The sequence below is a fragment of the Sesamum indicum genome, linkage group LG3 (assembly GCF_026168435.1).
Source record: "Sesamum indicum cultivar Baizhima isolate 11 linkage group LG3, ASM2616843v1, whole genome shotgun sequence".
Taxonomy (NCBI): domain Eukaryota; kingdom Viridiplantae; phylum Streptophyta; class Magnoliopsida; order Lamiales; family Pedaliaceae; genus Sesamum; species Sesamum indicum.
The window spans coordinates 3,134,367-3,271,818 of NC_142659.1; the positions used below are offsets into that span (position 1 = coordinate 3,134,367).

At 34.7% G+C, this 137,452-nt stretch overlaps 11 protein-coding genes across 18 annotated transcripts; 6 read left to right on the forward strand and 5 right to left on the reverse strand.

Moving 5' to 3' along the window:
• Positions 1–1,132: 1,132 nt before the first annotated feature.
• On the reverse strand, positions 1,133–6,834 carry LOC105157120 (calcium-dependent protein kinase 10). The gene is made up of 7 exons (XM_011073420.3): positions 6,019–6,834; positions 5,321–5,464; positions 5,088–5,240; positions 3,371–3,486; positions 2,901–3,068; positions 2,462–2,692; positions 1,133–1,696 (listed from the first exon to the last, which is right to left on the reverse strand). The coding sequence occupies exons 1-7, from the start codon at positions 6,650–6,652 to the stop codon at positions 1,523–1,525; spliced, it is 1,620 nt and encodes a 539-aa protein (XP_011071722.1). The 5' UTR covers positions 6,653–6,834; the 3' UTR covers positions 1,133–1,522.
• Positions 6,835–17,962: 11,128 nt separating this feature from the next.
• Positions 17,963–25,316, reverse strand: LOC105157121 (scramblase-like protein). 4 transcript variants are annotated; one of them, XM_088879085.1, is made up of 13 exons: positions 25,190–25,316; positions 24,864–25,079; positions 23,239–23,780; positions 22,026–22,112; positions 21,443–21,484; positions 21,279–21,323; positions 20,600–20,665; positions 20,436–20,492; positions 20,246–20,307; positions 19,667–19,787; positions 19,238–19,309; positions 19,052–19,158; positions 17,963–18,595 (listed from the first exon to the last, which is right to left on the reverse strand). In XM_088879085.1, the coding sequence occupies exons 3-13, from the start codon at positions 23,764–23,766 to the stop codon at positions 18,565–18,567; spliced, it is 1,218 nt and encodes a 405-aa protein (XP_088735211.1). In that variant the 5' UTR covers positions 23,767–23,780; positions 24,864–25,079; positions 25,190–25,316; the 3' UTR covers positions 17,963–18,564. The 4 variants fall into 4 exon arrangements, with proteins under 4 accessions (XP_088735211.1, XP_011071724.1, XP_011071723.1 ...); XM_011073422.3 differs by having other exon boundaries at positions 23,239–23,766; positions 24,864–25,314; XM_011073421.3 differs by having other exon boundaries at positions 24,864–25,314.
• A 9,261-nt stretch (positions 25,317–34,577) lies between these two features.
• On the forward strand, positions 34,578–48,357 carry DCL1 (dicer-like 1). Of its 2 annotated transcripts, none has more exons than XM_011073427.3 (20): positions 34,578–36,316; positions 36,402–36,515; positions 37,903–38,113; positions 38,353–38,747; positions 39,109–39,343; positions 41,331–41,503; positions 41,589–41,711; positions 41,793–41,953; positions 42,047–42,280; positions 42,364–42,514; positions 42,599–42,781; positions 43,827–43,985; positions 44,059–44,154; positions 44,252–44,880; positions 45,602–45,702; positions 45,789–45,988; positions 46,067–46,987; positions 47,068–47,232; positions 47,351–47,724; positions 47,807–48,357. In XM_011073427.3, the coding sequence occupies exons 1-20, from the start codon at positions 35,315–35,317 to the stop codon at positions 47,982–47,984; spliced, it is 5,805 nt and encodes a 1,934-aa protein (XP_011071729.1). In that variant the 5' UTR covers positions 34,578–35,314; the 3' UTR covers positions 47,985–48,357. The 2 variants fall into 2 exon arrangements, with proteins under 2 accessions (XP_011071729.1, XP_088734679.1); XM_088878553.1 differs by having other exon boundaries at positions 36,175–36,316; positions 36,402–36,507.
• Positions 48,358–53,909: 5,552 nt separating this feature from the next.
• LOC105157123 (pentatricopeptide repeat-containing protein At1g74750-like) lies at positions 53,910–58,821 on the forward strand. Its single transcript, XM_020692584.2, has 2 exons — positions 53,910–54,100; positions 56,011–58,821. Exon 2 carries the CDS (start codon positions 56,014–56,016, stop codon positions 58,594–58,596), a length of 2,583 nt encoding a protein of 860 aa, XP_020548243.2. The 5' UTR covers positions 53,910–54,100; positions 56,011–56,013; the 3' UTR covers positions 58,597–58,821.
• A 1,727-nt stretch (positions 58,822–60,548) lies between these two features.
• On the forward strand, positions 60,549–70,661 carry LOC105157124 (uncharacterized). 2 transcript variants are annotated; one of them, XM_011073431.3, is made up of 15 exons: positions 60,549–63,530; positions 63,617–63,745; positions 63,843–64,034; positions 64,127–64,170; positions 65,108–65,393; positions 65,570–65,651; positions 65,756–65,941; positions 66,815–66,907; positions 67,454–67,539; positions 67,660–67,875; positions 68,008–68,283; positions 68,416–68,563; positions 68,683–68,816; positions 69,808–69,894; positions 69,973–70,661. In XM_011073431.3, exons 1-15 carry the CDS (start codon positions 60,816–60,818, stop codon positions 70,057–70,059), a joined length of 4,761 nt encoding a protein of 1,586 aa, XP_011071733.1. In that variant the 5' UTR covers positions 60,549–60,815; the 3' UTR covers positions 70,060–70,661. The 2 variants fall into 2 exon arrangements, with proteins under 2 accessions (XP_011071733.1, XP_011071732.1); XM_011073430.3 differs by having other exon boundaries at positions 60,550–63,530; positions 65,084–65,393.
• A 14,141-nt stretch (positions 70,662–84,802) lies between these two features.
• LOC148788589 (uncharacterized) lies at positions 84,803–85,330 on the reverse strand. Its single transcript, XM_088879029.1, has one exon. The coding sequence runs from the start codon at positions 85,328–85,330 to the stop codon at positions 84,803–84,805; it is 528 nt and encodes a 175-aa protein (XP_088735155.1).
• Positions 85,331–90,401: 5,071 nt separating this feature from the next.
• LOC105157127 (LOB domain-containing protein 27) lies at positions 90,402–93,652 on the forward strand. The gene is made up of 3 exons (XM_011073433.3): positions 90,402–91,391; positions 91,550–91,668; positions 93,327–93,652. Exons 1-2 carry the CDS (start codon positions 90,613–90,615, stop codon positions 91,650–91,652), a joined length of 882 nt encoding a protein of 293 aa, XP_011071735.1. The 5' UTR covers positions 90,402–90,612; the 3' UTR covers positions 91,653–91,668; positions 93,327–93,652.
• On the reverse strand, positions 92,480–103,711 carry LOC105157125 (zinc finger protein BRUTUS-like At1g18910). Of its 3 annotated transcripts, none has more exons than XM_011073432.3 (12): positions 103,110–103,710; positions 102,073–102,291; positions 100,282–100,476; positions 99,888–100,213; positions 99,471–99,702; positions 97,112–98,739; positions 96,609–96,827; positions 96,386–96,523; positions 95,811–96,045; positions 95,659–95,718; positions 92,921–92,992; positions 92,480–92,818 (listed from the first exon to the last, which is right to left on the reverse strand). In XM_011073432.3, exons 1-12 carry the CDS (start codon positions 103,362–103,364, stop codon positions 92,717–92,719), a joined length of 3,681 nt encoding a protein of 1,226 aa, XP_011071734.1. In that variant the 5' UTR covers positions 103,365–103,710; the 3' UTR covers positions 92,480–92,716. The 3 variants fall into 3 exon arrangements, with proteins under 3 accessions (XP_011071734.1, XP_088734520.1, XP_020548458.1); XM_088878394.1 differs by having other exon boundaries at positions 102,073–102,272; positions 103,110–103,247; XM_020692799.2 differs by lacking the exon at positions 96,386–96,523 and having other exon boundaries at positions 103,110–103,711.
• A 5,051-nt stretch (positions 103,712–108,762) lies between these two features.
• On the forward strand, positions 108,763–114,303 carry ELF5 (proline-rich family protein). Its single transcript, XM_011073434.3, has 9 exons — positions 108,763–109,040; positions 109,489–109,582; positions 109,948–110,033; positions 111,259–111,308; positions 111,423–111,492; positions 111,579–111,660; positions 111,810–112,225; positions 112,398–112,925; positions 113,776–114,303. The coding sequence occupies exons 1-9, from the start codon at positions 108,957–108,959 to the stop codon at positions 113,992–113,994; spliced, it is 1,629 nt and encodes a 542-aa protein (XP_011071736.1). The 5' UTR covers positions 108,763–108,956; the 3' UTR covers positions 113,995–114,303.
• Positions 114,304–114,821: 518 nt separating this feature from the next.
• On the reverse strand, positions 114,822–115,307 carry LOC148788590 (putative E3 ubiquitin-protein ligase HIP1). Its single transcript, XM_088879032.1, has one exon. The coding sequence runs from the start codon at positions 115,305–115,307 to the stop codon at positions 114,822–114,824; it is 486 nt and encodes a 161-aa protein (XP_088735158.1).
• A 4,789-nt stretch (positions 115,308–120,096) lies between these two features.
• Positions 120,097–124,521, forward strand: LOC105157147 (HIPL1 protein). The gene is made up of 7 exons (XM_011073457.3): positions 120,097–120,803; positions 120,925–121,082; positions 121,614–122,411; positions 122,492–122,708; positions 123,191–123,369; positions 123,463–123,704; positions 123,992–124,521. Exons 1-7 carry the CDS (start codon positions 120,713–120,715, stop codon positions 124,398–124,400), a joined length of 2,094 nt encoding a protein of 697 aa, XP_011071759.2. The 5' UTR covers positions 120,097–120,712; the 3' UTR covers positions 124,401–124,521.
• The last annotated feature ends 12,931 nt before the right edge of the window (positions 124,522–137,452 follow it).

Consider the following 137,452-nt stretch of genomic DNA (forward strand, 5'->3'; position numbering starts at 1 on the left):
GGGAGAATACGTTTTTGGTGTCTTTTTATTTTTGATATACTATTTTTCTGTCCACTCCAAATATTCTTTTTTATATTATTATTTTTCTACAATAAAAAAACTAATAAATAATTTTTAATTATTTTAATTTTTTTATGCACATGCATTGAATTAGCCACATACCGCTAGTCATAAATGATCGGTCTTTCGTTGTTGTTCTTAACACAACATGAAAGACTAGAAAACAAAAAAATCTCTTCTGGTTTTTAGTTTTTTTTTTTTTTAACTTACAACGATGAATTATTATTAAATAAAATAAGTTGACTATAATTACAATAATCATATACTGAGTAATAATATCAGATAAATGAGATTTAAACAATACTTACTGTTACAATGGACAACACAGTGAAATAACATCACACACATATAGTGAAGTTCGAATCCATTGAAAATGACACTTTGGGACCTCTCTGCTCTTTGCCGACGAATTTTCTTATTGGAAAATTATAGCAGCCTGAATATGAATATGTCCTCGTCAATTTAATAATTTATACCAACCTCTGGTCTTTAATTTCTTTATCACCTTTCCTCTATTAATTTCTTTTTATTTTCAGTTATTTATTTACCAAATGGCCCTAATTAGCAAAAATATTAAATAAAAAATGAAAAACAACGACGAAAGCGAAAAATAAAATCTTTATTAGGTCATAGTGGATTTGGAGAAAATTTTGTTTAAAACGATAGAAAAGTTCTTTTGTTAATATCGATAATTTCAATTAATTCTAATTCACAGATGGACTTATTTATTATACGAAAGCGAACTTCATAAGTGCTAAATGACTTTTCAACCCATAAGAGATCTACGCGTAATTTACACCAAATCTTAAGAAAAGAAAGTGTAATTATCCCAAGAATCAAGTCATTGTCGGGTTTGCAGAAAAATTTGTTAGAAACGATAAATTTTTCGGGCACAAAATTCGCGGAGAAGACGCAAATGGTGCAAATTAGTATTTTTACAATTTAAGATTGCATTGTGCAAAAACGCTATATAATTCGAGACTGCAAAATGTCATCAAATAGAATTATTCACATAGTGGTCAGAACTGGTCCGGGTAAGAATTTTCTGTAACGCAATCTTTGAACAAATAAATTGTTGCAGAGATGGAACACGATTTCAATTATGGTGTCTGTGCTGCGGTTAAGAAGGCACATATACAGAAACAGGAAATGGAAGAGAGGAGTTGCAAAAATATACAAGCCACACAAACCATGAAACACCACCTATACCTATTGCATATGCCTGCACATCCTATGAACAAAAAATCCTTCATAAAACTGTAATCTGGAATCCCGTTCCTCGTCGGTCCAAGGCCGGTAACTCGACTGTTAAACCAAGAATGTTGCATAACCCGATGATCTTTGTCGAAGCTCCTTCACTTCAGAAGCTTCACATTTCAAGAAAATTAATACCAGGTTTTGTGTGTCCAGAAAGGGACGAAAAAAAGGCGGTGATATAGATAGAATTGTAGTAACGAAGACGTTAGACGATCACAGTCTGACCAGTGAAGCCATCCTGGAGCTGCAGAGAGCCGTCTTTCATTAGATTAAGGCTCAAGCTCTTGAACCTCTCTCTTGAGTACTGTCGGGATGCCTTTCTCCAGTCGGTTCCCGTTTTCATCATTGCAACAAACTCGTCGTAGCTAATTTGACCATCCTGGATGAAGGCAGTTTCAGTGATAAGTGACCGAGAAGAGCTGACTATGAGAAGAGATTTGTGAGGTTCACCAAAACAAAATTTTCCTCCAACAGTAATTTCTGCTTTCTCCCATTTCAGAACTAGACATGTCATAATAAAACTTGAACAACACTCTATTATCTTTAACCAAACAAAATATTGCACATCGCATCAGTTGTAATTATTATACTTTTATCTCTCGTGTAATCACATTCTCGAAAATTATTCTCATTTAAGGCTTTTGTGTTCTGGATTAATGGAATTTCAGAGAACTTCATCCATTGAACTGTATTTAGATAAAGTCATTACAATGGAGTTCAAATACTTGAACTTCTATTTTGAGTTATTTTTAGCTGTGACGGCCTGAATCTAGTTTAATATGGAATCATCTGAAATTATTCCCTATGTCCAAATCCTTACACCCAAATATAGCCTAAAACTACATTATCTCGCATTTTTCTCAGAGTATATAATGATATAGCAAGCAATCACAGCCTACAAGATAACAATTTTTTTCTGAAAAATATGTAACAAGTTTTGTTTCCAAGAGTGTTATGCGGAAAACAAAACATGTTTGCTCACAGGAAAAGTCAATCATCAGCAAAAAACATCAATTTTTTATGCAATTATAATTCCGAGTATCCATTTATCCCAAAAAACCTGTTTAGAAACTCATCATTAAACAAGATCAGGTGAGTACAATGAAAAATGGAAAAGAAGAAAAGATGGGAATCTTGGTCATACCTTATCTGTATCAACCTCCCGCATTATGTCGTTAAGCACGTCAAGATCCGTTTCACCTGATTCATCGGCTAAAGCTTCTCGTAGTTCATCGAGTTCAATGTACCCACTTCCATCTTTGTCAAAGAACATAAATGCTCTGCGGAAATGCTCATCATTCTCCATCCTCTGTAAGTGGATTGTAACTGCAACAAACTCGCCATAGTCCAATACTCCATTTCCATCTACATCAGCCTATTAAATATTCTTCTATTATGACTTGCAAATAAATTCTAGGATTCATGGCTACATATGATCTCAAAATGTGCAAATGAGAGTCCCTGATTCTAAATGCTTTCACAAACAATAGTCGCATAAGAGATAACCGTGAATTATAAATATAGTGAGAGCATGTAGCAGAAATGTATGCTGAAGTTTTTGAGAATGGGGAACTTATATTTACCACATCCATCAGCAACTTTATCTCAGGCTCGGCAAGCTGGGAACCCACTTTTCGCAGACCAGCTTTTAGTTCCTCATATGTTACCTTCCCATCATTGTCGGTATCCATCAAGGCAAACATGTCTCTGATTACTTCTACTTCTTCAACAGATAAATGTTCCGCTATCACCTATTCAGTTTTTTGAGGAAAAATGAACATTATGATACAAAATAAAATCAGGACATGTTGAATATATTAACAGGGGGGCCTTCACAGTAATACACAGCAAAAATAGGCCCATCACCTCAAATATCAAGAATTATAAGATAGCACTCTTATGCATCTAAGCAAAGCTCCAATCCCAGTTAAACTTTTCTCTGAGCAACAGAAAACATTTCTGCCTTCACTTATATCAATTAGAGGAAAATTTGTGATCGCAACAATAAGCACAAAGTTATGGATACAGCTAGTTACTAACCCTAGATGCTTACCCGCAATGCTCTCTTCTTGAACCTATTCATGACAGAGAACTGCTTCAGTCTTGCCCTCACAATATCTCCCAGTGGAACATTTGGCGCCTTCTTTGCATTTTGTATCCACGGGTGGTCTAGAAGCAAGAAAGGAGAGAAACATGTTACAGATTGTTTGTGTAAACCAAGTGTTGCTTAAGGATCATGAACCAGGATTTTGAGCAAAAACCAAGTGTTGCTTAAGGATAAGGTCTCATCCCAATTCATGATAGGACAAAATGCTTTGCTCTGCCAATTGTTGCTTAAGGATCACGTCTCAACCCGGTTCGTGATAGAGCTTTACAAGGCAAAGTACAGAAGACTCACCGAAAAGAAAGCATTGTCCTGTAAACTGAACTGTATTACTCTGCTCCTCACATAAACAACTGTACATGAAATAGTTTTTCCCTAGATTATAATCAATCAGTAATTTCAGATCATCCATACACCTGATTGGCCAATTCTTTTAAGCTCCTATTATACAGTGTGAAAGAAATACATAAGACGGTAGGCAGTACAATTCTTATCTCCATCAGACAGCAGGCCAATTCGTTCACGTGTCTTGTTTTGACGTTTGAACAAAGGATGTTACGTAATTATGGGACAGAAGATTCGAATTCATGGCCTAAGGCTCGAGGAAGGCGTATGCTCTATGAGTATTGGTATTTATATTTTTTAAAAAAAAAGGTAATGAAAAAGAATTTAATAAATAAGTCCAACACTTAAACATACTAGGAAAAGATTGCGAAATAAAGATTGAGATTAAAAGCAATTACACATTAAGAACCATTTAAACTGGCTCTTGAGATAATACGGGAAAAAATGAAGGAATATTTCTTGATATATTAAAACCATGAGATAAATAAAATCAGTTTTTAGAAGGAAATGTAACAAAAGAAATTCGAGTTTTTTCTATTATTGTTTCAATAAAATTAAACTCTTACATACATCAGTAGAATAAAATAAAAAAAAAGTAATGGAAAAATAAATGTAGCACTATACAGTTATAAAATAAATAGGCTTGTTTCTCAACCCAAGAAAAAAATATTCAATAGGTTTAGTAAAGTGAGAATAAAATGATCATTTATTGAACACACTTTCCTTAATAATTTTCTTTAATTACTTTTTTTTCCTTGGTTTAGGAAAAAGAATATAAAATGGCTATTTTTACCAATCTAGGCAATTAAAATATATATATATATACATTTTATAATAGAAAACATATTTTTATTAAGTAAAAGACTTATATGCCTAACTGTTCTAGCATATGCCCCACAGAACAAACACCCACCTAAATCATCCTAAAGCACTTTTTTTAAGCCCCATCATGGGCTCCATAACATCATTTTCTACTCCTAGTAAACCAACATTGGATTCTCCAACAATTTCGTAGAAAATCAAACTACTCCAATCAACAAAACTGCCACACCTCACCCAGAAACCCAAAGATCAGCATACAGAATGAACATTGTGGTGAATTATAAATGATCACACAGACTTGAAACAACTTTTTCCATCTACTTTATTTCCAATTGAAAAAACAGGCGTCCTGGCCCAACAATGTTTGCTTTCTACATACTAAATCTTAAATGAGTCCACAACTTTACCATCGTTTCCTTTCTCAGCATGTTCCCATCATCATTTGTAATAAAAGTAGTCACATGCAGCATGGATGATACAGGCAATACCACCAACTTACCAAGAACTTGCTGGGCTGTCAATCGCTTTTTGGGATCTGGCTCCAACATCTGCCTAACAAGGCTTTTTGCACTTTCAGAAACTTGAGGCCATGGTTCCCTCTTAAAATCAATCACTCCTCTTAAAATTGCTAGTGCAACACCTTGCTCAGTTTCTGGAGCAGACAACGCAATGGAAATAAATCAAGTTGAAAAACGCAATCTGTATTGAGGTAAAAAGAGAAAGAACAGATACCAGCCCAGAAGGGAGGAACACCACACAACAAGATATAAAGAATCACCCCAGCACTCCAAATATCAACTTCAGGCCCATAATTTCTCTTCAGAACTTCTGGCGCCATGTAGTATGGACTTCCCACAATCTCAGAGAACCTTTCACCTGATTAAAAATGATTTCTTGATTATCAACTGACAGATCATACAAAGAAAAAAGGAAGAAGAACAAGAAAAACAGGTTTATACTAGGAAGAAATTTTCGTGGATACCCATTAAAAAATGAATTCATCTGAGACAACATTGCTATTTAACTATAAGCATGTGTTGAACATAAAACTTCCATTCCCAACCAGCAGGCTAAATTCGAGAAGAAGAAGAAGACTATGAAAAGCATCAACTTCAAGCTACAAGGACTGCAATCACTAACCCCAATCTAACAACTGAAGAGGGAACATACCCAACCACTTTCACAAAACTGTAATTTCAACAACCTTTTCATGGGAAAACAAAACAAGCAAGAAATCTAAAAATTAAGGAAAATGGAACTCAAAAAGAAGAAGAAGAAAAAAATTGCTTTGCGGACTTACCAAAAAAGCGGCCAAGATACAGAATACCAAACCTCCAACAAGGGAAAAAAGGAAGAAGAAGAAGAACGAAAGAGAGAACTTGAAGCCTAAAGGCTAAAACCCAATTCATAAAATCCCAACACGGACTTACCAGGCTTGAAAAATACTGACAATCCAAAATCAATAGCCTTGAGTGCGGAATTCTCCTTCTTATTCGCAAACAAGAAATTTTCGGGCTTCAAATCTCGATGCATAACCCCATGCTGATGACACATCCTAACCACTTCCGCAATCGTCTTCGCCACCCCAGCCGCCGCTCTCTCGCTGTAATGCCCACGCGCCACTATTCTGTCAAACAATTCCCCGCCCTCGCACAGCTCCATCACCAAATGGACCGCTTCGTTATCCTCATAGGTAGCCCGTAGCTTCACGATATTCGGATGCTCCGGCAGGCTCGACATAATCGCCACCTCACGGCGGACGTCCTCGATATCCACCGCCGTCCGGAGCTTCTTCTTCGAGATTGACTTGCACGCAAGAGCTTCACGCGTTTCCCGGTCGGTGCAGAGGTAGGTGACGCCAAACTCCCCACGGCCGAGCTCACGCCCGAGTATATACTTGTCCGAGATTCTGGTCCGCGGGAAGAAGTCTTTGAGAACCCGGATCGGTGCCGGGGACTGGGCATACGGGTTCTGGTAGCGTTCCCCGGGTTTCTTTCCGGGTTTCGGCTGGGGAGTTGGAGCCTCGCTTTCTGAAGGTCTTATACAAGCGTTGCAATTTCCCATGACTGATGGTTGGTGAGAGCGTTCTTAGGAGAAACGGGACAATGATGGGGTTGTGGCTGCGCCGCCGTCAGCAGCGGTGGTGGGTGGTGGAGGAAGAGAGCATGGTGAGGAGGAGGAGGAACAGGGAGCTGTGAGAACGCGGGGGGTCAAGCTCTCAAGTTGGAGGAAATTTTGGTATTTGAAAAAAAGTCGTAATTTTTAATGATTATTGTTTTATATTAAGCAATAATTAAATAATTATTTTTTTTTTTTACCATTTCTCAATTCTAATTGCTATCTTTTTTGGCTACCCCAACTATCATTATTCATTTTCATTCTAAATTTTATTTTTTTTTTATTTAATATATATCACGTATATAAAAATTAATTTATATATTTTATTTACAAAAATTACGTGCATTTAATAGGTATGCATTAAATAAAATAAACTAACAACGAATTTTTTTAAAATTTAACGTAATTATGAATATTTCATTATTGTTTGAAAAATCATAGATATTTTTTTTATATTTGATAAAATTATGTAATTTTTGAATTAAAAAAATAAGATTTATAAAAGAATCGGACAAGATAGATGAAAATTTTAAAAATTATAAAAAAAATATCCACTTATTCCATAAAATTTTTTAAAATTTCTTAATAATACGTAAAATTTTGCTTTACAGTCTACAAGGGGATTTTGATTAACTTGCAACAAAAAATTGATGAAAAACTAATAGAAAACTAACAAATTGGTTAATTGTTAGACGATTGCTAAAATTAAAAAATATTGGTAATTTTTTAAACAACAAAAGATATTTATAATTATGATAAAATATTTATAATTATACTCATCGTAATATATTTTCTGAAAAAAAAATTATGTTTAATGATTCCGTGGTGATTGAATTATTTTTGTTAAGATAATATTAATAATAATTTTAATTTATTGTATTTAATTTTTTAGAAAAGAACATAACTTAGTATATATATAAATATATATATATTTATTAATAGCACAAAATAGTAAATTAGTTTATACATAAGAATATTCGTCCAATAATTAAAATTAACATTTAATAGATTGAGTAGAAAGTGATATTTTTAAAAATAAAAGTTAAAGACATTTTAAATAAAAACTAAATTTTTGGATTTAATTTTTTAAAATATTATAATTTTAAGAAAATAAATATATTAAGACAAAAAATAATAATAATAAATAGTTTCACCAGTCTTTTCCTTAAGTTCTGATTTTTATAAATTAAATATAAAATTTCATCTCCTATATTTATTTTTTTTAGTAACTATCTACCTTATCAAGGTGACTTTATTTTTATTTATTGTTTTAGATTATGAACTTTTACACTTCTCAATCTAATTATTTATTATGTATTCTTTTTGTAATAATAAAATTATACTATTCTAATATTTTTCTTAAATAATAAAATTACATCAAATACAGTTATTATGCATATTTTTTATATGAAAATATCAAAATTTTAAGATTATTTGATATTATTTATAAGTTTTTGAAATCAAAATACATGATTTTATTTCTAAACTATTTTTACTTAATTTAATTTTGTGTTGGATATTTTTTGAAATTATATTATTATATAAATTACAATAATTATATTTTAATTTTTTAGTATAATATTTGACATAAAAAGTACATAATTGAATTAAGTTATTATATTAAAATTTATAAATAAATAAATTAAAAAAAAAAGAAGGATCTTCGTCTTTTCCATATCCGCAGCCACCCCCCACCTCCGCCTTCGCTCCTCCACCTCCCACAGTGTAATTGGGCAGCGGCAATGGGTGACAGGCGACGTCGCCCAGCCACCCACCAAATTTGGGGTGACGGTGAGGTCGGTCTGATCTAGGGACGACGAAGCGTGACCTCCATCGTTCATATATATACATACATATATATATATATTATTTAAATATTTGTATTATTATTATATATATAATTATGTGTATGTATATATGAATACAAAAACATATTTTGCAAATTACTTTAAACCTAAGTCATTCATTTTTAATTAAGAAAGATCAATGACTACTAAAACAAGTGCATAATGTGCAAATCACCACATAAACGGACGCCGTTAAAGAGAAATGACGGAGCATGTACACAATTTTAAAAAATATAGGGAGGTTTTTGCATATACTTTTAATAGGGGAAATTTTAGTCCAATTTCTAAAACACAAAGGGTTTTTATGCAATTATCCCAAATTATTACAACAATAATCTACCAACCATAAGATTAATTCCAAATTCAACAAAATGTGTGCCTAGAACAACGCATATTTTTAAAATAGAATAATATCTCATATGTTATGTTGATGGGATTCAAATCATATTTTTAAAATTATGAGGTCTCGACTTTGCTAATTGAGCTCGATCTCATCGTCAATCACATTTTTATTATTTTTCACAAAGTTATTGACCATCTTTCTTTTTTTTTTTTTTTTGGTTTATTTTAGCAATGCCATGCATCCTTACATTTAAATATTAATTGACAACAATTAATAATTAACAAATTGTAATATATCCTTCACTTCACATTTTTAATTCAACCGATGTATAAAAATCTTTCCTAAGACAAAATCTTGATATATATTAAATTATTATCATGGGAAAAAAAAACACATCATAATCATATAATTTTGATTATGAAAAGAAATAAATTCATAATTAGACAATACGCTGCATTTTTTACCCTTCTATATTTTTTAAAAACAGCTAAAACTTTCTTATATTTAAAAAATAAGCAAAAAAAACCCCGTGATTCCTAAAATCCTGCGCGGGAACCCCCCTTCCCGTTAGAAACTAATGGAAGGTGGGGTGCCCTCACGGGTGGTACGACTGGGCATGATTTTTTTACAAGTTTTGACCTTATTTTGCTGTTAATTAACAAAAATACTCTTATATTGTGTTTAAAGTTACCATGTCAAATGTACTTGTTTTAACCTTCTTTTTAATAATTTTTTTTGCATTTTCATCCGTCTAAAAAATAATAATTTTTTTCTTAAATATATTATTTAAATATCAAAACACAAAAAAGTATATGTATTTTATAAAATTATAATTTAAATTAAAAAATTCAATTAAAATCATAATACAAAAAATAATATACTAAGTTCATTTTTTAAAATTTAAATACTTATATAAATGTAAATATTAATGAACAATAACAATAATATTTTATTAACTAATCTAAATTAACATTTAATTTAAATATATTTTAATAAGTTATTTACTATAAATAATACTTATATTTAAGTTTACTAGTATATGCATTTACAATGAAAATTTTAATATTTTCTTTTATTATTTTTAAATGTTAAAAAATTAATTTTTCTCATCTTTTCAAAATTTATTTTTTCCTTAAAAAAATTTTAATTTATTAAAAACATAAACAAATATTGGGCGACAGTGACGTTGCTCCACGGGCGACCGCAGCGTTAAGATCTGCAAGCCGACAAGTGGCACAAGGGGGTTGGGTTGCGACAGGTGGAGGGGGAGGGGATGGGGTTAATTTATATTTTATATTTTCTAATTATAAATATAATATATATCAAAATTGATTAAATCTTGACCCTTAATAATTAAGAATCTAAAAGTTAAGATGGATTAATTAAAAATCCTACGACTATTATGTAATAAAAAAAATCCAGTGGTCATGAAAATAAGAAATAATATATAAGATTGGGGGTATAACGGTCTTTTGATAAAAAAAAAAAATTAACGCCATTAGCATTAATTGACGGTGAGGGATAAGTATGTTATATTTAAAAAAATATAAAAGGATTTCTTTGCCTATTTTTAAAATATCGGGAGATTTTTAGCTGAATTTAAAAAAAAATGGGGTTAATATGCAATTTGGGCTAGAAAATGATGATGAATTATTCTTGTGTTGGAAGATTAATAATGCGGTGAGAAGTCAACTAAGGAATAATCAAAGCAAATCAGAAAACACACACACACAACTATATATATATATATATATATATACACACTTTATTATAATATTTATTTGCACCAACGATGTCTTAGTTTAGTGGTTAATGTTGGAGTCTTACAAACAAGTTTGGAGTTATGAGTCCGAGGTTCATCAGATGTATGGATATTTATCCCACTTTAATTAGTTTATTGTAATTTTTTTTATAGTATATAGTTAGATTAATGAATTGATCGAATTGATGATGTCTTAGCCCAGTAGTTAATATTAAGGTCTTATGAACAAGTTTGAGATCATGGGTTTGAGTCGTGCTTGATATCTGTGTGTTTATCTTACTTTATATGAATTTATTGAAATATTGATATAATCATATAATATCAGTTTTTTTAAAAAGAAAATGATGTTTGTTTGCTTGGTGGAACTGATTACCAAAGTTTACTAAGTCATCTCAATTAATAATAATCACACCTACCAAAGACTACCATCATTGGTTCAAACACCATTATCATCACTTATTACTATTTTTTTATCATAAATATATATACAATCATTATTTTTTATTTTATATAATAAGAAAAAAATATATATATATATAGGTATATTTGATTTATTTTAATTTGGTGATTGAGTAAATACAACAGACAACTTCTGCTTTTAGACTGACGTTCAAATGAAGCATTTTAAGTGGTTAATTTTAAAATTTAATTATCAATGATGTTTTAGCTTATTAGTAAGTTCGAAGTTATGGGTTTGAATTTTATCTAATGTGTAGGTATTTATATCAGTTTTATGAGTTTATATTGTGATTTGTTTCATAGTTATGTTATATTAATGTAGGGTAAACTACATTTTGCCGTCCGAGTTATATTTTTTGACACTTTATCATCTAAATTTTTTTTTGTTAATTTACCATCTCAACTTTGCGAAATTTGCACTTTGCTATATATGACCATTTTTTTGTTGATTTTTTTGTTAGAAAAAAGGTTACATGTTGTTTATATGTGAAAAATTATTACGTTACATAATTTTTAAATATCATATGTGCACTGTATGTAATGTTTTTTCAACAAAAAATAACACAAAAGTAAAGTTTAAATGCCCAAATATAAAAACGATCATAATTCGAAAAACAAAATATAATTTACCCATTAATGTATTGCTTGGTTGATGTATGACTCAATTGTTCATACTATTAACATATTGGTATATTCATATAATTCTGCTTCTATAATTTTAAATAAATTTAGCCGAACACTTCCTACTTTTAAAAACCAAAATAAAAAAAGTGAAAAAGTTTCGTCTTCTACATTATTATTATCTTAAAAAAATAGTAGTTGTTGTTTATGAAGCCTAACTCAATTGACAACGTTGATGTTTCATGCATGATGTAGAGGTCATGGGTTCGAACCCCTCCAGATGCATAGGATGTTGTACGTCTACCGTAATAACAGGTGTTATTGATTTTAAAGTTCACGGGTTTGAACCCCTCCAGGTGCGTAGGATGTTGTGTGTCTACCGTAACAGTAGGTGTTGTTGAGTCGGATATGATTATTGTAATAGTCTTTATTAGATATTGATGTCGATATAAATGATTGTACTTGTTGTTGGAAATAAGCTTTAAAATTTTCTACATTGTCAAATTATTTCCAACACTTTATTTGATCTTAATATGCCAGTTTTATTTGAGGTTTATGGTCATATTATTATGATGATTTAATTGTGAATTTATAAGGTTTAATAAGTATTTGACCGTTATATTTTATATATTTATGTGACCTATTTATAATTGAATTTATTATAATATTATGAGTTTTAATTATGCCACTTAATATTTTATAACGGTCAAATTATTACAACTATTTAAAGGGTCATTAGCTTTTTTCATTTGGCACATTGAGAGAGATGTTTTGTATAGCTTATGAGTTGAAAAATGTTTTACTCCACAAGTATTTGTAGAGTTTTTACAACGTGACTGTGGACTTGTTCCTAGTCTCCTCGTAGTCATGCACATGAGATGAAACACTGCTTAGAGCTAATGGGATTTTATCCTGGAGTCATGGTCAACCGTTAAAACCTGCACGTAGGGAGGCAATCATGGCTTTAGGTCAGCATAAATGTCGTGACTCTCCATCGGTTTTAATTTCTAAATTTATTTAATTTATTTCCGTACTATATGTAATTTATTTCATTTATTCACTTGTAATCGATTTATTTTAATTAATAAAAAAATTCATCGCTCTTACCTAAAAAAAAATAGAAGTCGACAGTTACTGATTTTAATTAATTAACTTAAATGATATGATCCCTTTGGGTTTAAAACTTCTACTTTAGGCAACAAAATTCTATTTTGAGAATTCTTGGGAGAAAACATGAAAAATTCGGATCAAGAAATTATTATTATAACAAAATTAATAATTTGATTTGAATTGCACCACATGATTATTCGTTATACCTAATTAATTATCCGAATTACGAAAAATTCTTATCCAGATTATATTCAGTCGAATCATATCAACTAAATACGTGCAAGTATAATACGCTTGTCATGTGCTTGATTATTTTTTTTTTAAATTGTACATCAATCACATAACAAGTACATAACACTTATATTATATTTTTGGGATATTTAATCCGACTTAAATTTAATTATCAGAATCACGGAAATACTTATTCAGTTCAAACTCAGTCGGATCGAATCAATCATATAGCAAGTGTAGTACATTTATTATAGAATTGATTATTTTTATTGAATTATACATCAATCATATAATAAATATATTACACTTATCGTATAATTGATTTAAATTTGGCGAAAGCCAAGTTTGCAAGCATTACATGGTGATTAATGAATATGTTGATTCAAAGTAATAATAATAGTAGTTAGATCAAAAAAAGAAAAAAGAAATGATAGTGGTTGAGTGAGGTTGTTAACCAATTACACTTTTCCTGGTAATGGTTTGGTCTTTATGCACCTACCCTATGGAAAATTCATAGTGTGTTTTTCTTTCTTTCTTTTTTTGTTTTTTGTAATTATACGTTTCGTCTTGAAATTTGATATAATTATATATAAATTTATATAGTTTGAAAAATTATATCTAGTATAATAGAATTTTGTTTCCATCTGACAAATAGATCCCTAAATTAGTCAGAATTCACCGAATTTGCTGATATTATTAGAAGAAACTAAATAAAAATTTATATTTTACCCGATTGACTTATATTATTAACTTATTGCTGGTCAGATAAATTTTTACCTGACCAGACTATCTGACCTGCAATAAGGGTAGTTTGGTCAGCAAATTTTTCGATGAATTTTGACTAAAAGAGGGATTTATTTGTTAAACGAAAACAAACGTCAAGGGTACTACATATAATTTTTTAAACTATAAGGATCTACATGTAATTATAATAAATTTTTGGGAGGACGATGTAATTATTTATTTATTTTTCTTTTTTGGGTTAGGGGGTTTGAGATTGAAATCAACATAAATTTCCATGGAAAATGATTTTTAAAATATTTAATAAGTACAATGTCTTTTTTTAATTCTTTTTTAGGGATAATTATACTCAGTTTGGTGTGATTACACGTAAACTTTCTGTAGCTTAAAAAATTACATTTAGTATCTTTGAAATTTGCTTCCGTCTAATAAATGAGTTCTCCCGTTAGTCAATATTCACCGAATTTGCTGATATTGACAAAAAAAATTAGATAACAATTCATATTTACCCTCGATCGACTTATTACTGACATATTATAGGTCAAATAAATATTTTATTACCAAACTACTCTTATACATCTTCACAAGTTGATGCATGTAAGGAGGTATATCTTAACTATTATAAGAGTAGTTTAATAAAAAAAAAATTATTTCGCCTACAATTAAGCAATTTTTTTTTGTTAACACCAACAAAACGGAGGGATCAATTCGTTAGACGAAAGCAAACCTCAATAATATTAAATATAATCATCCGAACTAAAAATATACATATAATTACATCAATTCTAAGGAGACGAGAGCATACATACGCTTTCTTTTTACTAGTTTGGCTCGACGAATAATTAATTTACCACCACAAATTAATCACCTTCCAAATTCATAAATCATAAATTCAAAAATTGAATATGAAATAAATTTATTTGTGGTTTATGCAACAATTTATTTTATTTTATTTGTTTTATTTTTTTGTTAGTTGGGATTTAAAAAGGTAATAGTTATTTAATTAAGCAGGTAGGATATAAGTATATGTTGGGGGAGCAGTTTAACATCACAATAATGACTTCCAATTTATTAAGTTTTCACTAACTACAACTTTTATTTAATTTTAATAAATGTGTCACACATTATAAATAACGATAACATAAATGTAATATATATAGTTTTCGTTGTGATTATTTTTCCATAAAAATTATAAAATAATGATTTAAATATCATAATATAAACAAAAGCTCCAATTTCGTTCTTGGAACGTAAGAAAATGAATAAGATTAAATTTCTTCAAAATAAATATTTTATTTTTGAAAAAATATTTTTTTGTATAATGTATTGATTTGACGCCACTAACTTTCAATGACTATTCACATAGAAATGCCCATTTCCATAAATAACATTTAATAAAAATTGCTAAATAACATTTAATAAAGAATTACATTTACAAGATTTTACCATCACAAAAATTATATATTTTTGCAAATATATTAAATATAATAAACTTTAGTAATAAAATATTTAAATAGTATGTAACATGAATACTTCAAATTTTAAATATTTTTTTAAATATAATGTAAATATAGTTACATACATATATGTATTTTAATCATATTTACTATAAGTATAAAATATTATATTCAATTTATATAATATTATTGATATTTGTTCTTTTTTAATAAGTATGCTTTTTTTTTAAAATACTAAGTATTTATTGGTATTAGAAAATATTCATATATATATATATGTTGTAAATTTATATTTAATTTAAATATTTTAAAATAATATTTTTTATCTAACAAAATTTGTGTGTATTTTTTTTTCCTTCAAATTTTATTATTATCCACCAAACATATAAACAAGTGATTTGGAAACTTTGTATTCAATTCTTTTTCTTATTTCTTCATTATACCAAACATAGGAATATTATATTAAAACCATTCTATTCCTAAGTTCATTTCATTCCCACCCAAACCTGTTCGTGCGCACTAATCACGCCCTTAAGGTAAATTACAATGGATTCTCCTGAGATCTGCAATAATTTCAAATACTCTTTTATTATTTGAAAAATCACAAATACCTCACAGATTGATCGTTGTCTAGCAAATAACCCATCATCACAGCTCAGTGTAGGAGATATTTCATATTTGTTAGACGACGATTAATTATGAAGTACTTATAATTACGACGAATTTCAAAAGATTCTATTATAATTTACTCTTAACATTTAAAAGCAACTTCAATCATAGGAAACTTTATTTAATAGCTTTTTTAGTGAAAGCTACTTTCACATATTTTTACCCCCAAGGACTAATTTTCTAACTTGAATTACACCAAACTATCCAACATCTTACTTATAACATCACGAAAATATTCTCAATTTTCAATCCCTTTTCCCTTCTAATCCAATTATATATTATAGGATAATATCAACATTTTATTTTGAAATAATTACACTCTTCTTTCCTGAAAATTTAGTATAATTACACGTAAACTTCTTATGGTCTGAAAAGCTACATCTAGCATTCATGAGGTTTGCTTCCGTCTAACAAATAAGTTCATTAGTTAGTCAAAATTTACTGAATTTGTTGATATTAATAAAATAATAATAAAAAATCTATGTTTATTCTCGATTAATTTATTAATGACTTATTGCATGTCAAATAAATTTTTCTACAACCAAATTACTCTCGTATGTTTTCACGCGTTAATGCATGTGCGGAGGTATATCTTTACCGTTATAAGGATAATTTAGTTTAAAAAAAAATTGTTTAACTTGCAATAAGTCAATCGAGAGTAAATATCAATTTCTACTCGATTTTGTTTTTTTTTTTTTTTTTTGTTGTTAATATCAGCAAATTCAATTAATATTGACCAACAAAAGCAAACATAAGGAGTGCTAGATATAACTTTCCAAACTATAGAATACCTACGTATAATTATACCAAATTCTAAGAAAAAGAAGTGCAATTATCCCTTTTATTTTATGACTTGAGGAAGAGCATGAAATATCTTCATTAGGGACCTCATTCTGTCCCTCTCTTCCACAAATCCATGTTCAAAAAAAAAAAAGATAAGAGGAAAAGAAGGAAATGGGTAGTTTTAAATAAGGGGCAAAAGGAATAGGAAGGGGCAATTAATGATGATGGTTGAGAGAGATGTGGTGTCTGAGAGGACAAGAGCAATCATGTTTGCTTATGGAGTTTCTGTTCAAAACACCCATACATCTGTCACTTTTACACAACTGTTGGAATTTGTTTTTTTTTTTTTTTTCCAATTAAAGTAGAAAAAGAGGGGTGGCTTTACTACATCAAGATGTTGTGTTTCTGCATGAGAAACTGTGTTGGTTGGAAAAGGGCAGAGGGAGAAGAAGATCAGTGCATGGCAAGTTAATAATGACTGCTGGTAGTATGCATGAATCTATCTGTCAATTTCCTAATTGAAATCGAATTTGAAAGAATTTGAACCAATTATATAAAAGTTATGGTACACTTGTCGTGTAGTTGGTGTATAATTCGAACAAAGTATTTAATTACATGACAAGTGTATTACACTTATTTTATGAATAATTTGATTCAAACGAACCTGATTTGAGTAAAAATTTCCTATTGTTCTGCCTTTTCCACTTATTTTCTCTATTATATCAAACTCGAATTACTAATTCTCCATTTGAATGATAATAATTCAAATTTCTCTAAAATTCATCACTTTGTGTAAGTGTTATGAGTTGAGAGTTACCAACTTAAGATACTTGAAACGATGAAAATTAAATTGAATTCTTTATATGATAAAGGATATGTGGTGATCAAGTTGAGCAATATTTTTTCAAAGAAATATCTTAACAGGAAAAACGTTCGCAACAATTAATGCTTCACAATTAGACTAGCTACGACAGATTCAATTCAATTTAACTATTTATTTTTTTTATAAAAGAACTCAAATTTTACATATAAATTAAACAAAATTTAACATTTTGCTCCCTTTAAATTTCTAAAATTGTTATTCCATTAAACCAAGTTCTGATTCCATGCCTAATTAGGCAAACATTCAACTTCAATGAAGTTACTTAAGAATTTCCTAAGTGAAGAGACTTTGCAAACAATGACTTCTGAAAACTGTTTCCAACTTTGTCCTAAACTCTATCAACAATGCCATAAATAATAAATGCAACAATTTCATTGAAAAAACTGTGTATTTTTTAGCTGCTTCAGACCCAAGCTCAAAAGGATATTTTTTTAATTATCTTGAGCAAAAACAAAGGTCCAAATACTGAAAATTTTATTACAGATTCTAAAGGCAGGGCGGCTACTGCAATATAGAAGTATTAGTTATTTCCTAAAGCATGAACAACAGGGCTTGGCATCATATCATACTCCTGTAAACCCACGTTGCACCGTCCTCAGCTGGCTGCCAAACAGCAGCGGGATACAACATTTTTGCTGCTTCCAAGAGTAAAAGGAAAATAACAAAAGAAACGACTCAAAGTTCAACGATAACCAACTGTTTTAATCCGAAAATTCCAGAAAACTCAAGTTTTTCGCAATTAGTCTGGAATTCTCTTCAACAAAGTAATGAACATAACGGTAAGAATGAGGGGGGCCAGAGATACAACCAACCAGAGCAGTAGTAGTTAACTGGAATTTGACCGAATTTACCAGTTGTTCATGCAGGCACCAAAAGATCAAGATGGATAGGATTATGTTATGTTTGTTACACCGTACCATCTTTAGCAGTCAATAGTCTTGTTGGTCTAGTCTCAATCATCGACCACCATAAAGGGAAATCCCCTGGTAAGAACAAGTTATATTGTCCTACTAATCAGCATTTATCAATTGAATCGAGTACCAAGTGTAGTACAAGTAAGCTGAAATATGTAGAGCAAACAAGAGCTTTTGCTTAACCAATACGATTGGAAGGACATCCAAATACACAAATTAAACCTTTGAACACATGCAAAGATACACACACATATTATATCTATATGTATGTATGTACTTACATATGTACACACCACACACATTGCAAGCTTAAAACTACATATGCAATAATATTGGACGAACAATTGCAGATGATAAGATGGTGTGAGATGTACAACGGCCCACAAAATATAAAAACATGATTTGACTAACCTGATCATATCATAATTATTTTTGTTCAAATGAATCAAGCACGTAGTGGTTTAGACACAAAAGTCCATAATGCTTGACAGTTAATATACAGGGGCATATATGATAATATCTCACCAGCCTCCATGTCTGGAGAAGTAGTCATTATCAAGTGAAACAGCAAGTGCAACTGCAACTGCTCTCTCAGACAGAGTCAATGAACGACTTACATTTAACTCTTCAACCTACAAGAACGCGCGGAAGCATAATTCAGAAATTCACACAACTAAATAAAATGAGTAAGGACCTTAAGCAGTGAATTACCCCTGCAGCAGGCCCAATACCAGAATCGGCACTACCAAATCGAATCACATACTGACCAGCATCTGTGAAAATCTGCAACAGACAAATATAAACAGCTTAAAATCGTAAGCCAGCTTTTCTTATTGGAAAATAGAAACTATTCCCAGTTATAATTTGCAGTGGCATCAATTGCTAAACCCACTAAATCAGTCCATTACAGACAGTCAAAATAGATTCTATGACTTCTTAAATAAAATTGTTAATAAAGAACATTGAGTTTTCCACATGAGTAAGCTTCTCCAAGACAACATAAAGCACAATTCTTCCGGAGATGGAATACCCTTTTACAAGAAAGAAGCTTGTCATCTACTATTAGATAGCTCCAACATGAAACAGGACACCAATTCCATCGACTCAACTTAAACAAATTAATAACTCAAAACTAAGAACCTCAAATCCAAAACCCCTCCAGTTGCGATCTATTTCAGCCAACACATTTCCATCAGCGTCCTTCAAAGTGAATGTCCAATTCCAAAGGCCAGGGTTCTCAACGACTGCAAATTGCTTGTTCCTAAGACAAGAAAAATCACACATTATTTGAGGCCGAATATAAAATGTATATAGATATCCACAAAACATATGTATAATACAAAGTTGAGGTAGAAAGGTCTTGGAACATGAATTGAAGTCCAATAGGCTTGGAAACAAGAGTAACATACACTGTGTCCTAAATACAGTGTATAAGGTTATATTATCAACATATAGGTAGTAAAAGTCTGTATCGACATAAAATATCAGAAAATTAAATTCCCAACACTCCACACAAACAAGGTGATACTTTTTCTACCTCTAATAACATACACTGCATTCTAAAATCCCAAATAATAAAATCGCATTTTTACACCACAACACCATGATTTGAGCAATTCGAACAAGAATGTCAGTTCATTAGCATAAAATATGCTAATCACTCAACCAATGATGAAGTCATAAACATATTCTGTAGAATTGCTCCACAGAAAACATTACCCCAAGTATAGATCATAGATTCTCCTCCACAGATGCCATCTTCTGTGGACAACACCAATTTCCTAACAAATAAAATTAAATGAATAAATTAGTCATAGATCCCTGCTACTAATTCAAAATTTGCATAGTAGAGCATTAGAACTGAAACATTAGATGAATGGCAAAGCCAACAATTGCAGAATAACCGTACTTTTCCATTTATCTCTGCATAGATTGAGCTGGTGATCCACCAAAAGGGTCTGCGGATCTACTTGGAAAAAGTTATACAGAGGTAAACCAGCAGCAAAAACAGTATGCCCAAATGAAGCTTGCAATTGTTGGTAATAAAAATTCACAGAAAGCTAAAGTTCTTACCCTAAAAAGTTCGTTACCTAATCCATCAGTTATATATGCTACAAAAGGTCGTCTTAGTCGAAGAAACTGCAGAAAAGCATGAAGGCACCATCTTATTCACCAAACAAGAGTATGCTGGCAAATAAGGTAAAACAAAGCCAAGATAACCTAAAAATTACAAGCTATATGCCTCATTTATAAAGTAAAAACCACAGGAAAGGCAGAAAAGGAGCATAAGCTGAAGTCGGACTACATCCATCTTTGATAGCCAACAATCCTCCAATTACTTTTAAGGCCACTCAATATTTTCATTGCATTGTATGTCTCGTTCTTAACAAGAAAATCGACATTCTAATGAGTGATTCACTAGATGAATTTAGAGAGTAAATCCTTTATTCTCACCAGCTACAATCTTCACTATCACACAAACAAAATCTGAAGAAAGTCATGGAAATTGTATTGTGCATAAAAACTCTAGCCATAACCTAATTTTGGTTTTCTCTTTGCCAACCACAATACTCGCCACATCAAAAAAATTATTGGAGCAAGGGTGTAATGGAATATAGATGAAGAATGCTTATAATAGGCATGTGATAAGAAGCAAATACTGCACCAAGGTGAAAGACAAAAATGAAATGAGAAATATAATTAAATAAACAAAGAGCACAACAAAGTCCGGATTACAGAGTGTTATACATACCTGTCTTGCGATAAAATTACTCTGCTCACGAATGAAACCTACAGGCTAGAAAAACAAAACAGTAAATATTGTTACTCAGTGCAATATTGGTCATTTAATTTAAACAGCACCAAATAAATGGTAAAAAAGCAGAAGACTAAAACCAAGTAGAAATAGTCACATACTGCTTGTGGGTAGCAGACATCAACTATTGCATATCGATTTTCCTGCAAATTCAAGACAGAAGTTATCTCTCAACACAAAAAAGATGCATTAATCAATGAATTTGCAACATGAGCAAGTATAAATCAGAAAATTATCAAATAGCTGTTGACGGAGTTGAATGATCAGTAAGACACTTCATACAGTGGTTTTGCCCAATTTATCACAATAATGATCTTGTAAAAATGTGCATCTTCTAGCACAGACCTTTCCGATCTTTTGCAATTTTTTTGAGACAACTGTATTAGGCGCACCAACATGTATAAACTTGGCTATCAAAATTAAAAAAATGGAATGGGAAATGCTACTGAAATTAAAATCTTCCTCAGCCTAAGATATCATTTGTGCCAGCAGTGCTGAGGGAATATGCTCATGGACAAATCAATCAATTTAATCCACCAGTTCCCAAATATATTCAGCCTTAGGAGAAAAGTTGTGGGAGCATGCATATGCTTTAACCCTTGATAGTTGTTGGGTTTTAGGAAAAGAGAGAAGTCAAATGTACTTATACCTACATTGGCAGCAACTGGTTAATTTAAATCTTACCTGCTCAAAACCAAGAACCAAGTTGGCCCATTCTATATCCCTGGTTATCAGAAGGTTGGATCTTGCAAGAAGAGGTGCAACCTTGACCTGATATAAGTTTCAAGCAAGGTCAATTAACATAGAAAGCATCACGAAGTTCGAACTAACACTAACAAATAAACTCAATGCATGTATATCTTTCTTTTCCATTTTTTCTAGATTTAAAATCTTTCCTTTAGATTCAAGGTATACACCTTCAATTTTTGATAGCTTGTTTTGAAAATGTCAAAATGCTTAGCTGATATGTAACTACAATAGCATGAGTCAGACTACTCTATCATAGTTGAGTTGGTATATAATTGACTTAAGAATGGATTGGTTTACTAAAAAACAACTACAAACACATACATACAACCAATAAAACTTGTGTTAATTTGAACTAAGTTGTATTCAATAGAAGAAAAAGACTCGCAAGAGATGAAATAAACCCATAAATATAGATAGGCTAACAAATACATAAAGAGTGTGGACTGATCCTGAAACCCAGGTTATCATCTTCCTTTCCAGACAACAATATCACAAACAATCAAAGATGAATGAGATTAAAAGAGCAAAATACAACATGGAGAAACCTAGTTGTTATGAGGAGCACAATTTACTCTTCTCATTAATGACCAATAATATTTGATGGATTTTATTTAATCTTTTGAAATACAGAAAAGAGCAACAAAACTAAACAAGCAAAATTTACATGGTGGCCTATTCGTATCATTAACTTGCTGATTCTTGCTTGATGTCTCAAGAAAAAGCAAAAAAAGATTAAGTGCATTGATGATGTCAGTATAATTCACAAGCCAATATGAAGTTGACACCAGCCAAATAGTTCAAAATATCCTCAATTTCATGACTCAAAGTAATAGCTAACCAAAGTCGAACTCCCACTTAAATAAGTCAAATAATTCGACAGGATCTAGATAAGAGCCTTGTATCATTTCCAGGTATGTCATTATTACATATCTCAAATATATGTCCAGTTCTTGGCTTATGAACACGGGCAGCCAATGAAAACATAGAAAGGAACCATCCAGTATATATAGATAATCAACAGAAATCAAAGATGCAATGATGATTTTTAACCGGAACTAACATGAGAGCAGTACAAGCAAAATAGCAAACAGTTTTAATTTTTCAGTTGGAGAATTATTCTGCACCTACAGTAGACAGGCAACTTCACCTCTTCTGCAGATATTGGTTCCAATATACCAGTGACAGATTGACTGGGAGGTGGTTGCTTCAAGCCTGACCTCATCTTGTCATAAGCCTTTTCATTCAAAGTAGATGCACCTGAATACGATCTTTCAAGAAGTCCAAACAAAGATCGGCTATCAACAAATGTTTCACCATTACCACCAGATTTTAGAACTTTACGCCTTCCTTTCGCCAAAGGCTTTGGCTTCTTTCTATCAGCATTCCAGAGTCGTATGAAAAAATCTCTACTCAAGTCTGGATCATTTTGCATACTATGTGTATATCTCCTTGATGTACATTTAAACCCCAAGTCAGTTTCCATCAAGAAACATGGCAGCTTAGCCCTCCATGGCGTGTTTCTTTCTGAAGGGTGTCCTTCCGGTTGCTGCAAAGAAGTGGTCCTCTTTCCAAAACATAGGACCCCATTCTGATCCTTACCCATTATTGCATAATATTGACGTGTGCTGAATCTGAATTGCTTTGTAATGCAACCCCACCCTCTCATCCAATTCATCTAATCAAATTGCACTTATTCAAAACAAGGATAGATTTTAGAGTTACAGTAACTTCAACAAATACAATAGAAGTCATTTTCCATCACACATTTACACGTCATACACGGGTGTATGCATTTTTCAGATTCTCAATTTGTTAGGCAAATCACCCTCTTACAATCTCCGTATGATACAATAATTCATTCCATAAGTATTAAATTTGTTTTTCATGATATAGTACTAAACTATATAGTACTTCGACGTGTCCACTGTTCACACAGCAGCTCAATTGATTTATCTTCAAACTACTCAAATATACTCATGAAAACCTTTGCCTCGAATAAATCCTTGATTGAAACAAGAGTCTTTATAAGCACAAATTAATCATGACAAACAGCCTATGCAATCAAAAATTATTTCAGCCTGTTTACTAGGGGACGGAGAAAGAAAATCAAAAGCAATAACAAAAAGAAACCAAATCATCAAATGCCATATAAGGAGCATATGCAAATCCATCACAATTCACAATGTGAACTGTAAAACAGCCATATAACTTCAAGATAAAGCAGAAAGTGATGGAAGTGACAAGATTTGTTTTTTCATTAATGGATATGTGTACATAAGGCACACCAAGATGCTGTTGATGCCATCAGAAGAGGAAGTGACGATTGATATTGATTTATCTTTGAAGAAACCTCAGGGCAAAACAAAATGCAGTAGACTTATAAACTATTGTCAACAAACATCCATACTTAGTTCATGAAACGGCCAAGAACTTGTCTGGTGCTGCAAACAGAAGCTTTAACAGAATAGGGTCTCTCTCCTTTGCAATATATTGGCAAAGCAACTTAACTTGGCTAGTGGTTCCTGGTCATGACCTTTATAATTCAATTTTTCCTAACATACATATGTCTTTTTTCTTCTATTAACAGGCGTTTAGGTGACAAATGAATTAAGCATGACCAGTACGTCTTTCCTCCACAAGAAATTCTCTTCAAGCATCCATACACAGTTCAGAAACCTTGATCGCAAAGGCCCAATTTCAGAACTCCTCATCTAAGTAACTAAAAACCTGCCATATTCTCCAGATTAAAAAGGAACTTAGAGATCAACTCACATAATCGACGTAAAACCCAAACTTCCAGGCTGGAGAAAAGAGAAGCCCAGAGAGGGCAATGGAGGTAGTTCACGCTAGTGGCAACTACCCGCGGCAGAGCAGTGAAAACGCTAGCTCCACTCGTTTATCTTGACTAGACTAAGGAATTTGGGAACAGGAAATGGTTTCGCTTAGACGAGCCTTACGATTATACGGAGAAGCCCCGGAGGTGGTTATCTGCAGCAGCCAATGAGAGAGTAAATGGAAAACGTTGTTCTTTGCTTGACGGCGTAGAGAGAAGAAATAAGAGAAAACAAACGGATTGATGCAATCCGCTGAGCAGTTACGGCGGCGATCGGCGGTGGGGCACGCTAAAAGAGTGGACGGAAGGAGTGGCGTGAGGTAATTTGGGCTGTATTTTTCCACCACCTATTGTTGGGGTAATAATTTACCAGTAGTGAGCGGCATAGTCAGTAACTACATAGAACAAATTTCAAATTATATTTATATATATATTGTTACATAATTAATATTTTTAGACGTCGTATACTTTATAACATTTAGTTATTTGGATCATAATTAGTATTAGATTGATGAAAACAATAATTGGTATTAAATATAACAATTATTTTCTGGAGTTAAGGTTTAACATAATTATAAATATCTCACGTTATTTTTTTTTTTATAGGGTTGGTAGGGTTAAACTCAATCAAATATTTATTTCGTTTTATAATATATATATATATATATATAATAAGTAGCATTTCACTTTGATGATGCCCCTAAAATTATTGGGTCAAGTTTACAAACTAGGCATAGTAGCTCAACTCGCTAGGAGGACGGATAAGGGCCCACCAACAGGAAGGATGGAAAAACCCATCAGTCGGGAAGAAAAAACCCATAGGCTTACTTGCTACTTTACTGTACTTACTGATTCAAGAAACAAGCTCATTGCAGCTGGACACGTTATCATACAGGTGGGAGGACACGTCATGTAACTTGAGAACACATTTATACACATCACCCTAGAAGATCTAGAGGTGGTTCCACGTAAATCGGGATAAATGAACTGAAAAGTCCATGAGTAACTAATTCTTGGGAAAATAAGCAGGTTTGGCAGGATTTCGTCCAGCTCCCAGATCTCAACCAAAACTTATTCAAATCATCAACGATTTGTTGTGTATGATAGCCAACTCAAATAACTCTCCAATGGCCTATGGAATTCAGTATTTGACTCCGTATCCAACTATGTACAACTCTATAAATAGATATCTTGTGTAGATTTCTAGTAACACGAAACAACATCATTCTTAACACTCAAACTCTTAGTTTCTCTCATTATTCTCTCTCGGTTCTTAAGCTATATTTAGCTTATATTTTACACTCCTCACAAATATTTGTCACTCTTGATCATGTCTTACCATTATTCTCACTTTATTTCAAATTTTCCTTTTTATTTCTTCTTAAATTGTTACTTACTTAAGCATCGGAGTGCTAACATTTGTTTTGCAGGGCTAGTTCTATGATAATCTTAGAATTTTCGTAAAGATTCTTCGACCTTTATAGTGTGACCAAATTTCCGGTACGCATTATTTGCGTTGTCTGTGGGACACTTGAGCTTTGGCATGAGGAATGGCAAATTCAGATAATGGATCCTACAAGGGAATCTCTTCCCTCCCTGCTGTAGTTGGTCCTAATGTTCCACCTATAGGTACCACTACAAGAGCTGCTACTGCTCCTGCTCCTACTCCAGATCTAATCATAGGAGCCAACGCTCTAACCCCAGCTCCAGCTTTCAACTTAATAGTTGGACCTGTTACTATGAACCCGCTCTTCTATGAGTATCAGTTCATACTAGAGACGCATCAACTCGACCCTTTGCGGTTCTCAAGCTAGTGGTGGATGACCCTCTTCCCAGCTAGAAATAGGTGGAACACCAGAAAGCCAAAGCGTTGACAAGCAGAGTCCTACTGGGTTCCAGCAGGATCAATCCATTCCTGCTGACTTCGAGAGCAAGGAAGTAGGTTTCCCTACAGCTCTCTGAAATATGGCAATCATTGAGGAAAGAGGTGGTAGAGCTTCGCCAGCAAGTGACAAAGGAGAGCAGGTCTCTTGAACGTGGCATTCCCTTCAGCGAGCACATAATGGTGGTAGAACTCCTTACTCATTTCCGAGCACTTTCGCAGTTACCTGCTTACGATTGTACAACTGATCCAGCTAAAAGACATTGTAAGTTTGGAAACACAGGCTGCTACGCAGGTATACTAGGAGGCGTTATCGACCATGGAACGCTTATAACCTCAGGAAGTTTTATTCTTGAAATCCCTACTCTCTATTTATCGCTTGTTATCCTTATAATCAAGCATTATCTCAGATGCATAATGGCAATTCTTGCTCCTAATCTTGTGTTTCTTGCAGGCTCAATTTTCAGCTCATATATGACTCCAAATAAGCCACTGCCACCAACTAGCTCATATTTTTACAAAAGTCGTTCCTAGGTGACATACGTACTTATATAAGTTGCCACTAGCCGGCGTAGCTCCTAAATAAGTCGCCACCAGCTAGCGCACGCTTCTAATAAGCTGCTACTAGCTGGTGCACTCTTCCAATAAGTCGCTCCTAGCTAGTGCACGCACTTACTTAAGCTACCACTAGGTAGTGCATGCAGCAACATAATCCGCCACTAGTTGGTGCATGCAGCAACATAAGCCGCCACTAGTTGGCACACACATCTGACTCAACCATCACCAACTGGCACATAAGCTTTACAAATAACTCTCACTATAATGCTAATGAAACCTGTTTAGGTTAACTTACTACTTAAGTTTTATCCTTGCTCGTTTATTATGAGATATACTCTCTCCTACTAACGAAATCACATCTTCCTCGCTAATGATAGAGCAACTGGAATAAGTACGCTTACATCAGTTGAGCATAATAGAAACAACAAAGCATATCAGAAATGACTCTCTAGCTAGAACATCTCCAGGTGGTTCTAGGTAAATCAGGCATAAATGAGCTGGAAAGTCCATAAGTAACTAATTCCTTGGAAAATAGGCTGGTTTGGCAGGATTTCGTCCAGCTCTCATATCTCAACCAAAACTTATCTGAATCATCAATGGTTTGTTCCATGTGATAGCCAATTCAAATAATTCTCCAATGGTATACGAAACTTAGTATTTGACTCTGTACAAGCCTATAAATAGAGGTCTCATACTGATTTCTGGTAACATAAAACAACATATTTCTTAACACTCAAACTCTCATTTTCTCTCATTATTCTCTCTCGGTTCTTAAGCTATTTTAAGCTTATATTTTGCACTCCTCACAAATATTCGTCACTCTTGATTGTATTTTATCATTATTCTCACTTTATTTTAAGTTTTGCTTTTATTTCTTCTTAAACTGTTACCGACCTAAGCATCGGAGAGCTACCTCCATTTTGCAGGGCTAGTCCACTAATAATTTTAAGATTTTATCACATTTGTTAAAATTTACCGAATTTGTCAAAATAGATCCGTTCATTTGTCAAAATTCACTGCATTTATGGATATTAGCAAAAAAATTGAATAAAAATTTATATTGCTCACAGTTGACTTATTCGTAATTTATTGCAGATTAAACAAATCTTTTATGACCAAACTACTCTTATACCTCCTCGCATGCACTAGTATGTGAAATGTGTAAGGGTAGTTTGGTTAGAAAAACTATTTATTTTGCATGCAATAAGTTAGTAATAAATTAATCAGGGGAAAATATTGATTTTATTTTTATTTTTTTGCTAATATCAACATATTTTGTGAATTTTTTTTAAAGAATCGGTATGGCCTGAGAACGCGGCGGAAGCGTGAAATAAAAAATTATTTAAAATAAATCAAAGGGGTATTTTCTTTGAAATTCTCGGGCGTTCGGTATTTGTCAAAAGCATAATAATCAAAATATAAACATGCTAGACAAGTGGCTAGAGGATGAAACAAAGACATAGAAACAAAAATGAAACTTTACCTTTTATTTCTATAGTCGAACAACAATGTGCGTTGTTCCCTTTACATTATCCCGTTCACTTTAGGATCCAAATTAGAATCCTTCTAAATTGTCCACACCACACTAAGGAAGAGATATAATCTAATTAAATTAAGCCCAACCAAAGTCCATTGATAATAATTAATTAAATTAATTTTAGTCCAAGTAAGTCTAAAGATTTATTTAATTCAATTAAATAAATCTAGCCAAACTCTAATTAATTGATCCAATCAATTAATTAAGTTAAATCAAATAAATTAATCCAATTAATTTAAAGGTGTTAAGTTCAAAATTAATTAATCCAATTAATTAATTCTTGAGTCATCCATCAAATGGATTATTAAATAAATGATCAATCATTTATATATATTCTCCTTGAATTAATTTAATCCAATTAAATTAATTCGTTTCTTTTCGAATTGATTCCACCAATTCCATAGTGATTTGTGTGTGACACTTTAGGTTCACCCTCAGTAGACTTGGGCATTGTGTCCAACACAAATAATTAATTAATTACTTCCAATTAATCATTAATCAGAAATGCCTGTCACCATGGGTGGTCGTCTAGCAACGGTCCATGTCACTAGAGACTAGGTGAATGTTGTCGTGAATATTTAGGCTTTCGAGTTTCATACAAGTACGGTTCTTCCGTCGACCATCTCCTGGCCGTAGTCTAGGGCATGAAATTGGGCGTCGGTTCCCATCCTAGACTAGACAACTATGTTGAGTACTTGAGATGCGTTTACTCTATTGATCGACAAATGAAACCAATTTCTATTCGACCAATCACTATAGCCATAAACGTAGAGAGTCTAAATCATCTCAAAGCGTATAGAAGATATATTCATCATATATTGATAGGGGACGGATTCTATCTTGAAATCCACCGTCCTTAGTACATAATCCGACTACACTGGAAAAGACTTATAATGACCACATTGAAGATATAGTCATCCCTCGTCAGATACAAGATATAGCCATCATATGCATGCGACTATCATGATTCTTCAAGTTCAAGGACTAATCTTGTACTATCAGAGCCAGGAATTCAAGTCATACCGACCAAGCTTCCAAGGCTTCCATATGACGATTCCCTCGAGTCAGTTCAATCAGCTAACAACCTTGTCAACTAATCCACTAAAATTGCATAGACATCCCATGTCTGTCGCCGATGAAATATGACATCCATCCAATGAATGCAATACTTAGTGCAAGTCTCTATAGGACTCTCGATGCCCAATCTCGAGGTCCTCGACTTGGAACGTTTCAAACCAACCCTCAGAAATTGGTTTCATAGCTGTCATCCAATGCGCAGCCCAACTGCATGGATTATTCAATTAGTCTGTGGGCATTTGTTATGATGTTAAAACACCGTTCAACATAAATAATAAACACAACAAATACACAGTGCCACAAATGAATGTTTACTACATTCATAAAGATTGCTAAATGGTTCCAAAACTGCCAATCCAACTGGCTTTTTGGTCACCATTTCTAGCATTTTTCACTAACAGAAGAATGTTTATTTATTAGACGAAAACAAACGTCACGATACTAAATATAATTTTCCAAACTATAGGAGTTTATGTGTAATTACACCAAATTTTAGAGGGATGGCAACGTAATTATCCTAAAAACAATTGTTCTTGCTTGATGAATATTTATATTAATAATTTTTTAAATTTTATAGTAACTTAAAAATATTTTAGTATAACATTAACTTATTTATTTCTTTAGTAAAAAATGAAGATAAATGACTAATCAGTAAAATTTCAAAAATTAGACTTTTATTGTCAATCTTTTTTTTTCTCATACCAAATAAGTGAAAATATTTGAGAGTTACCTCTCTTTCAATCATATCAAACAACATAATATAAAATTATTCCAATCATATCAAACAACTTAATAAAAAACTATTACTCGTCCGACTCCCCCTCGCATTTTTACTTCGACTCCCCATTTTATTTTCCCTTACCTTTTATTGAACCAAATGAATCCTTAAGCAATACAATGTCTCCGTAACATAATTTAGATTTATTCTTATATCTAATAATGTCTTTATTTTTTAGTATCGTCATATTAAATTTTAAATTATTTATCAACTAGTTATTTTTATATTAACTAAATTTAAAATTTTTATCTTATTATACGCGTTCTCTCGTGCCTACGCAAAATCTCTAACTAGTTAATTAATAAAAATTAATCAAACAAAATTGAATTTTTCTATAATCAATTATTTAAAATCAGGCAAACTTAAATTAATTTTTCTAGTGATCATAATTGCACACAATCATACTAAGAAATATAAAATAAATATCTGACCCATAAATATTACTCTTTTATATATATTTAATTAAAGACACCAAAATTTACGATAATAAAATGCTCTAAAATGAATTATATAATAATCGGACTAAAAGCGAGATCTACTAAAATTTTAAATTAATGCAATATGAAGCTAATTAAGGTAGATAAGGTAAAATACTATTTTACCCTTCACATACCCTTTTTTGGGAATGTCTACCTTTTATTCATCGTATAAATACAGTAAGCAAATATTGAACAAAATTGGATTACGGGATAAATTTTATCGAAATCAGGTTTGATCAAACCTAATCAATTGTATAATAAGTATAATATACTTATAATGTGATTACTATACAATTTAAGAAGAATGACTCGTCACATGACAAATGCATCACAGTTGCAACATAATTCATTCAAATTTGACCATACACGATCTGGATTAGAATTTCATATATACAATAAAGGGTGAATTACAATGAACCCCTTGAGGTTTCGCATAACTACGAATATCCCCTCATTATTTGAAAAATTATCAATAGCCCCGTGATTTTAATGATTGTCTAACAATTGGTTCAATCCGTTAGGTTTTCATCCATCTTTTGTGATGAACTGACTAAAATGCCATTTGTGGATTAGAAATTAGAAATTTATTTTTTTTTTAAAGTTTTCTAATTTTTTCATGGACTAAGTGAATAATTTTTTTTATAATTTTTTTAAAAAAATTATCCACCCTATTTGATTTTTTATAAGTTTTTTTTACCGATCCGATAAGAATGAAATATCCTCATAACTCTCCATTGATACGACATGTTGTATTTTTTTCATTTATTCTCTTTTAGGATCAGTTGCGGTCTTCAAACTTTACCAATGGTATAAACGAATTCCTCACTTAATCTAAATGTGTAAAAGATTCTAGCCGCACTTAAAAGCCGAGTACTCTACCGTTGAGTTAGCAACCCGAAGAAAATATAGATTAAACAAAAAAAAATACCATAAGAGTAAATTTAACAATTTCATACCTCCATAAAAAAATTATGTATATTTCATCAAACATTAGGGGGTATCTGTAATTTTTTAAATAATAAGAGGGTATTCATAATTACGATAAATTTTAGAAGAGATCGTTGTAATTTATCCTATAATAAATTCCTTTAAGTCATTATTGTGTGAAAATTACTAAAAGATTTAGTCACCATAAAATTCAGAAAAATGGTACATAAGCTAAAAGCCTAAAACCCACTTAAACCCATAAGCCGGGTTGGGCCGTAGAGACCCGGTTTTAGACTGGGTGGGTGTGGTTGATGGGTTTGGATCATTTTTTGACCATTTGGCATATCCTTTTATATTTTAACAAAATTAATTCCTATATATACACTAAATAAAATAAATAATTGAATTAAGTGGTTTTTCCAATAAAATTATCTTCAAATCTTTGAACTTGTGACAATAAATATTTTATACACTAAAGTCTCAATTTGATTCATAATTTGAGGTATGCAATACAAATATTTAGGTATATTTGATCGTATTTTTGACTCGTTTTTGTCTTCCAACTCGTAAATATTTTTTTTCCTCAAAATTATCCAAATAAGTATTAACATAATAAAATCAAGTGCTTATTAAGTATTTAACATTTGGTATAAATTTCAGTAAAAGAATTTATCGAGCCTATCAATGAATCTGTTTCGTCGCAGATAAATTTAATTTATTATCGACAAGTTCGAACCAAAACCAGCCGAGTCAGACTTTGTATGTTATACTAATTTTGATGGCATCGGTACTTTTTATTTATTATAATAAGATTATGATAACTGCATAAATCATAAACAAATATATCGTTATAATCGAAGAAAATCTCGTTTAATTGTTTGAATATCAACTTAAAGATACGCAGTGTTTTTTATTAATATTTGAAAAATTTTCAGACAATATCGTAAAAGAAACTTCAAATATAAATTATAACGAAAAAATAATATTCTGTATATGTATATATATATATATACGATTTTAGACGCTGTAACTGAGAGGAATAAAATCTTTTTTTTTTTTTTTGCCTTTTTCCTTCCTTTTATTTTTGTTTGGACCAACAAGAATTAGAATTATTCCAATTGAAAAATACTAAAGTAGATGTTGATTGTTGGTAATAGACCAAAATGCCCACATATTGATTTTTTATTTATAATTATTAAAATAATTTATTCGAATAGTCGAGCTTTTAGCTTCGAACCCAAAAATAAAATTTGATCAAAAGCTCGAACTGATCTATGTGTATTATTTATTAAGTATCGGAGAGTTAGAGTTACAATATTGGTTGACAAAGCGTCTACGGACTAAAATACTATAAGACATATTTAATTTGAAACAAAATAGATATTTTTGTCAATGAAATTGTATATTCGTGTGCATTTTAAAATTAAGAGAATATGTTTACGAAAATATCACTTTGATTTATGTATTTTGATTTTTTTGACAAAATGAAATAAAAATAATAAAAAGGTTGAATACGCATACAACATCCAGTGTGTTTCGACAACCAGTACTATTAATAATGCACGAATACTTTAAAACCTAACTTTGACGCGTTTTCAAATAAAAAGACTAAATTACCCCTATTCGAAAAAGTAATTTAAAAGTTTTCTACTCTCTTGTTTTCTTTTTTAATCTTATTTTAGATTATTCTTGCATTTACTCATTATAAAAATAAATAAATGCACTGAGGTATTATAGAAAAAAATTAAGTATTTTTTTAATTTTTTAAGAAAGTAAACGCACACATCTGTATTAATATAAAAAAAAGGGCATTCCGCACTCACAAGAAGTGTTTAATGCACTACAATATTAATTTTTTAAAAAATATCATTTAACTGATACAACATATAACTTATTCAATTTTTTAAATTTGTATTAATTGATAAATTAATTTTTGTATTTTTAAATATAATATATTGATGATATATACTTATTCTAAAATATAAAAAATTATTTATTATATGTAAGCGGGCGTGAGTAGAGAGGTAGAAGAGTTCTAAAGTGCAACTCCATCGTAATGTTTGGTTTCAATTTTGCTTCATATTCGAGATGGGCCAAAACATGGATAATATTTATCTTGATTTGTTTTAGAAGTTTTGATGTTATTTTGAAACAGTGATTCATTTATTTTTTGTCAAAATAAGTCTATACTAATTATAGGCCTAAAAAAATTATATACATACTCATACATATATATAAATATATATAAAAAAGATATGATTTGACAATGAACACTAGTTTTTATCTTCTGCTAAACAACGTCAAATATACTATACTTATTATATATTATTTCAAAAAACAAATCCAAACATACATACTTATTTATCTTTATTTTCATCTCTATATCTACATAAAACATATCAAAACAAATTAAAAATAAAATAGAACATAGTGCATATTATCTTGCTGCTCCGGATACATACGGATAGGGGCGCCCCAATTGATTTTTAATCCGGGTCGGGTCGGGCGGGGGCGATGCTACAGGTTACAGCAGTCGAGTCTTTTCCGTGCCGGTTGCTAAGATAAGTCTGATTGCCGGAGGTGGCAGTCAAGGATTTTGGGGAAGTAAAGAAGAAATTAGGGATTTGAGTCTTGTATGGAAGAAGAGAAGAGAAGAGAGAGCAGAGTGGCGTAAGATAGACCGGTGGGGGGAGAATCTTCGAATCACCACAACTTGGTTTGGTTCTTGCTCCTTTTTCTCTTCGCGTGCTTCGTACGGTCTATTTAACGCTTATCTGCTTTCTCCCCTCTCTCTCTTGCTCGCTCTCTCTCTCTCTCTCTCTCTCTCTTTATTTCTCCTACCCCTGTTTCAGTTCTTGCAGGAGTTGTCTCTGTTTGGATTTCTAGTGTGTGAACTTATCTGGGCTTTGATCCTTTTTGCAGTAATTGTAGTCTAATTTGTTGTTGTACTGTTTATTATAGACTGGAAAATAGAAGGGTTGTTTATTCCTTTGTCTTTAGAAGTAAAGATTCAGTATTTGGGGTTATTTACAGTTTATTTGTTGCTTTACATATAGAGAATGGAAAGGAAATAAGAATAAACAAGTTGTACTATACTACTACTTTACTGGTTCTAGTTGTTTATTCAGTATATTAAAGCATTGTGTTGGCAAATGGATAAAGAGGAGGGTAGGGATTCAGTTAATTCTTGTACTCATGCTGCTGATGGCAGACCGTCATACTGGCTAGATGCCTGTGAGGACGTGTCATGCGATGATTATTTTGTTGACTTTGAACCTGCAACAATTACTTCAATTCCCGAACCGGAGTCACACTCTCATGGAGGCTGCCATGTCACTTGCTTTTTTGGTGGAGATGATCGGACTGTGGACAGCATAAAAAATGGCAACTCTGATTTGCCTACTCATACAATCACTAATCCGAGCAGGAATCCACTTCAAAATTCCTGCTCCTCTGTCCAGAAAGCCCTTGTGCAGGATCAACACTCAGTGTCTAGGCCTGCAATTGTTAATTGCAATGGCAAAAGGCCTTCTTTCTATAGTAATGGGTTCACGAATGAAGAAACCGACAATGGTAAAATGCACCATGAATTTTACGACTCTGATCAAAGACATGACAAAAAGATTCGTGGTAGGGATCCAAAGAAGGAGAGGAGAATTTGGGAAAGGGCTCCTGGAAGGAAGAGACAACGTGGTTGGGATGATCCAGAGACTGATGGGCAGGTCAGAGACAAACTGAGGAGAAGAGAACGCTATAGTACAGGTAGCTGGAAGGAGAGGGACTACAGAGAAGCCAGAGGTTACTGGGAGAGGGAGAAAGAAACAAATGAATTGGTTTTTCGTGTAGGTTCTTGGGAATCTTGTAGAAACAGAGATGAGAAGGTGAACAGTCAAAAAAGCAACAAATGTACTGGATCTTCAGAAGAGAAGAAAGATGAGCCAAAAGAGAAACTTCCTGAGGAGCAAGCTCGTCAGTACCAGTTGGATGTTCTTGAGCAAGCGAAGAAGAGAAACACAATTGCTTTTCTTGAAACAGGGGCCGGGAAAACACTGATTGCTGTCCTCCTTATGAAAAGTGTTAGCACTGAATTGCAAAAACAAAATAAGAAAATGCTTGCTGTCTTTTTGGTGCCTAAAGTTCCTCTTGTTTATCAGGTAGTATCTTATTGACCAGTGAAGATTCTCAACTCCTTCAATTTGTCAGCTTCTATCTGAATATCTCTATCACTCCAAAATGCAGCAAGCAGAAGTAATCCGTGAGCGAACAGGCTATCAAGTTGGCCATTACTGTGGTGAAATGGGTCAAGATTTTTGGGATGCGCGGAGGTGGCAACGTGAGTTTGAAAGTAAGCAGGTATTTTGGAACGTAACACCTATTACTACACTTAATTTGGAAAAGTTGTGAAATTGTTTATTTTAAGTCAATTCTATTTCTGTCCTAGAGATCTATCAATTTTCCGGGCAATGATAATGTTGTAAAATGAAGATATATGTTGAAATGTTCGTTTGTTTTCTGGGCATTGAGAATAACATTTCTCTCTTGTGTTCTGAAAGTTGTTGTCAATAAAATAAAAGATGAATGATAACACTTAGATTAGCTATTGAAGGGAAAAGTGTCATCTCTGTTTGGTCTTGGAGTTAAACTTATATTAACAATCTCAAGTCAAACACTAGATATTATTTTTGCTTTTCTAGGAGGTGAAATCACCTTGAGATGGTATTCAACACTGGAACGTCACAAATGGAGAAGTGAAGAATGATATTGAATGGCTAATGTAGACCTTACCTCAACCGGAGTTGGCTATGTTTGGTTGAGATGAGAAGTGAAGATATGAGAGGGAGTGAACTATAAGAGGATGTATAAGAAATATTCACTTATTTTGTTGGAGATAATGGTTTAGTGGAATTTTAACCAAAGCACAATCTGATATCCATCCATAGTTGACTGGTAAGGGCCCAAGAGATGTAAACACCCTCATTTTGTTTGTGTTTGCAGTAATTGTACATGAACCATTTTTGGTCAAAAAAGAAGGAGGTTGTTCAACAGAAAAAGTTAATTTCCTCTTCCCACCATTTCATAATACAAAACAATCAGAAATATCTGAATTGCGGCTCACAGCTTGAGGGAAAACTGACATACTTCATCTGTGTTATCTGATCATTCTCCTTCAGTCACCTTTTGCATTATTCGGCCAAACAAAACCTAAATGCTAAAGTCAAACAAGCAAAAAATGGCATTGACTTTCAGATAGCAACTCATTAGCATATTAAATTTGGAGAAACTAATTAATATGTGGTGTTTCTTTACGTGATATAAACATAGAGAATGTATGAAGTCTTTTAATTTATTGAAATTTTTTCATACAGTTGTAGCATGGTCCAATCACATATCTTATTTATTTATGAATTGGATGTGACAAGTTCATTTAGCGAGAAGACATCTTTCTAACACTCTAATGTTTGACATAAAACAAGTCTTATCATTAACGACCTGCTTATGTTCTTTCCAGTCCTAATAGCTGATTATTTTTGTGATATAATATTCCCATGGTGTTTGAGCTGCATTACATGCATTGTTAAAATGGGGAAGGTAGCGCTCTGGTATCGGGAAAAAAATGGTTATTGGCAAATTCAGGACTTCCAAAGTGACAGCATTTGAAGTTATTTGACCCAGCTACTTTAATTTACTATGGATACCCAGACATGTTTAACCTTCCCACTTATGCTGCTGCTTGACCCAGGTCTTAGTGATGACGGCTCAAATTCTTCTGAACATACTTAGACACAGTATAGTAAAAATGGAAGCAATCAATCTCCTTATTCTGGACGAGTGTCATCATGCTGTGAAGAAGCATCCTTATTCTTTAGTAATGTCTGAGTTCTATCACACCACGCCAAAGGAGAAGAGGCCATCAGTTTTTGGGATGACTGCATCTCCTGTGAACTTGAAGGGTATGTTTTTGATTTCTATCTCTACACTTAATTACCTTAGCTCCAACTGTGTCTGTCGCTAGATATGTGTTTCTCATGGGAAGCATCACATGTGTAAATGTTCACATACATATGCGATGATAAGTTATACTTGTTCTGCTTTTGATATTTCTCTAGCACTGTGTATTGTGTTACTCCTATCCTGAGTGGCCTTTGTTAACTTTTTCTTAAAGCCAAAAACTGTTTTATGTGTAATTCAGGTGTTTCTAGCCAAGTTGATTGCGCATTAAAGATTCGCAATCTGGAGAGTAAGCTAGATGCTGTAGTTTGTACTATAAAGGACCGTGCAGAGCTGGAGAAACATGTACCAATGCCTTCAGAAGTGGTGGTAGAGTATGACAAAGCTGCTAGTTTATGGTCCCTGCATGAGCAAATAAAACAGATGGAACAGATGGTTGAGGAGGCTGCTCGGTCGAGCTCCAGAAGAAGCAAGTGGCAATTTATGGGAGCCAGAGATGCTGGGGCTAAAGAAGAGCTACGCCAAGTTTATGGTGTGTCTGAGCGGACCGAAAGTGACGGAGCTGCTAATTTAATCCAAAAATTGAGGGCCATCAACTATGCTCTTGGTGAACTAGGACAGTGGTGTGCTTACAAGGTCAGGTGACATCTTCATTATAGGTTGCTATTTTGAATTCCTTTATCGTTAATACATGTTTACTATGGTATACATTCTGGATTAACATTCTGTTCCATCAGTTTCCAAGTTATCCTTTTGAATAAATCTGCTTTTACCCTTTGCTTTCTTTGCTGTCTCGTTTAAGTTGCAGCTAGTGATTTGTTCTATGGTTGGTGATTGTTATGGTTGGGATGGTTTGGCAGTGGAGTTGGAAGGGGGTTTAGCTTTTGTAGATTTCTGAAAGTATAGCTTAAGATTTTTAGTTCCAGATGATTGGAAATCTCTTGTGTTTAGTGAGGATTCTGCATTAATTGTATTCTTAATGCTGGTTTCTTTGCAGGTTGCACAAGCATTTCTAACTGCTTTGCAGAATGATGAAAGGGCAAACTATCAACTCGATGTCAAGTTCCAAGAATCATACCTACAGAAAGTTGTCTCTCTTTTGCAGTGTCATCTATCTGAAGGAGCCATTTTAGAGAGTAACATTGTAGGTACAGACACGGACAGCAGTGCTGCAGATGCAGAAGGGAATGGGTCTGATGAGCTAGAGGAGGGGGAACTTACTAACAGTCATGGTGAGTAGTTCTATCCTCATCATCATGCGAAATCCACTAGACATAAATGAATTTTAGCTCTCCAACTTTCAAAATTACACCTAGATCCACTAAGAGAAATGTTACATTACAACTGTACCTTGTTACGGTTTTGGGCTGAAAATGCTGAAGTCGCGTAAATTTTTTTGTGAACCTCCAATATATCCCTTGGTAATGTTTTAAAACTATAGGGGTGTAAATGTAATGTACATATAACTCAAAAAAAGTGTAAATGTAATAAAATCCTGTTCTCCAACCATTAGAGATGAAAAGGTCTTTTTTGGTGGTTTTTCTTTGTATCTTTTTATATGTATGGTGTTAGGGGACAACTATTCTTGCCTCTGTGATATAAAAAGGTCTTGCTCACATCCTACTTGTTTATGGTTGAGATATATAAAAGAGTAATGTCTGCCAAGCAATGTGTTAAAAAATCGATTTTGATGATCTCTAAAACGGCAACAAATCCAAAGGTTGCTTAGTATTGCCTTACAAGTTATTGAAAATAACCCTGATAATACTAATGATTTTCATGCTACGACAACTTGTAAGATTATTTTTAAAACGATATAATAAATATATTAATTATATTAGGAACTAACTCGTTGACTGCTTAAATTATTTTTTACATGAAAAGGCTATTTTCTTGTTATCTCATAAAGACACTTTTTCAAAATTATAAACATTGCATTTGCATTGATCATCATTTTCAAACATTAGTAAGAACATTACGAGCACCCTCTTAAAAGCAATAGAAATTTTAGAAAGACACCTCTTAGCATTACATAGATAAATCACATCATAATGAACTGAATCTGCTGTGACAAAACATACAGAATGATTATGTACACACTTGATAAACATGAACGTACTGAAAAAATAAAGCTCAGAAAATGTACATTCTGCCTAACTATCTTAAAAGTTCAGAATTCTCCAGAGCAAATCCTCCAAACAATGCCTGAGAACTTCGGGAAGAAACTACTTACAGAAGTATCTCTTAACTATATAAACATAAGAAATTCACCCCTCAAAGTGTAAATGTTACTTCCACATCTGGGAACAATGATAAATTAAATTATTTGAATTTTGAGTATTTTGTATTTTAAAATCAAGGGTAGTGAAATGCATAATTTCCATTTGAATGTACAACCAGAGCATTTTTTGAAGGAGTTTGGATGTAAGATCCAAAGTTTCAGGGGGTTGGAGTGTAATTTCACTATTCGAGAGGGGAGTAGTTGTAATAACCCTAGGACCCATTGATTGGTCCAGAGTTCAGTGAGAAAGCAGAATTTCTATTGAACTTCCGAGCTGGTTGATCTGTAAGTTTTGACTGTGTTCTTGACCAAGTGGAAGACCCTGGGTTGAATAATACTTGTGGCCTACATGGTTGTATTACGGCACGCCGGTAACCAGTTGTACGTAAATAAAATATCCTCACCAGTCACCAGGCTTATCATCCTTAATTTCTGTTACACACTTAATATTGATCAACTAGAGAGTAATCTTAATGAATCAATGAGAAGATTTAATGGGATGGGTAGATCTACTGTCGTATGAATCGTGCGTCAATTGTCACTGAATAAGATCTAGATCAAACGAATAACTCAGAGAGTTTCTTTATTTGTAAGAGAAGGATAATAATCCAAACAAAGATTTTACTGCTGCTTTACTATGAGTCTAATATCATTACACGGGAATACATTATGAATTCTAAAGCATATCCTTTTTACTTACCTCAAAATTTTGAGTGGTTGTTTGTTTTCAAGTTTTTATTCTTGTAAAAAAAGCACCTATTCCATTGAAGCTTGCACTTTTGCTTACCTTCTTTGAAGCTGAGATATTTTCACAAACACCGTAGACTTAGTTATTGGTAATTGATTCAATATCACATGTATGTTATCTATTGCTTGCCTCTCTCTCTCTCCTTGTATTATCATATGCTGTATAATGTGCTGGTATGCGTATTTGGCAGTTGTCTCTGGTGGAGAGCATGTTGATGTGATTATTGGAGCTGCTGTTGCTGATGGAAAAGTGACTCCTAAGGTGCAGTCACTGATCAAAATACTTCTGAAGTATCAGCACACAGAGGATTTTCGTGCAATAATCTTTGTTGAACGTGTTGTGGCTGCTTTGGTTCTTCCTAAGGTCAATTAACTACGACAAATAAACAGCACAGGTTTTGCTAGCTATTGCTTTCATTCAGCAATTAAGTTGTCTTATTTACATGCAGGTTTTCGCAGAGCTTCCATCTTTGAGTTTTGTGAAATCAGCAAGTTTAATTGGGCACAACAATAGTCAAGAAATGCGAACCAGCCAAATGCAAGATACAATTGCGCGATTCCGGGATGGTCGTGTATGTCAGACTATTGTGAGATTGCCTCATGTACGCTTAATTTATCTCATTAGCTTATTTGTTACTTAATCTGTTCTGCAGGTGACTGTTTTAGTTGCCACTAGTGTCGCTGAGGAGGGACTTGATATTCGACAATGTAATGTTGTCATTCGCTTTGATCTTGCCAAAACTGTATTGGCATACATCCAGTCTAGAGGTCGTGCCAGAAAGCCTGGATCAGATTACATCTTGATGGTTGAGAGGTAACTTTGGTGACACTTGTTTTAAATTTCTGCCAATTTACCTACGAAGAGACGGTTCAAATAGGTTACTTATTATTAATGGTTTGGTTGTAGAGGAAATTTGTCCCACACAGCTTTTCTAAGGAATGCTAGAAATAGTGAAGAGACTTTGCGGAAAGAAGCCATTGAGAGGACTGACATTAGTCATCTCAAGGACACCTGCGGTGTAAATTCTGGAGAGGCTATAGTTGGAACTGTGTACCAGGTGGAGTCTACTGGTGCTGTTGTGAGCTTAAATTCAGCTGTAGGACTCATCCACTTTTACTGCTCCCAGCTGCCCAGTGACAGGTGCTTTCTCTGTCTGATGCCACTTATCTTCATTTTCTCTTGTTTCTATTTCAATTTCGGTTCTTCACTTTTTATATATGCAGGTATTCAATTCTTCACCCGGAGTTTATCATGGAGCGTCATGAGAAGCCCGGAAGCCCTACAGAATATTCATGCAAGCTTCAACTTCCCTGTAATGCACCATTTGAAAAATTGGAGGGACCTCCATGCAGATCAATGCGCCTCGCACAGCAGGCATGCTTCGCGTCTCATGATGTTCATTATCTCTGTGTAAACTGTATGAGAAGCATTGATTTCACTAGATTATGTGATTTGCAGGCTGTTTGTTTGGCTGCTTGCAAGAAGCTTCACGAGATGGGAGCATTTACTGACATGCTATTGCCAGACAAGGGAATTGGGGAAGAAGCTGAGAAAGTTGAACAAAATGATGAAGGGGATCCTCTTCCTGGAACTGCTAGGCATAGAGAATTTTACCCTGAAGGTGTAGCTGACATTCTCCGGGTTAGTCCTCCATCTTTCCTTGTCTTAAGCGTAGCTGCTTTATGTAGAAAGAACTCGCACTTGATATGGCTTCAGGGTTTATAATGCATTTATTATCTATTAATGCAATTTATAAGTTCGCCATTTGGAAATGTTATTTTCCAATCATAATGAGATACATGTAACTTAAGCAGTTCCAAGGCGCATATGCACTATATATCATGTAAGAAGTTAGCATAAGAAAGTTATTGGAAGAAAGTAATCCTTAGTTCTAAAGAAGAGAGAACTAAAGCTCTTTATTTAGCAAAAGCATTTTTTCTTAGAATTGAAAACCTGAGCACCTCTCTCCTATAAGATCCAAAGAAATCATAATGGATCTGCCCTCCAAACTCGATCTTGACTTGTGCATTTGTATGTGAACTTGTATCGTATATAATTTGGATCACTGAGCTGATTTGATCTTGACTGTCTGTAGATATAAGATTCATATCTTAATATTAAGTGAATGACATAATCCAAGACTTAATAATCTCCATTTGGGCAAAAGATTGCCAAAAGTTTGATAGCAATTTAGTATTATTGGCCTAAAAAATGTTGAGATTAGCAGTACACTGATGACTGAGCAACCGAAATAAATATCTTAGATTAAAAAAGATAGTACATTTTTGTATGTGGACATTCTATATGGGTACTCTAGAAGTATATGCTAATTATTTTCTGAAGGTAGATAAAGATTTCCTGTACATGTGAACAGAATGTTCATGGAATATAATAATTTGTGGTGGGGTTCTCTTGTTGTAAGATCTGATCTTGGAGTCCTTTCTTGCAAGACTTACAATAAAAGATTACCTCTTAGAAGCAGGGATATGGTACTGCCCAGACAGAATAATAGCAGGAATAGTCTAAACCTTATCTTATTGGGTATAGAAACGGGAAGGCTTTCCTTAGTTTTGGTGCCATGTTCAAATATTTGATGTTATTGGCTGTTCATTTTTAGATTATGCGGTGATGTTTGGTGCACAACTGTTGGATCTTAGGACAACATGTCTAACCCTTTTATCTGCAGGGAGAATGGATATTGTCTGGGAAAGGCTGTGATGACTCCAAGTTGTTTCATCTTTACATGTACTCTATCAAATGTGAAAATGTTGGCTTCTCCAAAGATCCCCTCTTAACTCAAGTTTCAGAATTCGCAATATTATTCGGCAATGAACTGGATGCAGAGGTATGCTGTTTCCTTTATAAGCTTGGATTAAGTGCAAAGCGAGGTTCTTTATTTAATCCCCTGTTCTTAATAGGTGTTATCAATGTCGATGGATTTATTCATTGCTCGGTCTGTGATAACAAAGGCATCACTTGTCTTTAAAGGGCCCCTAGAAGTTAGAGAATCTCAGGTGCATTGATCTTTCATTGGTCATCTCAATTATTGTTTTCCTTCTTGACAATGGAGTGGGCGCTTGACAAAACTACTGATCTTTCTTCTATTTGCAGTTGGCATTGCTTAAGAGTTTTCATGTACGACTGATGAGCATTGTATTGGATGTGGACGTTGAGCCATCCAACACTCCTTGGGACACTGCAAAGGCATATTTATTTGTTCCTTTAGCTGGAGGTATATCTGCAGACCCAATGAATGATATAGACTGGGTTCTAGTTGAAAATGTTACGGAAACAGATGCATGGAGCAATCCCCTGCAGAGAGCTAGGCCAGATGTTTACCTTGGCACTAATGAACGGTCGCTAGGTGGAGACCGAAGAGAATATGGATTCGGAAAATTACGACATGGCATGGCCTTTGAACAGAAATCCCACCCTACTTATGGGATTAGAGGAGCTGTTGCCCAGTTTGATGTGGTAAAAGCATCTGGCTTAGCTCCTAAGCGAGATGCTGGCGAAGTGCCCTATCAAGTTGATATAACAAAAGGCAAACTGATGTTGGCTGATTCCTGTATTGAAGCAGAAAATCTGGTAGGAAGAATTATCACTGCAGCTCATTCTGGAAAGAGGTTCTATGTAGATTCTGTCCGCTTTGATATGACTGCAGAGAACTCATTCCCAAGAAAAGAAGGCTACCTTGGACCTCTGGAGTACAGTTCTTATGCTGATTATTATAAGCAAAAGTATGTTCTTTTCCTGCTCTAAACTTCCTTGAGTACATTCTTGTATCCATGTCCCCTTTCTCACCTCCTATGGATGTAAGTGCATGAATCCATCCTAAATTATGGTTCTCCTCTGGTGATAGCTTTCCGTCTGATGGCTGGGGGATAAAGAGGAGGGTTTGTTGTAAAAATCTTGAAAGAGAAGAAATCATTAGTGGTACTGTGCCAGTTGTAGTATTTGTATATCCTGTGAACTTGACTTGGGAAATCTGAACCAACAGAACTGAATTCTCTGCTAAACTTGGTATTACTTAATCAAATACCGAGATAATTTTCATATAAACTTTTGATATTTATTATTTAGCTTCTTATACTTTTACTTTTTAGTTGCACTCGGCTTTGAGTTTCCCCGAGTGTTGATTCACTTCTTTCAATTCCTGTCTTTCTGTCCTTCACATCATCATGAGTCCCTTCTGTGTTTTATGCTGTTCTTCTGCACCTTTGACTTGTTTGTTTGGTGCTGTTTTTGCTACTTCTTTGCTGTTATCTTGCTGTGTTTTTTCTTTTGTTTTCTTGCTTCTTCTCGGATTTTGGTGTGATGATGAATTCTTGATTTGCTCTTCCTCCTTTTCATAGGCATTATTATATCTGTATGTTTTAAGCAAGCTTCTGTCTGCACTTTCAACAAAGGTGCATTTGAATTATGCTGCTTTTTAACTATAACATACCAAATCAATTGTAGGTATGGGGTAGATTTGAGGTATAAACAGCAACCTCTAATAAGAGCCCGTGGTGTTTCATACTGCAAGAATCTTTTGTCTCCACGTTTTGAACATTCAGAAGGTATGGACTTTTGCAGTTGAATTGTTTCTCGGATCTTATTGGGCTGGGTATGATATCAAAATTAATTGTGAAAGCTCTTCTTGTAGGTCATGATGGTGAATCTGAAGAGATAAATGAAAAAATATATTATGTTTTTCTCCCTCCAGAACTCTGTTTTGTGCATCCACTTCCTGGATCACTAGTTAGGGGTGCACAGAGATTGCCGTCAATTATGAGGAGGGTCGAAAGCATGCTGCTTGCTGTACAGCTTAAGGATATCATTAGTTATCCAGTCCCTGCTTCAAAGGTGTTCTGAGATCCTACGGCGTGATCTTTTAGAGTTTCTTTTACATTATACCTGAGCTGTGAGCTTTATATTTTGCAGATCTTGGAAGCCTTAACTGCAGCGTCATGCCAGGAGACTTTCTGTTATGAAAGAGCAGAGCTCTTGGGAGATGCTTATCTGAAATGGGTTGTTAGTAGATTTCTATTTCTAAAATATCCTCAGAAACATGAAGGTCAGCTTACTAGGATGAGGCAACAAATGGTAAGCAACATTGTACTCTATCAGTATGCATTGAACAAGGGGCTTCAATCATACATCCAGGCAGATCGATTTGCTCCATCAAGGTGGGCTGCACCTGGGGTGCTTCCTGTCTTCGATGAAGACACCAAGGAAGAAGAATTGTCATTTTTTGATCAGGAAGTCGAGTATGATGAGGGTTTGAGAAGAAAGATCCATGATGATGAGGAATATGAAGAATATGAAATGGAAGATGGGGAACTTGAGAGCGACTCAAGTTCATACCGTGTGCTATCTGGCAAAACTCTTGCGGATGTTGTGGAAGCATTGATTGGTGTATATTATGTCGAAGGTGGAAAGAACGCTGCAAATCACCTTATGAAATGGATTGGAATTGAGATTGATTTTGACTTGAAAGAGATAAATTACTCAATTAAACCGAGTACTGTCCCAGACAATATCCTGAGAACTATTGATTTTGATGCATTAGAAGGTTCCTTGAATGTCAAGTTCACTGATAGGGGATTGTTGGTAGAAGCAATAACTCATGCATCACGTCCATCTTCTGGAGTGTCTTGTTATCAGCGGTTAGAATTTGTTGGTGATGCAGTGCTGGATCATCTCATCACACGGCATCTGTTTTTTACATACACTGATTTGCCTCCAGGGCGCCTGACCGACTTGCGAGCTGCTGCTGTGAATAATGAGAATTTTGCACGTGTAGCTGTTAAACATAACCTTCATTTACACCTCCGTCATGGATCAAGTGCACTTGAAAAACAGGTACCTGTCGTTTTTTTTGCTTTATTTGTCTATTGATTTGAGTTGTATGCCCATTACCTATAATCTTATTTCACTTCCAGATTCGAGATTTCGTGAAAGAGGTTCAGAATGAACTTTCAAAACCTGGGTTTAACTCTTTTGGTTTAGGGGATTGCAAAGCTCCGAAAGTTCTTGGAGATATAGTAGAATCAATTGCTGGGGCTATCTTCCTCGATAGTGGATGTAACACAGCAGCTGTATGGAAGGTTAGACTCTTTCAAGTGGCCAATCTCATTTACAATTTGTTCATGGTCGTTTTTCCTTATTCCTCTGTTGGGGGACAGATTGGAATGTGGGACTTGAAATTTCTTGAATTGTTTGTAGGTCTTTCAACCCTTGTTAAACCCAATGGTTACTCCAGAAACGCTGCCAATGCATCCCGTTCGAGAGTTACAAGAACGATGTCAGCAGCAAGCTGAAGGCCTCGAATACAAAGCTAGTCGAAATGGGAACTTGGCTACTGTGGAAGTATATGTTGATGGTGTGCAGGTTGGGGTTGCTCATAATCCCCAAAAGAAAATGGCTCAAAAGTTAGCTGCTCGAAATGCTCTCGTTGCTCTAAAAGAGAAGGAGAAGGCTGAAGCCAAAGTAAATGTGGACGACGATGGGAAAGAGAAGAAGAATGGGAGCCAAACTTTCACCAGACAAACCTTAAACGATATCTGCTTGCGCAGAAATTGGCCGATGCCCCTATACAAGTAAGCTGGATTGTCTCCCTTTGAGTTGTAGGTACATAATTGTCAATTCATGTGTTGTCTTGATCTAATGTTCTTCATTCAGGTGTGTGCATGAGGGCGGTCCTGCACATGCAAAAAGATTTACATTCGCCGTGCGTGTGAATACTTCTGATAGAGGATGGACGGACGAATGCATTGGCGAACCAATGCCCAGTGTGAAGAAAGCGAAAGATTCTGCTGCAGTTCTCCTCTTGGAACTTTTGAACAAATGGTATGCTTGACGGTTCTTCTAAAGAAGCTAATGCGTACAGGATATATCATCAACACATCTACTTGCAACGTTTGATTCTTCATAAGCCCCAACAAAACTATAGGAACTTGTAGTTATCATTTGTGAGGTAGTAGCTATTCATTCGAAATCTATGCCAATGTTGCTTATTTTTCCCTTTGATCATTAAAGATCGGCAAGGCTCCGTCTCCGGCTCGATGTGGATATGGTGAGGAAAGGAGGAAAAACCCATAAAAAAAGAAAAAGGAACAAAAAAAACGGCAGCATCATATTTTCTTCAGATTTTCTATTGTGTAGTGGAAACCAAGTAAATACTTGTTTAGTTATTATTATTCTTCACCAATTCAATTGGTGACAAAGCAAAACACATTTCCTTTCTGCTTTTCTGCTCTCTTTAATTGCCAGATCTCACAGTTAAGCACCATATACTTCCTCATGCTCAGAGATGAACTTGAAAACTTGATATTATTCTGCTTTATCCATTTTTGTATTTTGTGACTTTTTCCCTATAGATGGTTAAGACTATGAGGATCCCAACATTCGATTGAGGGGTGTAGCTCACATTTACACCAGACTTGGGAGAAATTAAAATAGAAAATAAGTCATAATTCTTGGATGGATATGGATTTTGTTGTTACTTTGGATTGAACTTCTATGGATAAATTGTTATGTTCTGTCGGCAGTGAGATTGTATGCTATGTTAGTTATGTTGGTGTTTTCAGACGCCATTCATCTATTAAGGAGAGGGGAAGACCTTTTAAACAGCTGGTTTTCGTTCTTGACTAAAAATATTTCTTAAATATGTATTTATGTTTGCTACAAGATAACACCATCTTCATTTTGTTCTTTTTATTTTTTTTCTCCTTATTATATAGAAATCAACAATTTTAAAATATATGTATTTAATCAACAACTATCATTATATTAGAAAGTGAATTACTATTAAAGTAAAATAATAACCCACACGTTGATGAAATTTGAGCTCATGAAATTACAATAATCGGGCCTTCAATTTTGCTAATTGAACTAGAGCGATAATACCACATTTTATGTTGTGAATACATTTTGGCTAGTCAAAAGTTTCACATTTTTACTTGAGTAAGCTGATAATTGTGCATAGATTTCTAAACAGGAAAATAGAATTTTGGGTAAATTATGGCTATCTTCCTCGAGATTTGGTATAACAAATACTTTTTATTTTTTGAGAACTTATAAACCGTCTTGATTTTTCATTTGAGGTTACATAATGTCCACCTCGTCGTCTTTGGGGTTACATAATTATTTTTCATTTGTGGAGGGGGAGAGGGGGGGAAGTTTTAAATTTTCAAATCATAAAGAGGTATTCATAATTACATTAAATTTTAGGGAATGTAATTGTAATTTAAAATTATTAAAACTTTATCTTTTTTCCATTATATATGTATCATATTATGCATAGTATAATAAGAATTTTAATAAGGGGGTGAATGGTAAAATATATAAAGGGTGAATTAGAGAAACTATCAATAATTGATAAATCATGTATATAATCAAACGGGTAATCAAGTCGCACTGGCCACATAGCGGCTGGCAAGTAGCAACGGGACATTGCTTGGGCTAGCAAGCGGTGGAGGGGCAATCATTTTATCAATGTATCTTAAAGAGCCACTCTTGCTTCGATTATGGTCTACTATATATGGAGCGAGAGATGTTAGGAGGTATACACTTGTTATGTGATTTGTAACTTTCTTAAATTGTATATTGCACGTGCCATATGATTGATTCAAATTTGATCGAATTAGGCTCATGCTATAATTTTTCTTGGTTCTGTTTCTTTCCAAGGAAGTAGGGACCTCCTGGAGAGGTTGCAGTGAAGTGTTGTATCTTTGTACTACTTTTTTTTTCCTAGAGAAAAGTGCAAGCATCCTTCTTGTGATATTGCAAACTTGCAAACTACCTTCTAAGGCGAAAAAACTAGTAGTTTACCTTCTCACATGAAGGTAAATTGCTTCATTTTAAAAAAATATAAAGAGATAAATTGATATTATTTTTTTATAAGATGATAATTTGCTCATTTAACAATATTACAGAAAGATAAATTACATTAAACTCTTTTTTCCAATGATGCAATTTATCCTCTCTTAAAAATATACAAAGTAGTAAACGCCAGATATGGATGTTGAAAACATATTTGATCCACCCAAGTATTTCACTGGATTATATTATTATAATTTATGGGGGGGAATATAATTTTGTAGTTCTTGAGGGATTGATTTGAAATTAACACATTTTTTGAAACTTGCTAGTTTTACTTTTAACGGAGAAGGGGAAATAGGCGTTTCTTGATGGTCAAGCAATTCACGCCGTCAAGACGCCTTTTTCTGCGCGGTCTATTCACGTCCACGATTCTTCGGAAATCACAAAATTATCCTCTACATTAGGGACTAAATTGCTGGTGTACGCCTGGGTTCTAAAGGCTTGTTTGGTACTGCGTCAAAATAAAAGTTAAAATTTGTACATGTTTAAAAAAAGGATGTAAAAGAAAAATACAAAATAATAAAGTATTATATTTTATAAAAAAAATATAGGAACAATAAAATAGCGGGACACGTGTTTATCAGTAGAAAATAATCTCTTCAATTATAACAGAGTATTGATAATTTGTTTTATTGGTCAATACTATTTTATAACGACCTGACGTATAATGACATATGCACCGGAAATAAAATAAAGATATACTTATGCAGATTAAATTTGAAATTCTATTCAACTTATTTCTCCCAGATATCTTGAAATAGTATAAATTATTGTTATTATTTGTTACACCCCCCGCAACTTTATACTTAATTACTATTAATTATCATACATTCCCTTATTAAAACCCCTTCTATAAGATAGTTTCAGTTTTTAATATAATATATAAACGTCTCATGAGATAATAGGTATACTCAAAAAGATAATACTTACTCTCCCCAAATGTCATCGTTTACAAAATCCCACAATAAATGACGCAACAACCAGTTGTACAAGATTTTAAATGCAAATCGGGTTAGAGACTGGCATATTTAATATTCTCATAACCAAAAGTCTTGTCTTTAGATGTCACGATTGATCCTCCTATTCACAAGAACGGCACGGTTCAAACTCCAATAATTAGTCAGTTTGATCTATCTCCTGAAAAGTACGTGGCAAGGCGTGAGCTGCCTACCCAATAAGTATAGCTAAGCAATCTGTATATACCTATATATATTACAAGTCAGACATAATACAATCATATCAACCACCTAATATTTGTCAAATAATACCTGTCGATATAAGAAATTACAAATGCTCATAATCACATAGCAGTTTTTGACAAAATAGTGACATTTTGGTTTATTTTCTTAAGGCCTGCTTAACCAAACTGAGTGAACCACTCAATGGCTTTACCGGCTATTATTCTCATCACAATCACAATGTTTCTTTTTCTTTTATTCGGTATCACACAGCATACAGCTCGTATGACACCCCATCAACACTGATACCACATAGTACACAACTCGTATGATATCCCCATCAATGTAACACAACACACAGCTCATGTGGTATGTCACATTATTTTCACTGATCAATGACAACACACAGCTCGTCATTAACTGTATCATCATAAGCCATTGGAGTATGCCCCCTCCCAGTTAGCTAAGCAATCTTTTATTCTAATTCACAATAACAATACAATTAACTTCATCGTTCAATTCTGTTTAATAATTATTTTCTCATCAATAACTTTTCTATTCGATTTCGTTCACCAATCAATTATACGCACACACTATCATTCTTCTTACGTCTGTACATTACAACCACTATAAACACATAATAACAATTTCACGGATATCAAGCTAACCCAATAAATAGTTCAGGATTAAATATATAAACAACCAATATACACTATCCACATATATAAAAATAAATCCAAGTTCATTATCATATACATAAGCAACCAATAACATCTTATTTTCTTCCCTTGATGGAAGCCAATAGTACAATCATAATCCTTCAACAGTTCTATCCATCTTATTTGTCTCAAATTCAATTTTTTCTATATTTCAAACTTTTATGGTCAGTGAAGATCTGAAATTTTTCTTCGTACAAATAATGTCTGCAGATTTTTAATGCATGCATAATCGCAGCCAACTCCAGATCATGTGTGGAATAATTTAACTCATGAGATCTCAGCTGGCGAGATACATAATGTTTGAGTTAAAATTCATCGAATTGTTGATATTAGTAAAAAAAAAAAAGATGAATAAAAATTCATATTTACCCCGTTTGACTTATTATTAACTTATTGCAAATCAACCAAATCCTTTATATATATATATATATATATATATATAACAAAACTACGCTTATAAGGATGAAAATATACATCATCATATGTATTAGCGTGTGGAAATTTATAAAGGTAGCTTAGTTCAAAAAGTATTTGTTTAACATGTAAAAAGTCAGTAATAAATTAATTGTAATATGAAAATTTTCAATTATTTTGGTAATATTATCAAATTCAGTTAATTTTGACCGACACAGAGATCTATTTATTAGACAAAAAAACAAACGTTAGGGTACTATATGTAATTTTTCAAACTATAGAGAGTTTATGTATAATTGTACCAAATATAAAAAAATGTCTTCGTAATTATCTAAAAAGAAAAAAGACTAATTATCAAGAAATTTGAAATAAATGTGAGTTTCCAAATATTATTTCAGAAATCATCCTTGTTATCAATGCCATGACATCTTCTAAATTGCATGAACCAACTTCTCTATGGAGAAATTGAGACATGATTTCAAAGTATGGGAAGGCAAATAATTGCCTCCCAATGAGTGACAAAGAAAACAATTATTAATTTGAAATAGGAAAAAGAAAACCCAAAATTAGTTTACAAATACAACTATTAAATTAAATAATATATGCTACTTAGGGACATAATTAAATTAATTGTGCCAAATTATACTTTAGAATAGTGGGTAGCATGAACAACTACCTCTACCTCTTATGCATTGGAGAGGCCAACAAGTGAGTATTTTTTATAGATTTGAGGTAATATATTTTCTTTTAAATTTGCAGATGATAATTGAAGGGGGCACTAGAAATATGTGAAGAACAAAATGACGTAATTGCCCTTCAACGAGTTGGACGTAATTATAAATTCTGGAGACGGATAAGTGGCCAAAATTGTAATTTTGCTATTATTACTATAATCGGACGACTTTATATGTACTCTCCTTATTGCTGATTCCAAATGTACGTTGTTTTAACTCAAACAATCTCTTTATCTTTTGAGTTTGTCAAACTTGGAATTGACTTTGATTGTCATTGAAAAATCTCTCAGTGCTCGACGATTCTTTTGAGAATTCGTAATTATAATTTGATATTCGTGCTATTTTGTAAAATTAAATTATTTAGTACATAAAAATGTGGAGAAAATTATTTGATTTGTGATTCAAATTGTTGAACACTAAACCATAATAATAAGTCAAGCAAAAGAAATTCTTGAATCTTAGTGCATGATGTATGAAAGGGTAAAATGGTCAACTAAGTTTCACAATCCCACAACAGGGTCAATACAGACGACCACAGACTGTAAAACCCTCTTAGACTCCGAAAGTCAAAATCCTAAAATTAGCACCCAAAAAGAAAAGAAAAAATCAAAAAGGGGAATTAAGACGGTGCTAGAACTCTCCGACTGTGACCAGCAAACCGTGAAGGACATCACGTGGCGCTGAAAAGAATCACAAAACTCATTTCCAACCGTGGAAAAATATCTGGCAAATGAACGAAATCTGACAAACAAACCTCAAAAATCATGCAAGAAAAGAAAATAAAAGAAAAATAAAATTGTAAAAGGACAAAGAAAGTAATAGAAAAGAAAAAAGAAAAAGGAAAAAGTTACAGTATTGGAGGCCCCCAACTTGCTTGGAAACTCTATAGGTCGACTCAGAAAAACCAAGAAAAACACTCAGCAGCCGCCCCCTTTAACCCTTCCTCTGTTTCACATTTCTTTTCTTTGTTTCTTTCCTTTTTCAAATTTTGATTCTTGGGAATGGTTGTTTGATTCTTCTGGGGTTCATCAAGAACACCATTTTTAGGTACTGTACTCATTCTTTGACTATGTTCTGCTTTTTCAGTTCTTGTACAATGTAAAAGTTTGTAACTTTTGGTTTATGGTAGCCGTTAATGGTGAGTTGCAGTGGGTGTGGAGTGTTGTTGACGGGTTCTTGTGATGTTTCTCTGATGAGGGTAGCTGTTGGTTTTTGCTGTTTTCTTTTCTTGGAAGATTAATTTTTGTAACCAGTTTTGCTTTCTTTGCTCGTGTGTTTGTTGTGGTGATTGCTAGTGAATGATTGTTTTCTTTAAGTTTTTCCTGGTTGTTTTAGTGTGTTTGGGATGTGGGTTGTTCTTAGTTTTGATTAGATTTGGTAAAGATTGTAACTTCGTTGATAAATGTTGCAATGTTATTGGGTTGGAGTGTATGCTGTGTGTAAGTAATGATTCTTTATCATTCTCTGCTTGCTGAAGAAAATCAGCTTTGAATTGGTCCCTTTTGAATGTGTTATGATTTTGAAGTGCCGAGTTTGGAAGTTTTTCCTTTTGCCTCTTCTGTTGTTATATCATGCCGTCGTGGGGTGCGGGGTGGGGGTGTTGGAGGTTAGGCTTGATTTCAATCAATTTAGTCCCAAGATAACTTTGGCATTTGGACGACTACTGCAAAATATGACTCGAATGTACTAGATAATGGTAATATGAGACGATATTAAGATCTGCTTTTATAAAAGTATCTTTACTGTTAAAGATAATGATTTTTCGATTGATCAGAGAAGCAAGTCGTGTATCATTTCTGTCTTCTCTGAGACATAAACGTGAGTCAATATTTTACAAGAAATCTAATCTACTTGGGAACTTTGCTGTACTATCCTTATCACTTCTGTTTTTGGTGGCAGTCAAACTGTATCTTTGAGAATGATCAACTGAAAAGACGAGATCTATGTCCCTTGTTGTGTGCGCAAGTCAATAATTATGACATGTAACTAGAAGTCTGTCCAAATTTTCATTCTTCAAGTTCTTTGAACATTTCATACTGCTGCTGCAGTGAAAGTGAAAGATCCCCTTAAACAACACAGCCATAAATTGTATTTGGATATATGGATCTTTCTTCATAGCAGTCTCCAGTAACTAGGTTTGCCTTTTCCTGACTTTCTTTCTTGCCAATAGTGCTTGATACAATGTATTCATATTAATTCATTTGAAATGGCGAAACCATTTACAGCATGTAAACAGCTGCTAACTTTTTGCTTCTCACACTTTTTCAACAAAGACAAACATGTATATACCTTGTGAAACACTAATTTTCTATCAAGATTCGTATTTACATAGGTTGTTACAAAATTATAAGCATACCTAGTTTTCACAAGTGATGGCATTTGTGAGGGCTTCAAATTTTTAGCTCATCCTTTTGCAGGTTCTATGTTTCTGAAGTTTCTGTTTCTTGTCTCATTGGCCTAGATATGCTAAGACGTTTTGGCTGTTATTTCAGACTGTATATCACTAGATAGATACTCTTATCATGTTTGCAGCAATTTATCAAATTTTTCCCAGATTATTCTTTTCTTCTTGTCCCTCCTTGTTTTGGTGGTTGATGCTCTAATTCGGTCACCTGAGGTGGGGGTCTTCTCTTCATATATAACTGATTTTCGCAAATTTTTTTCTTCCTTTAATATCCGCAGTGCCTTGGTACTTGGTAGGAATTTTATAGTTCTTTTTTTCCTGTTGATTATAATTAGATTTCATCTGTATTTGTTTCTTAGCAGGATAAATTGCTACTAGTTCTTATTTTTTATCATGTATATCCTGATATTTTAAATCTCCTTACCTGTTTGGACACCATCACCATTGTAGGATTTAGACTGCCTTTAGAACAATCATGTCTGTTTTGTTCTCGTAGTTTCTACATTAGCTGGAGTTGAGAATAATTGATCTTCTTCACCCACTGATTCTGCAGACCATGTTGCGAGCAAAGCATCTCGGCACTCTATCCCAGTCTGCCAGATCCTTTTTCCTTAGTGGATCCAGATGTAGTGCAGCAGATGGAAGTTCATGCACTTGCTCTGAAGATGAGACTTGTATTTCTAGAAGACCACTCAGAGCAAGTGTGCAAAACTTGCAAGCACCATCGTCTTTATTATCAAAAGCTTCAGTAGGAGTAGGTTCCCTGACTTTGGTTGACTCAGAAAAAGTGAATGCTAAGAAGCCTGAGAATAGCTCTCTCTCACAAGAAATAACTACATCCCGCTCACTGGACAGAGCCGTGTCTGTTAGTTATGCTGATGATTTTGATGCAAAGGATATTGTTCATTCATCACCTCCTATAGCGGATCAGTTTGTTAAGGCAGGTATGGCAGCAGTTGGTCTTCTATCCGACTTAGTAAACTATAGAATCCCAATGACAGATGGAAGTGCAATGGTGACCTCATTGCAGAACTCTATGGTTGATCCTACCAAGCCAATTTCTAATGTGAGATCTGCAAATATGAAAACCTCTAGAAAAGATAAAGTTTATGATAAACCATCTGCTGAACCAGTGTCGAGGTCGAGCAGTATGAGTATCTCTTATGGTGAAAAAGGTAGAGCTGATAAATCAGTTTCAGCTAAAGCGGTAGGAAATATGTCAAGTAATGTATCAGGAGATTTTGTAGAAAATCATGGAATCACATCAGAGTCTCGTGATAGGAAAAGGCCAGTTCCTCAAAGATCAAGAGCTTATTCAGAACACTTCATCCCAAACACACAACAGTCCAAAGGGAAGTTAAATGGTAACAAGTCGGCAGGTTTTACGAGGGATATAAGACATACGAAAGTAATTGCAGGAGGAGCTCCAGTAGCTAGGCAATTTTTAAGTTCTAGTCATGTTGAAAGCGTCTCTCGTATTTTGCATCAGTCCAAATGGAGCCCTGCTACAGAAGAGGCTCTTGGGAAGCTCAACTGCTTACTGGATGCCTTCCAAGCAAACCAAATTCTTAAGCAGCTTCAAGACTATACAGTGGCTCTTGGGTTCTTCTACTGGTTAAAGCGGCAACCAGGATTCAAGCACGATGGACACACATATACCACCATGGTTGGTATCCTTGGCCGGGCCAGGCAGTTTGGTGCCATCAACAAATTGCTTGATCAGATGGTCAATGATGGATGCCAGCCAAACATTGTTACCTATAATCGTCTGATACACAGTTATGGGAGAGCAAATTACTTGAATGAAGCTATTGGTGTTTTCAATCAGATGCAAAAGTTGGGCTGTGAACCAGATCGTGTGACTTACTGTACACTTATTGACATCCATGCAAAAGCTGGGTATCTTGACGTTGCCATCGATATGTACCAGAGGATGCAAGAAGCTGGGCTTTCACCCGATACATTCACTTACAGCGTTATCATTAACTGCCTGGGGAAAGCTGGCCACTTGGCTGCAGCCCACAAGCTGTTTTGTGAGATGGTTAATCAGGGCTGTAGGCCTAACCTTGTGACTTATAATATCATGATTGCATTACATGCAAAGGCTAGGAATTACCAGAGCTCGTTACAACTATATCGTGACATGCAGGGTGCTGGATTTGAGCCTGACAAAGTGACATATAGTATTGTTATGGAGGTTCTTGGCCACTGTGGCTATCTGGACGAAGCTGAGGCAGTTTTTACAGAGATGAAAAGAAAGAATTGGGTCCCTGATGAGCCCGTTTATGGTCTTCTTGTTGACCTGTGGGGAAAGGCCGGTAACGTAGAGAAGGCTTGGGAGTGGTATCAAGCCATGCTTAGTGCGGGTTTATGCCCAAATGTCCCAACTTGTAATTCACTGCTCAGTGCTTTCCTAAGGGTACACCGTCTCCGTGATGCATATCACTTGCTTCAGAGCATGCTCAGTTTGGGTCTGAGTCCATCTCTGCAGACCTACACCCTTCTTCTTAGTTGTTGTACAGAAGCCCAAACATCCTTCGACATGGCATTTTGTTGTGAGCTCATGACCATCACTGGCCACCCAGCCCACACATTCTTGCTCTCCATGCCAGCTCCAGGGCCCGACGGCCAGAACGTCCGCGATCACGTGAGCAACTTCCTGGACATGATGCATAGCGAAGATAGAGAAAGTAAACGAGGACTTGTGGATGCAGTAATTGATTTCTTTCACAAGACGGGGCTAAAGGAGGAAGCCGGATCTGTCTGGGAGGTGGCAGCACAGAAGAACGTCTATCCTGATGCAGTGAGGCAGAAAAGTTCGTGTTACTGGCTCATAAACCTTCATGTCATGTCAGATGGAACAGCCGTGACTGCACTATCAAGAACCCTTGCATGGTTTCGCCGAGAAATGCTCACCTCAGGGATCTGCCCCACCCGCATTGACATTGTAACTGGTTGGGGCAGAAGGAGCCGCGTCACAGGAACCTCTCTGGTGAGGCAGGCGGTTCAAGAATTGCTGAACATGTTCAGATTTCCATTCTTCACAGAAAACGGCAACTCTGGATGCTTCGTCGGGTGTGGAGAGCCACTCAGCCAATGGCTGCTCCAATCTTACGTTGAGCGGATGCACTTGCTCTAGTTTGTATGAAGGTTCTGTACTATGGCCAGTTTTGTCAACGGAGAGGAACGTCGATATCGTCGTTGCATTAGCATGTACTAAGCTTTATTATGTGTAGCTAAATTGAAAATTTCTTTTTTGCCCAATTTTACCTTAAATCATTTGGCAAGTATAGGGTGATATATTGTATTCTTGTTGTCCCTCTTGTGATTCTGTTGCAATATCATGTTTTTTGTTCTTTGCTTACCTCTCCTTTTCCTTTTAATGTTTGAATATCATTAGATTTCCTATGTGTATGTTGAAACACACAAACTGGTGCATATATCTATCTTTGTATACATATATATTGCAGCTAGTAAAATACACGCGCGTTGCTCGTAAAAAACGTATAAATAAATACTTTAACCAAATAAATAAATAAATATGTTCCTTATTATCTTAAATTTTTTTAAATTTTCAAATTGAAGGATTAATTAAATGAAAATATAGTGTACCAAATAATGCTACTTTTCATACTTATTAGGAGTAAATATAATTAATTGCATGTAGACTTTGCTAAAATCATGCATAACTTAATAAGTTTGATTCAATAAATGTTTGAAATATCAAATATGCAAACAAACAATTGAATAAAGTAATTAAATAAAAAATTGTGGAAACACAAAAAATAAAAGATAATTTCTTATATTGTCAATTTTTTGACGCTTTATTATATACCGAATACAATATTAAAAAAATTATATAATTATTAATTATTATGATTACCAATAACAATATTTTTTTTTGATATTTCTATTTTTAGAGCGATTTCACATATTTTAAACACATGTTGCTTATTTGTTTAAATTTATTTTATTTCTATTTTCGACGTATTAATTACCTAATTTGAACTCGAAATAGAAAACAGTCCGTATATATTTAATTTACTTTTTCCTAACATATCTTACGTTTGGTCCCATAATTCATCGAGTTACCACCCATAAATTCAAATGAATAAATTTGCTGTAGATTAAAAAAAATAGATATTTTAAATTTTTTTATACAATTAGAAGTTAAAAAATTAGTAAAATATTATATATGTAGGATTTTTTTTTCCAAAGTAAAACCCTACTAGAAATTTATTGGAGGAGGAGATAATCAGTTCAATGTGTACCAATTGAATTATTTTTCAAAACTTATGTACTAAATGTGAAAAAAATTCATATACCCAAATGAGTAAATAGTATTTTTGGTTCGTTTTTTTATTTTTTGTTTCATTGGTTACGCGATTACTATTTTTCGTCTTATAAATTTTAAAAATTAGCACTTTTGGTCCCATAACACTTTTTCATTAGATATTTTAATTGAAAATGACATGCTTAGCACGTGTGGTCTTATATTTTTTATCTTGTTAGTTATGGAATTCTCACTTTTTACTCTATAATTTTCAAAAATATTATTTTTGATCTCATACATGTACCGATTTTTCATTAGACATCTAATGAAAAACTGAAATGGGATAGAAAATATTATTTTTTAAAAGCTACGGAGTTTAAAATAAATATTTTATAATTAATGGTACTAAAAGAAAAAATTCATAAATTACGGGATGAAAAAGCAATGTGTTTGTTTTTGTTTTCAAGTTATCTTTGGGATAAGACAAAACATACCCAATGTTTGTCATTATTCAGAAACACCTTATTTAGGTATTTTTAACAGTTTTAGCATAAATACATACATATATATAAATATATATAAAAAAGATATAATTTGATAAAAAATAATAATTTTTGTATCCCAAAATACAACATTAGACATATAATACTTATTTTAAATTATTTTAAAAAATAAATCCAAACATACATATTATCTAAAACACAGTTATTATCAATATTTTTTTCTCACCCAAATGATTTTTAACTCATTTCTGAAACCCCACCGCTGACCCCCCACCCAACCCCACTCCACCCCACCTGGTTAGGTGTGTTCTTTCTCACACACCCACACCCAAATACACTATCATCTATGCATATATATATATATATCTGTATATATATATATGTATATAGATATATTTGTGTATAGTGCCCCACTTTGGATCGTTCTTGCCCAAGATTTCTGAGTAAGTCTCTCTGTATCTGTCTGTCTGCATTCATACACAATCAATAATCACGATACAGCTGAATATATGTATGTATAGATTCCATACGCATAAGTGTAGAATTTATGCATGCAATTAAGTAGATACCGGAAAATTTGATATGGGGCACAAGAAGCGAAACGTCGCTCCTCGCTCCAAACCCTCACAGCCGCCCTCGGCGGCGGCGGAGGCGGCGGATGGGACCTCCGCCACCGGTTCTGTAGTCGATGGTGGTCTTTCGAACCTCGACCATTCAGCCGACGCGGGTAGAAAAATACCTACAAAATCCGAGGCCACGGATTTGGAAAGCAATAGCAATGCAAACCCTTCTTCATCCTATGCTTCGATAAAGCTTGAGTGTGAGCGGGCCCTCACGGCTTTGCGCCGGGGGAACCACACCAAAGCCCTAAGGTTGATGAAGGATTTGTGCTCGAAACATGAGAATTCCCCACACTCTGCCTTGATTCACCGTGTTCAGGGGACTGTTTGTGTGAAGGTGGCTTCAATTATTGATGATTCGAATGCCAAACAACGGCATTTGAAAAATGCAATTGAGAGTGCAAAGAGGGCGGTGGTCTCGTCCCCTAGTTCTATTGAGTTTGCACATTTTTATGCAAATTTGTTGTATGAGGCTGCGACTGAGGGTAAGGAGTATGAGGAGGTGGTGCAAGAGTGTGAGAGGGCTTTGGCGATTGAAAACCCTGTGGACCCTGCCAAGGAGAGTTTGCAAGACGAGAACCAGCAGAAGATTTCTACTGCTGAGGCTCGAGTTGCCCATGTTCAAAGTGAGCTCCGATCATTGATTCAGAAGTCCAATATTGCATCTATCTCAACTTGGATGAAAAATCTGGGGAATGGGGAGGAGAAGTTTCGGTTGATTCCAATCAGGAGGGTTCCTGAAGATCCGATGGAGCTGAGGTTAGTTCAAGCAAAGAGGCCAAATGAGATAAAAAAGGTGGCAAAGACGCCCGAGGAGAGAAGGAAGGAAATTGAGGTGAGGGTGGCTGCAGCTCGTCTTTTGCAGCAGAAGTCTGAGTCACCTCATTTGAGAAATGATGTGGATAACAATAATAACAATAGCAAGGGGCTGGATTCCACTCCGGGTTCAGGCCACAGAACAGGTGAAAGAAGGAAAAGTGGGAACGTGAAGAAATCTGCGTCCTCAGATGAGAGAAGGGATTGGGTTCGATTGTATTGGAACTCGATGAGTTTGGATGGGAAGAAAGATTTGCTGAGAATTAATATTTCGGATCTAAGGGCACATTTTAGTTCATCAAAGGATGGGCTACTGAGTGAAGTGCTTAATGAAGCTTTATCTTTCGGAGAAGCTAATAAAGTATGGAGGTTTTGGATGTGCTGTCGCTGCAATGAGAAGTTTGTTGATGCTGGTTCATTCATGCAGCATGTCGTACAGGAGCATATGGGAAGTTTGTTGCCAAAAATGCAGTCTATTCTACCCCAAAATGTGGAGAATGAATGGGCTGAAATGCTTCTTAACTGCTCTTGGAAGCCATTAGAGTTAAATGCAACAATTAGGATGCTTGAGAAAAAGTCAAAATCTAACACACCTGACTTACTTGATGAATGCTCTCGACACAATGCAGAGGATTCCAAAGAATGCTTTGTTGACTCTTACTGCAATGAGTATGAGTGGGATTCATCACCTGGAAAGAAGAAATCTGGTGATAATAGCAATGGTACTGTGCAAGATAGCAGGGAGTTTGAAGACGTTGAGTGGATGGACTGTGATGGAGATCAAAGTAGTAAGGAAAGTCTAATTCATGAGAACTGGCCTTTGTCCGATGATCCCGAGCGTGTAAAGCTTCTGGAAAGAATCCATGCCATTTTTGAGGCACTTATTAAACACAAGTATTTGGCATCAAGTCATCTTAGCAAGGTTATACACTTTGCAGTGGAGGAGCTCCAGGGTGTAGCTTGTGGTTCTCAACTTAACTCAAAAATGGACCAAACTCCTTTGTGCATATGTTTTCTGGGTGCTTCGGAGCTTAAGAAGATCCTGAAATTTTTGCAGGAAATTTCTCAGTCTTGCGGACTAAATAGATATACCGATAAAAACAATGTAGGAGATGATTCTAACACTGGGATGCCGGTTGGTGACATTATGGAGAAGATAATCTTTAGCCAGGATGCTTCATTTTTGGTGCTTGATGAGCATTTTCTTCCCTGCAAGGTCCCTCGCTTATTATGTGATACTGCTTCTAGTGATGTTTCCAGTCCACCTATTTCATCCCATGTCAAATATGAGAATGGTGTTGTACTTGATTCAGATGCATTATTGTCCTGGATATTTACAGGAGCCTCAAGTGGTGAACATTTGACATCCTGGAAACGTGCGAGAGAGGAAAAAGCTCAGCAAGGTCTGGAAATTCTCCAGTTGCTTGAAAAGGAATCTTACCATCTGCAGGGCTTGTGTGAGAGAAAATGTGAGCATTTAAGTTATGAGGAGGCATTGCAGGCTGTGGAGGATCTGTGCTTGGAAGAGGGGAAGAAAAGAGAACATGCAGCGGATTTTGTTCGTCGAAGTTATGACTCAGTCCTTAAGAAAAGGCGGGAAGAACTCATTGAAAATGACAATGAACTTTCAATTATCAGTAATAGATTTGAATTAGATGCCATAACAAATGTTCTGAAAGATGCGGAGTCCCTAAACGTCAGCCAATTTGGCTTTGAGGAAACTTATAGTGGTGTTACGTCGGATTTCTGTGACCTGGAATCTGGTGAAGATGGTGATTGGAGAACAAAGGATTATCTGCATCAGGTGGACTCTTGCATAGAAGTTGCAATACAGAGGCAGAAAGAACAAGTTTCAATAGAGGTTTGGCACCTTACTTATGCGTTTTTATTTGTTTTTTCTATTGTGTGTTTGCTTTGCAGTTTTATGTCACATTTCTCAATGTCCAGATCAGCAAAATAGATGCAAGAATCATGCGAATAGTTGCAGGGATGCAGCAATTGGAAGTTAAGCTTGAGCCTGCATCTTCCCATGATTTCCGGTCAATTTTAATCCCTATAGTAAAATCATTTATGCGGGTCAGTATCCTGTGAAGCACCTTTCCCTGAAAAGCCTCTAAAATATTTTAGTGCTTTTGCAGATGATTAGAGGTTTGTTATTTCTACCGTTTTGCAGGCACGATTAGAGGATCTGGCAGAGAAAGATGCCACAGAAAAATCTGATGCTGCCAGGGAGGCATTTTTAGCTGAACTTGCTCTGGATTCAAAAAAGGGAGCTGGTGCAGGAGTTGAAGGTTCGAAACACATGCATGAGAGAACAAAAGAGAGGAAAAAGAGTAAGGAGAACCGGAAAAACAAGGATCCAAAGGTTTGAAACTTGTGCTGGGACTTGATAATGTTTATCCACCTTAAGATGCTTACTAATTCTAATTGTTTTCAATTTTGTCATTGCTTCTGCAGGCTACTAATAGTGATGAGTTGCAAGATCAGACAGCTGAAGAGATGTATGTATCACTTTCCCTGAGCATGTCCATTCACAGATCCACATATTTCATCCTAAACACTATGTGAAATTCATGCAGTGGTATGGGTAATGTTTATCTTGTCCATGAAGCCGCAATCTCATCCTTTATAGGTGCTCTTATCCTTGGAACTTTCATTCTTTACCAACCAAAATGATAGAGAAGCTAGTGACAGTGTAACAGCTAGCAATTCATCCTTGTTTTTCTGTAGATTATAGAATATGGACGGTTGATCTTTCTGAAAACTATACCTGTAATTCTTTCTTTCCATATAATGCTCTCTCCCTGTACCAGCGACCTTTTACTTTATAACATCCATTTGGAAAGCAAAGGTGCAATCCAAGATTAAGGCTTTCGTTTGGCCATAGATCATGAGAGTCTAAACAGCAATGATTTGTTACAAATGAACAGAGCTTATAAGGCACTCTGTATGTTGCATTTGTAAAATACAATATAATCATCTTCATCTTTTTGCCTTGTCCATTTGTGAGGGCAATTTGGATTGGGACAGAATTTTTGAGTTTCTGAAATATATGGTTGAGGATCCACTATCAATGAATGGAATCTCGATGTGGTTTGTAGGTTCTGAGAAAGCAAAGGAACTAAGATATTATGGAAATCAGTTGTTTTTGCTGTGAAGCGGTGTATTTGGGTTGAAAGGAAGACATGTACTTTAGGGACTATGATTCTAGTAATAGTTGCATTTGGCATAAAGTTATGCACCTTTCTCTTGTTGCCTCTCTTTAGTTGAAGGCGTTAGGTGTGTCAGGTGTTTACCTCAGGAAGTTTCAGAGAGATTATTCATGTGTTTTTGAGGACTTTTTGCCCTCTTCCTTGTAATCTGTATTCTTTTCTGATGAGATTTATTTTTAATATATAAGAACTCTTGTTTCAGATTACTTTCGAATGCTTATGACAGCCCAGTATCTGGAAGTGCTATTCCTGGGGCTGATGATGCCTTAAGACTACAGGAAGAGGAGTACAAACGCAGAATTGAGCTTGAAGCTGAAGAAAAAAAGCTTGAAGAAACTTTGGAATATCAAAGACGAATAGAAAATGAAGCAAAGCAGAAGCATCTGGCAGAGCAACATAAAAAGTTTCTGAAAACAACTACTGAGAAGGCAGAAATAGCTGCACTGCCTGATGCATATTTGAGTCAAAGCAATGATGACATGTGTGCCAATGAGCAATGGAAAAAGAGGAAGGTGAGATTGCCCGTGTTAAGGTTTTCCTTGTCTACAATCTCGTTTACGTTCAATTTTTTATAATTACAGGAAGAGAATGCCTCCTTTCCAGGTTTAAAGTTCCAAATTCTACTCCACTAAAAGAAGAGAAGATGATAATATCTATTTAATAGATTCATAACATGACTTCTCTATAGGAACCTTTGATGCATAAGGATGGATCTGCAAGCATTTTGGAAAATGTGCCAAAAACTGCAAATGGGGATGTGCTGAGAACTGGTAGCAATCTTCATTAGCACCACGGGAGACTGATTTCACCTTTTTATTTATGTAGTCTGAGCTGACTTAACTCTATGTGTGCCATCATATGCTCCTTTTTTCAGGCTTACCAAATGAAAGTATTGTGGAGGATGGTGGTTTATTTTCTGACCGACGCACGGGGAGGAGAAGCAGACGGCACAAGGGTCCAACCAAATTGGGTGATGGAAAGTATGCTCCACTGACTCCTGACAAGCAGGATAGTGATCCTGGTCAACCTAGATTTGGGCAAAATCCCCGTGGTGATGGAGGTATGTACTTTAGTGAAAATAGTGTGTTGGTAATTTGGATGCATCTTTGTTTCCTTGCCATGGAACCATTGACCACATTTTTGGGTTGAGGTGCTGCAATTTGATTCATCGGGCTTGTTTATTGGGATTATTTTCTTTCTGAAAGTGTCTAACATTTAAATGCTTCTAAAACTGGAAAAGTTGATCTCTAATGTTTGCGTTATAGAGGGCCTATGACTTGGAGAGCATATAGATAACATACACCTGTCTATTCACATGTTGTGGTGCCTTTTTATCCTTGTTAGTGGAAACATATACTTTAAATAAAAAGTCAATTGACAAATTTTTATATGAGAAAGAAATTGAGTATGGCAGTGCTGACAAAATTTGGATATGGTAAGATCGTCAATGTGTGTGAATTCTGTATTCCCTTTTTGTCCCCTCATGTAAAAACATCATGATGAAACTTCTTGATATTGAAAATGCTTTCTAGGGAAAACTACCTATCTGAACTTCTTGAAGTGGAAAAAACTGAATATCACAACTTTCCGATTTTCTCAATTATGGTCAAATTACTTTTTGAAGTTTGCATGCACTTCACCTCTCTTTTAGTATTGGCGGTATTATTGATACATAATGGGCAGTCATTTTGGAAATTCGTATTTGCTCACAATATGTAATAGGCACGCTGGTGCTCTGGTAGATTTTTCGGGAGATATCAGACTATTGTTTATTCTAGTCAATTATTTTAGACTCTATTAAAGCACATGTAGCTCTGTTGTTAGTGGCCAGTTTGTTACTAGTTTTTGCTGTGTTCAGTATCATGTTTCATTTTGACTAATGTTGTTACGCCATGAAGACGGTTGGTTCTTACAATGGTTGGAAATTTTGTAGAGAATGGAGCAAGAACGGGACAGCTTCAGGGAGAGGATGATGATGAAGAACGGTTTCAAGCTGACCTTAAGAAAGCCGTTCGACAAAGCCTTGGTATTGTCCTCTTTAACTTTTTCTGGTTTTCTTCTCATCTGTCATTCTGGCCCAAATTCATGCTCCTATGTCCTTTTCGGGTTACCACATGCAACATACTACTAAAATCTGTATTTGGAGCTGACTGGATGATATTGGCTTGGGCTGGGCTGGATACATAGACTAGTTAATAATTATAACTTTTCATTTTACTATATTAACTTTATGTTGTTTCTTTCATTCGTTAGCAGAAGATCTCTTTCAGTAGAGTCCCTAAGATTGAACCTGGAAGTTTCGGCAGAGTGGCCTAATCATTTTCTTTTTGTTTTTTGTCATTCTAACTCAAGATTTTCTATTCCAAAGATACCGAATTGTCCTCTTATTTCGGAGAAAATTAGATGGATGAAGATCCTCCATTTATTTCCTGTCTTACTCATATATGCCTGATATTTTGGTTAGACACATTTCTTTCACATCAGGGATTACCTTTAATATCTAATTCAGCATTGCTGTTGAAGGGGCTTTCAGAAAAAATGACCCGTGTTTCATGTGATGTATTCATGACAGATGGTGCTAATAAAATGGATGCATATGGAACAGGGCTAAGAAATGAAGTTGGAGAATATAATTGCTTTCTTAATGTCATAATACAGGTTGGTATTTAAAGCTTGCTGGTTATTGTTTTCATAAATTAGTTCACTTGCTCATCTGTTCTTAGTTGTCGAGGTGCTATCTTCCTTTGGCTGAGATATTTATTATTGCTTATCATTCAGTCCTTATGGCACTTAAGGCGGTTCCGAGATGAATTTTTGTGGAGGTCATCGTCTGAACATGTTCATGTTGGTGATCCTTGTGTTATATGTGCTTTATATGATATCTTCTTTGCTCTGAGCATGGCATCTAAGGATAACAGAAGAGAAGCTGTTGCCCCTACATCTTTGAGAGTTGCTCTAAGCAACTTGTATCCTGATAGTAATTTCTTCCAGGAGGTAACTGTCGCTAGTGCTACTATGGCTGTTTCTTTCTTTGTTGTTTTTGTCCAGGGTATATTTAAATATTTTCCTTGATGCCGCAATGAGGTAAGAAACACTTTTATATGACTAAATGTGGTGATTGTGCAGGGTCAGATGAATGATGCTTCTGAAGTGTTGGGGGTAATATTTAATTGTCTCCATCGATCATTCACTCCTGCATCAGTTACATCTGATACAGAATCTGTAGATAGCAGCTGCATGGGCTCCTGGGACTGCACCAATGGTTCTTGCATTGCACATTCAATTTTTGGAATGGACGTATTTGAGAGAATGAACTGTTATAACTGTGGCTTGGAGTCCAGATATCTGAAATACACATCTTTCTTTCATAATATCAATGCCAGTGCTCTCAGAACAATGAAGGCATGTCTTTTTAGATCGACGTATCTGTATTAATTCTTATATAGTGCAAGTAGTTGGTAAAATTGGACTTTTAGAAGAATCTATGTGTTTGACAAAATGGTTAATCCATGCAATGCGTTCATTGCAATTTAGGTTATGTATCCCGACAACTCCTTTGATGAGCTTTTGAACCTAGTTGAAATGAATCACCAGTTAGCTTGTGATCCAGAGAGTGGTGGCTGTGGGAAGCCTAACTATATCCACCATATTCTCTCCACTCCACCACATGTTTTCACGACAGGTGACTTCAATTCTTATTTTATTATTGCATTTTCCTTGATTTTCAAAATATTATCTTCTGATTGTGCTAAAAAATGGGCCTCTGTCTATAAATGCTAATACAGTTTCTCTGCTTTCTAGTCCTGGGATGGCAGAATACTTGTGAGAGAATTGAAGATATAACGGCAACATTAGCAGCTTTGTCTACTGAGATTGATGTCAGTGTCCTTTATCGTGGTCTCGATCCCCAAAATAGACATTGCTTGGTCTCAGTGGTATGCCTTGCTACTTATTCAATGTGAAACCAAAATTTCTGTATTGTTCATCTATTAACCTTGTGATGAAGTGGAGTAATCTAGTAAGATGCGTCTTGAGATCTTGCAAAATGCCCTTAAAATTCAATCTCGAGCAACCAGATGCTGAAAAATAAGAAAGATTTGAATTACTTTGTCTTATTGGCAACAAAAGGGTGGCACAGAAGGATGACTTATGGGAATTAAAACCTGATATATAATTTGTTATGTAGCTTGTTAGTTCGTTAATGTAATATATCCTGATTGTGAATAAAAACTTAATGCCTCTCAAATGTCAAGAATACTCCGCTACTTGGTGAATTGGTTGTCATGGTGCTTTGCACATTTCTTTTTCAGTTTGCCTTCTATTAAATGATGTTGAATATTGTACGATCTAATATAGAGCTAAGGCTTTTTTGGAAAGAAACGGTCAGCTATATTTAAAAAGAAATGGAATTTTTCGTCAATGGAAAACACTCGATTATGTTATTGTATGCTTTTCCCCCTCCAAGGCTTCACCTTTATTGTCTGGTTTTGTAGTCAACTATTGGGGAATGCTATCTTCTATAACTTACAACCACCTTCCCCCTGTCAGTTCTATTATGTTTCCTCTTCTGTGGTCTTTTGTTACCATTTACTTGATATCATGGAAGGGTGATATTGTTAGTCTAGCCCTCTGAGTACATTCTGATCTTATTTTAGACCAAAGATTGTCCTACGTAACCCAAGTCATTTTTTGGAGCCAGCCTCCAGGAATCATTGTCTTTGAAACTTTCAAGAAGTAGATAGTGATCTTCCTACACATTTGGTGTGTGCATATAATCATCACTTGTATTATTCCATTGATGCAAATGTATCATTTTCTATGGTCTGACACAAATAGAGATATTAAAAAAGTATTATCTGTGCGTCTTTTAGGGAGCATACAGTTGACACCTATTCTTTTCCAAATTTTTTAACCTGTCACTGTTAGGTTTGCTATTATGGGCAGCACTATCACTGTTTCGCCTACAGTCGTGATCATGAGCAGTGGATCATGTATGATGACAAAACTGTGAAGGTATAATTTGCTTATAGTCACCTTGATATTTTGTGTAGCACCTTAGTTAATGTGCACTTATCTATCTGTCATGACTAGGTAATTGGTGGGTGGAATGATGTTCTTACAATGTGTGAAAGAGGACATCTACAGCCCCAACTCCTCTTGTATGAAGCTGTAAACTAGTACTACTTGGTAATGTGCTACTTGATAGCGAAAAACGGGGCTACTCATTGTCCAGTGTTTGAGCTAATGGTGCTTTCCAATCTCTGCCTGTGCGGGTGTTCGGCTTACTTGTACAACTGGACATGTGGAATTGCAATGTCGATATGAAGCCATGGTAGTGTATTATAGGTAAAGAATCTGTCATATAGCAGAGAGAAATGGGACCAACTGTGCTATACGAGGAGGAAAGTCTTAGAAATATATGCAATATTTGTTGAGCAATTTGGAAATCGGAACTAGGTTTGGCTGGATGGCTAAGAAATTAGGGTCCTCCTGGTCTATTGGAGCTTGTGGTCTGTTCTCAATGGCAACTATCACCATCTGTCGATGAAGAATACAGAAATTGTACACAAGAATTCTTGTACTTAAATTCACAAATCTGATTATTTTGAGGTAGTGTATAGATCAGATCTCCGGACCCTTGGGGAACTGGTATGTGAAGAATAGAAATTCCCCTTTTTGCAGTTCTCCTTGGGGAAAAATTTTGGTTTAGGTCACTGTCAATAACTCTTGTATGCAATGACATGTTGGCAGAAATGAATCTATACAAATTTTATGCTTTAGTTTCGACGTGCTCTTTACCGATATCGGGATCTTGTTCATGTCTGCTTTTGCTTGATGTTGTTTCATTTCCTGTATTAAATGAAGTGAAAAGGATGATGAATGAGTATGTGTAAATAGAAACAATTATGCATGATGGATTCCCTGAGAATTTTCCTATCACCAGTTTGTCCATGGTTTTTTCTTCTTTTTAACTTCGTTTTGAAGAGTGATATTAGGGGTATAATCATAATTGATGAATGAGGTGAGAGGGCAGAGCCATAATTTCTTGTTGAAAATGTGGTCAGTTTGAATAGCAGCAACCTGGTAATGGTATTTTCACGCCACCAAGCAAGCCCCTCTGCCCTCTCTGCTCACAAAACTTACTACAAAGCCTCAAACAAAGTGCGGCATCATCAACAATCAAATCATATCTATCATATATATATGTATATATGAATACATTTATCTCTTGATATTTCTTTTTAATGTTCAGTGTGTCATATCTTTTTGTATACCTCATGATGGTTTATAATTATAATATTTATTAGTGTAGTTTGTAACCACAATTTTAGTGGTTTATATATCTCACCATGTATTTCATTTGTAAATAAGCTTTTGAGAGAATAAGAAAATAATTTGGAGGAGAATACATATATTGTTTTCTTTCTATTATATTAGGTGATGACAATAAATTTAGAATTTCTCTTAGTTTATAACACGTTACCAGCACGATGTTATGCTTCATCAAGGTAGAATATTAATTTTTCTAGTAGAATTTTTATTATTTATTTGTTTACCTTTACAATATCAAAGTTGCTTTTATTTTTGATTATTTAATAATAAAATATGAGTAATTATATTCTATATATTTCAATGTCTCTTGAAGTGGACATATATATAATTTTTTTTTTTATATTTGATATTGCCTCCAGAAGTAGGCATACAATTTTTGATTTCAGCCCCTGAAGTGGATGTGTTCTATAAAATTTCATTGCTTCCTTAAGTAAGTAATAAGTTAAAATCATCTCCAGTAGTAGGTGAAATATTTTGTACCAACTATTTACAATATCATCTCTGAAGCGATGATAAGTATAATGTTTAATTTTCTCACCACCTGAAGTGTTTTGAGATAATGGCTTAATCAAAAAGTCCGACGCTTCTTCGTTTATTTAATTGATTCGTGATAATTTTTTTTGATATCACAATAAAGGTATTGCTATTAAAATATGACCAACTTGAAGTTAATTTAATTAACTTACTTTACCTACATAGTTTTCTTTCATATGCCCATGTATGTATTTTACATGTTTTGCTAGTATATTTATAGGTAATAAAATTTATTTGTTAAGAAAACAACTTTGACATGAATACCATTTAATTGCCATTTGTAACATTATAAGATTTAAGCCAAACTTGAATATATTTAATTCCAAATAATTCAAATTAATTACATGGTAACTTATATGTTACTTGAAATGTTTAATTCCATTTTTACTTTATATCATGTGTAATACATTTTATTTTACTTATATGTATATATTGAATATTATGCTAAAAGTGAATATTAACTTGTAACTTAATGGCCAATCTCAGAAAATTAAATTTCGTTGCTCTTGATGTTTTTGAAAAAAACTACCTATCATAGGTTATTGATGCCGAACTGTATTTGGCAAGTAGCAAAATTGAGAGAAATAATAAAAAAAAATACTAGTGCTTCTGAGTAAGACTGTGTTACAGTGATCATTTTGCTTCGTCATCATCTTCATGAGAGCCTGAAGTCTTAATATTTAATAGTCTTTTCAACTCTGAAAAAGTTTAGAGGATCAGTTTGACCATTAAAAGACTGTAATCTTACCACGTGCAAGATATGAGTGGACATAATTGCGACTGCAAGATTTCAAAACAATTGCTGAATATGATTTTGAGATGTTTCGAATTGTATCAAAATTGAAGTTATGTGGAGAACATGTGACGGATGAACAAATATTGGGAAAAATATTTTTTATTTTTCATGCATCCAACCTTGTACTCCAGCAGCAATACAAGGAACGTGGGTTCAAAACCTATTCAAAATTGATTTCATGTCTTCTTGTTGCAGAAGAAAATAATCATCTTTTGCTGAATAACCATCACACCCGACCATTGGTTCCAAACCACTTCCTAAAAATTCAGCGGCATTGACTGAAACAAATGTTATTTCTTCACGAAAGGGGCATGGTCGATACCATGGCTCACCACGGGGCCGTTCTTATGGACGTGGTCGTGGTCATAGTCGTGGTAATGGTCGTGGAATAATCATAATACATGAATCCCAATATTCAGAAGAACAATGTGAACAAGGCAAAGAATCAACAAGAGAAAACTACAAATGGAGATCTTTGCCATAGATGTGGGATATTTGGACATTGGTCCCTTACCTGTCGTGCGATAACATCCAGTCAAATTATACCAGGCTTCTGTGAAAGCAAAGGGTAAAAAAGTTGAGACTAGTTTTGTTGAGGCTGGAATCTCAGACAATACCCACATGGATGCGTCAGATTTTTTTTCAATCTATTGAAAATGATGATAAAGATCTCCTTGAGCTGACCTTACAATTTGGTGACATTACTGAGGATTTCAACATGCTTGTTGATTAGATTTATTTCATATGTTATTAGTATGTTTCTGTTGTTAAGTTATATTTACTTTCATTTGTAGGGTATTTGTTTTAATATTGTAATGTTTTTATATTTTATGAATGAAGTTTTTCCTTTACTTATTATATGTCTATTTCATTTATATAGAATGGATCAAGCCATTACAAATCTCAATCACAAGGAGCATTATCTTGTTGGTAGTGCCACTACGCATACAATTCTAAGAAATAAGAAATTTTTTACAAACTTGTTAATGACAAGAATAAAGTGGGTACTATTTCAGGAGTTAGTAATCTTATTGAAGGCTTCGGAAGAGCTGCTATCTCGTTACCTGAAGGAACAAGACTACCTATCAATGATGCCTTATATTCTACTAAATCACAAAGAAACTTATTGAGTTTTAAGAATATTCGATAAAATGGTTTTCATATTGAAACCATGAATGAAAATGGTATCGAATATTTGTATCTTACAACATATAAAACTGGCCAGAAGCAAGTTTTAGAAAGAATGGGAACATACACTTCTGGTTTATAGGGCACATTGATAAGCTCCATTGAAACACATAGTATCACTAATCCGAGTCAGTTGGTCAAAGTACTTTTACTTTGTGGCATGATAGACTTGGCCACCCAGGTAAAACAATGATGTATAGGATCATTGAAAATTCACATGGATACCCGTTAAAGGACTTGAAGTTTCTCGTTAAAGATGATTTCATATGTTCGGCTTGTTCTCTTGAAAAATTAATTATGAACTATGACAAAAGTGAGTGTAGAATCTCTTGTGTTTCTTGAACGAATTCAAGGAGACATAATACCGTCATGTGGGCCATTTAAATACTTTGTGATGTTGATTGACGCATCAAAACGTTGGTCAAATGTAAGCTTGTTGTCAACACGAAATGTGCTTTTGCAAGACTGCTAGCCTAAATTATTAAATTGTGAACTTATTTTCCTAATTATCCTATTAAAAGGATAAGGTTAGATAATGCGGGAGAATTTACTTATAAATCTTTCAATAATTATTGTCAATCAATTGGGATAGTTGTGGAGCATTCAGTTGCTCATGTACAAACTTAAAACGACCTGACAGAGTCGTTAATTAAGCGGTTATAATTAATAGCTAGACCCTTATTGATGAGGTCAAAATTGCCTTCATCGGCATGGGGACATGCAATTTTGTATGCAACAGCTCTAATTCATCTTAGACCTACCACTTACCATAATTTTTTTTCATTACAATTGGTCTCCAGAAAAAAACAAAATACTTCTCATTTAAAGTTGTTTAGTTGTGCGGTGTATGTCCCAATATCCCCTCCTTAACGAACTAAAATGGGGCCACAAGGAGACTGAGAATTTACGTTGGTTTTGAGTCTTCCTCAATTATTAAGTACCTTGAACCAATGATCGGTGATCAATTCGCTGCTAGGTACTTGGATTGTCAATTTGATAAAACAATATGCCCGGCATTAGGGGGAGTAGATAAGGAGATTAAAAGGAAAGATATTGCATGAAATGCAACATCTATATCTTTTATGGATCCATGGACAAATAATAGTGATCTTGAAGTTCAACAGGTCATACATTTGCAAAGTATTGCAAACAAGCTACTAGAAACGTTGATAGATACCAAAAAGGTCACAAAATCAATATTACGGCTGAAAATGTTCCAGTTCGTTTTAGAAGTCCCTGAAGCAATTCTTACTCAATCAAAGGCATCTGAGTCACAAATACGCCGGAAACGTGGTAGACACCTCATCAAATCATGCAGAATTAATTGCATATATGAGGCTGGGCATGAATGTGTATGGATTAGATCACTAATACATCATGTTCGTGAATCATATGGATTAGAATCAGTCGAGGAAAGTCTCACAGTAATATATGAAGATAATGCAGCGTGCATCGCCCAAATCAAGGATGGTTATATTAAAGGAGATAGAACCAAGCACATATTATCAAACTTTTTCTCCACTCATGAGCTTTAAGTGGAAGGCAAAGTTGATGTTAAATAGATTCCATCAAGTCAGAACTTAGCAAATTTATTACGGAGGCATTACCAACAAAGGTGTTCAAATAATTCGTACATAATATTGGTATTCAACACCTGAAAGATATTTGCTTAAATTGAGGGAAAAATTATACAACTGTACTCTTTTCCTTAGTTTTGGATTTAATCCCATTAGGTTTTTTCAGGCAAAATTTTTAACGAGGTAGGATGTATATGATAAGATGTATGCATTCAAGGGGTAGTATTATATATACATGTATATATGAATGCATACACCTCTCAATATTCTTTTTTAATGTTCATTATGTTATACCCTTTTGTATCGCCCATGATGGTTTGTAATTATAATAGTTATTAGTGTAGTTTGTAACCACAATTTTGGTGGTCTATAAATACCACCATGTATTTAATTTGTAAATAAGCTTTTGAGAGAATAAGAAAGTGATTTGGAGGAGAATACATATATATTTTTTTTATATATTCTATTAGGAGTGATTGGCCAATAAATTTAGAATTTCTCCATGGTTATAACAATATCTCTATTTTATCCACATCTATGTCTATATTATTTATATCTATATCTTTATCTATTAACTATATATAAAAGTATGAATCTTGTTTGTTCTTATTGTGAAAACATGTTTATATCCTTACTTAAGTGATCCTTTAAATAATAAATCAAAATTAGTTCTAGAAGATATCTATCGAAAGAAGACTATTTAAGAGTCCTAAATCCTAATTCCTCTAAACTATTTGGACAATAATGATTGATCCAAGTTGCTTAAACGTGTCCGATCGTGACCTACTGATGGTTGCAAGTTGGGTCGCAGTCAAACCTAAGCTTCATGTGAAGTGGATCCTGAGAACAAAGAAGCACATTAGGTTTGCTGGGAATCCCCCAGCTAAGGTCCTCCGATGCTTAAGTTAGCATAAGCGAGGTCGAAAACGATCTAGAAGGCTTAAATGTAGTTGAAAGAACATTAAATGTAACATACTATAAATGATCATGATTGACGGTATTTATAAGTTTCCATACCCGTATAGAGTAGGCCCAGGCAACATTTGGTGTAGTGCTTACTAAAAGATCCAACGACTAGTAATTTTGGTCTCAATTCCTTGTCAGATTGGATGTGTCAATCCAGTGACTCGACCTGCTAATAAGTGTGCGGATCTTGTGCCTTTTTTGTTATTTATCTGCATTCGAGGGTATTTACATCATTCTGTTCAAAGGAGGGGCTTATTACCCTATCATTACTCCCTTACTTCTTCTAGTGTCATTAATTACACTAGGAAAAGTCGGTCGGTTGTTTATCAGATCGCCGCCCCTCAACCGTAGATCATTGCTGATGTGTTACCATCTATTGCTCCTAAAAAAGCACGCTTTTTCCTTTTTGCCCTATATATAGGCCCTCATTTGACTCTCTTGACTGCCCTTCTGAAATCGCTTTCGAGCTGCCTCTGGAGATTATTTTCCTTCTCAATCTTCTTTCTTTCTCCCAGGTACTTACTCTACCATGCTCTTATGTCTTCTTCTAGTTCAGAGTCTAGCTCGAGTTCGTCCACGACTTTCCTTAGAGAGTTAGTAGGTACTTCTCATGGTCCTAGTTCCCTTATACACGTCTAGCGATCTCCTTCCCCTCATCGTAGGGTCCTGAACATTGATCAATGAGTAGTGTTGGTTGATCCTGATGAAGTCCCTCTTCAAATAAAATACCAACACATGATGGCTAAGGATCCCTGGGCTAGGATCATTAGTACTGTGAAGACTCCTATTTATCAACTGAAACAGAAATTTTTTTTTCATGATTATGAGGTCTTGATTCCCCGTTTTTCTAATAGGATGCATCACCCCCTGAAGGGTTTTGTTCTATCTCGATTTTGTATTTAGAAGTTAGTCATCGTTTTTCTTTGCATCGCCTTGTAGATAATATTCTTAGTAGGATAGATCTCTGTCCCATGCAACTATCACCCAACTCCATTAGGCATATCTTACTATTCATCATGGTTATTTGACATCTGGATTTGCCGCCTACCTTTGACAATTTTCGGTCGCTTTATTCCCTCATGACCTCAAAGAGATCGGGAGAGAGGGGTTGGTTTTACCTTACCGCCCACAAGAATTATCGTTATTTAGATGATGTCAAGTCTAACATAGGTCCCTGGCGTGAGAGATTTATTTTTATTTGATCCCCACCTAGTCAAAATTGGTCCTTTCGGTGTGATTGGCGTGTCTCGAAGCCCAATCCTAAAATGTTTGGGGGGGGGTGATGGAAAGCGATCTCATAAACTAAATTATCATATACCGGTACCAACCAAAACGTCTTCTTATAGAGAGAGTTTTGAAGCACCCCTCCTTGTTAGGGGTTCTCTAGGTGACTTTAATTTCCTTCATCTTTTTCTACGCTCAATCTCATTCTATTACTTACATCCATAACCTTTGCTTGTAGAATCTATCATCATGAATGCGTGGATCGCCAACAAGCCCCCGGTGTTTTGGAAGAGTTGGAGCAAGCCCGACCTCCTACTCCAGAGAGTACGCCTTCTTGCGGCCCTTCTAGTTGTGTCGCCGCACATGTTGAGATCGAGGCAGCCATCAGGAACACCCAGAACATTTAAATTGTCTCCTCCCCTTTCGAAGTCCTTGCTTTACAATCATTTGAAACTCAGGTCCAAGTCGTGGTAGCCCCAACTGGCCCAAGCAACAACAAGAAGAGGAAGAGGAGTAAGGGGAAGAGCAAGAGTGGGAGCAAAAGCAAGAGCCAAAGTAAAAGATCCCACTCAACCAAATCAAGTCGGCAAAAAATACAAGAGGCTCGCGAGACAGCAGATCGCGCCAACGAGGCCCAAAATCGGGACAAACTGTGAAACCAAGAAGAAGTTTAGTGGTAGGCATGGGAAACCTTGTGATTCCCCAACAATAGTGTTGCTGAGATGGTGGGGGACAAGCTAGTTCCCAACTGGGGGATCTCGAACTCAAGCAGCATCCTGGGGACAAGGGTGGGTCAAGACTCCTAGGAGTTGTATAGGGCTTCCTGCTTAGAGCGCGACCAGGTGGTCCTAGCTCAGACCTCTCGCACTCGGGTGGAGGAGCACTTCGCCCACAACATGGAATAGGTAACTTTCGATCTCCCTTGCTTAGTTAATTTACTCTTATCCGTCTCATTGTTATTTTGCAGGTGATTGCTTTTGGACATAACCTCTCCCTGCAATGCTCGATGTGGCGCCATGAAAAAAGTGTTGGGTGATACCAAGATTGCTGAGCTCGAGCAGCAACTTAATCAAGCCCAGAGTCAAAGTAATGAGCAGGCTGCCCCTGCGAGCTCAACTGGAAGCAAAAGTTCAAACCTCTGAGCAAGAGTTAAACGACATCACCCAACAACTTCAAGAAGCAATGGCTGTTGTTGAGAGAGATTGTCGAGTAGCTTTAGAGAAGGGCAAAAAAGAGGGTTTTGTAGTAGGCTACGAAGCCGGAATTGCTGAGGGTCGACTATCCTACCTGTAGTCACACGAGCACAAGAACAAAATTGCCAAAGCTCGTCTGCAGGGGGCTCCACGACTTCATGAAGGCTCCTTCTTTTAAGGACATAGTGGAGACCAAGGCTATCGACTTTCTTATTGAGAGCTTCGAGAAGTGCCATTCTCAACTTCAGAAGCTTAATAGGTTTGCTGAAGGATCTGATCGAACCAAGCTCGACCTTTCTTTAAATGGAGACCTGGAGCCTTACCCAACCAAACCCTAGGCCCCTGAAATTGAAGATGAATTCACTTGCTTGCTTGAAGAAATAAAAGATCATGACTAGATTTGTTGAAATAGATGCACTCATGTTCTTATATGCGATCCGATTTTTATAAATGACAACCATGAATGACAATGATGTTGTTTTGCTATGATATTCTTGTCTTTACATCGAGTTGTCTTATCTCATAAGAAATCCTTTAAATTTATCATCAAGTGCAGGCTGAAATGATCTTTTTCATATTGCTGTAATACCATATTAGAGATGATCTTTTTTAGATCACTATAATATTTTTGGTTGACGTAAATGATCTTTCCAAGATCGCTATGATACCCTGATCAATAAGAATGATCTTTTCCAGATTGCAATAATATCGTACTTGAGCAATATTAAATAATCTAATAACAAGAACGATCCTTTCCAGGTTGCAAGATTTACTTGAACAAAAATAACTTTTCTCAAGTTCATTTATAAAATGTAGTTTTGAGGTCATGGGCCTTTCTCAGACCCTTTACAAAAGAGAACCTTTTCCAGGCACATTTAACTTCCAAATTTACATGACCTTTTTCAAGTCGTAAAAGTTTATAAAAGATCTTCAGCATGAAATCCTGACCTCTCTCAGGTTGTTCAAAGTCTTTTTCAGGCATCTGGATGAGCTTAACCCTTTCCAGGTCGTGAGAGTCTTCCCCTAAGGCTGACCTTTCTCAAGTCGCTAAACTCCCCACTCGTCTTTTCAGACTTCAATACTTGACCTTTGATTATGCGTAAAATTTCTTCAGGTTGTGAATCTTCCAGGGTCTTGGTAGGTCTTTCCCTTTCATTTCTTGAAGGGCGTAGGTTCTCTTCCTTTTGACTTCTACAACCTTGTAGGGACCTTCCCAAGCCGGTCGAGCTCACCCACATGTCTAGACACCTCTACCTTTTTTAGGACGAGGTCGCCCACTTGAAAACTCCTAGGATTCACCCTTCGATTGTAACCTTTTGTCATCAAACTCTTGTAGCGTAATATTTTCGCATACGCATGATCCCTATTTTCTTCGACGACACTAAGGTCGAAACCTGCAAATAATATTTTTCCAAATAAAATTTATTACCTCTTTCTCAGATATCTTTACCAGTGTCTCTACTTCCACCCATTTTGAGAAGTACTCAGCAGCTACGATCAAGAACTTCTTTTGTGCCACTGCCTAAGGAAATGGTCCCAGTATATCAATTCCCCATTGACCGAAGGACATGTGATCTTGACAGCTTCAAGCTGGGTCGTTAGTACATGTGATACTGCTATAAACTTTTGACAACTTTCACATTTCTTAGAGAATTCCTTCGCATCTTCGATCAGGTTGGGCCAGAAGTACCCTTGCCTTAGAATTTTTTGGGCTAGAGATCGCCCTCCCGAATGGTTTCCGCAGCTTCCTTCGTGTATCCCCTTATCACATACTTGGCCATCTCTTCATCCAAACACTTAAGCAATAAACCTTCAGTTGTCCTTTTGTATAGTTTTTCCTCCAACAGTGTAAACCTATTTGCCTTGAATTGCATCCTTCTTGCAACGATGGGGTTGTCTGGTAAGATCATACTTCTCAAATACAAAGGGTGTTTTCCACGGTCCCACTTCTTCAACCTTGTTGATTGCACTCTCCTCTATCTTTGGGGCTTTCTTAACCATTACTGCGATCTTCATTTCTTTGATCCCTGATACCATAGCTTCGAATTTAGACAAGGCATCTGCTCTCGCATTCTCTTCCCTCGGAATTTGATGTACCTGACACTTGTAAAACTTTTTCATCATTTCTTTCACCCTCTTCAAGTATTGCATGGTGACGCCCCAAAGATTATAATGTATAATTAGGGGATTAATTGATAAATTTTTATGAAACTTAGTTAATTAGTAAATAAATTATGTTCCATAATTGGAATATAATAAAACTTGAACGGATTAAATTGAAGTTCGTTATAATATTTGGGGACAACTTATATTAATTAAGGAAATTTAGGAAGGACGTAATGGGTATTTCGAGAAAATTCTAAAATATATATATATATACACAATGTATTATGTATATATATTAGTAAATCATAATACATATATTAGTATATGTATATACATATATATATTAGTAAATAATGTATAAACTTAGTAAATAATAATATATATGTATGTATGAAATAGAGGGAGAGGCCCACCAACCCACCGCCTCACTTCTCTCTCCTCTCTTATTTCCCATACACACACATGCCCAATTACAGTACACACACAACACAAACATTTGGAAATTGCAACTTCTCTCGGCGAAATTATAATAATTTATATTGAGCTATGTACTATTTAATACAAATATTTTACAGGTTTGGCTATTTAAAATAGTGTCTAATTAAATATAGAATCGGATATAAAAATGATGTCGTTGGTTAATTAGATTATTAAATTCATTAGATTTAAATATTACTATAGCTATTTTATATAATTCCATCGGAATTGTTAACTAAATACGCAATTCTACGTATTATTATTTAATTAAATTATATAATAGCGAGAAATTGATAAAAAATCCGTAGAAATATTCCGAAAACTATACTTAAGAAATAATATATTGTTAAAGAGGAAGAATGAGGTTTTAATGATAATTTAATTTAAGGATGTTATTAAAAATGATATTTATAAATGTATAAGGGATTTCGTTAAATAAATTCCTATGAATCACTTGATAAATTATAAATATTTTTATGAAGCCTATAGTGTCTAGTTATCGAGAAGAACTAGAACGAAGATTTATATTTCGATAGAAGTGGAGTATTAAAGAATTATTGAAAATCGTACGAATAAAATTTAATATTATATTTAAAAGAAATTACGATATTTTCGATATATTAATTATATGTGGTATAACTCATTATAGGATATAGGGGTGAGGTGAAAGGACTGACAATTAGCAATTGAGTAGAAAGAAACGTTGTGAGGTTGAGGTAAATAAATAATTAGTATTATCTATATATGTTCCATTTATTTGTGATATTACTGTTATATAAATTTGTGGTTCATGCTGACATTGGTTTATATGAAAATATATGAGTGGTGAATGATTTAATTTGATTGACGATATTGTGTACGTGGAATGAGAAGACACGTTGAAATATCATATTTGTTGTATGTTGTGTTGTGGGTGTCTGAAAATGAGAATGTATTGATATATGGCTTTACGTTACTAGTTGCTTACAAGAATGGTAATATGTGAAAATGAGGGAGTGGTGGAAATTGAATATAATTATGGTGTGAATACCCCTTGATGTATTGAAAAGCCTATAAGACGAAATGATATGAAAAGAGTGATGCTGCAATATGAAAAGATGTTAAATGAAAAGAGCGATGCTGCGATATGAAAAAAAGAATATGACATGAAAAGAGCGATGCTGCGATATGAAAAAGATGTGAAATGAAAAGAGCTATGTGCGAAATGAAAGAGCTTTGATGCGAAACGAGATTGATGAGCCAGCTGTCAAGGGGATTCACTTGAATTTATGTAACGGTGAGATTGAGTAGATGGGGAAAACACGATATCACCTTCTGGTAAGCAAACTAGAGGAAAAAGAGTTTAACTGGTTGTTTTATTGCGAATTAGCTATGTGGTGCGATGAAGTCGATTATGTTGGAATTAAATTGACTGTATTCCATGCATGTTTCTTACTTATCTTATCTTGGCTGTCTTTGGTATACATATATAGATAGGGCTGGTTATTTTCTTACTGAGTGGCAAGCTCATCCCTCTGTTGATATTTTCTTTCAGGAGTAGACTTTGAGGTGTCTGACTGTTGAAGATTATGTCTACGCGCTATACTCAGGCAGGTGGGGCCAGTATGTTGTTTTCTCCTCGTTGTCAGTTAGAGTACAAACCATATTTTGTTGTATAGAGGGAACGTAAGCATGGAGATTACTTGTGGTGTTTGATATGTATATATATAATGTTGTGGGTTGATAATACCTATTATGACGTGTTGGAATTACGTATGCAAATTGATTAGATGATTATGTGCAAATGTATATATGAACACAGGGATTACTATAAGTATGACATTTAGGGTAGATATAGCTCTTGTAGCGAAGGGGGTGCTACATAAGATCCTTGCACCTGCATCATGACCAACTGCGAAACTGTGTATACATCTAGCTGTTTCATTCCTCTTTCCCACGCTGTTTGCAATCCTTGAATAAGAACTTCATATTCAGCCTCGTTATTTGTTGCTAGAAAGGATAGCCTTACTGCAATCTTGATACCCTTGGGTCCTTGCAAGAAAATTCTAGCTCCCCCATTGCTCGAGTTTGACGACCCATCCACATAGAGTAATGACCTTTCTTCTTCCTCCTATGGTTCCTCCACGAGCTCTATTATAAAATCTGCGGACACTTGGGCCTTGATCGCATTCCTGATCTGAAACTCGATATCGAACTCTCCTAATTCCATAGTCCATTTGACCATCCTCCCAGATACATCTAGTTTTGACATGATTTGATTTAATGGATGATTGGTAAGGACCACTATGGGGTGTAATTGAAAATTGCGAGCTGTTGTTACAAAGGCAAGGGCCAACTTCTCGATCTGTATGTACTTTTTCTTAGCCTCGTGTAGCATTCTCCTAACGTAGTATATTGGGATCTGTGCTCCCTTCTCCTCGCGTACTAGTATTGAGCTCACCGCATCTTTTGATACTGCCAAATAAACATACACCTTTTCTCCAGGCAAAGGCTTAGCAAACAAAGGTTGGGTCGCTAGGTATGCTTTTAATTCCTGGCAGGCCTCTCACACTTCTCAGTCTACTTAAATCTTTCACTTTCCTTAAAACCTTAAAGGAAGGAAGGTTTCAATCAGCTGACCTGGTTATGAAGCGATTTAAAGCCACTATCTTTCCCGTGAGCCTCTGAACATCCTTGACCGACTTTAGCGACCCCAACTGCATGATTGCCTTGATCTTTTTAGGATTGGCTTCTATTCCCTTCTCACTAACCATATATCCCATAAACTTGCCCTCTCGTACCATGAATGTACATTTCGAAGGGTTAAGCTTGATCCCGTATGACCGCATGATCACAAATGCACTTTCCAAGTGTTTTAGGTAGTTGTTTTCGAGCTTTCTCTTCACCAGCATATCATCCACGTATACTTCCATGTGCCCCTGATCAAATCCTTGAACATCCTCTTCACCAGCCTTTGATAGGTTGCCCCTGCATTCTTAAGACCAAAAGACATAACATTATAGCAATAAACCCCTTTTTCAGTTACAAATGTAGTTTTTTCCTTATCTTCCTTGGATGAAGATCTAATGGTAACCTTGATAGGCATCCATCATGTTGAACAATGTGCACCCTGCTGTGGAATCTACGAGAAGATCTATCCGAGGTAGAGGATATAGGTCTTTGGGGCATGTTTATTCAAATATGTGAATCGGTACACATGTCCCATTTTCCAGAGGCTTTTGACACGATCACAATGTTAGATAACCTAGTCGTATATTAGATCTCTGAAATAAATCCAGCTTGCAATAACTTATTTACCTCCTCCTTGATGATCCTGTTCCTTTCGACCCCAAATATCCGTTTCTTCTGCTTGACTAGCTTGATATGGGGATCTATATCGAGTCGATGCACTATGACTTCAAGATCTATCCCTTAAAATCAGGTGGGCTCCATGCAAACATGTTATTGTTGGTCATCATTTCTAATTCAGGCATTATCTGCGATCCGATTCTGGTCATTTTGCTGAATTCTCCTGGCACGAACTCGACCTATTTGTAGTCCTCCACTGGTTCTATTCTTTCGGTTCTCCTTTCCTTGGCCTCCTCACCCTGTCCTTGCTTCTCTTTTCTCTTCTCTTTCCTTCCAAGGTCAGTTTGTATTATTGATAAGTTGTAGTATTGCGTAGCTACCCTTTGATCGCATCTGACCTCTCCCACTCCATATTTCATGAGAAATTTTATCTTCAGGTGGTAGGTCGAAACCACAGCTCTAAACATATGCAACCATTGTCGTCCAAGTACCACAGTATATGCAAAAGAACTGTCGACCACAAAAACCTGAACCATGCACGTTTTTCTTCTTGGCTCGTCTCCGATGGATACTGGGAAATCGATCAATCCTTCAGGTACTACCTCACTTCCTCCAAACCTGATTAAAGGAGTTCTCACAGGCTTCAACTTCTGCTCTCCCAAGTCCATCTTCCTTAACACACTTGTAAATATAATGTCAACAGAACTTCCATTATCAATTAACCCTTTGTGTACCTTGTAGTTGGCAATATCCATCTTGATCACCATGGGGTCGTTCTGTGCTCCTAACCCTAAGCTCAGGTCTTTGTCACCAAACACAATGTCTTCTTGATGTTTGACATTTAATACGTGCTCTCTTTGGTTATGTCTACAATTGCATGCATACCTTTTGCAAGCTCTAGAAGAATCTCCTCCTGTAAGTCCTCCTGATATAGTATGGATGACCCCTTTTATAGGTACATTATCTCGAGCTCCTTCCCTCTCAAGGTCACTTTTCCTGGTTCTATCTCTGCTTCAGGACCTGCTCCTCTGTTTCCTTTTATGATTACCTTCTGCCTCGTTCCTCGTTTCTAGTATCACATCCTTGAAATATTCCTGTTGAACAAACCTTCGATCTCGTCCTTCAACTAGTAGCACTCCTCTGTATCATGGCCCTTGTCCTTATGGAACATGTAATACTTGTTAGAAAATCTTTTAGTAGGGGTGTCCTGTGTCTTACCTGATCATTGCAAAAGCCCTTCCTTTTCCACCATCATCATCATTTTCTCTTTCGTAGTGTTTAGAGGGGTGTATTTGTGATACCTTGGTTGATATGGTACCATTTTTTTTCGATCTTTCTAAGATCGGTACCTTCTTTCTTTTGGTCTCTCAAAACTCTTATTACAACCTCTGTCCCTAAACCATTCATTATCCTTTATGGCGTTGGTCTCCTCTTCATCAATATATTTCTAATCCAACCCCATTAATTGTTCAATTCCCTCTGGTGGGTCTCGGGCCAATGCCGAAGCAAATGGTCCTTTTCTGAGACCATGAATGAGTATGCTAACCATCATGTCAATTCTGAGGTCCTGGACCTCCAACATTTTAGTATCGAAACATCCCATAAAGCTTTTCAAGGTCTCTTCTTCCCTTTGTCTGATAGTGAACAGGTAAGTATTCGACCTCTTCGCCTTTTTCTTACTGGAAAAATGGAAGAAAAACTTCTGCACCAACTGTTCAAATGAATCTATTGACCCACTGGCTAGATTCTTAAACCATTCTTGATTTTTTCTTTCAAGGTGGTCACAAACAACTTAGCCTTGACAGAATCTGTTTACCCGTACAAATTCATAACTAGTTTGAATGCAGCTACATGCTCCTGGGGATCATTACTTCCATCATACTTAGGCAAATCAGGGAATCTAATGCTACTATCCATGACTTCTGTCAAGATTCTGTTAGAAAATGGTGAGTTTATGTTTTGTGCTATGATCTCTCCTTGTTTCTTGAGCTCTTCAATCTACTGACCTAATTTTTCGATTTGCCTGCTGACACTGTCGACTTCTGTTGGAGATTCAGGTTGGCTCGAAAACACCCTTCTACTACTTACCTTATTAGACGTCGTTCTTTCATGACCTTTCTCAGGTCCTCCAGGTGTGATTCTGTCATATTCTACCTCCATTTTTTCCCTTTAAATAATTGCCTTTTCACCCCATCCTTTGCAGGTCTTACTGTTCTCCTTTTGCATTCTACTATAGCTTTTCTACTCGCCTCCTCGATTATACGTTGAACATCTGCTTGAGTCAAGTGCAAGATTTGATCCTCTTCTCATGCAGGCGTCTCATCCTCATACTAACGATCTCTTCTAGATGCTCCCTCCATATCGTTCGACACGTTCTCAAGATTACCACAGACGGCGCCAGAACGATACAAGTCGCTTATACGGGTTGGATTGTGACCCACTGGCGGTTGCAAGTCAGGTCGCACTTGAACCAAGCTTCCTGTGAAGTGGATCCTGAGAACAAAGAAGCACGTTAGGCTTGATGGAAGCCCCAGCTAAGGCCATTCAATGTTTAAGTTAGAATACGTGAGGTCGAAAACGATCTGAAAGGCTTAAATGTAGTCGAAAGAACATTAAATCAACATACCATAACTGATCATGATTTACGGTATTTATAGGTTTCCATGCTCGTATAGAGTAGGCCCACGTGGCAATATCTGGTGGAGTGCCTACTAAAAGATTCAATGGCTGATAATTCTGGTCTCAATTCCGGATCAGATTAGACGGGTCGTTGGCCCGCTAATAAGTGTTTGGATCTTGTACCCTTTTTGTTATTTGTCTGCATTCAAGGGGTATTTCCGTCATTCCATTCCAAGGAGGGGTGCTATTACCCCTATCAATGATAGATATATCCAACTAAAAAAATTAAATAGGCAAATACTATTTCTGTGATTAATTTGTTAGAAATTATTTTAAAATATTAAAAATATTAATTCATTAAACACATTAAAATATAAAATAAATAGCATGAAAATAATATATAGAATACTAATATCAATTTAAAAAATTAAATATATATATATATATATGAAAGAATAAATACATGAAACTTTAAATAAAAAGTATCAATTTTATTAAATTAGAAATGCTTTTGAAAAATTTAAAATAGGTGTCTTCTAACTAATTGAGTTCAGAAAATTTTACTTGTTTGGTCTCATATTATGGTTTGTTGCAATATAGTCCTATTTGATACTACTTTCTCATATTGTAACCCGTAAATTGAAAGTTTTTTGCAACAGTTAGCATTTTTCTTTAATAATTATTTTATTTATATCTTTGTATTTATTAAAATAAAATAATTTATTTTTTAAATATAAAATAAATTACTTTATTTATTACTTTATAAATTATAAGTAAATTGCTAATTTTTTTAATAAGATAATAATTTATACATTTAGAGTATCACAAGAATTACTTGTATTTTTTCTAAATTTTGAATCTAGCCTTGAGTTTCAATCGAAGGGTTCCAACACTGTCGCAAACTTATCAATATGGTTCATTGTATTTTTTTAAAATTGTATAAAAAAATATATACACTATTACATTTATATATTTTATTATATTTTAAAAATTAATATAATTTTAAAAATTAATTAAATATAATTAATTTGTATAAAGTAAATAATAAATCATTTGTGAATTGAACCAATTGGCCCAATTCACAAATGTTAATTGCCAATTCACATTCAATTCAATGTGAATTGGCAATTAACAACTAAATAAATTTTTTGTTTTGGTAAATATAGCGCGGTGGCTCATTAATTTTTTTTTTTTTAAATATATTGAGCCACCGCGGTGGCATTTAAAATATAATTTTTCTGTGTCACCGCAGTTAGGCACTGCGGTGACACAGACAAAATTTTTTTTTTTTTTTTTTTAAAATGAGGCACCGCGGTCTGTGACCGCGGTGCCACTCACTTTACTAAATATTTCAAAACAACCCTACTTTACTAATTTTTCTTTTTTTTTTGGCATTTATTAAATAAATTCACCCACAATTTGAGTTTTTTTTTTTTTTGAAAAATGCCCAAGTCGTGGATGAGGTCCAAGACACCAACTTTTATTTTATTTCTTTTATTTTTTTAAGTTTATTAATATTATAATTATTAATTATAAATTTAAATATTTTATCAATTATAATTAGTAATAAATTTTAAAATATATTAATTAAAAAAATACAATCAACTATTACAAATATTATTTATCGTCTACCGCGATGTTAACTCATTGGGTTGTTTTGAAATTGACTTATTTATTTTAATAAATAAAAGAAAAGAATAACAAAAATAAAACTTTTTTTTATTAACAATTTTGTGACAAGTTGTGGATGGTCATCCACCACTAGCTATTTTTTATTTTATTTTTCTTAATACGTGTTGTTTTGGCTTTGATTAGGACGAGTAGAGACACAAAATATAGTATCATGAACCAATTTAAATTTTGTAACATCACTATAATACTACAAATTCTAACACCTTATTTTCATAAAATGACAATAAAACTTAATTACATGAGTTGTAATTTTTATGACACTTGGTTACACTTATAAAACTTATTGATTGCTTTACCGAGATGGCGGGGAAAACATGTTGTTAATGCGGCATATCGAAATCTTTTGGCATTTATGGTTTATCACATCTGACAGGAGTGGAATCATAGAAAATGTCAACAATTGGAGCGAGACGCATCGACTCTTACTCGCCTTATTCTAGATGAACTTAGACTATGCATACTTAGTCCTGAGCTACCTAATAGAATTAGTACGATTGCATTGCATAGATTATGGCGAATTCCATGGCACACATACTCGGCTATATAATTGTATAGCTTGTACATTTTACACTACATGAAATTTACTTTTACCGAAAAAAAGAAAAAAAAACTTAGCAATTACAATAAAACTCAACACTTGGTTATTTTTGCTATGTTATTTATAATGTTGAAGTTCTTCGAATTTGTAATATTATTGTGATGTTTCAAAATTTGAGTTGGTTCATGACACTACTTTTCATGTCTCTAGTCGTCCTCATCGAAGCCAAACAACACTTATTAAAAAAATAAAAAATGGCAAGTCGTGAATGGCCATCCACAACTTGTCACAAAATTGTTAATAAAAAAAATATTTTTGTTCTTTTTTTGGTATATTAAAATAAATAATTCATTTCAAGACAACCTAACGAGTCAGCGTGATTCGTAGATGATAAATAATATTTGTAGTAGTTGATTATATTTTTTTAATTAATATAATTTTAAATTGTGCCTTTTGTTTTTAAGTTGGAGTCATGAACCCCATCTATGATTTGGTCATTTTTCTAGAAAAGACAAAAAAATTCTCAAGTAGTGGACCTTATACATGTTTTGTAACTTTTCAAAATTTTAAATTTTTATAATTTTTTATTTTTTTAATATTAAAATATATCAATCAAAATTTATCATAATTACAATTATCCCTTCAATACTAGAAAAATTATAAATAACCCCCATAAAATTAATATCTTTTTAACAAATACGCTCTCATGATAATTAATTAACTAAAAAAAAGTATTTGTTATACAATCTTTAATTTTAAAAAAATATTTATAAATTTTTAAAAAATGAGATATTTATAATTATTATAAAGTTTAGTCAAATTCTTTATAATTTAGCCATGTATATATTGGGAGTGAGATAGAGCCCTGACCTGTGATGGGATGAACCTGAAAAATAGGAAATCCGTTTTGTTCTGAGGAAAAAAGGGCTCTGCCGAGGAAGCTACACTTGTCCTGAGCACTCATATGGATTCAGAAAGAAACATACCCAATATTTTCGCCTATATTTTACTCAGTCTTTCCACTCGCAAAATCCGCACATTATCATACACTACCACTTCAGATCACTCTTTGCTATTTGCCTTCTCTCTCTCCTTCCAACACAGGAAATCATCTCTTCTCTTAACAGTAATTGATCCATCAAACAACAAACACCACATTTCTTGCCATTCTTGAAATACATTCACTTTGATGCATTGAGAATGACCCTTAAGAGTGGCACGGGCCAGGCCTGCGCTGCATGCAAGTACCAGAGGAGGCGGTGCACCCCCGAATGCCTCCTCGCCCCCTTCTTCCCGGCCGACCAACCCAAGATGTTTCTGAACGTGCACAGACTGTTCGGGGTGAAACATATCCAGAACTTACTCAAGGAGCTTGACCCCGATCAGAAACCCATGGCCATGAAGTCTATCAAGTTTCATGCCGCTATGCGTGATAAGTATCCTGTCTACGGATGCTTGGTTGAAATACAACAACTCACTTACCAAATTCAGCTTGCTGAGGAGGAACTTCAAGCTGTTCTGCAACAGTTAGCTTATTATCGGCAGCAACAGCATCAACAACAAGACATGTCACCTACAGATGATTACCTCTCACAGTTACAACTCGGCATGGCACCTCCAGGAAATGCCGGCATGCCAGTTGTCCATCAAGATAATCCTCCACAACAGTACAACGTTGTGACAGCAGTCCCAGTTGCACCACATGCCTCGTATTCCAACAATGCCAATGCTAATTATAATACTAACTTGGACTCTAAGGAGAACAATGATGTCGACTCTTTGTGGTTTCAACAAGCATATAGTTATAATAGCAATAATACTAATCCCAATTCAATGGTCATACAATCACAATTGGCTACTTCAGAACCTATGCCTATCCCACAAGAAGCACCTCAAGATTACAATGAGATGCACCCGTTTTTCGACAACATTGATGACAGACAATCCTATATCGGCTCCAAGGAACCGTATGAATCCAGGTATCATGTCTTTTCAACATTTTACAACCGCTCCATGCGTATACACATATATATATTTTCTTTTTCATATTGAGTGTTTATCATATTGCATCCTATTGTAAATACTCTACAATCACAATCACCCCATTACTGAATTTGAAGTTTCAACCACCGTGCAGTTTGGAATCACCGCTGAAAGATTCTAGGCAGACTGTCGAGCAAATAGCTGAGAATGAACTGAAGAGTGCTGCAGCATGCTTCAGCCTTACCAGTGTCAACTAATAAATATCAAATCGGAGTACGTTCTAGCAGAGTTGCATGGCCAACTGAGATCCAATTTTGTTTTCTATTTCATAGAAACTTCATAGAGTAAGCATGTTCACCTATTACACAGTGTTTTCTCATTTCTATATCCTGTTTTCTTACATTTTCATTTTTTATTTACAAAGATATACAGAAATCATAATTTTTTTTCTACAGAAAACTAATTGCATTCATTAGAGCTTGTAAATTGGAACATTAAGAAAGAAATCCTATCCTTTCATCAGAAATGAGAATAAATCTTGGAGATTTTGACAGTAGGTCATTCCTTTTTTCGTAGCATTTCACATTCCTAAAGTAAACCACCAGTTGCTTGGTGATCTTAGCTACTACTAAGTTAAGACATGCCATCGTCAGAAGAACTGCCATCATAAGGTTGTGCAAGGAAAGAGAGGAAAAATGGTGCTGGGATTTTAGCATGGTGGAAACATCTTAAGAAATTTATGCATATATAGCATGATTTAGAGAATGAGAATCAAGCAAGGATTTTCCGGAGCTTGATCTTTTCGATTTGTCTTAACAGTAGTATGCAAGGGTAGGTATTCTAATATGTCAGTGGTCATGTTAAGTCCTAGTGAACATGCCAGTAAGAGGCTCTTCTTTGTTTTCTAGTTGTACCCACTCTCTTACATCTTGGGAGATTTAGACTTCAAACTATTTGACAATAGCAACATCTCACAGTGTCTTTTAGGAGACTTCAGACAAAAATATACATAAACAGTAGGGAAAATATCATCTTATAATGTCTCTCCTATGTAATATGACTTTCTATGAAAATCAGAAGAATATATCTGGAAGGAATCATTAATAGAAACTATCTTATTCATAGATCAAGCTTAAGAGCTGACAGCTGGACAATAGATTGCAGTTCCAGAAACCTCTCTGCTAGAGGAAAAAATGGTGATAGACTGGCATAAACTAAGTGCTCCAACTGAAAAATGGAACTATTTCATACCAGTTGCATAAATCATACAGGGATTGTAGATGTGATTGCTTGAAAAAAGACAAACTTGCCAAGACTTGAGTCACAGAAGCCTGGTATTATATGAACCGCAATAAGGGCACTTGTGATAAAGCCAGTGAAATGAGGCAGTTCCTCTTTTCTCACAGTCGTTGCATAATATAACCTGCATATCCATTGCATTGTCAATTTAAAATGATTTTAACCTATAGTAGAAGTTCATATAATCAAGAACACAAAATGATGATGCATGCAGAAGATGATTGACCTGAATCTGGCCAGCATACTCCTCTGGAATTTTCTCTTCAGCTAACAAAGCATCTAACATCTCAAAGTACACCTGAAAAGGAGCCAAATAAGTTTTTTGACCTCCCACATGTGCTATATCATTACATGAAATGGATTCAACTTGCAGTGTCGTACAAACTTGTTTAGTTTCAAGATTTATATGCATATTTTCCCTACTTTGTTTGCTGGAAGGTTTTGAGATGGCACTAACAGGGGCAATTAATTATGTACTATATGCGGCAATCAACAATGAAATATGAGAAGCATTCTACTAGAAGGCGACGGAATACTTGGATGAAGGCTATATATTTCACTAGTTCCATTTTATGGGATGATTAAAAATGAATGGTGTAGAAATTTCTGATAATGTCTTTGGACTTTGGCAGATGTTGAAGGCTATGCTAGATAGCAACAACTAACGGGAAAAAGACTAGCAGCAGCTGGAGATAATGTTTCCAGCTCATGCACAAAGCTAAATAGAACAGCAGAGGATGACTAGACAGTTATGGCAGGTCCTTCTACTTGTAAGCAGTATTTCAAAAGAAAGTCATCAGAGGCGCCCCCGAGCAGCATCCTTAGGTGGGGCACTTAAAAATTGCCTCAAGGTAATTGTGGTGTGGGGAGGGAGGGGGGGGGTTATTTGTCGTACGGGGCATATGCCCAAGTTCGAGGCAGGTGGCCTGGCGGTTGAGGTGTATGCATTTTGTGCCACAGGCCAATGGGTGTGTACCCCAAAGAAATTTGAATAAATCCCAATTTCCAAAGGTATAATCATCTAAAGTAGTGATAATCAACTATTAAATAATCCATATTTACCAAAGCATTATAAAAACATCAAAAAGCTTTAGAAGAAAAAGAATACCTTCAGAAATCTTGCTTTTATTCCTCTTCAATTTTTTTAACTTTTTCCCTGTAACTATTCTAAAGCTTCCTATTGATTTTTAAGAATTGTCCTCTGCTAGGCTAGCTATGTGAGTCTGTTGAGCAATTAAAATGATAATAGATTTCTATGATTACATATATGCATCCTATACATACATAGAGTTTTTTTTCAGTAAATACATGCATAGAGTTTCATTCCATGCTTTGATGGAGTTATTGTGTAGAGCTTTGTGTATGCTTGCACATTTAGAGTAGTGCCTGGCGTGTCACCTAGCTTTGGACTCTTTAATACCCTTCTCATAGACATTCTTATTTGAATTCATATCAATAAAAGACAATTCTTCATCCATGTTTTTGCTTATTAGTCTTAAATATGATGAAGTTCCTAAGTCATACATCGCCGCGGCATCATGCATATCATAGTGATCATGAAACGCATGAAACATGAGTTTATGATCTTGATTTGAAATGTTCCAAAGTCAATGTTATTCCCTCCCACAACTCATGAGACACAGGGAAATAGCGATTAATTTCCTTATTTATAGTAGAACTTTTCATTTCTTTTATCTTATTCCACTAACCGTGAGATAATGAAAATAAAAGGTGATAACATTTCCTCTAAAAGTTTGCATCGCTTTATTCATATCATGATATGACCTAGACCAATGTGATTGGATGAAAGTTATTTAGTATGTGATTGGCTTTTATTTATTTATAGATTGTAACTAAAATGAGGCCGTCGTGTCTCACCTTCTCTATCCCTCCTGTATAACTTCCCTTAGATTCAACCCAAGGTTTCTAATATTTATGAAAAATCTCTAATTTGTCTTGTTGCATTTCCCTCTTAAAACATATTCTTACTTATGTCAATATGTGATATTAAATACGACCTTTTAATTCTCTATTACAGCAATAGCTATCGATTTACTTTCCTCCTTAATTTTATGGGATAATATTTTCTTCTTAATGTGCTGGCTTAATCCTTAAGTTCTTAATATTAATTTTAAATTTTTAACTATATTAAATACGAAAACTAACAAGGAAAACGCTCTGCAGAAATATATGAAGGCATCAGCCAACATCACCTTACACCTTTTAATGCTGCTTCTAAGTTGAGATGCCTGATCAAATTCTATATTGAACTAAGTTAAATACTTGGGAACTCGTTAAAGAGTAATCAATTTGGACTTTACCATCAAACAGTTGAAATAAATTTCACCAATATTATAGCTGAGGACATGCTTGGAAACTATACGTTCTTGATCGGATAGAACATGCAGTTACCACTCATTCCACTTAGCTGAATCTCATAACATTTCATTCTCACCAAACCTTTTAGCAATTGATTTAGTTTATTTACTTCAGACAGATGTTTTAAATTTTTTTCTGGACCCCTGTTTCATTCGCTTGCTACTAAGGTGTGGTTACAAGTTCCTAAGAGAATAGCTGCATTCATACAGTTCATGTTTATTTATCAACTATGAAACTGGAAAAGGTATATATTGATTGACGTTGTGTATCACATTACATATAGAAAATAAGCTGCTGACCATATTTGATAAGATAGTTAATTATGTTTTAATATATTTTCTTGGATCAGACACTTCGAAAGTTTTTAAAATGAGATAGGATAAGCTTGTATTCTGTAAAGCCTCTTTATCAGATTGTGTAATGAGCAGAGTTGAGGTTCATTAACTATATTTTTAGCAACATTAAATGGTCAACTGTTAACATATGCGTTTGCAGTCACAAAAATATGTAATCGGGCTTTTCCTTGCACCAAGATCAATATGAGCTGTTCACAAAAGAAACATACATAGGAAGGAATTAACTAACCTGCATGTTGCCCAGAGACTTGCTACAGATTGGGCAGGTATAGTGAGAACAAGTGTAGTCCTGGCAGCAGGATAAAAAAGACTGAGATGTCAATAATGAAAATATTCTTACAAAATTCAAGCAAGAAGAAACCACCTTAAGAGGAGAGATACCTGAAAACAAGCCGAATGCATTAAATGCCCACATGGGAGTGCCTTCACTGGAGAGTTTGACGTAAATATGTACTCATGGCAAATCGGACAGTTATCCTCAAGGCATTTCTCTCTACATACATGTACGAAGAGAGACCTTGACATACATGCATTGCATTTCATACAGTGGAAGTAATCAATGCCCAATCCCTTCCCAAGTCGGCACAAGTTGCAGTAAGGACAATGGTATATTTGGCTATCCAAAATATCGATGTCAGAATAGAGCTAGTTAATTATTGATGGTACAGCATTATAATAGGAATAGTTGCCAAAGTAGATTGCTTAAAAATGCTGGTCATAGCCATTGTTCTAGAATTAGACAGATGGTTAAAATTTTGTAAACCATGAACTGTAAATAAGTTGATTTAAGACCAGAAAACCTCTTCAGATGCATTCACAACTTATAACTATAAAGTAAAGGACCTTTCCAGCCATCACTTGCGAATTACGTGATGCATTATAAAGCTATCAGAATAGGATCACAACAACTAGAAGCTAATAATTAAATGAAATTCAGCTTATTATCATCAACTCACCGCTCATCATCAAACAATTTGCAAATCTTGCAGTAGTATTTTCCCATGGAGAAGCCACTGCAAGATTGGCTCGTACATATAGGGCCAATTGGCTGAATTAACAGGCATTTCATGCACATCATTTTTGTTATAGCTTTTCTGCAGCAAGAAATGCCAAGAATGATATGCATGTCAAAGGAATAAAGACTGATTTGAGCAGCAACCCGATTCATGCTAATCTAACCTGTCCACAGAATGATCGGTTTGATCATCATGGCAACGTATGCATGTATAAAGCTTGTTGCAGCATGGAGCCAAGAGCTTGCAATTCCTCTTGTAGTGCTTGCAACCAAAAGTTGATTCAAGAGGGTCTTTATAAGATGGACTTTTTCCTGGAATTTCTCCCTTATGATTTTCCGTAGAAGCCTCCTGATGAGACATCTTCTGCTTTATGATCCAACGACTGCAATAAATTTAAAAAGGACATCAAACCTAATAAAAAAACGCATAAACAACATATATAATTATCTGCGGGAGTAATATAGGTGGAACTTATTTGAGCAAGAAGTTCCCAGTAACAAGTGATAATGTTTACTGGCACTCAAATGCATCAGCAGTGTCATTCAAGACAATCATTTGCAAGCACTTCGATTTTCAATTCAATAATGAAGTGTCCTTTAGTATCTTTGTATGAAGATTCCATAGATCCTAAAAAAGACAGGGAACAAAGTGTTATGCTTATGTTACCTCATCAGCAAATTCTGAATTATATATGATTTTTTTTGACAATCCAAATTAGAGTCACGAGATATTCTTCTTATAGTAGCTTCCAGCTCCTCCTGATTCATTCCCAGAGGATGCTCCTGATGGCTCAACTTCTGACATTCCTGGCATTTGTCATTCACTTCATTGGATCTCTTCTTGTCAACCTCATTTTGATATTGGCTTAAATCTTGAGATGGACATCCATCTTGACTTCCATAGGCAAGCACCGACTTGTCAACAGTGCAAGATCCAGAATAATTACAATTGCCGAAAGCAAATTCTTTTGGCATCCCTCTGTCGTGCCCGACTTTTTCAATTTTGGCATCATCTTTCATCAGATACATTGAAACAACTTCGATGGGGTCAGCAGCCAATGAAGGAGATCTTGACCCCTCTTCCACTGTGGATATGTTATATCTCGTCATACCTTCCCACCATTCTCCTAACCATTCATCAAACTTCGTATATCTTGCAATCCTGAACCATAAAGACATCACAGCATGCTGTTCATCAGAGCTTAGATATGCCATTAGCCAGGGTATCATTTCTTGAAGAAATTCCGCTCTTGTTCTTCCAAGCATGTGTCCGACAATCTTCTCTTCTTCCTCAGTGGAGAAGCATCCTCTAAACAAAGGAAAAATTTCAACTTCTTCACGGTATATATGGTCAGATAGTAGTTTATGCATAGACAAGCATGTTTCATGGAGCTTTAAACACAAATGGTAGTACTTTAGCCTAGTCTTGTTGCACCCTTCACAATCATTCAATTCAGAGATCTCATCTAGAATTATGGAAGTTCTCGTGAAATGTTTGGTTTCCAATTTATGGTCAATGCAGTAGGAGTGGCTTATGTTTTGATGTGCTCCCTTTGATTCCAGAGCTGGGAAAGCAATTTCATCTTCTGAGATACTATGAACTTGGTAGATGTTATGTAAAAGTTTGAAGCGGTTCTTGAACTCAGCGAGAAATCCAACATTTGCAGCCAGCTTAGCTGATAGGATGACAAGATTTTCCAGATCTTTTATGAGAGCTCTATGGATATAAAAGATGAGGTCCATTGGTCTAGCCTCAAGATTCAGAGACATAGCATCATCAGATTCTGCAAGATTCTTTTGAAGGGGTGGCATTCTTTTAAACATCTGAGAAAAGAAAATGTGCAGATTCATCTCACTAGGATGAGAAATATTACGCTCTTCAGTTGCAACAGAGACAGAAGATGAGGGGATATCCACAGTTTCCCTCATCTTTATTGTTGAGTTTGGACCAGGCAGCTCATTACAGAATACAGTGTCCTGCCTGTTTCGCTTAGTCAAGTAAAAACATCTACCATTGAACATTTCTTCCAGATTTTGTCTGAATTTGTCAATCGAGGTTTTCCCTGAACAACCTATGCGAACCCATTCATGTAATAAAGATATAAAAGGCTTACTGATCGAAGGGCATCCCAGTTTGATGTTCTTTAGAATAGAATTGGACTGGTTCTCAGTTAAGTGAGAAGAGAACCAAGTAACAGTGCACCTTAGCAACCCAAGTGGCATCATATGAAGACTTGTGTAGAGGAACCACAGCTGCATCTCGCTAGCGCAACTCTCACTAATAGATGGGAAAACCTGGAAGAAACTGAAGAGTAAAGTTACTGAGGCAACAAAAAACTGACTTCCAACCATTGAGAAACTTAAAGATAAGCTGTTGACTAGACCATAAAATGATTGTGATTTATGCTTGTGTACGTGTACATGTCATTAAGTTGCAGGTAGTTGTAATTAAATTCACATATTCCAAATAAACATCAGAAACAATAATGTTCCCTTTCTTTTATGAATTAAACAGGATACGTTATGGCGGAACTAGTGTTGGTTCAATGCCTTCTAGTTGGCTAGAACTTACTATAAGGTCAAACTTCAAGAAAACACATATTTAATACATTTTGCAATATGTAAATATGGTATGATCAGTTTTATTAATATCTGTGCTCGACTTTGATTTCTATGGACTATGAACATATTGTTAGTTTCCTAAACTCTTCCTGAAATATAGGAATTTGAAATTCTAACATCACATAACATTTAAATTTGCATGATTACCTACAAAACTTATTGCCAAAGCCTAACACAGAAACTGATCTTGTTAATTTTTAATTTATAATTTCAATGATCCAAGGCTTGAATAACATAAACTTTCCAGCCTACTAGAGTAAATATTAAGATAAAGAGCAACAACTAACGGAAATTAAGAAAAAAACAATACCAGGCATTCCAAATAATGAATGAGAAATAACAATGTCCAGCATCTATCTTCTTCAATAAAAAGTGCCAAACAAAACAAAAGAAGTAAATTGTACCTCGGTTTCAAGAAAAATCAGGTTTTTGCTGAACCACCTTTCAACAGATCCGAGTTCCTGACAAAGCATCTCTATGAAGCTTCTTCTATTCTGATCTGAACCTTGAGCTTCACAGAAAAGCAACACTCGAAGATTCTTAATATGACTTTCTTCGATGAGTGGACTGCAAGAAGATAGGTTCTTGTTGGCAAATTGGCTTAGCAATGGGTAAAAAATTTTGTCCAAGGAATCGCTGCATCAAACAAGAGAGCAAAAGTGTCAACAGGCATCAGATGCGCATGCATATATAAATGGACCGAAAACGTCAGTCCCATGTATGAATTTCAGTAGCTACATTTCTGTTAATGTCCAGAAGCAAAGTGAGTAAAATATTAAGATGCATCTTTAAGTCCTGGAAACTTTGATGGCTTAACTTACCTATAGAAGATCAGGACATCTGCAATAAATTTTAGCTGGACAACTACTGAAGATAAGCTTGAAAAACAGTTTGAGCTTCTTATTTGATATAATTCCCGTATTATATCACCAAAATCTCTTCTGAGAGCAGAATGCCAAATATGAATACCCTTGATTGGGACCCCGACGCCCCTTATTTGAATTGGAAATGCTTTCTCCAGTTGCCGTTCTTCTTCATATATATCCTTGGAACTGGATAGTCCATTTAAAAGTTGACACACTTTACTGTATATATCGCTGGCCTCAGAAGAAGATCCCTCTACTTTCTGAATCCAGGATAAGACCACCTACACAGATCATACAGTTAATTCAAGACTGTTAACTACATCCCATCAGAGTTTTAGTTTAGATCTACCTCTTGAAGAATTCTTTCTTTAGGTGTAATAAGCTTTATGCAACCTAAAACATCTAACTTTTCATCTGAAGTAAGATAAAGAGTCATCCATGGCAAAAATTCCTCCAGCAGTATGATGGGAACACTGCACATGTACTGCCAGACAAGCTGAGACTGTTGTTCGGAAGTGAATTTCTGCTTCACCAGAGGAAAAACCTGCAGTCACATGAAGGTATAATGGAACATCAGGAGATGAAAATCTCGTGGTGTTGGAGGAAAATGATTTGGCCTAGTATCCTCATAGCAAGAGCAAGTGTAAGTGGATGTTCCAGGTAATATGAACTTTTCTGCATGAGAACTTATTGATATGTACATATAACTATTTTATTTACAGCAGTTGAATTCAGACACATGATCAGCTAGTTATGCCATATTGACATCTCCAACTGCTTACATCCTGTAGTCAAGACACTTCATCTTGGAATAGTTATTGACCATTAGAGTATCTTCTGTCAGAAAGCTCAGGTGGACACAAGGTAAATATTACATGCGTCGATGCTTACTGCAAAGCTCTAGATTTATGCAGAAATTGAGGATATACAAACTTTCAGTTTCAGTTGTGAAACAATATGGAAATTTATAGAAAAACAATCAGGATATTATGCATCTTTTAAACTGAAAGGATGAATATATATGATGTGAACAAAGTAAGTTTATTAAATGGGTATAACTTAAATTTGCTCGGCAAATGTTTTCTAAATAAAATATGTACCTATGATGTTGTGATAAATACTCAATAATCTCTATTAAAACAAAAGGTCTCTCTCCTACTTCTACTTTTATATTTGGGAATGCAAATTATTAGTTAGATGTTAGCAGTACTCAGGGCACAACAATGGAAGGAAACAACTCTCTCTTAATTTGAATTTAATATAATTACAAGTGTGTGCATTAAAAGTATTTTTTACATTCTTTTATTATTACTTCATTATTAAGTTACTAAATGTAAGTATTATTTCATCACATTTATTTTACATATAAATTATTTTAATAACATTTGAAATATCAGGAAATCTAAAGAAGCTTGCTAGGAAACTTTTGATATTTTGATATATATCTACAAAAATAAAATGCAAGTTTGATTTCAACACAAAATTTTGGGTTATACATCATACTATAAGCAATGAGTAGTCAGATTTCTGGAAACTAATTTAAGACGTTTGATTTCATTACATAATCGCCAATCAATGCAAATTATAACAGTAGCTGATAGAAGCATTATTGCAAAAATTAATCTCAGTTTGGAACAAGAAATTTTACACAGAACATCTTGAACCCTGTTGCTCATCCAGGAAACTGCTTAGCTATTCACAAGTTTGTGTCCAAGGTATTAGATTTCTTCAATCGAAATGGGTAAAGTTCGAGCAGAGATATGTAAATTGAGTTGATAAAATGTCAAGATACAATGGCTGTTTTCATATGTTAATTTCAAGATCAACATGTGATGTCTAATTATGCAAGATAAAGTTTCAAGAGGATACAGAAATTTCAGATCCCAGACCTGAGAATTACAGGCTTTAAGGGGCGTCATGGTTTGATCTAAAAATGCTATCTTGTTCAATCCAAGTCATGTTTTTGAACAGAAGAATTTGAGAGGTAGGTCAGAGTACTCATAATTCAGACGACTCATTAAATCAACAAATATGAGAAAGGAAACCATGTAATTTGGACAGAATAAGTGCCTCCAAGATAATTATTTAGGCTAAAGAAAACCTGCAAAAATTCTGCCCAATGCTGAAGTATGTGAAGTACCTGCTCTTCTTCTTTCTGCATATGCTGACAAATCATGGACTGGATACTACCTATTGAAAAGAGAAGCTCTTGAAACATCTGAGGAGCATCTTCATCTCTCTTCATTAAGAGATCCAAGTGATGGAAGATGGAGCTAAAGTTATCATCAATGGTTTTATGTTCAAGTGAATATGTTGACACCACATTCTTTACTTGTGCATCTAATGCCAGAAAGATAACCTGTTAGAAATTAAGAATTAACTTAGGAATTCTTGAGTCTACAGAAACGAGGATTACAAAAAAATTACTTTATGGTAGTATGACACAATTCTCTGTTGTGGGAACCTCTTTATCTCTCCATCTCCAAAAGAGAATGCACGAAAAGATTATGCCTTTTATTCATTCTTGTATGCACGGAGAAGACAATTTGTCTTTTCTATTTATGTAAACCAAGTTATCCAAAAAGGACGAGCAATTAGAGATCACGGGGGCACAACTCAAAGACGATACAAATGCAGACTCTACCATAAATACTCTAAACATCTTTCAAGCATCAAGCATGTCAAGATCATTTCTTTTATATATTAACAGATACTGATCTAATGTATTGCATTATTCTAACATAGAGGCAAGTTTCTACTACAACTCCTCCGTGCCGATTTTCAAACGATTTGCATCATCTTTAATACTGATGTTGCTTCAACTGCTTAGGAAAAGGTATGTCCAATTATTCAATTATGTACCAAAAGTCAACTCACTCCATTCTTTCGCACCAGGAAAAGAAAACACTATGAGAAATTATGACTATCTCAACATTGATTTCACAGAATTGCCAATACAGATACACACAAGAAGAGCTCTACAATTTCACAGATTCATACACATCATCTTGTTTAAAATTTCATTTGTTTCCCTCAAATAAAGAACACCCAAACAGAAGCTCAACTACAAATCAAAACTTCCACAAAAGTCTAAATTGATCCCCAAACAAATCATACTTAAACATAAACAAATAAAGAAAGAAAATTTAGCTTAGTGATCCCTAAAGTTGGTCTAACCTCATCTTCAGCAGCAGTGTGATAGTTATATACAAGCCTCAAGAACTCCAACCTCCGCCTAAGGTCAACCACGACTTCATCTCCACAAACCCAATTCCTCGCTGCCTCCGCCGCCACGAGGCGGAGCGCAGCAAGCTCAGCCCGGAAAGCCTTATGAGTAGCGACGAAGAAAAGAACGGGTGCATCAACGAGTCTGACCCCAGCAATCGAAGTCACCGGCCAATCCTCCTCCTTCTCGGTTTCTCTGCCGCCCATCAAATGACGCGCCGCCTCCTCCTCCTCCACCACCACCACCACCTATCATCAATGGCGCGAGAGACCAAAAGGGGAAGCTCCAGCATCAGATTTAACCCGACATTTAACGAGATTCTTCCCTCTGTGCCCACAGGCTTCAACATCAGTTCAAACTTCAAAGATTATTATTCAAATGAATTTTTTAAGAATTTCTTGGGCTTAAATTAAGTAGGGATTTGGTGTGAAATTTCGCCACGGCGGATGATCTTGATGTTCCACCAAACTGCCCGTGGCGCGAACCTCTTGTTCTTTGTTTCGTTCCGTACATTTGAGTTTTGGCCGCTGTAGAACCAATCAGCCACTGCCACCCCACCCCAGCACATGTCTCATACGTCGATTGGGAGGATCTTTGTGGGAGTGTGGGCTTCGTCACAACGGATCTTTTGCTCTGAATAGCTAAACCATCGCAGTCGTGCGGATGTGTGCACTACGCGCTTCATTGGCTTCATGTTTTTGTGGGACTATTGTGACATTTTCAAAAATTATTATACCAAAATGCAATTAGATTATCAATACATACTATTTTTTTTAAAAAAATATACATTAATTTTAATGATCAAATGTGATGGGAGAAACCCCAATTTTAGTGTGGAGTGCCAAAAATACGTCATTTATGAGCACAAAATCCGCACCTTCGGAAAAACAAGTCAGATAGCTCGATTCGGGACCCATTTTGATAAAGAAGACCCCAAAATTTGAGGACCGTCAGATCGAGTACATATGCTACTTAGATGAGGACACGTGGCCCAAACAACAGTAACCACTTGAGCTCTATAAATACTTCGACGCACTGTTATTTAAGGTAATTGGCATTTAGTTATTTTCGACCTTTTTGGTTTTTGATAGCACATTTTCTATTCGATTTGACCTTACTAACTTGAGTGTCGAAGGGTCAAAGTCGGGGACGAACCCGACGAGCCTCACGTGCTTTCTTGACCTCAGGATCCAACATTGTCTTAATAGAATACATGGCTGACTACGAGATCGTTGTGAAAGATCGCTAATTTCGATCAAAATCAAAATGTAATATTGAAATCTCACAATTATAAAATTACAGGTTCACATCTCATGAATACAAGCATCTAATGTGAATTTATAATAATTTGTATTAAATGTATGATCAGTTCAAAATTAGTAATATATTTAATAAAGAGATAATTATATCGCTCTCCTATAAAAATTGGTGCAATTTCTACATAAATTTCATAAGGTTTGAAAAATTGTATCTGATATTCTGAATATTTGTTTTTGCCCAATAAATCAATCTATTAGTAAAAAAATTCACAAAATTTACTAATGCTAACAAAAAAGTTGAATGACAATTCATGTTTACCCTCAATTGAATTATTATTAAAAATTTATTGCAGTTTAAATAAATTTTTATGGCTAAACTACCCTTATACAGCTTCTTAATACGCTAATGTATGTGAGAAGATGCATCTTCCTCCGTATAAAAGTAGTTTAGCCAGGAAAAACTATTCAGCATACAATGAATCTGTAATAAGTCAATTATGAACAAGTACGATTTTTCATTGAACTTCTTTGTTAATATTAACAAATTTTTAACGAATATATTTATTTATTGGACGGAAACAAATATTAAGAATATTATGTGTAATTTTTCAAATCACAAAAAACGTTACATGCAATAACACTCAATCAAGCGAGTGCATTGTAATTCCATACCCAAGCGAGTGGAAGTGCACCATGTTAGCATGGTCCGCCACGAAAAGAACAGGAGGAGGAGGCTTAGTTCATGCCGTACCTCGATTTCTCCGTCACGCGATTTCGGGGAGAGTCAACTTTCGTCGGGCACGTGCGCGTGTCCGGCTTCAGCTAGGCACGTGCCTCCCTCATGCGAACACGCTCCCCTCCGGTATTTGACTTTGGGCCTGTTGGGCTCCATCTTGGCCCATTTGCTATTTTCAAATACTATTTAATAATTTAATGTTGATTTAAATAAATGTAAGAACGAATGTGTGTTTGTTTAGTAGGGATGATGATAAAGATGGGTTTAAAATTTAATGTTGATTTAAATACTAGTATTTGTGACACATCGTTTCTATGTGTATATAATAACTAATTTTTTACACTTTAAAATATATTATAAATAAGAGTAAAATATATAAATTAGTACATTACATTAATAAAAAGAAAGAAAGAAAAAAATAATAATTTATCAGTTAATATAAATTTTAAAACATTAAATAAATTAGTTATTTTATCATGAAAGACATTTTGACTTCACAAAAAAATTAGTGCGATTGAGTTATTAGAATGTGGAAGAATTTTTCTTTTTATATTAGTATTATATTTTATCACGTCATTTCAAACTTTCAATTGAAAGGGTTATTTATTTTAGGGCTGTTTATTTTTCTAAACTAAGTTGAATAACTAGTCCAACTTAAATAAAGAGTTGTTTACTTGGCTATATGAGGGGTCGGGCTTATATGGACACAGAACTTATTTGGAATGGATTAAAATTCGTCCTTACAGATGGCGTTGCAAAAATTTAAGAGCAGTTAAGGCAAAATTGATTGTATTTGGGATGATAACTGTAACTCTAATTGAAAACCGTTCCTAATATTGAATTCGTCTAAGTTTTTTTTTTTTTTTTTTTTTGAATTCGAACGATTTTTAAGGATTTTGGAACGACTAAATTAATTTTATCGGGGAACTTTTGGAACGATCATTGTAATACTCGTGCCTAAATTTTGAATCTGTTTTTATTTGTATTTGTGATAAATATCGGAATGGGTTTTGGAACTGTACACTATAACGGATTTTAGAAACGATTAGTTTTAATTAGGAACACGTTTGTAGAATTGTTTTAGTAATGGTACTAGGAACAATATTTTTTAGTTTTGGAAGTCACATATTAGAAACTAAAATAGCAATGGTATTTGGAACGGTTAGCCACTAATTATGAACACTTGTTTAAAATGGTTGCAACAATGGTATTTGGAATGGTTAGTCTAGTTTACGAACATGTGTTCAAAACTATTTTAGTAATGGTATTTGGAATGATTATTTATTTAAATTTTTAATATTTTCTTTACCATTACTAAACAGTTCTTAATTTTTGAATTTTATAATTTATTAATATATTTAATAAATTTGAATAAATAAATAAATAAATTTATATATTTTAGTAAATTCTCATATATAATTAAATTAATTTAATTAATTTTTAACTAATTTAATTAATTAAATAAATATAAAATAATAACAAATATAATAAATATTATGAAATATGAATAATTAAGATAAGATATTATATTAATATAAAAATGATTTAATTACAAAAGAAAATTATAAAACCTAATCTAACCCCTTCTCGTCAGCAATGTCTACATTGTCCCGATTTGAGGCCGAGGGTCTGTTGGAAGCGGTGTTGTGGTCGAAGAGGAGGCCTACATCTCCTTCATATGGCTATCATGTCGGCCATCATGAGCTCGAGGCAACTGATGCTGTCCTCCATGACCAGGTTTTGTGGTAGCGATGGTGACGTGAATGTGCGGTTGGAGATGTGGGCATTAGAATCAAGGCCGAATACTCGGTCTTTGTTCTTGCCTCCAACTGCAGCTAGCCACATCTACTACTCCATCGTCGCTACTGAGCCTCCGATTTGGCGGGGGCATCATGGTTCTCGATCGTAGGCTAAGGCTAACCATCCTCCAACAGGTTCTGCAACGTCTCATGTAAAACAAACAAAATTGTTAGTACTTTTAACGAATAATTAATTTTTTTAAAAAAATAATATTAATAATTTTAGCTACTTACCGGCACCTCTGCAGTCCTCAGCCCGCTCCAGCCGTCGTCATCTTTTTTCTTATAGCACCGCTCAAATAATTTCATCTGTTTAGGAGGCCAACCGAGCTCTATGGGTGGCAACGAGTCGAGCTTGAGCTTGAGCTCAAACTGGTTTTTTTTTTTTGTTTATTATTATTATTATTGTTATCATAAATTATGAAAATCACCAATTTTTTTTACATAAATTTAGAAATAATAAAATAAGTTATATAATGCATACTATATTATTATTATTATTATATTAAATAATGAGAATCATCAATTTTTTACATAAATTTATAAGTAATAAAATAGATTGTATAATGTATACTATATTATAAATATACCAAAATATAGTATGAAATTCTAATTTATTATTATAAATATAAACTACTGATTAGTTTAGTAGTAATATAATTAGTAAATAGTACCAAAAAAAAAAATCATTCTGAACAGTTTAAAGTTATTGAAAAAGTATCAATTATCTGAAATAATGCAATTAAAATACATAAAAATATTTTATAGTTGAAATTAATATATGTTCACAATCTGCAAATTTTATAAATTTATAAATATTAGTATAACATTGATGTAACTATCATCTTACATTGTTGAACAACATGGGTTACTCGAGCCATCAAAATTCAGATCAGACCGTTAGATATGTTAAAACTTACAGAAAATATATATTTGGTAAAGTTTTAGATTTATTGGATATACATATGTCGAGATATCGTACTCGGAATATAAGAGTAATCATTCAAGACGGTGTATCGTTGAATCAGACCATGTGATTTTAAATCATACCGCCCGATGGACACAGTTTTGTATATATTTAAATTTCGTATGAATTGGGTGCCCAAATTTTAAGATATCGTAATTATTGATTAATTTTTCTTAATCTCATTATAGATATAATAAAATAATAATTAGAATTGTTCAACCATCATAATCATCATCATCATCATCATTATTATTATTGTTGTTGTTGTTGTTGTTATTATTATTATTATATTTTTAGATTAATTCATAGAAATTACTAATTTTTGATATAAAATCATAAATAATAAAAAATCATAAGTGAATTACTTATCAAGTTAAAAAATGTATAACGTAATACAAATATATATTAAAATATAACATAAAGTTTATATCATATTAAATAAGAATTTTTAATTATAAAAAATATTATAATTTATTAAGTTGTTGATTAAATTTATTTTTGTACAAATATTAAATGTATAAATAAAAGTACCATAATTTATTATTATCCAAAATAAAATATATGATATTGATTAATAATTATAATAAATGGTCAATTTTGATTATAAAATTGATTAATTATTAAATATAAAATTAAATATATAAAAAATTTAAAAACAAAATTATATATAAAATTAAAAAAATATTGAGCTGATGAACAGGCATAACTTAGCGTTCGAACTCGAGTCGAGCTCAAAATCGAGCTGGCTCTACTCATCTGCCACCTCTAGTACTCACATAAATGTGGTTTACATAGAAAGGAGCGGCCCACCCACCAAATAAAACCCGACCCGGGAGCTCACTGTACCCAAATATCCCCAAAACCAAAAAATCATTCTCCTCTTCCATCTTTCTCCGTATCGCGAAAGCCTCTGTAGAAACACTCAAATCGATTCACGACGAGGTATTAGCGGTGTAAATCGCCGTCTGAAATTCCTTATTGAAGGGAACGAGCAGGGGGAAGAAGATTGATTAGGCAATTAGTGTATAGCCGACACAATGGTGAAGACTACGAAGGGAGGCAAAACCATGAACCCTACCGATGCTTACCGCAAGGAGCTGCGCAAGAAGGAATTGAAGCGGGTAATTTTCTTCTTTTTTGTTTGGTTCGTGTGTGATTTTTATGTTGATGTATTTGTTGCCTGGTGGAATTGTTTGTGGTTATTTGTGCAATGTGAACTTTAATTCTGGGAGATGTTGTTGGATCTCCTTTTAAATTCTGTTTGGGTTTTAGCTGGTTTTGTTTTGACATTTGAGTTTAACTTGTGAAAATTGGTGCTTTTCTTATAGGCATTTAGTGAAGCTGATGACCCAGACTTCTTTCTTTTGCTATTTCTTAAGATGTTTCTGTATGAAAAGAGGAAATTGAGCATGTTGTTTGGTTAAGTTATATTTGCATTGTACAGTATTAGAGTGGTATTGTTTGGCATATTTCGTAACTTTTCATAAAAAAAAGGGAAATGGTATAGTATTAGAAAGCATAGTTGTGCATTGTAGAGCTTCTGAAATTGGTGTCAATGTTATTGTACAGAACAAAAAGGAGCGGAAGAAGGTGAGGGAAGTTGGAATCTTGAAAAAGGATCCTGAGACATTGAGGGAGCAGATTCAGAAGCTGGAAGCAATGAGTAAGTCATTATGCAGTGCATTTTGTCTCATTGGTGATTCCTTGTTATATAGAGAAGTGTAACACTGTAACTTGAGTTTTTCGGGTTATGATTGAGCTGGTTGACCTTTGTAATATTAGCTATCCTATGGAAATAACAAGAAAATTCCTAAACCGGTGGAATGTAATGATAAAGCACTTTTACCTAACAATTCATAGATTCAATTAATTGATGTCTTCAGCTGAGGGTTTAGGTGTGTGTTTTACATGTAGTAGTAGTAGTATTCACTTGGATGCATTTCATGGAAAATTTTCCATTGCAGGAGGGGGAAGGAGATTCTCATTGTCTACATTGTATCTTGATTTGTGTTCTATAAATTTTTGCAGAGGCAGATGGTGCTTTGGACAAAGCTAGAAAACACAAAAAGAGACAACTTGAAGATACACTCAATCTGGTGCTCAAGAAAAGGAAGGTAATTCCTTAGTTTAAGCCATCTAGTGTATTTCATAACATTTTTTCTAGTATAGCAATTCTAGACATTAGCAAGCTCAAGACTTGTAGCCAATAAATCTGTATTTGAGAATGGTCATGCAAGAAACATATATTAGATTGGAACTTTGCAAGGCATTACGTAAACATATATCTTATGTAGTGAGTGCAGATGTGGTAAGACTTGCCTTATTTGTTCTTATCTTAACTGACACCTATTGATTCAACTATGTCTATATGAAGATTTTTGTGGTAGTAATTTGGTATCAAGTTGACACATGAGGTTGGTTGCTTTTATTTTTAATGAAAACATTCTGTTACTATTTGAAGCTGATTAACTTCAACAGTCTGTAGTACTGCTCATGCTCCCCTTTCATAATGTTCGTACTTGTAAGGGTCTTGGGAAGATTTGGTTTGATAAAATATGTTAGAATTGGGAAATGTCCATCTTTTCTATATCACTTCAAGTAGAGGAGTAGATACCAGTATCTGATAAGAGAAAGTTGGTAGTAAGGTTGAATATGAACTCAGTGAACTTAATTATGGTATGGCCCTATGGGCATAATTGAATTTGTGTGTGTGTAAACCTCATGAAAATACAGGACAAGTAAGACAGTATGGCACCAAACTTCACCCTCTGGTTAAAGAAATTCAACAAAATAAAAGATGAGTTTCCAGCTAAAGAGAAAAAGCAAGCAATCCAACCAAGATATTCAACTAAAAACCGGTCCACTTCGGACTGTGAAAATTCCGTACCAGCTCTGCCCCCAGATGCATCAATTTGTGATCTTATTCTTATCCTGAACCATTGTAAAATCCCACAAATTCATCCCAAAACTCCTCCTATTCCAACTTTGTGGCTTTAACCCATGAACTTATGGCTGAGAGATCAAATTCATGGAGGTGCATCATTGGCTGTATAAAAGACATCTTAGATAGCCTAGAATAGGAGCTTTTGACCTTTTTTGGATATCAATTTCAACAGTTCAGGCCCCCCACTTGGGATATCTTTTGGCCTTTATGGTTTACATTTCCTAGAAAACTGTAATGCTTGTGTTTGTTTTTGTGAATTGCTGTTGCGGAGACCCCTGAAATCCTTGGAAGGAGATGATACACTATATGATTCATGAGTATTTAATTCCTTCTATTGCCCCTTTACTTTCATTAGAAATAGAATGTTCATAACAGTCTTATCTTGTGGTGTAAAGGAATATGAAGAAAAAATGAAGGAAAAAGGCGAAGCACCAGTTATGTTCAGGTGAGGAAGCCTTTTTGTCTGTGCTCCTTAAAATAGTTAAACTTATCTTTATTCATAAGGTATGTTTGTATTTAATGTTAGTTTTTAAATCTGATGGCGTCACTTTTCGTACAGTCACTTGGGACCTGTTCGAAGGCGGGCTACTGCGGAAGAGGAAGAAAGAGTCAAGCATCCCAGACCTGAAGTAAGTTCATTTCAATTTTGGTGGTATTACTATATGGAACTCTTCTGCTGATCTGTCAACCCACATTTAGCAATATATTGATGCAGGACTCAGTCTATTATCACCCAACTCTGAATCCTTCTGGAGCTCCTCCACCTGGAAAACCTCCTATGTTTAAATCATCAATAGGTGTGTTATGGTCCTTTTTTATGTAAGAAAAATGTTTCTCTTATTATTATTTTTTTTCATTTGTATCTCTCTCTGCTCTCTCCTACCAGGCCAACTCATCTCCTTTCATCTCTCACCATTTGGATTTTGTTATTCACATTCTTATGCAGGACCTAGGATACCCTTACCAGAATCTTCAGCAAGTAATGTTGCGTCATCATCAAAGTCAGAAACAGAGGATTCTAATTTATCTGTACCTCCTTTACCACCTCCACCACCTCCATTGCCTAGTGCAGGCTCAGATTCTGGAGATGGCTCTATGATGCCTACATCTTTGCCTTTGCCGCCTCCACCCCCAATGCCTCCAAAGCCGGCAATGACGGACATTTCGTCATCATTGCCTCCACCACCTTTGCCTCCACCACCACCTCCTCCTGGCCCACCGCCTAAAGAGCTGCTTGCTGCCCGTCCACCACTTCCTCCACCCCCACCTATCCACCAATCTGCTCAACCACCTCCCCCTGGTACTGTTGGTATTGAGAATGCCTCAAAATCAGATGATTCATCCTCCAGCAACTCAATCCAGGTATGCTTTTTGCAGACTGTTCTCGAATTATTACTTTGAGTACTCTTACCTAAATGACAGTTTGGTGGCAGGGGGGAATGTATGTAATTCACGTAATAGATCATCTACATATAATTGGTTTGTTATAATAACTTTTAGCTGACGGGTGTTGCATGCTAATTGTCTCTTATAGATGCCAACCGTTCTTCCTCCACCGCCTCCACCAGTAGGGCTGCCTCCGAAGCTGGGTGATAGTCAACCTGAAGGGTCGTCTTCTGAGTCTGATACGAAAGGTCATTTTGATGCCAAAGAAATGCTGAAAATGGCTCCCCCACCACCTCCATTAAGGCAACAGCCACCAGTGCCTGGAGCTGCCATGGGCCCAAATTTACAGCCTGATGTACTTCCTCCAGGCATTTCACGCTTTCCACCACCACCGCCTCCCGCTGATATGCGCCCACCGCTATCTGCTCCTGGAATTGCTGGACAACCTGTTCCTCCTGGAGTCATGGTCCCACTATTACCAAGACCACCTTTTGGACCTCCCCCTGGACCCCCACCAATGATGAGACCACCGCTTCCGCCTGGTCCACCTCCTATTCCACAAGATGACCTCATTGCTAGACCATCTGCTCCTCAGAAGCCATCATACGTCAAATCAGCTGCATCCACTGTTGTAAAGAGGCCTCTGGCACAGCATACTCCAGAGCTCACAGCCATGGTGAGATTATATGCTTCTGTGTATACATTGTCATTTTTATCACCAGAATCTAGCATTGTAGCTTCAAATAGTTTGATGCACATCTAATGCTGTGTTAATGTTACCCAAAATTTTTTGAAGAAAGTGCAAGTCATGGTCACTCTAGCAATTCTATGTTTCTGTGTCTAATATTCTTGGTTGCCAAATGTTCAAAATGTTAACATGTTACCTAGGTCACTATGAAGGAGACTACTTGGCCGACATATCTGTATCTTTATGATCCATCTCTTCTTGCTCTTGCTGTCCCGTTCTCCTCCTCAAGCTTAAAATACCTTTTCTTGGTGTCTGGTTCCATTCTCCCTTCTCTGGCCAGTTTTACCCGAATTGAATTTAGGATACTAGTTTATAGCTTTGCAATCTCCAGTGTTGAAATGTCAAACTTGAACATATGAATGCAGAATCTATTGATGACTAGGTTTAGCACAGAAAGGCTTGTGTTAAAGGAATAAACTGTAGACAGATGCTTTGACTGTACTCTTTCGGGGATGAGGTAAAGCTAAAATCTTGTTAATTATATTAGTTATGACTCTTATCCTTAGTTATGAGTTTATAATTTACTGCTCTCTTTAAGTGAGGACAAGTATATTGGACACACCCTCATGGCCTGTGCAATAGGAAAGCAAAAATCATGATAGACCGAGGATGTGATAGTATACAGACACGGGAAAAGAAACAACAGATGGCATACCGTGATGTTAATACTGTTTGTCTTAGCATACAGTCCTATACAATTATTGATGGCTCTTAAAAACGAATTATGAACTATCGGTAATCTCATGAAAGTCGTAACATCAGCATTGCTCTACTGCAGGTTCCTGCATCTGTACGAGTCAGGAGAGAGTCTGCCCTTCCAAAACCAAAGCCAAAGACGTCGTCCACTGTTTTGCCATCCAACCGGCCCATTGTAGCTCCGCCTATTACAAGGCACGAATCAACTAGCTTGTCCTCTGCACCTAAACCACAGAGCATTGACGACTCATATATGGCATTCTTGGAGGACATGAAAGCACTTGGTGCTCTTGATAGCTGAGGGGAAATAAGATGATGGGATTGCATGATGAGAGGAATGCTGCATGTACAGGGCTTCTACTATGGTTCAGGATGCATTAACCGTTATACTAAACTTTTTGCCCTTATCGTAGCCCTTCAGTTCATTGTTAGAGACTAGAAAGCATACTCCGTTTGGAGAGGGCTAACATTTACGCCCTTATCACATTATCCTCGTCACAGATCTTATTCCTTTGCTTACTTGTAGCTGGCACCATTACTGTTAAGTCAAGACAGAAAATTGTATCTTATGAAGAACCTTGTTTTACCAATATCATGTATTTAATCTTTCTCTCTCTCTCTCTCTACACACACACACACACACACAGACATATACACGCCTCTGGTTTACAAAGGTGAAAGAAAAGGTTAAAGCCAAAGCTGGAGATGCATAGTTTGTTCAATAGTATTTGGCAGAACGGGAATTCGAGACAAGATTGTCTGAATTAAATCTCTGTTTCTTGAATGAATACGTCCATCTATTCAAGCTTCAATATTAGTTTTCAAATCAATTAAAGTTAATGCAGCATGAATTCTATTAACAATGAAATCAGATAACAACACAAATCTTTGGTTGGTCCAATAAACATTCAAACAAGTTGCAAGAATAACATATCGGAATCAACTCAGATTAGTTAATTTCTTTACTTGATTAGTGAACAGACCTCAGATGGGATAATACTCCAAAAGGAAACACAAAGAAACATGAAAAATACATTCTCAATCCATTACAATCTTGGAAGTATCTCGTACATAGTGTCACATGTCTCTTTACATCTTCCTCAGTAAAGCTGTTCTTCAACTCTGCTCTTAATCAACAGGGCAATGCAATGCAATGGCTTTACAGAGGGGGCAAACGTTCTTCTGCTGCAGCCACTGTCGGATGCATGAAGCATGATATTCATGCCCACAATCGACCACTCCGATCCTACTATTTTCTTGGCACAGATCATCCTGACACACGACGCAGATCTTAGGTTCGCCGTCGTTGTTAACCTCACGACAATCCCTCATGTTCAGATACTTCAAGATGAGTCTCTCCGACAACCCTCCATCTCTTCCGACATTCTCTCTTCGCGGTACTGTTACAATATCAAGAATCAGAGTTTCGTCTTCTTGAAACCAGTTCCTTTCTTGAACTTGAACGTAACCATGCTGACGCGTCCGTGCAGGATTATTAGAAGGGATGTTGATGATCTGATGGGGAAGAAGACCTCGAAAGCGGGGCACATTCCGAGCGCCGCCAGATCTGGCGGCGGAGTAAAGTTGGTGAGGGAGCATGATCTCTTGCATCATGTGCGTTTGCTTCTGATGATGAATGGGAAATTTGATGTGAAAAGTAGAGATGACTGATAGTGATGACTGAAAATTATTGCACATACACACACATATATATAGAGTAAAAGTTACCATAATTGAGTCCTCATGGGATTTGGAAGTTACCATAATTGAGTCGTCATGGGTTTTGGAGAATCAGAGGAATCCGAGAAAAGAGTTTCTTGGGGGCGAAGGTCCCCAACGGCTACAACGGTTTAAACTGAATTTCAGGAAAGAATCCTAAGACATTAACATAACGGCTACAATTATTAACCTCTGTAAGGTAACAGAACTAGAAAACTTTCCTTGTATAAAATAAAATATTAATTAATTGTTTTTATGTATAATTAATTGTTTTTTGAGTGTTTAGAACTAGAGTTTGTAACGGCAATTGCAAAGACGGATTTCGATTGGTTTTACATCCGTTCCAAAGTCCATTCCAAATAAATTTAGTGTTCCTCTAACCATTCCAAATAAAAAAATATTGTTCCAAAACCCACCCTAAATCCCATCTTTTTTTGTATTGTGTTCCACTTCAGGAACGGTCCACCCTTAACCGTTTTTAAATATTAGGAACGTCGTCTATAACAATGAAAGTGGAATACGGGTTCAAATTAATTCCATTAAGAATCGTTCCAAAAGTAAAAAAAGTAGTTCCTAAATTCGCTACAAATTCAGTAATTCTTTGTAGTGATTTTGCAGGTTAGTTCCCCAAATAATCATAAAATTGTGATTGAGGTAATGATAAGTGTTGAGATGATAGCTTAGTTTTATGTTTATGTTAAAGTATTGGTAAAATTGCACTTTTGGTCCTACTAGATAGGGTTGTTCTCATTTTTTGTTCCCTATTTTACTAGATTGACACTTTTAGTCTCAAAATTCTAAAAATTTTGGCATTATTGATCCTAAGCCATTAAATGTAATGATAAAGAGTCATGTGCCGTTAGTCAACAGTTGTTGACTTGACAACTAAATGCCCAACTTTTATTTAACCCTCTATATTTATTAAAAAGGAGTAAAAACCCCCTCTGTATTTTAAAAATAGACTAAAAGTCTCCCACGCTTCGAAAAATTCAAATCCCGATTCAAATTTGTGGTATAAAACAAACTTATAAAATGATAAAATTGTTCGAGTTCAACTTATATTTAATTTGTTGGAGCTTTTTCACACTCAGTTCTAGTCCAATTAAATTTAAATATAATATTTACAAACTGATTAAAGAAAACTCAAAAAATACTAAAAAACAACATAATATATTCAACTTTTACAACAATTAGAGTATTTGCACACACATATAAATACAAACTAGATTGACACTTTTATTTCCAAAATTTTAAAATTTTGGCATTATTGATCCTGCGCCATTAAATGGAACAGTAAAGGGTCATGTGACGTTAGTCAAAAGTGTTGATTGGACAACTAAATGCCCAATTTTCATTTAACCCTCTATACTTTTTAAAAAGGGCTTAAATCCCCCTCTGTGTTTTAAAAATAGACTAAAAACCTCCCACGTCTCAAAAAACTCTTTTTTTAACTCAATTTGATCAAAATACCTTTTATGACTTTATAAAAATCACCCTCCTTTTTATATATATATATTTTTATTTTGTGATTTGTTTTTATTTTCTCGCTTAAGAAAATATTCTCAAATAAATTATATTATCTATTACAATAATAATTTAAACTAAATATCATATTTTAAAATAAAATTTTAATACTTTTTATTAATTATTTTTAATTTTTAAAATTTGAAATTAATATTTTAAGTTTTTAAGAACTTAGAAAATTATACATTTTAAAAGATAAAACTATTATTAAATTTTTTTGGTACTAAAATTAATCTATACCCACCCACCCCACCATTAGACCCCCTCGCTCACCCCACTTCCCTCCGCCGCCATTGCCTAGACTTAGGCTTTGCACAGGGAAGGAAGTCAGGTTGTGGGGATGAAGGGTAGGGGGTTAATTTTAGTTAAAAAAAAAATTATAATTTATAAATTTGAAGTTTAAAAAAAAAATAAAAAAATTGAAACTTAAAAATAAATTCCATTTTCTAAAAAATATTTTCTCTTTAATACATTTAAATATTATTTTGAATATTTAGTTATAAACCAAGGAACAAAGGTAAATTTCTTATTCCATATGGCTAATTCTATTTAATTTTAAATATTATTTTGGATAAATTATATTTTGCCAATCGAACTATATTCGTTTTTATACTACTCCATCAATTTTTTTTTTTTTGTTAATTTACCATATTAACTTTGCGAGATTTGCACTTTGTCATATATGACCTTCTTTTTATTGATTTTTTTGTCGAAAAAACATAACATATATACGAAAAATATTTTTTTTTATACAAAAAAATTATTTGAGAAACAGTTATAAATGATAAAGTGCAAAATTTCACAAAGTTGAGATGGTAACTTGACACAAAAAATATTTAGATGCCAAAGTATAAAAACGACCATTGTTCAGATGTCAAAATATAATTAACCCTATTATTTATATTAAATAATATAATTTATTTAAATGAAAAATTAATATATAATCGTTATAGTTGACTAATATTTATATTCATATAGATATCTATCTTTGGATGAATTTAGTATATTAATCTTTTATTTATTGTTAGTTTTATTTTTAAAAATTTAATATACTTTTCTAGTATAATTATTTATTTTTTAGGTGGAAGGAAAAAAATAATATCAAATTACAAGAAACAAATGGGGGTGAATTTATAAAATTAAAAATGGTATTTTAGTCAAATTGAGTTCAAAATAAGTTTTCACAAAACACGGAAAGTTTTTAGCCTATTTTTAAAACATGTGGAGGGTTTTAACCTTTTTTTAAAAATATAAGAGGTAAAATAAAAATTGGGCATTTATTTGTCAAGTCAAAAGCAGTTGACTAACTGCACATGACCCTTTGCCATTACATTTAACGATAAAGGACCAATAATGTCAAAATTTTTAAATTTGGGACTAAAAGTGTCGACCCTATCAAGTGGGATCAAAAGTGCAATTTTCTCTTAAAGTATTTTTGTGGGAATATTATTTGGTACTCTATTTATTTAATTTTATTTAAATATTTGATAAGATACGGAAATGTCCAGAAAAACCCTATAACAAGACAAATTTATCAAATCATAAAAACCTTGCCTAAATTGAACTGATTTGTCAATTCTCATGTATAATGCAATTGACACCACCAGTGTAACTACATCAATAATTCTCAAACAGCAAAAAGTAGAACTAATTAAAACTTGACCTCTTGTTCTTCCTCCCCTTAAATCTGGTGTAATTACAAGTATATCTTTCGTGGTTGAAAAATTGTATCTGAAATTTTTGAGGTTTGCTTTCATTTAATAAATAAGTCCTCACATTAGTCAAAACTCACTGAATTTGTTGATATTAACAAAAAAAAAAAAAAATTGAATGAAAATTGATATTTACACTCGATTTACTTACTGACTTATTACAGGTTAAATAATTTATTTTGGGCTAAACTACCCTTATAATGGTGAAAATATACCTCCTCACATGCATTAACATGCGTGAAGATGTATGAAAATAATTTGATTATAAAAATATTATTTAACCTCTTATAAATCAGTAATAAATCAAGAAATTCGGTGAATTTACACTTTAAATAAGCTTAATCATCAACATAATTGGACACAACTAGACTACGGCCTTGTTTGGCCTTACGTTTGCATAATTGATTATAAAATAATTAATTTTAAAAAAAAGTTATTGTAACTTTTAAATTCACAATTTCAATAATTAATTATACAACTTCAAATTTCAAAACTAACCTCATGTCAAGTAGTTTTTGTATAATTTAATGGGTATATTAGGTAATTAGATGAAAACTAATTGCTGTGGGATTAAACCTACAAATTATAGCTTTTACCAAAATATGGTTTTGTTATAATTTAATCTCAAAATTGATTATCAGAAAAGGGAGCTAAATGGAGTTTTTGTCTCGTAATTGAGGTCATTTAATATTTTCGTTCTTTTAATTTTATAAGATAATACGTTGGTCCTACATTTTTTAATTTTTGTGATTTTAGTTCTTTTTTCTTATCGGAGTTCGCCTTCCTCGTCGGAAAAAATATGTGTGCATCTCACTCGATCTTTTAAAATTGGGGCTACTGCTCCTATTGGCTTATTTTCTGCCAGCATTTTTGTACTGTAATATTCTATGATAGTATTTTGATCCTACATCTTTTAATTTTCACAATTTCAATCATTTTTCTAGTCGGAGTTCTTTCTTTTTTGGGTGGAGGTGAACTCCGGACGAAAAAAATAACTGAAATTATGAAAATAAAAAAAATGCAAAGTCATAATGCTACACTATAAAATTAAAAGAAAAAAACGTCAAATAACTTAAGTTGCGAATAAAAAATGCATTCAAACCAAAAAGAGAGCTAAGCAATATAAAAATATACTTTTGCCCATTCACAGGATTAAGTTGGCAATGTATATGATTAGAGATTTGGATGCATAATCATCTGATCTTCAACGAAAATTCGGTGAAAACACGAAATGAATGTGAACACAATCTCATAGACATAGGACTGATGAATTTCTTGTGCTACACAGTTGCATTTACTTCAGTCAATCACAAAGGAACATATATTATCGTGCACAGTCAAACGTTGTTGCAAGTTGCAACCGGCACGAGACAGAGGTCCATATGTATAAACAAAGTTGTCATCAAGATTTGATTTGCCTGTCTTTATTTTAACATTTTCTTTTGAGAACATCTAACCAACTATTTACTCATCTGTTTCCTTGAAATACTCTTTTATATTATTATTATGAGGTTTTGATGAATTTATATGGGGGAGGGAATTGGGAAATCAATGAGGAACACTATTACTCCTGTGAACCAACCAAGATTCATCCATCCAGCCAGGGATTTTTGTGAAGAAATACCAGTTTTCTTCCCAACTACCCAATATATATATGTATAATATTTTTCATTATTTTTTCACTCTATTAATTAATGTTTTTGAAGTCAACTTTGTGGACTGTTTGCTGCAAGTTGATGGAATCCCATCTTTGTTGAGAAGGGAAAATGTCAAACACTCTTGTGAGTAAGAGAAAAAGACAGCAACTTTAAGAACATATTTTGGTTGGATAAACATGGGGGCTTTTGTTCTTTTCTTCTATTGTTATGACCAATAATTGTTGGTCAGATGGGCTGGATGTTTGAATCCTAGAAACCCCTTTTCTTGGCTTTGTTGCAGACAATCTTTGTTTCTGTCTGTGTAGTCAATTCTTTGTGGGGTTGTGCTTGTCCCTCTCTTGAGTATCTTTCATGTAGTTCTTGAAAAGGGAGGTGTTTTTTGGGCTGGAACTCTGTGTTTGAAATCATGGGAGGCAGTTGTTTTGTTGGTATTCTGTTCTTGATTCTGCTGCAATTTCTTGATTCTTGTTCTGGTCTCCCTCTGTGTACTGATTCAAGTTAAGTGTGACATTCCAACTGTTTGATTGAAGTTCTGTGTTTTTCTTTTAATCTTTCAGTTGTTGGAACACAATTGTGAGTTGAATTTTTGTGTTTTTTCCTACTTTTTGTGTGTTGCAGGAGCACCCTTTATTCCAAGCTCTCATCTGCAGTTCTGTCCCTATAATGGCACCTCATGCTGCAACGACACCGACGATTTGAGTATAAAGAAGCAGTTTGAATCAATGAACATTTCAGATCCCGGCTGTGCTTCTCTCCTTAAATCTATCCTTTGCGCGGTAAGAAAACATTTGAGCTTCGCAAAAATTAATGTGGTTCCACTGCTGATTCTTGATTTGTTGTTGTCTCAAGGGGTTGTACTATGATGTTTGATATAGCATTATGTTAAAATCCTTGATTTCCTGAATCCACTTGGATCAGTTTTTGTTAGGTCTTCTGCAGTTTTGCTTGTTGCAGCTTCTATCTGAGCATTGTCGACTTGATTGTTCTGCTGGCATATGATTTTCTTCTAGTGTTAGGATCTTTGGAGTATGAAATTGTCCAGATATTATTTTTAGATTAAGGTACATCCCTTTTAAGAATGTCCAATCCAATGCCAGGCCCACTTGATTCTTTTTCTGTTCTTGATATTTCCATAAATCTTATACTTGTTTGCAATCATTCCTATAGTATTAATGTCTTATTTTTCGACGTTAGTCGTTTATGTGTACCTTACAAGTCTGAAGAATGTTTTGAATTCTGTTTGTTGCTTATCTTGCACTGAAATGACAGAATTTTGCATTAAGTAGTTTGTATCTCACTATTTACAGAGGTGTGATCAATTTTCAGCCGAGCTTTTCAGAGTCGGTTCTGCTCCTCGAGCAGTACCCGTGCTGTGTAACTCTACGGTTTCAGCAAACTCAACGCAGTCTAACGAAGCTAGAAACGACTACTGTTCTCAAGTATGGAGCACTTGCCAAAATGTCTCTATATTGAACTCACCCTTTGCCGCTTCATTGCAAGGCAGAGCTGGAGCGCTGAGAAACTCCAACTCCACAAAACTGACGGATCTATGGCAATCACAAACAGATTTCTGTAACGCTGTCGGCGGTGCATCCAATGACGGAGCGGCGTGCTTCACTGGTGCGCCCGTTACACTAAACAGTACTGGAACTCCGAGCCCTTTGAGTGGTATGTGCCTAGAGAAAATAGCCAACGGATCTTATCTCAACATGGCTGGTCACCCGGACGGCTCAAACCGTGCCTTTTTCTCGAACCAGCAAGGGAAGATTTGGTTGGCAACTATTCCCAAAGAGGGATCAGGCGGGACATTGGAGCTCGATGAGGCCGACCCTTTTCTAGACCTAACAGATGAAGTTCATTTTGATACTGAGTTAGGACTTTTGGGGATTGCATTTCATCCAAGATTCACAGAGAACGGTCGTTTCTTCGTTTCATTTAACTGTGACAGGGCGAAGTGGCCGAACTGTGCAGGCAGGTGTGCGTGTAATTCTGATGTGAACTGTGATCCATCAACGCTAGATCCTGACAATGGTGCACAGCCTTGCCAGTATCAAAGTGTTATAGCAGAGTATACGGTCAATGGCACCGCATCCCAGCCTTCCTCGGTATATGCAAATGACCTGATATTTTGCAGATTTACTTTTCTTTTATCTGCTATGCATGAAACTCGATGTCTTGTTATCAGGCAACAAGTGGTATCCCTTCAGAAATCAGAAGAATATTCACCATGGGACTTCCATTTACATCACATCATGCAGGCCAAATTCTTTTTGGACCCAATGATGGCTATTTATACTTCATGATGGGAGACGGTGGGGGTGTAGGCGATCCATATAACTTTTCACAAAACAAGAAATCTTTACTTGGGAAGATAATGAGGTTTGACATCGACAAGATCCCAAGTGAGTTATAGTTTATGTGATCGTGGAAAACATAACAATGCATGTATAAGTATATGTTTGTTAGATATCAAATTTAGTTATCTGTCGTTATGAACTTATACAATCTAATAAATATGCACAACTATTTACTGCCTAAAACACACCTTTTAGGCATTCTACTCAGATGTTATGTCCCATTGATATTAACAAATGACACGGAACTACAGTAGTTTCTTATGTTTTGTGCTTGGACCTCAATGTCACTTCTCCATGGTCTGCTGTTTATTTCCTTCTAACATGAGTAGTTATTTGAAATCAGAAACAAATGAAGAACAATCTTTCGGTACTTGATGAGTTGATGTCCAAGGAATCCCTTAGCAGCCCTCTTCATGATAAACCTTGTACAGCTTAGCTTCGTGAGAAACACGTAATGAGACCTTATATTCTGCTATCAAATTCTTGATGTTTCCCCTTTCTTCTTGCATTTGGGACATTTATTTCAGGTGCAGCTGAAATTGGACAGCTTGGTCTTTGGGGAAACTATTCTATTCCAACGGACAACCCTTACACTGTAGACAAAGAATTGCAGAAAGAAATATGGGCTCTAGGACTACGAAATCCTTGGCGCTGCAGTTTCGACTCTGCCAGGCCGTCATACTTTGTGTGTGCAGATGATGGACAGGTACCGTATTTGGTTCTATTTCAGACATCATTCTATGTCTGAAACATAAGTTCCAAATGACTTGGTTGCTGAAGTAGTGTATGTAGTCAACAGGATAGATACGAAGAGGTCGATTTGATCACCAAAGACGGAAACTACGGATGGCGTGTTTATGAAGGCCCTTACCTCTATACTCCTCCTCAGTCACCTGGAGGAAATACTTCAGTAGACTCGATCAGGCCAATCTTCCCCATTATGGGATATAATCACTCGGATGTAAACTCAAACGAGGGCTCAGCATCGATCATTGGTGGCTACTTCTATAGGTCCATCACCGATCCTTGTATGTATGGAAGGTAAGTAATTCATTCTCCAAACAATTGATATTAACAAAAAGGATAACTACGCTGCATTCGGTATAGTCGTATTGTACATTACAGAAAATGGTTGCAAGTGGTGGTTTGTGTAATTTTTTAAAATTAGGGGGTTCCTTTGTAATATTTACATATCTCAGAGAATGTTAATGTAATTATCCTTAAATAAAACATACACAAAAGCCATTGTAAATCAACCGATCCACACACCTTGCAGGTTATTATATGTATTAAACTTGTTACTAAAACTAAGGATGCTCATTTTGCAGGTACTTGTTTGCAGATCTTTATTCCGGTCCAATATGGGCAGGCACAGAGAACCCCGTCAACAGTGGCAACTTCACAAGTACTAGGATTCCATTTAACTGTGCCCGCAACTCGCCTATAAGCTGCACGTTTACTCCTGGGAGTCCACTTCCGGCCTTGAGTTACATTTTCTCATTCGGGGAAGATAACAACAAGGATGTCTACCTCCTCACGAATAGCGGAGTTTACAGGATCGTTCGCCCCAGTCGTTGCAACTACAAGTGTGCAAAAGAAACCCCATCAACGGCTACGTCCCCCGGCCCAGCCACTTCTCCCCCTCCTTCAAAAGCAAGCCCTTTGAGAGGTCCATGTGAGACTGTTCTGCTTCTCTTGATTTCATTTTTGTGCTTGTTTGTGGTGAATTGTGTCTAAATTGCTGTAAACTTGTCTCATTAGAGCACTGAGTTAATGTTGCAATATTCTTCCACACTTCGCATTCTTTGTGATTATTACATGTACAAATAAAAGAATTACTGTCCATTTTTCCAGTGAAGTACAGTTCTTGCCTGAACATGTTAGGCACTCAGATAGACTTTGAAGACAGTTTTTGTTGGAGTATCAATCCTTACAGTACTATATATATGTTACTTATTTAAGGAACAACATCATATGTTCCTGTCAGTTGTAACATAAAACCCAGAAGTGCTTTTCTCTCATTTTTTTTACAGTGCTTGTCGAGTTTAGTCAACTCGACATGATCTGTGTTAGAACTCAAAACCTCAATCGATGGGTGGTTCAGGAGCAGTGTCATAGACGGATATGTCAATCTAGGTTGGAACTCAAAATCTCAGCCGATGATTGAGGAACAGTGTTCTAGACGGATATTATTCATACAACTGGATAAATTTATGGATACGCAGTTCAAAAGTCGAACAAAATATGGATTTAATACAGCAACAATTTCTATCTCTACCTTGACACAAGCGATGTCCTTGTGGTCCCAGACGTCGAACATCAGAATTGAATGATAATTTTCAATAAGATCGCATGCTGCAGTAGGTGATCAGATGTACTAAAAAAACACATCAACCATTAAAACACACACATACACTAAAGTACACCTTCAGACTTGATGAATGTTACCGGATAATAAGAAAACCTGATCAAATTTGCAGCTGAATCAAATTTTAACCATGCAGAACAGGTTATAAGTGTTTTGCACTTGTTGATTGGTCGTTTTTCTTAAATTGAACATCAATGATAAAGCAAATACAATACACTCGTTATGACATATTAGCTTCATGAATCTGACTAAAAATTCCAATTTGAGTTAGAATTCGAACAATGATAAAGCACACTGTAAAACAGAAACAAGCCCTTGTCTTTTAACATTCACAAATTAATGTAAATGTTAACAATTCATATGTTGCAGCTGCTAAGATAGGCTCTAGGTGCAGCAGCACTTGATCACATTCACATACTCTCTCACACACACACGCAGAGGATTAATGAAATGAAAACATGTACATGATGACCATCATCTATTTATGCAAACCACAAAGCTATGATGTAAAATCCAAGAATGACAGAGAGAGAGAGAGATGATCATATGCAACTACATGTAAAAAACTGGAACATATGCAATCACTACAACCTTACTCACAATTTGGACAAAACTCCAACCTCTCTTGTGTTGGATATCAGCTGTTGCAGAGCACCACGATCACGATTCATGCAATCATTACAACCTTATACAATGAGAAGCTGATCATGTAAACGACGTTGCAGTAGCTAGTGTCGCAGAGAGATGGCACTTGCTTATTGCAGTGTGTGTGTTTCCTGTAAAGCAGGTGCCATCTCTCCTGCGGCATCAGCACTGAAACCCTCTTTCCTACACAAACATGTAATAATTTTCAGTATCAGCCTTCCTTGTACTAAGTATTTATGAAAAATCGTGGGACGACGCACCTATCATTAGCACATCTTTTGTCACTTTCCAAACGTAACGATATAGTTGACGCCTGTTTATACCACAATGTATGAATCAAGAGTCGGAACACAATGGGAAGGATCCCTTAATTTTCTTTTCAATTCCTTCGAACTAATGCTACTCTTATTTTTTTTTAATTATTATTTTATTTTATTTTTGTTTATGTGTACAAGGAAACTTTACCTGCAGCCACATTTGTTTGAAAAATCATCATTGACATAGAGTCCAACTAGTAGTTTAAAACTAGGCAACATAGTTTATATGTTGGTTCCTAGAAGGAATTGAAGGGGTAGTTGTCACATGTTTTGGTAATAATTGGTGTAGGTTTCTACGCTCTTTCTTGTGTAAAGAAAGCAAGTAGTTGCTAATACAAAACAAATAAATATCATTTTCAGTCTTTTTCGGCACGGATATTTTATTGATTGTACGTGAATTATAACCAACTCTTCTAAAGTTTGATATAATTATGAATATTTTCTCATTATTTAAAAAACTATGAATACTTCTAATGTTTGAAAATATTATGTTGACTTTGGATGGGGATTTACAATTGTTAATTTTGTCCTTATCATATTTTTTTTCTTAAAAAAATAAGAATTTGTGAAAAACTGGATGAGGTGGATGAAAAAAGTTAAAAAATTGTGAAAAAAATTTCACTTAGTCCATAAAAAAATTAAAAAAAATAAAAATAAATACGATTAGGGATAATTACACTCACTCTCCTAAAATTTTCGGTGTAATTACACGTGGACCCCCTATGGTCTGAGGAATTACATTTAGCACCTCTGAGGTTTGTTTCTGTCTAACAAATAAATCCATTTGTTAATTAAAATTCTCCAGATTTGCTGATATTAATAAAAAAATCTATATTAAACCCCAGTTGACTTATTACTGATTTATTGCAGGTCAAATAAATTTTCTATGACCAAATTACCCTCATGTCTTCCTGTGTTAATGCATGTGAAACGGTATATCTTCAATATTATAAGGCTAGTTTAGTTTAAAAAATTGTTTGACCTAAAATCAGTCAATCGATGGTAAATATCAATTCTCATTTAATTTTTTTGTTAATATCAGCAAATTCAGTGAATTTTGACTAACGTAGTTTGTTAAATGGAAAGAAACTTTTGGGGGTGCTAAATGTAATTTCACAATCCGCAAAGGATTTACATATAATTACACCAAATTTCATGGGAAGGGAGTGTAATTATCCTACAAAATTATAATCCATAGTCCGCAAGGGAATTTTGGCTAGTTTACCACACAATATATATATATACATATATAAATATAAATATAAATAAAAACCTAATGAAAACTAATAAATTGGGTAAGTTGTTAGAGAATTTGATTTATTATATCATCCAATACAAATATTAGGGTAAAATTTAAATTACCCCTTATGATATTGAAAATGAACAAATTACCATTACAAAAAAAACGGGATTTGGCAAGATCTGGGCAACCATTCCGAAGCCCATTCCATCTTGGAATGGTCTTCGGAACAATCAGGAACGGATATTTGAAAAATGACATCATGTTCGACCTTTTTTTTTTGGGTTATAAATTTGGAACGGTCAAACCGTTCCAAAATAAGTTCCAAACAAACAATCAGTAATTATGTTCCAACTGTCGTTTCAAAGTAATAACAGTAAATGGTTGGAACTCTATTTGGAACACTATATAGAATTAGGAAAAATCCTAAGTCAACCATTCCTATACAATGAATGTCCCAAAAATAACAGTCCGAAAATGTATTTCAAGATGAGGTACAATTTAGAACGATTTTGGTATACCCTTAATCAATAATGCGAAAAATCGTTCCAAATATGAGTTTTATTTAAAAAGTCATGTGTTTCTAAAACTGTTTCAAAATTTGGTACACATTGGAACGATTTTTTTGTATTATTTCTTTAGTGTTACTGAGACCGTTCCAAATAAAATACAACATCTATATTTAAACGATCGGAATGACCATTCCTAAGGCCGTCTCAAGTGCCGTCCCAAAATCTAAATTAACGGCTATTTTTTAACGCCTAGATATGTGTTTCTATACCCATTCTAAATTTTTTTATATAAATGTGTTCCTCTCTTTTCATTTAATCTCACTATCTTCTTCCATTCATCTTATTTTCTCTCTATTTCCTCAATCTATCTCGAATATTTTTAATCCCTTACTATCCCACTAATATTTTTGTACTCTTGTTCGTCAATCTGTCTCGAATTTTTATTGATATTTGGAGTTATTTTGATTAGGTAACAACTTCAACCCTTTATTTGTCAATTGATTATATTTGTTATAATTTTTTCAATTAAATGTAATGTTATAATATATATATATATATAGATATGTGTGTGTGTGTGTATGTATGTGTAGGACTCATCAACATGTTAAGATAGTTGAGCAGATGGATGTATGAGAAGAACCTTTCGAATAGGGCGAGTCTTATTCCGTAGTTTGAAGATGGTGTTGCTATATATATAGAATGGGCCAAGTCTCAACATGCATATATGGACGGTTGAGAAAATTAAATGTCCTTGTCGGAAGTGCAAAAATAAAATTTTCAAAACCATGGACGAGGTAAATTTCAACTTGTTTATGAAAAGTTTTATGCCGGAGTATTATAATTGAACTTCTCATGGAGAGAAGAGGATGCAGGAGTATTTTGAGGTCGTCACGGTAGCCCCGTTGCAGGAGGAGCAAACTGTCATTTCTCATATTATACAGGGTATGAGTACGCCTTGGGGTGATGCGACGCAGATGGATTGGGCACAGAGGATGGTGTTTAATGCAGTCCGGCCGGCTGTCTGGTCTTCTAATTATAACCAGAATGGTGTGCCTTATGATGGTACGAGGTCGTGCCCTACTGATGCATGGCCTAGTTCATATTATGGTGGGGCCCTTACGATTATATATCTGGCTGGCAAATCAATTTCACGATGTAGTGCATGTTGCCAAGCAGCTATTGTGGTACGGTTGCATCCAATCTCAATTGGAGGTTGTAGCTAAGTTGGTGAATATCAAAGTCGATGGCCATATTTCTCAGCATATATATGATCGAATATCGCAGTGAGCAGATCATATATTGTGCCACGACAACACCTTGCCCTAGGATTACTATAGTACGAAGAAATTGATAAGAGACTTGGGTTTACCTGTTGAGAATATTGATACGTGTAAGAATGGTTGCATGCTTTACTGGAAAGACAACATTGAGCTGGACTACTGCAAGTTTCGTAGAGAGGTTAGGTACAAGCTGACCAGAGAGCGAAATCCTAATCGCATGAAGACACTGTATGCCATTCTTAGGTATTTGCCGATTATCCCTCGCTTGCAGAGGTTATATGCTTCGGAAGCGATTGATGAGCAAATGACGTGGCATACCAACCATCAGACAAAGGAGTTATCCATGTTCCATCTGTCTGATGCAGAAACATGGAGGAATTTTGACCGAACATATCTCGATTTTGCAGCAGAGCCCCGTAATTTTAGTCTGAATTTGGATGGATTCACACTGCACGGGTAGTACGGTCATACGTATTCATGTTGGCCCATTATACTTACACCATATAATATGCCACCTGTAAGTGCATGAGTTCTGAGTATATGTTCCTGACAATCGTGATCCTCGGTCCTTCTAGTTTGAAACGTCTCATTGATGTTTACCTAGAGCCGCTGATCAAGGAGTTGCAGAATTTATGGCATGTGGGTGTACTGACGTGCGATAGTACGAAAAATGAGACATTCCCAATGCACGCCGCATTGATGTAGACTTTGAACGACCTACCCGCTTATGGGATGGTGTCTAGATGGAGTTTCGCTAGTGTTATGGGGTGTCCAGTTGTATGGAAGATACACGTGCATTCTACCTCAGAATGGTAGGAAGACGTGCTACTTTGATTGTCACATACAGTTCCTCCCTGGACCATCCGTACCGTAGGAACAAGAAAGCATTCATTAAGAACTGAGCAAAAATGAAGGTTGTACGACCAAGATTGAGGAAAGAAAAGATCTGCGAATGTGTTGAAGAGTTTAGTCCGTGGTTAAGGTGCCGTTGTCACTCCTGGACGGTACGATAGCGAGCATAAGTCGACAAAAAAAAGCATCTTTCGGGAGCTCGAGTACTGGTCAACGCATCTGATACGACACAATCTTGATGTCATACACATTGAGAAGAATGTGTTTGACAATATATTCAATACCGTGATGTATCTAAAGGGAAAAACGAAGAATACTCTAAATGCATGAAGGACCTCAAGATCATACGTTATCTACCGGAGCTTGGGGTAGACAAAAAAAGCCGAACATGATGCCCAAAGCCGTATATACCCTGACCAAAGAGTAGAAGAGGAGATATGTGAATGGATTAGTCATCTAAAGTTTTCTAATTGCTACGCATCTAATTTAGCCCGTTCTGTCGACATGAAGGAGCTGAGGCTTCACGGCATGAATAGTCATGATTGTCATGTATTCATGCAGAAGTTGATCCCGGTTGCCTTCCATGAAAAGCTTCATGAATCGGTGTGGAGTGCATTAACAGAGGTTAGCCTTCCATTCTAGATTCTATGTTTGGCGACGCTCGATGTGAACAAGGTACAAGAATTGGAGGATAGTGTCGCAACCATCTTGTGCAACCTTGAGAAAATATTTTTGCCAGCTTTCTTCGACTCAATAGAGCACCTAAATATTCACCTGCCATATGAAGCGCGTGTGGGAGGACCTGTGCAATACAGGTGGATGTATCCATTTGAGAGGTAATTATTACACGAGTTATTCTAGGTTTTTGAAATAGTTCTAGTGTCATTATGTTTCTAATAAATATTCCGTTATTAGATTTTTTCGAGACTTAAAAATGAAGGTTAAAAACAAAGCGCACGTCGAGGCGTTAATTGTAGAGGCTTACCTTGTAGAAGAAATTGCTCTCTTCACTTTGAGCCTCAGATTCTTTGCAAACGGAACAGACCACGCAGAAATGACGACCTCCATATGAACGACACTCGTATCCAATGATCTATTTTCAATTACCTAGGTTGAGATAGGGGTGCATTAAAGAAGATATAGCTCAGTGGATCAGAACGCCACATAATTGAGATGTACATATTTTTAGTCATAAAATTACTTTTACATCTTTATTAATAGCAGTTGGATCGGATTGAATCTAAGGTTCAAATATAATTAATAAGATTAATGGTACATATTTTACTTAATTTTATCAATGGTTTAGATTAAAAGAATATCTTTACGTAATAAATATATATATGACATAAAATTTTATTAAAGATATATGTATAATATATTTTTATTAATTAAAATTATATATTTGTATATATGTGCAAATATATAGAGGGGCGGGGGGGAACGGGATGGAGGTAAAGGCGGGGTTGGTGGTGATGATGGGACTGGATGGGGAGGCCACACGAGGGTTAGGGAATTTGGGCTGCCGATGAGAGAAGAGGAAAGGGGCCGTGGCTAAGGGCAAGGAGAGAGGAGGATAAGGATAAAGGGTTCACGAAGGAGAAGATGGTTAAAAGGAGAAGGGTTATTGGGGTGACAAGAAAGGGTTGACGGCAGTAGGGGTGGGTCCGGAGGGCGATTGAGAAGGGGGGAGGGCGTAGGAGGAGGTAAGGTTTTTATTTATTCTTTGAATTAAATAAAAATACTATATATAATATATGATAATATTAGTATATATTATATTAAATATAAAATAATATTTTATTCATAAAAATCAACTACAATTGTACTTAAAGCGTGTATAGTACACCACCAGGGTCAGGGAGTGAATTGCTTAATTTTTAAAAGTATAGTTAGATAATTTACTATTTTGTTCTACAAGAATGTATTTTGCACATTGTTTATATCAAGGAAGCGAGATAGCATGCATTTTTCCCCATAATATTATGTTAGTAGAAGATGATGAGTAGATCCTAAGGACGCCCCTTTTGCAAAAACTTCGAACAGCAAATTAAAGACACATCTATTGTTGTCTGAAAATTGTTCTAAGGAGGAGGATAAAACTCCTTAAAATTACATATTAAATAACAATAATTTTAATTTAATTTTAATATAATCTTTAAAAAGGAAATATTTAATAAGAAGAATAGTGATGAATATACGTATATATATATAGTGATGAATATACGTATATATATATGTATGTATTTCATCACTTTATAAATATAATTGATGGTAATATTATCGACACTTTCGAAATTAAACAATTTATGATGAAAATATAGTTAAGTACAGCATCAAATTATTTAATTTGATAATTAGACCTCCATTTGACCAAGAAAATCATGGAGATTTTTTTTTTAAGTCGTAATTATATGATTACATTAAAATTTTAATACATTAAACAAGTAATAATACAATTTAATCCACTACAAGAAATATTAATCATAGCTACTTACCATGGTTAAAAATTAATAATCATAATAAGAAGTTATTGAATATGATCATGCAACGGTTATTAGCTGTGATTCTTGCGAGTATAGCTAGTACATTTGGCACGGCTAAAAGTCATGTCAAAAATACTGAGCCATGGTAAAAATATTTTTTTATGATAAAAAAGTTAGATTTTTTATTTATTTTTATTTAATCATGATTAATAATGATTCTTTACTACGGTTGTAATTCATATGCAGTAGAATCGTAGGCAATAGTATTTTTTTTTCTAATGATCAATACATTGAGGGAAAAGTATTATATTAGTCCGCTAAGTATGTGTAATTTTAATTTTAGTCCGATAACTATGTCTATTTTTGTTTAGATCCAGTAACTTACGAAATTGCTTACTTTTAGTCATCTGGCCGATTTTCGGATAATTTTACCCCTATGAGTGCATATGGACTAAAACTGCTTTTCAAAAGTTGTATAGGGGTAAAATTGTCCGAAAATCTGTCAGATGACTAAAAGTAAGTAATTTCGTAAGTTACTGGATCTAAACAAAAATGAACATAGTTATCGGACTAAAGTTAAAATTAGGTATACTTAGCGGACTAAAATAATACTTTTTCCATACATTAATATTTAACTATGAATTATATTACAATAAATTCATATAAAAATCATGAGACAAATACGTACCCACACACTTTATAACACTCGAACTCATGATCTCAAATTTGTTCATGGACTAAAAGGTTGTACGGATGTAGAAAAATAAAATCAATTCCACTGCCAATTTCCAGGAAAGAGTAAGTGTAGAAGAACAACATTTCAAAAGGTCAAACTATAATGGAAAATGGTGGCAATGTATTAATTAATCCCAATATTGACTCTTCAATTTAAATAATTGTGAGTTTTTTTCAATATAAATATCTAAATTTTCTTTAATTTAATAATCTCAATGGATCAAATATTATGTAACAAAATATAATATTAGTAGCAAAATATCAAATAATAATTTTAAAATTATTAATACATATATATATGTATTATGTGATAATAATTTTAATTTTGTCATTAGATTATTATCAGGGGTAAGAATTGTGAACAACGTGGTCATTTTAGGTAATTGGTGTGATAATTTGTTACTAAGTCGTTACTAATTATTTGTAGTAACGACTTTATGCACAATTTTTTTTCACCTAATTCTTGCTAATAACATTTTTTATTTTATAAAATAATAGTTATTATTAAATTAAAAGTTACTGTTGTGACAAAATAAAAAAAAAATGTCACTATATATATATTTAATGATAATATTAAAATTACCACTTGATTTCTTTGTCGCTACTTTCTTTTTTTCTTTTTTAGTGTGTTGAAGGAAAATACTCGTATAATGTAAGTAACAATAATATAATTTTTTTTCGATTTTTTTGCATGGCTTGAATTACTCATGAATCTTTTTTAATATATCTTGATCGTTTTACGTTGGACTTCTATCTGTAATAATTAAGATTGATACACGTGACAACATTCAATGTGACAATATTGAATTTTAACTACTAATCAATAATAATTAATAATATTTTATGACAGTACTGACACATCCAGAAATTTCATCTTGCAGGAGAAGCGTAGACTAATTATTCTGACAACTTGAATTTTTCAGAATAAAGTAAAGAACATAGTTATAAATTAAAAATAAAAAATAAAAATTAAAGAAAATATTTTTTTCGGGTAAAACGTCAAACTGAGTTTTATGATTGATTTAATTTGATTTGATTGTATTGCGGTATGGTGCATGTAACTTCCAAGAAATTTGTAAGAAAGTGTGTGTGTGTGTGATCCATGCTATTATGGAAGTCGGCTAAGTTAAAGGCCTTTTATCTATATATATATAATTATAAATATTATCTCGTTATTTATAAAATTATAAATAATTTTTTGAAATTATCAAAATAAATTTCTTTATAATGGGCTGTCACGAAAAGGTGTTCATTAGAGAACTATTTATTTATATGCAATTTTTTGAACATGGTAGAACATTTGTAATCATGACAACTTTCGTGAGAGTCCATTTTAATTTACTAATAGAAGAATTAGAATTTGATTGAGGGATTTAAGGGAAGAATTTTAAATCACTCCATCCTGCAAGAATTCTGAAATTTCTCAGTATTTTATAGGGATAATTATATAGTCTTTCCCTAATATTTGGTGTAATTATATATAGACCTTTTGTGGTTTGGGATATTATATCTAATACTCCTGATGTTTATTCTGTCTAACAAATATTCACTGAACTTGTGATATTATTGAAAAAATTGAACGAAAATCTATATTTACCCTCGATTGACTTATTGTAAGTTTTCAAATATTTCTCTGACCAAACTACTCCTATACATCTTCAAACGCTAGTGCATGGGAGTAAGTATACTTTCACCTTTAGCGTGTGAAGATGTATAGGGGTAGTTTGGTCAAAAAAAATTTATTTGACTTGCATATCAAGTTCAATTATGAAGACTCCCTTGGCCTATAGCTTGTTTACACAAATCACCTCTATCTTTTAGATAATTATACATACACCCATCAAAATCACTTACACAAACCACCTTTTACTTTTTTTAAAATTACATCCCTAAAAACTTTAACATCATTACGCAAACTATTCTTATTTTTTTGCTGTCAGGGATAGTATCTATAATTATGTAAAAAACAAGGATAATTTGTGTAAATAGATCATAGATCGGGGATGTAAATATAATTATTCCTTAAAAATATACCCAAACAAAGCCCAACTTCTAAGAATACACAGTGATGGTGTTTTCTAGGTATTCCTTTCGGCCCAATAAGCCCATATTACGAACGGGTCGGGTCGGACAATGGGAGAAAGTCCTGATAAGAGATTATGAAGACCCACGTCAAGAACCCTATAAAAAGAGAGGTATTGGACCTACAGAAAGCCCACTTGAATAAATTGGGCTGAAGGTCCATTATGACCAATTCAAGTGTATCAACTAGAAATCCCAATTGGTCCAAATAAGCTTGCTAATTAATTAAAGTTGCGTTTGGATTGAATGATTTGAAATTAAGAATTTTAAATACATGATAACAAACTTTTTAACCTTGTTTGGCTAATTACGCGTAACTAAGAATTTTATATCCTTGAACTCGTATTTTGAACTATATCTTGTGACATTTTAATGAAATTCAAATCCCTTTGATATTGAGTCATTTGAATTTCTTTTTTCGAATCCTTCCTTCAAATCCCAAATGCAGCATGGAAGAAAATTTGTAAAGTTGTCTTTTTTTACAGTATTAGTTCACTGTTTTTCCTTAATTAACCTGATTTGATGAGTACAAATGGACGATGGAGAATCGCCCACATCCCTGATAATCGCTCATGCCAGAATATAGCACACAATCGACAGGCAAACTATCGTTTTTTTTTTTCTTGTTCTGTTCTCTTTGCTGGCTTGAATTTTGCAGTACTAACCCTTCTTTATATGTACTTTTCTCTTTATATGAAAACACGACTTTTCTCTCTTGTATATTTGATATTGTTGAAAAATTCAATAAGTATTGTACGTGTTCAAGAGATCAAATATAAATACAAAGTAGAATTAACCCTTTTATTTTTTAAGTGGTAATTATATTATTTTTCAGTATTTAGATTAATTGAGCAATACATTGATTCGATCAAATATATCACTGTGACAAAGAATGATGAAACAAAATTACAATAGTTTCACATAAAGTGTAACAAATATGCATGCGTTCTTGGATAAATTACATTTGCACCCCTTAAGCTTATGTCTAATTACACTAATACCTCCCGCCCTTTGCAAAATTACAAAGTACACTCAAAATTGCAGTTAGAATTATAAACATATTCCCTATCAGTGAATAAATTTTACACAAACACCGTTTGAAACAAATTACACACATACCCTTATTTATGTAATTAAATCTAATATCAGGATTGTCAATATAATTTACCCTTTTCTTTTCATATGCTTTTACATAAACAATATTTTTGAGTTGGTGAATGAAGTACACAATGGGAAAAAGTTTTGGCATGGAAAGCACATGAGTACATAATTTAAGCATGTGGCCAACACACATAGGAACAAGAAAATGCCCAAAGTAAATTTTTGTATGGTGGCTTTATTTGATTTATCTTTTTTCATTAAATTGTGGTTGTCCGTGGTTGTACTGTGGTTGGTGGGAGGAGATTTTATCGTTGTCCGTGGTCTTAGTGAGGTTTATGGTTCCACAGGCGATATAAGAATGGTTATGAATGAATTCAATGCATGTATTTTGGATACTGGATTGCTTCCTTTGCCCATGTAGGGTGAATGGTACACGTGGCATAATTGTAGCATGGAATCACGAAGCCTATGGAAGCGATTGGATCATATGCTCGTTAATGATGCTTGGCTTGCGAGATCCCCAACATCATACTATTCTAGTCTCACTTCACACACATCAGATCACTCGACCTTAGTGCTGTATGGGGATAAACAACAATAACTGGGAGGTATGTTCAGATTTTATAATAACCTTACACTTTCACCGGTTTTTATTCCCAGTATGCAGAATGTTTAGCAGCATGACGCAGGCATGTGATTGACTCCGGTATTTGAGGCTATAGGCAAGGCATGTGCTTACAGAGGAAGAGAATCTACAACTCCTTCAGCATGTCAGCGCTACTGACGTTAAGCAGGCTGTTTTTGATATTGCTGAAGATAAAGCACCTGGACCAGATGGATTTTCTTCGGGTTTATATAAAGCAGCATGGCCAATTGTGGGCACAGAAGTCACGAAGGCAACATTGGATTTCTTTACTACGGGAAAACTGCTCAAGCAAGTCAATGCCACGATTCTGGCACTTATTCCTAAGGTACAGTCCCCTATGCTGGTTGCTGATTTCCGATCTATATCTTGTTGTAATGTCCTTTATAAAGTTATTGCTAAGATTCTTGTACAGAAATTGAGTATTGTCTTGGATAAATTAATTAGCTCTTGTCAAACCACCTTTGTTCCTAGTCGTATTATAGGCGACAATGTACTGTTAGCACAGAAATTGTTTACAAGATACAACCA

Bases quoted from the DNA above. Each gene is read 5' to 3' on its own strand.
- ELF5 (XM_011073434.3), top strand. From the start codon at position 108,957: ATGGTGAAGACTACGAAGGGAGGCAAAACCATGAACCCTACCGATGCT. The intron at 109,583-109,947 runs GTAAGTCATTAT...AAATTTTTGCAG, and splicing joins TCAGAAGCTGGAAGCAATGA to AGGCAGATGGTGCTTTGGAC. The intron at 112,226-112,397 runs GTATGCTTTTTG...TGTCTCTTATAG, and splicing joins CCTCCAGCAACTCAATCCAG to ATGCCAACCGTTCTTCCTCC.
- LOC105157123 (XM_020692584.2), top strand. From the start codon at position 56,014: ATGTTGCGAGCAAAGCATCTCGGCACTCTATCCCAGTCTGCCAGATCC.
- LOC148788590 (XM_088879032.1), bottom strand. From the start codon at position 115,307: ATGATGCAAGAGATCATGCTCCCTCACCAACTTTACTCCGCCGCCAGA.
- LOC105157124 (XM_011073430.3), top strand. From the start codon at position 60,816: ATGGGGCACAAGAAGCGAAACGTCGCTCCTCGCTCCAAACCCTCACAG. The intron at 64,171-65,083 runs GTATGTATCACT...CTCTTGTTTCAG, and splicing joins GATCAGACAGCTGAAGAGAT to ATTACTTTCGAATGCTTATG. The intron at 68,284-68,415 runs GCATGTCTTTTT...ATTGCAATTTAG, and splicing joins GTGCTCTCAGAACAATGAAG to GTTATGTATCCCGACAACTC.
- LOC105157125 (XM_011073432.3), bottom strand. From the start codon at position 103,364: ATGGGCGGCAGAGAAACCGAGAAGGAGGAGGATTGGCCGGTGACTTCG. The intron at 99,703-99,887 runs GTAAGTTAAGCC...TGTTTGATGCAG, and splicing joins GATGTCCTGATCTTCTATAG to CGATTCCTTGGACAAAATTT. The intron at 92,819-92,920 runs GTCAATCATCTT...ATGGATATGCAG, and splicing joins AGTATGCTGGCCAGATTCAG to GTTATATTATGCAACGACTG.
- LOC105157121 (XM_088879085.1), bottom strand. From the start codon at position 23,766: ATGAATTGGATGAGAGGGTGGGGTTGCATTACAAAGCAATTCAGATTC. The intron at 20,493-20,599 runs GTAAGAACTTTA...TTTTCCAAGTAG, and splicing joins TAGGTAACGAACTTTTTAGG to ATCCGCAGACCCTTTTGGTG. The intron at 20,308-20,435 runs GTACGGTTATTC...TTTATTTGTTAG, and splicing joins ATGCAGAGATAAATGGAAAA to GAAATTGGTGTTGTCCACAG.
- LOC148788589 (XM_088879029.1), bottom strand. From the start codon at position 85,330: ATGGTGATCAAGATGGATATTGCCAACTACAAGGTACACAAAGGGTTA.
- LOC105157120 (XM_011073420.3), bottom strand. From the start codon at position 6,652: ATGGGAAATTGCAACGCTTGTATAAGACCTTCAGAAAGCGAGGCTCCA. The intron at 3,487-5,087 runs GTAAGTTGGTGG...TCTTGCTTCTAG, and splicing joins GACAGCCCAGCAAGTTCTTG to ACCACCCGTGGATACAAAAT. The intron at 2,693-2,900 runs GTAAATATAAGT...AATATTTAATAG, and splicing joins TAAAGTTGCTGATGGATGTG to GCTGATGTAGATGGAAATGG.
- LOC105157147 (XM_011073457.3), top strand. From the start codon at position 120,713: ATGGGAGGCAGTTGTTTTGTTGGTATTCTGTTCTTGATTCTGCTGCAA. The intron at 122,412-122,491 runs GTATATGCAAAT...TCTTGTTATCAG, and splicing joins CCGCATCCCAGCCTTCCTCG to GCAACAAGTGGTATCCCTTC. The intron at 123,370-123,462 runs GTACCGTATTTG...TGTAGTCAACAG, and splicing joins TGTGTGCAGATGATGGACAG to GATAGATACGAAGAGGTCGA.
- LOC105157127 (XM_011073433.3), top strand. From the start codon at position 90,613: ATGACCCTTAAGAGTGGCACGGGCCAGGCCTGCGCTGCATGCAAGTAC. The intron at 91,392-91,549 runs GTATCATGTCTT...ACCACCGTGCAG, and splicing joins AAGGAACCGTATGAATCCAG to TTTGGAATCACCGCTGAAAG.
- DCL1 (XM_011073427.3), top strand. From the start codon at position 35,315: ATGGATAAAGAGGAGGGTAGGGATTCAGTTAATTCTTGTACTCATGCT. The intron at 38,114-38,352 runs GTATGTTTTTGA...TGTGTAATTCAG, and splicing joins ATCTCCTGTGAACTTGAAGG to GTGTTTCTAGCCAAGTTGAT. The intron at 42,782-43,826 runs GTTAGTCCTCCA...TTTTATCTGCAG, and splicing joins GTGTAGCTGACATTCTCCGG to GGAGAATGGATATTGTCTGG.